Here is a 144,179-nt window from a genome sequence, read left to right on the forward strand (position 1 = left end):
GTTTTACTTGTCTGTGCCCCGGATGTTGATGTAGGCCCACAGTGTTGTGGAAAGCGGTCCTGCTTAGGCTGAACTGCCCAGTATTGACTCTGTGGACTAGTGTAGGCAGCCAGCAGCTGCTGCAGGCTTCATGGTGCCTGCCCCTAAAAACCTGGGAAGCCTGGAAACAGTTAGTTTTTTACCACTCTTTCCTGCCTTGGTGTAGACACCCCACTAATGCAGTTTCTGAGGTAGACGTAAGAAGGAGATGTGCAATTCATTAAGGCAATGTTTTTGCATAGTACCAGGTGTTCATCGGTAATTTTGGGGACTGTTAGCGTTGTAGTTCATAATATGAAGTATATGATGCATAAATGACAAAGAATATTTTATCAAATAAAAATCTTGATATTTTCACTTGGATACGATCGCTACCAGGTGTTTGCTCATATATATATTTTTTCTTTATGGTTGCCCTGTTATTGATATGCTAGCACTATGGCCATGCACCCTCGCTTACTTATTAAAAAACGTAATGGCCTGGAGCTTTTTTACTTGCTTTTTTTATTTTGCTATTAGTGCAAAGTTTCTTCTCCTCTGATGTGTGTACAAGAAGGTGAATGTCTATCATAAGTTTTAATCGTCTCAGGGCACAATTTTTAAAATAAACTTTGGTATAATTCAATGCATTAGAGTGGATTGTTGGGTGTAGGCACATGCTGCATGCACCTCCTCATTAGTCGTGCACCATTATCCCCCGCAGGGCGGGTGGGGCCCTGAGTGCCAGGGCCCCCCTCCGGCAATGTTAACGAATGGCGGGCCCCTGGCCTGAGAGCTCCTGACTGGGTCCAGGGGTGGGGGCCCTCCATATAATTTGCAGGGGAGGGACTAACATTTTGTTATGGCACTGCTCCTGATGTCATGTGTCCTTGATGGAGCAGTATGTTCTTTTGATGTTGAGTTAAAATTCTTCAATTTCAAATCTCTTCTCTTTCCACCTCTATCACCCCCCCTGCTCATGCAGTATTGTCCGCACTGGTTATTCGGTACTGTTTCTCCTCCGCTCTACGCCTGCCCGGCTGCTTACGCATCCTCACTACGTTTACTCTCACATCCTTTGACTTGGTCTTCTGTAATGTATCCTCATTCACTTGTGCGTCTTTCAAGCAGTTTATTACAATCTGCGTGCACTCTCTCTCTTTTTTCCACTTTTTACAAAGCCATTTTTTTGCTAGATTCACCTTTTTAGGAAGAGCTTACTAGACAGCTCATTTGCCGTCTGTTGCGAGGCATAGTGTGGCTTATCAAGAACATTGAGGGGCTTAAAGCTACCAATCGCTTACCATTGGTTGCCTTTACTTGTGACTCTCATTTGCCTGCTTCTTATTCGTGGCCCAACTTGTCATCTTGCATTTGTCCCTTCCAGGGAGAATTGCTTCTTTACAGTCTATTTGATTGGCTCTCATTGCTGTTTCCACTGCTTGTTTTTCAGGCACTACTTTTTTCATTTGTGTGAAGCGCTCCATGAGAGTACATCTGTTTCAAGCCGTCACCCTCATGTATCTCTCTAAACCTGCAGTCTGTGTTGCTCTCCATTGCCTGACTGCTTCTCCCCAACCCCTCCCTCTTGCGCTGCACCATGAGCTTTTCGCCAATGCTCCTCCCACCTGTGTGTTACTTTCGCTTCCGCCCTCCACCAATGCTTTCACGTCCCCTCCAACACTCCCTCTCCTGTTGCTTTCCCATCCCTTCCCATGTTATTTTGGCGTTCACCCACCCCACTCTCCATCATGTTGCTTCACTGTTTGGCGTTCACCCACCCCACTCTCCATCATGTTGCTTCACTGTTTGCTAGGTCAACCTAGCCTAAAACGCCATTTACCATACTCACAACTTCTCCGCGCCAAAAGGATTGCATCTACGCCGGACCTGTATGTACAGGATAGTGCTACTATCATCACTAAATTCAGACAACGGGGCTACCCTAGAGAACTGACTCAAACTGCAGAAGACAGAGTGTCGACCAAACCCAGACAAGATCTACTAAAACTAAGAGAAAAGCCTTTAGACACAGATACATGTTCTGTTTTTGTATCTAAATTCTCTACGCAATCTACAAAAATTAAAAAGTCCATTCGCAAGCACTGGCCATTGCTACAATTGGAAACAGACTTCAATAAAGCATTCGACAAAACACCCACCTTTGCCTACCAACGTTCTAAAAATATTGCATCCATATTGAAATAATCCCCCACAATGGGGCACATCACCTTCAAAGGTACGATACCATGCCATAATTGTGGACATTGCAGCAGCATTATTCCAGGCAATTATCTATCCCACCCTACTCAAGGAACGCCCATACATCTTCGAGTAAATGCCACCTGTGACTCCACGAATGTTGTATATATGTTAAGATGCCCCTGTGGTTTCCCATACGTGGGCAAAACAGAACGCAAAATTAAAACAAGATTGACTGAACATCGCAGTAACATACGCACGAAGAACATAAGTCCTGTGTAGCGGCTCATTTTGTTCAACACTGCCATAATCCAAGTCAAATTCGTTTTCTTATTCTAGAAGTGGTGGATAAAAATATTCACATAGACAACAACAAAAATCTGCTTCGACGAAAACTATACTGGATACACCGCCTTCACGCCATGCATCCGAAAGGATTAAATGACAGACTGGAATATAGTTGTCACTTATAAGTATTGTACCGCATGCTTGTTTGACCTCTCTTCTGCCTATTTTACCCTTCCTATTTACCCTTCCTATCATTCGATCTTATTTTCTTTCTGACTTTGACCTCTTGTTTTTATCTTTGACCTCTTTTTCACCTTCATGCCTGTACTTTCTCCTCTTCAGATTTTACACTCTCTTTCATCGCTCTACCTTATCCTTTTTTCATTTCATTTTTAGTACCCTCATGGTACATTGTAAGTAATTCAGAATATGTATGTTTATATCATTTTGACTTTTGACACCTTTCATGTATACTTATCATCCCCCTTTTTCATTTTCCCACTCCGTTTTTAATGTTCTGTTTCTTCCACCTTTCTCACGATGTGACGGTTTCACGTCTTGTTCCCGACCGTTTCACGCTTAGTCCGCTTTCTATGAACACACTTTTCATCCACATTAACGAGCATGTGCGCATGCTCGGCGTCTTCCGGGTTATCGTCTACACGAACCGGTCTTCACTGTTAGAACTTCGTCGGATGACTCTTAGCCCCCATGGTCGGTAAGTGACCATATCACATGTTTCCTCTTTATGTTGACAGTATCTACTCGCACAGCATGTTCGTTTATTTCACATTATATATATATATATATATATCCACATTTGTATATATCCACATTTGTAAAGCGCACAATCACCCGTTAGGGTCTCTAGGCGCTGGGGGCCGTCGGGAAGATTAAGCAAGCTATTGCCCAGAGTCACATGGTGCTGGGCTAAACTGCCGCCGGTGCCGGGGAACGAACCGTGATCCCCAGATTCCGGAGTCAGTCGCCCTGGCCGCGGCGCCATACCTCTTCCACATTCTGTCGTTATACACGGTATCATCCACCCTGTTTCCTGGTATTTCAATGCCATTAACACATTTCTTTACCCTGGGCTATTGGTAGTCAGATCTTTATAGTCACTTTAAGGAATAATTGAGGCACGTAATTATTTGCTCTTTGCATACTTTTAATAACATACTTAGTCTCTTCCCTTGTTTTCTTCGGTTTTAGACACATTGCACTTTAATTCCAAACCGTCCGGCACATGCATGAACCTTAATTATCATTCATTTGTCGAAAACACCTTATATTTGTTTTTCCTGCGAGCATCTCTCACAGATACTAATCCCACAGACCTCATCTTGGGCTCACTGTACTGCAGACTCCTGAATTTTTAGCGCCCTACATACCTCTTTTCTTTATTACACAGATTCCCCCTGAAGAAGTGCAATCTTGCACGAAATGCATCGGGGATTACTTAACCATTGGAGTTAATTACCATCATGACCCTGTGATTTATGAATTTGGGGGGCGTGGCTTGGACGCCGATCGGGATGGCGGCGTGAGCCCACAGCTCCGTGCCTGATCCCTCATTAATCCTGTGAATCCCTCGCTTCTGGGCGAAGCAAAAGCCCAGGGATCGAGGTCTGGTCGCCGGACGCACCACGGGGAACGATCGTGGGCCGGCAGGTGGCCGTGGACGGGGTGGAACGCGAGGAACGGATTGCGGTGCCCCGGGACGGCGGACAAAGAGCCCAAGATGGCGATGGGGCCAAGCGGCAGAGCCGGAGTGGCAGAGCGCTGAGGATCGCGGCTGCGGAGCGGGGTGAGCAGCGGCCTGAAGGCACAAGCGGGCGCAGCCCAACCGGGTTTGCGGGAGAGTAGAGACCGCAGGGGAAGTGCGGCGACGGGGACCCCCGGCAAAGACTCGCGGACTGAGAGCCCATCCCCCCACCCCCCCACCGCTGGTGCTGGTGGCCATAGTGCCGGGGAACGGCATCTGCAGTGCTCTGGATCCTGAGCGGGCGCTGTGGAGCTGGTTGCGGCGCGGCACGGAGGCTTTGTGGAGGCGGACCCGGATCGTGCTGGGTGGAGAGCGGTCGGAGGGGCGAGCGCACGACCTGGCCGGCCGACCGCGCCTGCATGCAGGGAAGGTATGGACTGGCGCAATTGATGTGGGGCCGGCCAAGGGAGCTGGAATTGGACGGCGGTGGGGGTCCGCTGAGCTGCACCATCGAGGAGAAGCACCCGAGCCCAGTGGGGGCTGGGTTGCGTGGAGAGCCTGAGGGGGAGCGGTGAATCATTGGCCCCAGCGCCTGTCGGGTCCTGGTGTGGAGGGGAAGCGCGGGCTGCCGGAGTCCTTGAGTGGAGGTGAACCGGTTGGGGCGGGCTCACCAGGAGGCCCGGGGACAAGTTCGCCCTGTACGGGGGGGTTCCTTCTGGAGCGGGGAGCGAGCCCTCTGGAGGGTGCAGCCAAACTCGGGCCCGACGCTTGAGCCTGAGGAGGGTGAGAAAGGTTCGAGGAGCAGACGCCCGGCAGTGGGTCCTTTGGACTAGCCAGACACTCGGGGGCCACCCAGAGTCGATACACGCGGTCGCCCAGATGGCCGCCACCGGCAGTACTGGGAGTGCGGTTGGAGGTGGCGGATCGCTGGCCAGGCCAGACGCGGACGGGGGGTCTCCAGCAGCGCACGATGCGTCAGCGCAGGAACTCCGACTGAACGCGCGGCTAGATGGCATACTGGATGCAATCACGGCCACCAAAGAATCTCTACACCAGGACATTGCTCAGGTGGCCACTGGATTGGGCCTGCTGAGGGCGGATCACGCAAAATTGTCCGACAAAGTTAAGGATCATGACCAATTGCTCCTAGAACTGAAACCTGCGGTGGTCACTGTAGAACGCAAGTTGTCTGATGTCATGGAGAGGCTGGCGACGCTGGAGAGACGGGCGGAGGACTCCGAAAGCCGCAACAGGAGGAACAACATACGGGTGGTGGGCCTGCCAGAAAAAATTGAGGGTGATGATGCGGTGGCCTATATGGAGGGCTGGTTGAGAACGGTCGTGGCCCCGGAGGGCTTGTCTCCGTTCTTCTCCCTGGAGCGAGCGCACAGGGTCCCGACTCGTCCACCCTTGCAGGGGCGCCCCCCACGGCCGATGGTGATCAGACTCTTGCACTTCAAAGACCGGGACTACCTGATACAAAGGGCACGCTCGGTGGGCCCCTTCAAAGTGGATAACAGCTCGGTCACGATCTTTCCAGATTATACGCGAGAGGTTCAGAGGAATAGGGCATCGTTTCTGGCCGTGAAGAAAGAGCTGAGAAATGAGGGTATTCAGTATTCCCTGCTCTTCCCGGCCAAACTACGAGTAATCCTGGATGGGGCGACCCAATTCTTCCAGACCCCCGATGAGGCGTGGACTTGGCTGGAGTTGTACCGCGCTGGCACGGACCGCCAACAAAAAGGCGACCGGGAACGACAACAGCCGGTGCGAATCCGGAAGTCCCAGCGCATCCGCAAGAAGAACAAACTTAAACAGGCACAGCGAGCTGCCGAGATGGCGGAGGACAGAAAGGGGGCGCTGGTAGCGACGGCGTTCATCACGGGTTCGCAGCAGGAGAAAGAACTGGGAGACTCAGACTCAGAAGTGGAGAGCAGGAAGTCTGGGGAGGAACTGTCCGAGGCAGACAACGCTGTGGGACCGGAGGTCACCCCGCAGACGGCGGATGGGCTGTTCAACGAGTGACATTAGCTGAGTGGGCCTATACTGCGGCTGCTGCTGGAGCGGACTATCTGGGGTGTCTGGCAGATCGGCAGGTACTCTGATGTGAGAGTCGTAAGGGATCTAAATCTTGGAGCGGGGACTCGGTCTGCCCCGGGTCGGCCCGGGCCTCCCCTCATTGCCCTTAAGGCCTTCTGTGGTGACGACCACAGTATAGTGGACTGTGTGTGATGTTTTTGGTTTGGATGGGGGCTGATGCTTTGTTATTGGGTCCTGTTCTGGGGAGTGGGGTTGGGAATGTTTTTGGGGATGTTTTACGTTGGGGAAAATGCTGCCGGGATGTGGGGGTTCAGTTGATGTTGCCGAATCGGAGGGGGAATAGAGGCAATGGGAACGTTTTAAAAGCCCTTACATGGAACGTCCGTGGCCTCCGTACGATGTCCCGGAGAAGCAGGGTGCATGCTTACTTGGTGAGGCGGGGCATTCAGATTGCATTGTTGCAGGAGACCCACCTGACCAAGCAGGAATGTGCGGCGTTGCAAAAGAGATGGCGAGGTCAGGTGTTTGGTACGACGTATTCGGCGTTTGCTAGAGGGGTGCTGATATGGGTGAGAGCGGGAGTCCCATTTCAGGTTACGAACCAATTAGTGGACCCTGAGGGCCGATTTGTGGTAGTGGAGGGCAGGCTGTATGGCCGGGAGGTTGTGCTGAGCAGTATCTATGTCCCCAATGTGGACCAGGCCGGTTTCTTAGACAAACTCTCCGGATCGCTGGCTCACTTCCTGGCGGGCCCCATTATAGTGGGAGGAGACTTTAATTCCATCACGGACGTGGCACGGGATAGATCACATCCACCGCTGGCCGACTCTGCGGTACGGAGGTTGGCCGCGCACAGGAAGGACTGGCAGGAGAGGTGGGGCCTGGTGGATGTGTGGAGGGAGCAACACCCTGAAGTTAGGGACTACTCATTCTTCTCAGCACTGCATGCACTACATGTTAGAATAGACTCTATCCTTTGTAGCGGTAATATGGCAGCACTGGTTACACATACGGAGTACCTGGCCAGGACTATCTCTGACCATAACCCCTTACTGATGACAGTACGATGGCAGCGGGTGAGGTCTGCGGTGCCGACGTGGAGGATGGGCCCTGACACACTAGAGGATCCAGTGTTTAGCGCCACAGTCCAGCAGGGCGTCGAGCAGTATTTTGAGGTGAATGAGGCTACGTCCACCGCGAGATCGGTGGAATGGGATGCGATGAAGGTGGTGGTGAGAGGAGTGTGTATGGGCAGGTTTGCGAATGTCAGGACGACGGTAGTGGCGGATCTGGAGAAGGCAGAAAGTGCGCTAAGGGACCTAGAGCGGCGCAGGCCAGAGCGACCGGAGCTACAGGGCAGGCTACTAGAGGCGAAAGAGGTAGTGGCAAGGGAAACGGAAAGACTGAGATGCTTTGATTACAAGTTGTACCTTACCAAGGTGCACGGGGAGAGAGATAAGGTGGGCACGCTTCTTGCCAAACTCGCAAACCCAGAACCTAGAGGCAGCCTGATCATGAGCATTAAAACGGGGACCGGGGAGGTGGTCTATACCCAGTCAGCGGTCTTGAATCGCTTCCAAACCTACTATACGACTCTATATGAGAGCCAGTTGGGCGGGGAAGGAGTTAGGATAGATGAATACCTGGATGCTGCTCAGCTCCCGACATTAGATGATGAGACTGCGAAGGGATTGGGCGGTCCGATAACTCTATCGGAAATTCGGGTGGCCATTAAACAGATGGCTAGGAATAAGACGCCGGGGGTGGACGGCCTGCCGGTTGAATTTTATGCGAAATTCATAGATATTTTGGCTCCGAGACTCTTGGTGGTATATTCAGAAGCACAGACCTTGGGACGCCTCCCCCAATCGATGAGGGAAGCCTTAGTGGTGCCGTTGCTGAAGCCAGGGAAAGATGCCACAGAAGTGACTTCATATAGGCCCTTATCTATGCTGACGGTCGATTACAAGATCTTAAGCCGTATTCTGGCGACTAGATTGCTGCCGCACATGACCACATTGGTCCATGAGGACCAGGCGGGGTTTATCCCCACGAGAAATACGTCCCTTAATATCCGCCGCCTGATTCGTATATTGGATGGTGCCCAGGCCATGGACGGTAGATCCGCAGTGTTGTCAGTGGATATCGAGAAGGCCTTTGATAGCCTGGAATGGCTATATCTTGATAAGGTCCTGGAGCAGTTTGGCCTAGGGGGTGGCTTTGGCCGCTGGACGAGGGTCCTCTATGCTGATGCAACGGCCAGGGTCAGATTGGGACAGGCAATTTCTCCTGCCTATCCGGTGCGTAGAGGGACGAGGCAGGGCTGCTCGCTGTCCCCCCTCCTGTTTGCATTGGCGATGGAACCGTTGGCGGCGCGGGCGCGAACGGGAGGGCTGTATCCAGGAGTCTTGAGCAACGGGGAACTCCATCACATCTCGCTATATGCGGATGATCTGCTGCTCTACTTGGAGGACACGGAAGGCGCCCTTGATGGGGCGACGGAAATGCTCTCCCGGTTTGGCAGGATGTCGGGCCTTAAGATAAACTGGAGTAAAACCTGCATTTTCCCGCTGAAGGGGAACGTGTCGTACCCCCCTCTGACGATGGACGTGGTCTGGGAGGGCTCCTGCTTCACCTACCTGGGGGTCCGGGTTTATCATGAGGCTGCTGACCTATTGGAGGGAAACGTAGGCCGTTGCATACGGGGGTTGCGGGGCTGCATGACTTTTTGGGCCTCTCTCCCCTTGTCGGTGCAGGGCAGGGTAGCGCTGCTGAAAATGGTGGCACTGCCGCGGTTGCTTTATTATTTCCGCACCTTGCCGGTATGGATCCCTCTGAGGATTTTTAGAGAGTTGCGATCGATGGTAGTTGCCTTCCTTTGGGGCCACGGAAGACGCAGAGTGGCGTTGCATACTTTGTATAGGCCCAAGCTTGAGGGGGGGATGGCGGTCCCCGATTTTGAGTTGTACTACCTAGCGGCCCAGCTCCAGATCTTGACGCAGAACGTCGCGAGAGAGTTCAGGGGCCCCGACCAGGGTCGAGGGAGGGGTATTCAGCGGCACGTCCTGTCCTACATTGTACTGCAGCAGAAGCTGAGATTGGGCGATCTCACGATTGAAGAGAAAACCCTCAGGTCGTGCTGGCTTAGGAGCCTGAAGAGAGCAGGTTCTGCTCGCCCTTATGCTCCAGAGATCCCCCTGGGAATGCTGACAGCACTGCCTCATGGAGGGGATTGGTATCAGTTGGCGGAATGGGAGGCCATGGGACTGCAGATGGTGGGAGATCTTTATGCGGACGGGGTGCTAGTACCCTATCGGGTGTTGCAGGACCAATTTGGGCTTGCGGATGGGAGCTTCCTCTTGCATGCCGCGGTGACTACGGCGATGCAAAAACACTGGCAGGGGGGACTGGGCGAACCGGAAACGACTATGGCCTGCCAGTACGTTGTGATGGCTGCGGGTACGGTAAAGGCGGTGACCTGTCTTCATTCGAGAATGCTGAACGAGGGGCTGGCACCGTTGGCTGAGCTGAAGGGGAAATGGGAGAACAGCATAGGTAGGCCCATACCGGATTCGGTGTGGGGCCACATTTGGAAGAGAACTTGGAAGGGTTGTAGGAACGCGCGCTTCCAACAGGTCCATTTCTTCATATTACATAGAGCATACCTGACGCCAGGGAAAATCAGACGGCACTTTCAGGTACAGGATGCAGTGTGTCTGAGATGCTTGGCACCTGCAGTTGAGTTGGATCATATGCTGTGGAGTTGCCCGCGGTTAGGGACGTACTGGGCGGAGGTGGGAGAGCTTTTGAATGCTGTCACGGACAGGGAGGTGAACTTTGACATGGCCGCATGCATATTGCTGTGGTTCCCACATACGGCGAAGACCAAAAACACGAGCAAGTTTATCGACTTAGGACTTATTCTGGCGCAGAGGGAGATTACCAGGCACTGGAAGTCCAGGGAGGGCCCGTCTGTTCGGAGATGGTCGAATGAGCTGCGCAAATGGTCCCAGTGTGAGAGTGTGATCAGAATGCGGCAGGCTACGCAGACAGGTAATGAGAAGAGCTTGGAGCTTGCGAGAGCGTGGGAAATGATTGTGCAGGCCCTGAACGATTACTTGACCGGGGATGCAGAGGAGGGAAGCCTGGACGGGGAGGTTCCATGAGGCTAGGAAGACCACAGCTCGACCCCGATGGGCACTTTGACGTCATTTTTGGAACCCACAGATACTACCCGCATCTATGGCAGTAGGGGGGGGGGGTTGGGGGGGATAGATACTAGGACACTGCTGACACACCGAAGGGGGCTTCCGAGACAGGGGAAACCACCTGTTCATCAGCGATCGGTGGTAAGGAGACACGTAGGGTTCGAAGAGGAATGAATGGTATTAGATGCGATCGGACAGATGCTCTAGTAGAGAACTAAGGTAGACCTGCCGGGGTGGATACTGGGAGCCCGGACATAGCATAACAGAAAATGTGGGAAGTATCAGCGTTGGGGGGGGGAGTTTGTTAGGTAATAAAAAGCAGATACATGATCGTGCTGTTGACCGGATGTCCTTTTGACCGCTATGTGGAACAGACTGAAAGTGATTGTTGGTACGCCGCCCGGCCTCCGGGATGTGGGCTAAATGGCCGTGTACTATGTTGTTACGATGTGGTGCCTCGCGTTGTAAGAGGATGACTGGTCGTTTGACATTGAAGATTGTCTATAATTCTGCAATAAAAACAAATTTCAAAAAAAAAAATGACCCTGTGATTTATGATTGAAATTCATACGCAATATTATCATATGACGTAATATGATTGAAATGTGAACTATATTACTACAACTGACAATTGATATTTGAATTGAATTAAAAGACTACTATGATTACAACTACCCTTGGAGTATCTATAATCTGAATTACGCACCTCGTGCCTATTAGAGTGCCTAGGAATTGTCCTTACTCCCTGTAAGGCTTGCTTTATCCTATTATTGTTGCACCTTTTGGACCCAGAAGGTGATCTTCCTGCACACCTACCAACTTGGTACAGTACTTACCCTTTTATTTACTCTATCTACTCAGGAGTGCAGCGGTTTATAACAGCTATCAAGCAAAAGGAAGCCAGCGCCATTTCTCGCGCCAGTAGTAAGCCATAAGGAGCTGCTAGAGAGAAGCTGGCCACTTCACTCCAGAACGAACAGAACAAGTGAATGAGGTAATGTGAAAAGCACACCATCTCATCCGCACCGGTCCATTGGCATGCATCGAAAGGCCAGGACAAGGAGCTTTTAATTGTCTTTGCCGATCCGAGTTAGATCGGTAACCAAAAATTGAAAACCAGTACCGATGCCAGCTCTAGGAGTAATGGCAAGCGGCCCCTCGTGTCACCGCTGCTCACACAAAGCAAGGGCTGGCTCGAGGTGGGACGGGAGGGCGCAAACAGCTTAGCAGCTTTGTTAAACAAAGAAGAAATAAATATAATTAAAGTTAAAGCATGACATCGCAACATGCGGGCAAGAACTTTTTATACATATAAGTGTCAAATAAAGCAACCTCCAAAGCAGCTGTAGCCAAAGAGGAGGAGCGAGTGTTAAATGAAAAAAGAGTGAGCAGACACTAATAAAAAACATGATGAGTAACACCACATGTAAGAGGGACAGTCCTCATGGTAGGTTACAAAAGTACAAAAGGAGGGACTATTGACCATATAAACCAATGAAAAGCAGCCATTTACAAAGGACAGTAAAAGAAGCCAATTAGAAAGATGGGTGGAGCATAATGCCCATATCCTGAATACCGTGCTGCGACAACAAATGATGGACGGAATGCTGATTGAATCAAACATTCACCTCCAGTCAAGATATCTGGGTTAAATCCATCTTTCTTTTGCTCACTAAGCCACCCCTGTTTGGACCCAGCCATATGCAAACCAGTCTTGACCCTCTTCCTCATGGGAACAGTCCAGCCCAAACTGCCAAGCCAAGTCCTCCCTGGACCGGAAACAAGTATCCTGGGACTAGTGGCATAGTGAGCAAAAGAACGATGGATTTAACCCGCGTCTCTTGACTGGGCTGAATGTATGATTTATTCAACATCCATCCATCATTTGTTGCTGCAGCACATATCCTGAATATAGCAAGTCTCAAAAAGACAGTGCAAGCACTGCCTAGGCAAGACCTTAAAAACATTACCCACTTCATTTTGTATGCATGCGCATGTGTTATGCGCACACCAACAAAATGATGTGGGAGGCCACGTCAAAGGCTTTTTTTAAATCTAGCCATACTGCACCGCATCTCGGATGCTATGCAGCTTAGATAAAGAAAACATTAGCAAACAGACCCATTGGCTTTGCCAATGCTTATTTCCAGTGTGACCACTGTGCAGCATGCAATAAACAAAATGAGTGGAGTAAAGCCAATAGCAATGGACTATCTATGACGAATGTGTTCTTTGTTGTGTTTGTAATTCGTTGTGTTACAAGCTTGGATGCATCGATAGGTTCCACACATACAGGTACCCATAAAATGCATGCAATGTACACATAAGCACATGCAGATAAAGACAACAGCACAAACAACACAAGATAACACAACAGAATCAAATATAAAACAGCACAGAAAAACAAACACAAGAGAACATAAGTGCATAACTCGTAACAGCTGTACTAAATAATACAAAAACAACACAATATAAAGCAGCATGTCACCACGACAAAATAACAACACATCACAACATCAACACTACCAAACCACATACACAATTTAACACAGAACGCACTCCAACAAAACAACAGTATAGAACACAATCTAATAGGACTTAGAAGCACAGAAACAAAACATGACTACACTATTGAACCTCTGTATTTTTTGTATTGTGTGCAAGTTTCCTTTAACAGCATTTATAGGAGCTAGGGTCAGGTGTCCCATGTCACATGAACTGGTAAAATAGAAGAAATGTCGCCTCTGCAGGATTTCTGATTTACGTGGTTCCTAACTTGAGGAGTTGTGTCCTTCCACTGCTGACACGAGTGAAATACTTATTTTCATGTGTCTTAGGGCCATATTATTAAGATAGGCGATAAAATTATAGCCCGTTTAGCGGCAGAAAACTGCCGCTAAAACGGCGATAATGGACTTGATATTATGCTCTATGGAATTCCAATTGAAGCCCATGCTAAATGTGAAGAGCATCTAACCTGAGCTTCAATTGGAATTCCATAGGGTATATTATCAAGCCCATTATCGCTGTTTTAGCGGCAGTTTTCTGCCGCTAAAACGGCAATAATGTTATCGCCTGTCTTGATAATATGCCCTTTAGTTCTTGATGGGAGCACACATTGTGTTTGTCACTCTCTCCCCTGTCACAACTGTGCCAAAACAAACAAAGTGTATTGGTGATTTTGTGTGGGTTGTGGTGTGGATTGGAATGATGATGACTCAGAATGGGAAAGGTTTTGTGGTATGATTTAACCAAACGCACAACTACTTTGAATTTGTAATGGATAGTTTTCTAATATGTTTTATTGAGTAAAAGGTGATAGTTTGTGTCACATGAAGCAGAGCAGGTTATGAAGCGACATACAAGTAAGTCCATGCTGTGCCCTGAAAGCCATTTTGTGCACCATATTGAGTGTCTAGATCTGAGAAATTGAAACAGAAACTGGCTATATTTTTTACATAAGAAATTTTGTTGAAGTATTGGACAGAGGTAAATTAGAGGAGAAACATTAGCAGCCCGACATATGTAATTTAAAAAATAGATTTGTCTGATACTGCCCATCTGGAGATTTCCCATAAAGACGAAATGAGCCTGACACAACTCTATGTTGGGAAACTGATAAAATAAGTGAAACTCATTTCCACAAGAATCTGAAGATTTTCATGAAAAGAGCTCGGGCAGGTTGCACATTGTGGCTGCAAGAGTTTTAACTATGGTCTGGGCAAAACCAGCTACACTTGGGAAAATGGAGTTCGTCGAAATAAAAGAAATCCCTTCTATGCAAAGTAGCCATAAACTTGAACTTACCTTCTAAACATAGTTAGATGACAGGATTCAAGTGCTAAGGAGGTATCAAAGGCAGTAAGGTGCCAATATGCATTTTATTGAAAGAAAAAGGAAATCGTTGATCTGTTGACGTTCTGTTGAACCTATGGCGATATGAATAACTTGGGGAGGTTTGGGTTGGGTGAAAAGGGGTGAGGTGAGTGGGTGAGCATTGCATTTTTTGCTTCTGTTCCTGGTATTGCCCTGGGTTTTCACATTTGGTGTGACTGAACATTCTGTAGGTTCCAAGGAAGCAATACACCGAGGGCCCTATGCTGAGGTCACCTGGCGGCTGCCTTTAGGTGTTTTGTGTGCAGTAAATTCACTCAAGGTGGTGCCATCTAGACTCACTCTGAAATGTAGATGTTATTAGAAATTGGGTTTCTCTTTGGCAGAGGCGTGCACCCTCTCCAAGCAGGAACCACAATCCTAGTCAGGGTAAGTGTAGCACACACTGTTGGCCTCTTTTATGGGGAATTGGCATAGGGTAGCGCCGCAAGTCTTCTTGGCCTGCTGCCCTACGCCAATGTGAAAGGACAGGAATGCACCATATTTATAACATATGATGCATTTGTTTCCTTTCTCTGTGTGCTGGTACACAATTTGCTGCCTAGCGCCAACGTAGGCACCCTTGCACCATAGTGCAATGATGCCTCCTTGCAGGTGGGATTGTTATTGTGCAAGAAGGCGCACCTTCCTGCATAAAAACAATCCGAAAGGCTTTTTCCTCTTTCTATGTGTTTGTGCAGAATGCAGCACACATGAAAAGAGGAAACAAGCTAGGAGAAATACAAATATTTCTTCTTGTTACACATGATCTCGGGAGGCATAAGGATTTGGCACTGCCCCAGGTGTATGTGATTAAGTAAATCTGGGCAGCGTCAAAATCCAAGGGTGTTACACAGGAAAACCCACTGCAATGCCTTTGTCTTACTCCATATCCATGAGGCCATGCAAACACACGCAGAGTGGTTTTGCATAACCTCATAGATTTATGGAGAGCCTTGCACCGCTGGAGTGTCAAAAATAGTGATGGTCCTGCGGTGAAAGCCTCTCATAAATAATCCCCAAAAAGTTTACCTGTGGCCTCCCATTGGTAGCTTGGCACAGAGCAGTCAGGCTAAACTAAAGAGGCAATGGGTAAAGTATTTGTACACAATCACACAGTAACATGGTGAAAACCCCACAAAAGTATTTCACACCATTTTAGAAAAATGGCCAATATTTAGCTGAGTAAACAAGATGAAAACAACAGAAATCCGCACGTCAGGTTATCTATTTTGCAAGACTAAATCAACAATGCTGTGCTTAGAAGTCAATAGCTCCAACTCGGGCTATCTTGTCGGCAAATCCAAAAGTTCAATCCAAGCACCGGCCTGATACAGGAGTCACGAATGCCTGCTGGCAGTACCTTTGAATGCGACGAATCTTGGGGGCAATGCATTGAACAACAGAGGGGGTGCGTCGCTGATGAAGGCAATGTATAGTTTCTGGAGTCAGGCAACGTTGGTGGAGCAGGACTCATAGCAAAGGAGATCAGGTATTGGTAGCAAGATACAGGTGAAGTCTTGGATATCCCTGGGACTTCAGAAACAGGAGGCAAGCCCATCAAGCCCTTGGAGAATCCTATAGAGAGGCAGGATGTAGAGAATCAATTCCAGTCCTCTCACTCCCAGGCAAGAAGCAGCAGGCAGCAGGCCAACACAGCAAAGCAAGCACCTAAGTGGCATTCCCTTCTCGCACCACAACAGGTCTTCTTTCTGGTAGAATGTCCCCACTTCCAGAAGTGTTCTTCGTATTTGGTGTCAGAGGTCGAGTACTTATACCATTTTAGCTTTTGAAGTAGGGAGACTTCAAAGATAGGTCTCTGTAGAGCACAAGACCCTGCCCTTTCCTGCCCTGGCTCCAGTACACTACAGGGGGTTAAGCAACTACTTATGTGGGAAAAGGCACATCTCTATTCAGGTGCAAGTGTCAGCTCCTCCCTCTCACTCTAGCTAAGGAAGACCCATCAGCCTGGTGATGGGCCATCAGAATATGCAGGGCACACCTCAGCTACCTTTGTGCGTGATTGTCTAGAGGTAATGCACAAAGTCCAGCTCTCATCCAACCCTGATGTGTATTCCACAGACAGGCAGAGGCACAGAACGGTTAAAGTAAGAAAATGCCAACTTTCTAAAAGTGTCGTTGTAACCAGGCAGACGACTGGAGCAGTTCGAATTGACAGATTAATTCCAAAGAGTAATACTATCCACGTAGCACGATTGTTCCCGCGGCCGGTTCAATTAAATTGAAGAATCTGCTCCATCACTACTACACTAAGTGGGGGTCATGTACTTCTGCCATCTACCACGATTGAGCAACCTATGATTAAGACCGTTTGTCAGCCCACCATTTCGTCTCATATGGGGCACCTGACCGGGTCCCTGGGTGAGTATTCCCTTTTCCTCTCTCACTTTACTGGTGTCTCACTTATTTCACTGTCTCATGAGGCTGAACAATCGCCATTAGATAGTCCACATATCCCTTGAAGAGACCCTGCACTGTAAAAGGGTCAAAACGCTTTCGACTGTATTTGAAAGTGAACCAGTTTAACAGCTCTGACTATTGTACACAGTAGCTGGAATCATTACTAAGTTAATCTTTGGTCGCCTTTTTAAAAAATTGTGGAAACCGAGCTGTACATGTTACATGTTTTTCACAGTTTTTTTTATGGTTCCATTTCACTTGGGGACACAAAAGCACTATTGTTTTTTCTTGGTCTGTGTATATATCAGTTTGAATTTTACAAATCTGATAAAAAGAATTACTGTGAACGTAAAGTCTGCAAGGCCCTCTTTCTTTCTGACATCACCTTAACCCGTTTTTGTGATTGCGATTGTGCATTTGATTATTATTATATATGAGCCTAACTTTCCGCTGGAGCCGTTGTTTCTATTATACACAACTGTATAAGACAGCTCCAATACTAACCTATGGGAGAGATAGGTCTTGCTGTAGTGAAAAACAAATTTAGCAGTTTTTCCTACCAGAACATGTAAGACTCAAAAGTACATGTCTACCTTTTGAATACCCTGCACCCTGCCGATGGGGCTACCTAGGACCTACCTTAGGGGTGACTTATATTTAATAAAAGGAAAGGTTTGGACCTGGCAAGTAGGGGTCCTTGCCAGGTCGAAAAGGCAGTTTTGAAATTATAAACACAGGCTCTGCAGTGGCAGGCCTGATACATGTTTGAAGTGCTACTCATGTGGGTGGCACCCGCAGTGCTGTAGGCTCACTAGTAGCAATTGATCCACAGGCCCTGTGCACTTATAGTGCACTGTACTAGGAAGTTATCAGTAGATCAAATATGCTAATCATGGAGAAACCAAATGCGATACCATTTTAGACCCAGCGCACATGCACTTTAGCACTGGTCTGTAGGGAAAATGGGCACACAGTTCTAAAGCCAGCAAAAACAAAGCCAAGCATACAGTCAAAACAGGAGATCAGAAGGCAAAAGGTCAGGGTAAACCATGCCAAAAGATGCCAGGTCTAACAGATGTGATTTACTAAAATGATTGCGTACTACTGAGTCTTGGGTGGGTAGAAAATGAAAGCTATTGTCTTCAGTGCACCTGTTGTTAGTTAACCATAAATCATTGTAAACATTGTTTTTGTATCAAAATGAAATGTAAGCTGTTGTGTGGCTGCTCCCCATGGAGAAACAACAGGAACAGTCCACACCTACTTTCTCTTCCTGCTGCATCTTTGTCTCCATGATCTCTCTGGGGGAAATACACAAGGTTTCTCAATAGGCAAAGTATTTTCTGGTGTCACATGGACACCTGGTCCCACAATGTGTGTTGTAGCAGGGCAAGGCTGGCTCTAACTAGCATCCTACATAGAGGGAAATGTGCCCCACGCTGACACATTGGCCTGCTACCAAGTTACCGAGAACTTAACATGTGGCCTAGAAATCCCTCCAGCAAATAGAATATCTCCATTGACATAGACCTGTGAGGACCCTGCAGTGATTTCTGAAAAGGGAGCTGAATGCTCATCTCCTTTAGCCCATAACTAAGCTTGATGCCTCGCTGAAGCTCTGTGCCCCTGTTGTGTTGCTGATGACCTTGCCTATATGGAAGCTCCAAGCCAATGCAAACAGCACTAATATGTGAAGAAACTATGTAAAAAACTCTTCTGCCCTCACCAGAGATAAGTGATGGGCCGACCAAGATCTATCTATAAGAGGAGGCAAATTAGTGGCGTATTTGACTAATGAGCGCAAAAAATCCAGTGGCCCCTCACCCATCTTCCCACTTTTAGGTACACACCAGCTGGCATGAGGAAAGAGCAGTGCTTAATTTGAAGCAGTGGTTTCCGGTGCTCGGCAGGCACACTTAATTGTCAACACCAGCACTTATGACAGTCTGCTACAGGGTGGCGCTCTTTGTCTAATTTTTAAATAGTTGTTTATTAATTCAATATACATTAAAAATGACTAATACCTGCTGCCAAAACCATTCTTATAGGTTCAGAGGCCCGGAATAGGTGGAGCTGTCACATTTGTAGGAGTGTGATGATTGGTGGTTGTGTTGTTGCTGTAATTGGGAGCCCTGACTGCAGCAATGAGTGGTGCAAGCAGAAGTGACCTCCTAACGAGGTCCGTGCCACTTACGTTTTTTTACCAGCACTGGAATGAGCCCATCTCCAGCATATTAGCGTTGATGCCAGAAGAAGGGCTCATGGGCTATGGTTGGGTGATCCCTGACACTGCAGAGGACCCAGAACCCAAAAGTGTCCCTGCATGACCCTTTTCTGTTTCTTTTGTACCTGTCCTCTGAGGGTGAGACCCCCATCTGCCATCTTCCTTACCAAAATCTATTCCCCAAAGTTGAAAAGCTGTTCACCACCTGGTGCTATCCACCTCTAATCCAAGTGTCCTGATAAAATAACTTGTTACCACAAACACAGAAATTTGGATTTGACTATGCTAGAATTTGTTATTGTCTTTTCCCATGGTTGGCATGCTTTACATGCTATGGTTTGTATAATTTTTCGAGCGATTGCCATCAGCTAATGATCATGAACAGTGTATATGAGATCCCTTTATTGGGAGAAGGCTTGTAATCCTCTTTGTAGTCAAATACTAATATACAGTAGAGTCCTTGCATTAAATAAGGGCCAGTGTAGAACCGTCTTTTTGGAGACCCCTCCCCACTAGGAGAGTCAAATCAAGCGGTGCAGGGGACACCTAGAACCTAAGGGTTCTTCTTGCTTGAATCATATATTACCAAAGAGACCAGGACAACGAGCCGTGGAGGGAAGTAAGTTATTTATTAGCTCGAGCTAAGGACAGGGTCCCAGAATGGTACAAAGACAATTCTACGGAGACTGCTGCTTTACTCCGCAGCCTACACATATTTATAGCGCTAGTCACGCCCATTTGCACAGTACAAGTTCCTTATTCAGATAAGTTCCTCATCTGACAAGTTCTTCGTCAGTCTTGTGTGGTGCAATCGTGGTCAGGGGACATCTGTCTCTGATTGCACAATGTACACAGCCCTGTGCTTCCTTGCCCAACTGGTGTGGTCATGGGGCACAGCCTCGTGCTTCCTCTATCAGTTGGTGTGGTCACAGTGCACAGCCTCGTGCTTCCTCTATCAGTTGGTGTGGTCACAGGGCACAGCCTCGTGCTTCCTCGTCCACATGGTGTGGTCACGGGGCAGTTGGTCGTGACAGGCTGAGTTGCCAACAATGGACAGGATGTGGCTGAGTCTCTGGCACAACTGGGGGGGTGAGGCACACAGGCAGCTTCTTGTAATCGGCTCGACCATAAGGAGCGGGGAGGGTTGTGCAAGTTTCAACAGGGACGTGGAAAGCAATTCTTCACCAGGTTGCCGAGAGCATGGCAACACAAAATGGAGTAATGTGGGTCATTTTAAAATACAGTTTAACAGTCCCTCCTTTTGCCATGCAGAGGCAACAATCAATCGTCGTCTAGGTAAATGTCCATCATTTTCTGGACCCCTCTCTCGATCATCATGGCATTGTGATGGTGTAATTTTATTTGTTTGGGTGTCAAAGAGGTGGCACAGAGCCCACATAGCGCAGGCATGCATTGAACACAGAGGCAGCAAGAGAACAATGCGGCTGCAATGATGGCAATGAAAATCATTATCTTCCATCCCACTGAGATACCTTGCTCCAAAACCAGCTGGTTAGGGACCATGAACCCTCATCCTGATGGATGTCGGAAGCAATTTTATGCAGTCTCTGTATTGCTTGATAGACTGTTGGCGCATTGTCAGGTATGTAGATGCAGCAGCTTGTCCTGATCAATGTGCAGACTCCCCCACGGTCTGCCAGTATGATGTCAAGCGCCATTCTGTTCTGTAAAGTCATGAGGCGGTCTGCTTGAAGTTCCGCCGTGATGTTACTAAGGGCACCGGCAGTTGCGTTTATGGTGGCCTCTACCACCCTTGTGAGATGTCGAAGACTGTGGCTATTTACCATAGGGCCCCAAAGGGGGAGGAACCCTTTAGCAAAGTCCCCAAACTCTTGGCCAGCTGTGTCTTCAGCGTCAATCACACCTCTCTTCTGGATGTGGTGTGTTGCATCGGCTGTGTAGATGGGGGAGAGTAACCACGCAATGTAACAGGTGCCGGCCCAAGAATTGGGCAGCCAGGTGTAGGCCTTGTTCCCACACACAAAGTACGTATTCAGTGAGGACACCAGAGCTGGGAGACTGGAACCATTGAGCTGGAGCGTGTAGGGGCAGTCACTTTGCCCCACCAATACTGTTCCATTGCTTTTCATGCAGTATTTTCCGGGATGTGGGTAGACAGGGAGATCCCTGAGAGGTGGCAATCTTTTCTTTCCCCCACCATTGTAGATGTTCGATGGATAAAAGGACCCATGATTGTTCTCATATTCCTTCTTTTCTGCTGAATCTTTATCCAAGCTTGGCCACTCCGCAGCCATGATGTGGCGGAATGCTTGTCTGCTACTGATCTTCCCCAAGGATCGTGTGGATGTGTCACCTGAATAGAATGCGTCAAAGAACACAGTGTACCAGCCGTAGGCTGAACCAGCTCGAGAAAAAGGAGCAGGAATCAGGGACATCCCAGTGCTTGCACTATGAGGCAGCAACCCACATACCCAACAGTTTGTTGTGTTCACCACAAGTTGGTGCTGGTGTAACATTTGAATGAAAGTGTTGTTGAAGAAACCTGTCCTTTTGTCTTTCTCATGGGTGGGTAATGACACATGTTGATGATGTGATTCTGTAGAGGTAGGAAACTCAGGTGCTGCAAGGGCAGCGTGTAGTACCTACCTGATGCAGGCCAGTACCAGTGAAATAGTCATTAGTACGATTAGACAGATCGAGTACCCGCCACGTATTGTCTTTATGTACTCTTTATTTTTTTATTTCTTTGCTCTTCAAGCTTTCGGTGTTCATTTTGGTCATCGTCTGCTTCACTTGGTCTTCCCTAGTTGCTGCCTGTGATTGGTGGTTTCTTCACCGGTCAGTGATTCCGTCAGTCCTATTGGCACGCTCCGGTCCGCTGTGCCTGCTCCGGTCAAATGCGCCGGTGTATTACAGCCCTGCAGCGATTTGTCAGACCATGTCAAGCAGAGGGCAGAGACCTTTGTCTCTTCAGTTCTTTTTTATGGGTCGGAGGTTGTATCGGGTGGACCTGGGCGTTATTTGATCAGGAAACAAAGGCTCTGGCTGTTGAGTGTCCCGCAACCTCAGATGCGGAGGAACAGCAGATTGCAGGATGTCGTCATCCTCTCGTTCAGAGGAAGCCCAGGCAATGTTGGCGTCACTGAAGGGTACAAAGCGTGGGACTTTCTCACATCCGTCGTCTCCCAGGCCTTCCTTGACCCACCGGTCGTATAGTTGCGGTAGAGGCACCTTCTTGCAGTGCACTCCGTGGACCCAGTTTTTTCTTTCTGCCATCTTGACTGCAGACCTGGTAGCATCAACACTTGCTGGGGCAGCTTCCACCTTGGCTCCAAGTTCTTGGTTCTCTGGAAATTGCGGATGCAAATCCAGTCGCCTGGCTGGATGGTGCGACCAGGGCCCTCGGGTTTGGGTGGCAGGATGTCTTGTATCTGACGATGAATGAGAGGTAAGTTAGTGGTCAATTCATGTAAATAATCAATCAACAACGGGTATTCAATATCAGAGTATTTCTTTGGGCGGGGTACTCCCCAAACATTTGCTGGCCGACCAAACACTATTTCATACGGAGATAGTCCGGTACGAGAATGTGCCGTGGCTCTAGTTGATAGGAGGGCAAGGGGCAGGGCGTCCGGCCAAGACAGTCCTGTGTCAGCCTGGATTTTTGCCATTTTCAATTTCAGTGTTCCATTGTGGCGCTCAACCAAACCCGCTGACTTGGGGTGAATGGCGGCATGGAATTTCTGTCTGATCCCCATCCCTACACACACTTTCTTCATTATTTTTCCTGTAAAGTGGCTTCCGTTGTCGCTCCAGATAATTCTGGGCATTCCAAATCTGGGAAAAAATTCCTTCAACAGTATTTTGGCAGTGCTTATAGCAGTGTTGTCCTTAAGGGGGTAGGCCTCAATCCACTTACTAAAGGCACACACAACTACCAGGGCATATCGGAGATTGTTGTATGTTTCCATCTGTATGTAATCTATTTGGAGCACTTCGAAGGGGTAAGATGGGGGTGCAAAATTCCCAGCAGGTGTTGGTGTGCCTTTTCCCGGGTTATGCATTAAACAAATCGTGCAATTCCTGACTAACCTCTCAGCATATTTTGGGATGTGTTTGTTTTGCCATACCAGAGCTAGCAATTTGCAAATACCCTTTGCACTAATGTGAGCTGGGCCGTGAGCCATAGTGACCACTGGCAAAACATAGGCATCGGGTAACCACCATTGCTGTTGTTCAGACAGATCCGTCCAAAAGCCATTCTCATTTAATAGGCCTGTTTACTCTTCCCAGAGAGCCTTTTCCTCTCTAGTCCCATTGTAAAAACCTGAGGCGGGTCGGGGGCAATCGATATTTGCCCGGCGGTATTGCCTCTGTGACCCTCTAGTTATTTAATCAATGAAGAGGCAGGCGCTGGAGACTGGAAAGCAGGAAACAAGGTTTTTATTCTCTCCGGAGGAGAACACAACGAAACGGACAGAAGGTATCGTTCTGAGGTGCTCTAACTGCATCCCTGAGGCCTGGCCTCTTATACACAAGTTTATGACTTTATTGTACATTACACATTCATGTTAAAGCTTTGATGTATGAAAAAGACATTCCCGGAACTCCCTTTGAGCCCGTTCCCACACACATTTACAGTCGAAGTCCCCACCCTAGTCACAACAGGTGATGAGTATCACGCAGCTGGATATTCCGCCGATTCACGGAATGTGGGGGTTTGATCGGATCTCATGGAGTGGGGGCTTTGATCAACCCGGGGATCCTTTGATGGGGGAAGCTTTCTATTGTACGGGGAGGGGCAAGGGATGGTATCGGCAGAGCTGGGTGTCGGCCTGGGAACGGGGAAGACAAAACGGGCACTCGGGGAAAAAAAGGGGGTTTGCATCTAAGGGTCGGAGATCATGAAAGGGAAGCAGGGAGGTGTCGCGCTGGGAACAGGATGAGGGCCTGGGGCAGAGCAGCGCCGAAGAGGGGTTTATGACTCAAGGCAGGTGCAAGCAGGGGGTGGTCAGCGTGCAGGCTTAGTGAAGGCGAAAGGCTATGTCAGGGGCCAGCGGCATGCAAAAGGGTTCGTTCTGATCGGGGCATCTAACAAAATGGCGGGCGCGCACGACAAAAGTGTGGCATCAGGGGGAGAGGCAAGATGGCGCAGATAATGTTCACCGAAACGTACTAATTTTCAACAGTCCTCCCTTTAACATATTCAAGACATCTTGCTGGTTCATTTTCTACTCGGTTCTATTGTGGTGGGCATGAGAAAGAAAACGGTAGGAACCCTAGATGAAAAGAGTCGTAAACAATACATTTTAACATTTCTAGTTTTTAGGAGGTGAGCCTATTTGATAAACTTTGATCAATTTGTCTAGCAGGAAAGTCATAGAAATGCGATCATTTTTTTTCGGTTTTGGGTATTGCGACATTTCGGGGAGGGGAGGGTCGCGTATTCTGAGGTCCTTGTTTTATACCATAGGAGCCGTTGACCTGTAGTTCCCTTATTTCGGGCCAGATTAGGGAACCTCTGTCGCCTTACCTGTCCTTTCCCTTACGGCCCAACCTCGGTTCATTGGCTTCTAGCGGAAAAGGAGAGGTAATGACGCGGTCTCAGGGTGATTGTATTAAAGACAAGTTTTTGTGCAAATACTGATGGTATTTGAAGCCAATTAGGTGGTGTGCTAGGGGTGGCAGTCTGCCAATTTCGGGGCTAATCACTCGGAAGAGTGGGAGTAAAAAAAATAGAGGGAGAGAGAGAGAGAGAGAGAGAGAGAGAGAGAGAGAGAGAGAGAGAGAGAGAGAGAGCGTAACGGCAGGCTAAATAGTACACGTGCAACAGAGAGGGTGGCAGTGTATTCAAGAAAGGCTATTTAGTGCATTACGCAGTAAAGGGCATTCACGGGTCTGCGTTAGGATCTTGTAATCATGCAGTTTGAGCATTAGACAGGGTAGAGGGGACGTGCTTTGAGAAAAAGGAAAGAAGAAAGGAGGTACCATGTTGTCGCACTTCTCGCATTCTCGGTCCTTCGACCAGTTGGGTCGACGCCTCAGTCACACACACACATTCCCTCATAGTTTCGCATCATACGTGACATGGGTTCATTCGTCCAGTCTGGTTTAAGGGTGATCACTTTTTATCAGGTTGTGCTAATTTTTCGGGTTTGTCCGATACGTGAGTAGTTTGCAGGCGTGCTTAGACACCACCTTGCGGCGCTAGTCCGCTTCGTGTATTAGACATGGCAAGGCTTCGGATCTTCGCCACACCTCGGCTGTAATTTCTGATGTAACCTGCAGAGGGAGGAAAAAAGGGGGTGGGGGAGACAGCGTTCGCGCACATTCAAATACATGGATTCATAAGTCCTTTACTTACCTCTTACTCGTCTTTCCTCCTCGGGGCAGGGTCCCCGGGGATATGGTTTCTGGAGTCGGGGGGGGGTAGTGTGTCCATATAGGTCGTGGGCGGGGAAACGTAAAAAAGGAAACCAGAGGTGCCTAGTGCGAGGTATCTAGTCAAAGGATGTATCTCACTATCGGGATCCTTAAACCTCTTTCAACGCTGTGGCGTTCTAAGGTTCTTCGGTTCTTGGGTCAGCTCCGTTCCCTGGTACTTTGGAACGTTGTACTTTATAACATTTACATTATTTCATTTCACCCTCCCTTTACATTCCTTCATTTACACCGTTCGTTTTACCCATCCTTGGAAGTCAAGGTCTTCCCCTACGCGAGAGTTCATGGGTCAGTCGCGTACTTTGAAGGCGGAGTGTCGTGTTGTCGATCCGATCCGTCCTCCAGGGCTGGGCAACCATCTTCTTTTAACCTTAAAGAGAGAGCAGAGTAGGGTGCACAGAAAAGAACTTTCCCACCGACCCCATATTTTTAAAATAAAGCATGCAATACCCGTCCATAGTTTCAAAAACTTTATTTTGCAAAATCATTTCAGCATGAGGATTATGAGGGTGCGGTCGTATTTGGCCGGTCGTGGCAATGGCTAAAGTGCGTACAGTGGGGGGTGTCGTTTGCAGCAATAAAAACATCGGAAAGTTTTACTCATTCATTTGTAAGAGACTAAAACGTCTATTAATTGGCTGGGGGTTCGGGGGCATTTATTTTCATAATTTAGAAGCATAAGCATAATGGTTGTAATCAGATTTCCTATATGCATACCGTACGTGTACGTCGTAAATGAGGTTTACATCAGTTATAAAAAAATATAATACATTTGTACATTTGTAATCAACATTTGTAACGGGGATCCTTTCATACTGTTCGTCGAGTGAGTTCTCCTTGTCTTTTCTAGCCAAGTGTACAAAGGATCATATAAAATCTCAGAACATCAAGTTTATATCAGTGCGAAGGAACACCACGAGGTGTTCGTAAGTTCCGATTGATACCAGCGCCATTTTGGGCGGGGCCGGCTCAGTCCGGAAGATCATCAGGGGGAAATGTTTCCCATTACTGGCAGTTTGGACCAGAGTCCTTTTCGGCAGTTCTAGAATTCATGCTAACAGAAGGAGTGGCAATGTCATGTTTGTTTCGTTGGCGATCAAGGCAGCCGTCCCTTACCGGAAGCCTGCAAAGGCCGAAGGTTCCGCCGGGGACCTTTGTAGGATCTTCAAGGCTGCGGAGATGCTGTCGGAGATGGGGGCTCGTGCTCCAGGGGGCAAATGTTCGAGTTATGTTGCTGGTCAAAGTTACTCTAGTGGCCGGGGCCCGCCTTCCAGCGGACCCAGACGCCATTTTGAGGCCCTACAGGGGCCACTCTCGTCGAGTTTGCAAGAGTGGGAGAGATCCTTCGGAGTGAAAGGAAGAGGTCTCTGTTTTGTGAAAGCGGGACGTTCGGCTGGGGTGCAGCTGTGATGCCCCCACCTGGGGGGCGAGGGAGACTGGTTCGCATCGTCTCCTTCTCCCGGTGCACTCCAGGCCGCTCCTTTTCATCGCCCCGCATGAAGGTTTCTCCACATCCGGTGTTCCCCAAGACCTGTGCTCGGTGCTGTGGGAGTATGGCCACCATTGCACGTTCGGTGCTGCGCAAGTACTGGGGTGCCACCATGGTGTGTTCGGTGCTGTGGAAGTATTGGCACCATCGCCTGACTGGGGGTGTTCGGCGTCGGGCCGGGGGCTGGGAAACCTCCTATCGGTGGAGGTGGGAGAGGCTCGTCCGCGTCGCCTCTCCCTCCCAGCCCAACTTGGACAAATTGTTGTGGAGGTACGTGCAGGACATCCCGCCGTCCAGGGCTGCTGCGGCTGTGACGGAAGAGAAAAGGAAGAGGTGCCTCGTTCTTCTCTGGACATGTGGCGGGACTGCTTAAGTCTATCCAGGCCCGTTGCGGCTGGCCGAGGAGACATGTGGCGGAACTACCTACAACTGCCCAGGCTGCTGGCTCCTGCCTCTCCTCCGGCTCCCCCATACGTTAAGTTTTACTGACCAAGAGTTGGCGGCCGGGCCCGCCTTATATGGGTTGCCGTTGGTTGGGCGTAGCCGTAACCCTGCCCTACTTTGGAAGGTTCCAGAATGAGGGGGGGGGGCGAATGTTCTGTTTGACTTTCATTTTCTACAGTTTACCGTTATTATTCCTTGTTTGTTGTGTTAAATTAAAAGTTCAAGTTCATTAATGGTCTACGGATTTTGTTTTACCATTTCTTTCTTTTCAGGTTGTTTTTATGCTAAGTTTCTGCTAACAGAGGTTGAGTAACACGGAAACACGTGTAGAGGGATGACGCAGATTTGTACATTACATACACACAAACTCAGACGGGGGGGGGGGGGACAGTACAAGTACGACATACAAAGACCCAAGACGAATATAAAACAGTTATTGGTCATAATTATCTCTTTCCGTCTGTGAATTTGAAACGAGGCTGGGTTCCCGTCTTGACGTTGCCCGACCTAGGAGAACTTGAGCATGCCGCTGAAATTGTCCTGGCGAAATCTGTGCCATCGGGCATAATCAAACGTGGTGGTTCTGTCTGGTCTGTCTATGTAAGTCGGGTTCTTCTTTGTCTCGCGCTTCTTCTTGTACTGCCGGTCTGTCGTTCCTGTCGGCCCTTTGCCTTTACTCACGCTCAGTAGAGTCGGGCATTGGGCTTTCCAGTGTCCGACATACCTACAAAAAGCGCATTGGGCTGGCCCTAAGTCTGGTCGTCTTTTGCATAGTGTCGGGGGATAAGTTGTGGGTAGCGATGTCCTGGGGTTGTCCTGTCGGTATATTTCTCTATTTGGTTTGTCCTCGTTTTTTCTCTGTCGTTGCATAGCCTCTCTGCGCCACATACCGAGACTGTCGAGCATAATTGGCGTTGTCTTATTATTTCGAAGGGCTATTTCTAACGTTTCTATTTTATCAAGGTCAAAGGATCCTGCCAGTGGCCACTGTTTGTCTTGACTATCTTCGGTATACCTGTGCCACAATTTATTATAGGCTATGGTGACTAATCCATAGTTTATGAACATGTCCTTATTAGGGGTGCCTTCTAGTGGAGCTATATGGTCCACCTCTAATACTCGGTCCGGGCTAAACAGGCTATTAATCAGTGGGGAGAAGACAGACATGACGGCTCGTAACGAGGGACTAAAAAGTCAGCACTGCCTATCTTATCACTAGGTGCAAAGACTGGACAGAATATTTCTATTCTACGTTGTTTGCAGGCAGTGAATACCTCATGGATCAAAATAACAAAAGACCAATAAATAACAATGGGGAGAATGAGTAGGTCCGCAAAGATCTGCGTTACCTACCCTTTTCACTATCTGCAAAAAGGGTGGTCTCTTCCCTGTTTGCAGACAGGGAATCTCCAGGAAACAATAGTTTGCGAACAACAGTTCAGTTTCAAGTGATTATTGAGTGGGGGAGAAAAAATAAGCACGGCTGCTGCCCTACCTATCCTCCACTGTTTGCAAAGAGAGAGCCCGTTGTTTCTCCGTTTGTAGACAGTGAATCTCCAAATAAATAAAAAAGAGCAATACTAGTATTTTTAAACAATCAAGCAATCATTTCGCAACTTGTCGTGATTACACGACCTTACCCGGACCATGTGGACAGTTTCTTGTCTTCCGAATCCAGCGCCCGATCGTCCTCTTTTTCTCGTATTTCTCACGGCACTCCTGATGGTCCCCAGTCAGGACCGTAGATCACTCGAGAGAGGTCTGTTCGGAACTAGTGAAGTTCGGATGATCGGCTGCCAGACGAGGGTCTATTGGGCAAGAGCTCTCCCGATCGTTGCAGTCGTTCACTCTGTCGTCGGGACCTCTCCCACTGGATCCACGAGTCGCTGATGGGCCCCACGCTTGGGACGCCAATTGTAAAAACCTGAGGCGGGTCGGGGGCAATCGATATTTGCCCGGCGGTATTGCCTCTGTGACCCTCTAGTTATTTAATCAATGAAGAGGCAGGCGCTGGAGACTGGAAAGCAGGAAACAAGGTTTTTATTCTCTCCGGAGGAGAACACAACGAAACGGACAGAAGGTATCGTTCTGAGGTGCTCTAACTGCATCCCTGAGGCCTGGCCTCTTATACACAAGTTTATGACTTTATTGTACATTACACATTCATGTTAAAGCTTTGATGTATGAAAAAGACATTCCCGGAACTCCCTTTGAGCCCGTTCCCACACACATTTACAGTCGAAGTCCCCACCCTAGTCACAACAGGTGATGAGTATCACGCAGCTGGATATTCCGCCGATTCACGGAATGTGGGGGTTTGATCGGATCTCATGGAGTGGGGGCTTTGATCAACCCGGGGATCCTTTGATGGGGGAAGCTTTCTATTGTACGGGGAGGGGCAAGGGATGGTATCGGCAGAGCTGGGTGTCGGCCTGGGAACGGGGAAGACAAAACGGGCACTCGGGGAAAAAAAGGGGGTTTGCATCTAAGGGTCGGAGATCATGAAAGGGAAGCAGGGAGGTGTCGCGCTGGGAACAGGATGAGGGCCTGGGGCAGAGCAGCGCCGAAGAGGGGTTTATGACTCAAGGCAGGTGCAAGCAGGGGGTGGTCAGCGTGCAGGCTTAGTGAAGGCGAAAGGCTATGTCAGGGGCCAGCGGCATGCAAAAGGGTTCGTTCTGATCGGGGCATCTAACAAAATGGCGGGCGCGCACGACAAAAGTGTGGCATCAGGGGGAGAGGCAAGATGGCGCAGATAATGTTCACCGAAACGTACTAATTTTCAACACCATCTGCCAGTATTTCCTTCACATTCTCAATAGTATCCTCGTGCATCCCCTTCTCCGGTACCCAGTTTGAGGGACCAGCTACATACATACGGGTAGAGACATCTCTAGCTGTTTCCTTTGCAGTCTGGTCAGCAAATGCATTACCCCTTCCTATGTCATCAGTCACTTTCTTGTGGGCGCTACATTTGACCACAGCTATCTTTGAAGGAAGAGTCAATGCTTCTAACAGCCTGCTGACCAGATGACCATGCTGTATCTTAGTACCGTGAAAAGTAAAAAATCCCCTCTCAGCCCAAAGTCGCCCAAAATTATGGGCCACGCCAAAGGCGTACTGGCTGTCAGTGTAGATGTTGACGGCCATCCCTTTAGTCAGTTCACACGCTCTTATCAGTGCTATCAACTCGGCGGCCTGTGCTGATTGGTAAGGTATTCTCTCACTTTCCATTACTGTCTGTAACATGGTTGGTGATAGCATAGGCAGCAGTTGTGCTGCCATCAGGAAGTTTGAAGCAAGAACCATCTACATACAGGGTACCATCAGAGTCAGTGAGGGATGTGTCAGTCAAATCCACGCGGCCTTTAGTCTCTTCCTCCGTCCGGAGGACACAATCATGTGGATCAGAAGGGTAACAATGTGGCTGGATTGAGCGTAGTGCAGCGGCGGATGGTGATATGACTGGCTTAAAGAGTCAATTCATATCTGGACAAACGTGCACTAGTAAGAAGTTGAGTTTTTGTCCTATTTAATAAAGTGTCAACTGCGTGAGGAACCATAACTGTAAGTACAGTATCGAGGACCAGGCCAGCAGATTGGCGAATGGATATGGCAGCTGCTGCTCTCAAGCAACTGGGTAGTGCGCGGGCCACGGGGTCTAGAACTGCAGAGAAATATGCACAGGGGCGTTGTCTGTCACCAAAACACTGTGTTAGCACTGACAATGCGCAACCATTATGCTCGTGTACAAAAAGAGTGAAGGGCTTCTGATAACTAGGGGTGCCTAGCACTGGGGCCGAACACAAGGCTGTTTTCAGTTCTTCAAATGCATGCTGACACTCATTTGTCCAAGGGAGTGGGTGGGGAACATCTTTAGATGTGAGGCTCAATAAAGGTTTAATGAGTAAAGAAAAATTGGGTATCCACTGGCAGCAGTAGGAGGTTATACCAATAAAAGCACAGACCTCTTTCTGCGTTTTTGGTTGGGGCATTTTACTGATTGTTTGTATTCGTTCAGGGGTGAGGCGGCGTCCCTCCTTTGACAGGAGATGACCTAAGTAGGTCACCTCATGTCGACAATATTGGAGTTTGGAGAGGGAAACTTTGTGATTGAACTGTGCTAGATGCAGGAGCAATTTCATTGTAGCTTCTTTACATAATGCCTCGGTGTCTGCTGCTATAAGCAAATCATCAACGTACTGGAGTAATGCGGTACTTTGGGGTAGGGTCAGGGAATCAAGTTGGCCCTTGAGAGCCTGACTATAAATTGAGGGGCTCTCTGTATATCCTTATGGAGCTCAGCAGAACCAGAAACTTCGTCCTGTCAATGCGAATCCAAAAAGATCCCAACTCTGTTCATCGACTGGTATACTAAAAAAGGCATTTTTTAAGTCGATGACAGAGAAAAAACATGCAGACGGGGGAACCATAGTAAGTAGGGTGGTGATATCTGGGACCACAGGAAACTGGGGAACTATTTTGTTTATCTCGCGTAGATCAATGACAAAACGATAAATGGGGGCTTGGAAGGATCTGTGCGTTTTAGGACAGGCAAAATTGGGCTATTGCACACATTTCCTCTTGTCTCTTCAACCACACCCTTGTCGACAAGTTCCGAAATTATCTGGAGTAATGCCCTTTCCCCTTCTTTGGGTATTTTGTATTGGGGAAGTCGGGGAGGGCGAGCATTTTCCTTCAGGGTAACAGAAAAGGGGGGTATGGACAAAAGGCCGACATCAGTATCACCTTGGGCCCAAAGAGCAGGAGGGACATTCTGAAGTTCCTGGGGAATTGGATCTGAGGATGCTAAATATACTGGATGTGTGGTAGGGGGACCCATAGCGATGTAAACCCCATCAGGAGAACAGTATATGGTGGTATGTAATCTTTTTAACAGATCTAAACCCAACAAATTTTCGCCACATGTGGAAGTCAGAACCAAAGGGGAATCAACTGTGTAGGGTCCTATCGTTAGTTCCAGTGGTTGTGAACCGGGGCTAAACACTGGGATACCAGAAAACCCCACAGAAATGTTATTTGTGCCAGACAAGGGGGCCCCAGGGACTTTAGACCTAGCAATAGAACTTTTGGTTGCACCAGTGTCGATGAAAAATTTCTCCGTAGAGCCCAGTGTTGTAACATGGACATATGGTCCCTTCTGGTCAACAGGAATAGGCACGGGTCCCTTCTCTTGTCCTTGGCAATCTTAGTGGGACAGGAAACCCGTCCCTTCTTCAGGCTCATAATCCTCAGTAAAATAGTTGCGGTCTTCATAATTAGCGGTATCAAATCTATTCTCTTGCATAAGGGGGCGCCTGTCCTGTAACTGTGTTCTAGGTCCGCCTCGCCCTCGTCCTCTCTGAGGACGTTGGCCTGTGAAGCGGTCAGCAGGGGCAGAGTTGTTCTGAGCCAACAAGGGACACTCATCGCGCCCATGATCCTCCTGGCGACAATAGGCGCACTGCTTGGGTCCCAGCAGCGGGCGAGGAGTCACAGGGGCAGGTCTCTGAGCTATTCGTTGAAACTTAGGGGCACCTCTGTTTTGGGTCGGGGTTGGGTATGCTTGTTGGAGTAAGAGCTTTGTCTTTAAGTCTTTAGTCTTTTTATCTGTTTTATCTCGCTCTTCATTCTCCCTTTTCCCATAGTAATGGGTCATTGTGAAAAGGCCAGACGGGGTGGAGATGGGCCACGCACATTCTGACATTTTAAGCTTAGTCCCAAGCTCTGGTAACAGATTGGGGACAATTGTATCCACAGTCGCTGTCCCCCTTCTGAAGTCATGTCCTGTCCACTATAGTCGGTGAATGTGCTTTCGAATCGTGTGAAAAAGTCAGAGACACTTTCATCTTTCTTTTGCCTGCAAGCAGCTAATTTGTCCCAATTAATACGGTGAGGTGTCAACATCTTTTTCATGGCAGTAAGTATCTGGACCAGAAGGGCTAGGATCATGGGGTCAGGTTTCTCACCGCCAGTTCGAGCTCTGTCAGCTTCCTCAAAATCTTTCCACGTATGGCCAAATTCTGCCTGATCATTATGGCGTATTTTAAACCATATTTCAGTCGGTACTACCTGTCCCATTAACATATCTATATCTGCTAAAGTCATCACGCAAGACTGGAGTGTCTGAGTTAATTCTTTGTAATAACCTGCTGGATTTTTACGCAGGTCAGGCAATTGGCTTTTAAGTTGGAGGACGTCAGACCTTTTCCAAGAGCCATGGACCCACATTTGTCTAAAACCTGCCGGTATTTCAGACTGGCCATCTGTGCCAATAATGCGGTCCCTCCAAACAGGCTTTACCTCCCTCATTGGAAAACCCTTATTTAACGTAACACCAGATAAAGAGTCTGTTAGACCTAGGGAACCTAGTCTACATAGGGTAGCCTGGCACAGTGGACAAAGCTAAACTCCGAGGCTTTTGTATAGTGCTTACAATCCCACTCACCATAACTCAGCGACTTACCATTAAAAATAAAGGACGCCACACCAGTTTAGAAAAATACCAGTACCTTTTATAAAAGTTCTCTTTGTTCCTTTTCAGTCAAATTAGTGTATACATTTAGTTCAAAAGAGGTTTCCACATTCAATTAGCAATATTCATCAACTTTCTCAATTCAGTGAAGATTAATTCTGGTTACATTTCATTTGAGATTAACCACCATCAATATCAACAGTATTGCTTGTCAACTTAAATAGTGCAGAATGGGTAGGTCACTGTACAAGATTAATGCACCACATTATATAACCTGACATGTACGTTACCCATCCGAACTCAGGGTCTAAATTAGCTCGAGCTCACGGCTCCACAGAGTTCTACCCCCAGCAGCGTTCCTGGCAATGGTCACAGCCAGCTATACCGCTTTCCTCTTCCTCTGCGCCATCAGTCACCATCATTAAGGTAACCTCGGGCCTCTCATGGTGTGGTTTGAGGGGATTGGCATGCAGCACCCGTAGGGGCTGTCGGGGGGTCTTAAGATCCACTAAGTAAGTGGACTTACCCTTTCTCTCCATCACCTCAAAGGGGCCTGTCCAGCGATCCTGGAGGGCACTTAGCTCCCCAGGTTCCATCACCCACACTTTCTGGCCAGGCTCCAACTCCACCGGGTGAGCGTTGTGGTCATACCACTCCTTCATTACTGCTTGGCTGGCTTCCAAGTTGTCAGAAGCTTGCTTCCACAACTTAGCCATTTGGCTCCGGAAGGCCAGCATGTAGCTCACCACATCCTGGGGAAGCTTCCTGGGAGTCTGTTTCCATCCGTCTTTCACCAGGCTGATAGGTCCACGTACAGGGTGCCCATACAAAAGCTCGAAGGGGCTGAAGCTCACTCCCTTTTGTGGCACTTCCCTGTAAGAAAACAATAGGCAGGGTAGGAGGACGTCCCATTTCCTCCGCAGGCTCTCAGGCAGACTCCTTATCATGCCCTTCAAGGTCTTGTTGAACCTTTCCACGGGGCCATTGGCCTGTGGGTGATAGGGAGTGGTGAACCGATAGGTCACTCCACACTCCTTCCACATAGCCCGCATGTAAGCTGACAGGAAGTTGGTCCCCCTGTCGGACACAACCTCCTTGGGGAAACCTACTCGGGTAAAGATCCCCATCAGGGCCCTTGCCACTACCGGTGCAGTAATGGTCCTCAGAGGAATTGACTCTGGGTACCGTGTGGCATGATCCACCAGAACCAGGATAAACCTGTGACCAGCTGAAGTTGGTGGATCCAATGGCCCCACAATGTCGATGCCCACCCTTTCAAAGGGGGTGCTAACGACAGGAAGTGGTTCCAGGGGAGCTTTCAGCTTCACCCCTGTTTTCCCACTGGCTTGGCAAGACACACATGTCCGACAATAGGTATCGGACGCCACCCTCATCTGAGGCCAATAAAAGTGGGGGACAATCTGGGCAAAGGTCTTGTCCTGACCCAAGTGTCCTGCCAAGGGTATCTCATGAGCCAGTTCTAAAAGAAAGGCTCTATAACGTTTAGGGACCACCAAGGCCCGTGATGAACCGTGCACAGGTGCCTTGGGTTCACTGTAGAGGAGTCCATCCTCCCAGTAAATATGGTAGTGCCCTGTAACGTTTCCTGCTGCCTGGGCTTCGGCCTGTCGCCTCAGTCCCTCAAGAGTAGGACACTCCTTCTGACCCTTGCAGAAGTCCTCCCTGGTAGGACCTCTCTCCACATGCCAACTAGCAGGGATGGGTTGGTTCTCCAAGGGGGCAACATCCTCCTCTGTGGACTCCAGGTCCACCTCCGCAGGTGGCCTATCCATCTCACGAGGTGGGGATGTTGAGGCAGGCTCCTCCTGCCTACCGTCCTCCTCTTTTCTGGCAGCTGGCTGGGCCATTGTTCCAAGCTCCAGCGTAAGCGAACTCCCCCTCCGGGTAGTCGCGGACCTTGTGCTAACACAGGCCCAGTCAGGTGTACCCAGCATCTCAGAATGAGTCCGGTATTCCACCTCCCTCCAAGCATTGTGCTCCATGTCATTCCCCAGCAGACAATCGACAGGCATGGCAGGGCTTACGGCAACTCGAAGGGAACCTGCAACCCCTTCCCACTCAAATGGAACCTCGGCCACTGGATAGTGACCCATTCTGCCATCAGCCATCGCGGCGGGGTGGAGTACATTTGGAAGTATCTGCTCTGGAAACACCAGATGACTCCTTACCATAGTCATACTGGCTCCTGTGTCTCTCAGAGCCTCCCCTCTCTGGCCATTGATGGTGACCCATTGCTCATACTTCACAGTATTTGCGGGCAACTGGATCTTTGGAACCATCTCCCGTTCTCCCAGGGACACTAAGGTGACACCCGCCCACTCCCCTACCTTATTTGAGGGCAATTCCTCCCCGAGCACTAAACTAGTTACTCCCGGGGCCTTTCCTCCAGTGGGAGGGTGTGGTCTTTTTGGGCATCTGACGTCTCCTTTATAGTGTTCAACACCACCACACTCAAAGCAATGGACAACCCTTGGCTGCTGGATTTGGCCAGGATTAGGGTTTCGGGGTGGGTTAGGCCTAGGGGTGAATCCTTTTCCCTTAAAGTTATTTTGGGGACCTTTAGAGAACTCCCTCTTGTTATCTCCCCCCTCTTTCTTCTGGAGACCGCCCTGTCCAGACTTCTGGGAATCCCCTCCAGTCCCCCTTGGGGACACCCGGGTACTAGACCAGATGTCCGCCTCCTCAGCAAGCTTCCTGGGGCTGGTCAGCTTGCTGTCCACCAGGTGTTGACGCAGCTCGGGAAAACATTTCTCAAGTAGGTGTTCCTTGAGGATGAGGTCATATAATCCCTCATAATCCCCTACCTCACTGCCTTTCACCCAACCCTCCAAGGCCTTTTTGCGTAATCATGGAAATCCACCCAATTCTGTGGGCCCGATTCACAGAACTAACTTAAGTCAAAATCCTAAACTTACTACTTTTGGTATTCACAGAAGTTAGGATTTTGTCTTAAGACAGACTTAAAGTAGACTTAAGACAGACTTAAGTTAGGATTCTGTCTTAAGTCTGTCTTAAGTCTGTCTTAAGTCTATCTTAAGACAAAATCCTAACTTCTGTGAATACCAAAAGTAGTAAGTTTAGGATTTTGTCTTAAGTTAGTTCTGTGAATCAGCCTCTGTGTGCCTAGTTTGTGGCTACTCCTAAATTTCTGCCTATACTTCTCGGGAGTTAGTCCAAACTTTCTTATCAGCGCCACTTTCATGGTAGGGTAGTGGGTTTGCTTTTCCTGCTCTAGGGCCAACAATGTATCCCTTCCAGCAGGAGGCATGTACTTATACAAACCACCCCCCCAGTGAGTTTCCAGTATCCCATGGGCTCTTAAGGAGACCTCATAGGCAGCTAGCCACTTAGCAATATCATCACCTGCGCTGTAGCTAGCGACAACATCCTTTGGTAAATAGGGTCTGGGTTCCCTGGTTATCTCCTTGGTTTCTTTAGTTTCGCTGCCACCATTGTTGGGTGTGGCAGTCCCTATTTGCAGGGCCTTGAGATCCAGCTCCTTGAGTACTAATTCCTGAGCTAACCTCTTTTCCTCCCTCTCCATCTCCAACCTAGCTAACTCCCATTTTAACTGCCTCTCCTCCCTCCGGTCAGCTAGTTCAGTTTCAGTTAACCCTCGTGAAGAAACACTGCTACCCTCCCGGGAGGTTACTTTGGGGCTAGTTGACATATCCCCCACCCCCAGTGGGCACACCCCATCTACCTCGATGACAGTGTTCTTCTCTGACTCGTCCTCTTCAACCGTTCCCTCCGGGTGCGCTTCCACCCATGCCCTCAGACTAGTTTGGAACTCCTCTTTCTTGGCCCCTCGCCTGTAGAACACCCCCCTTTCCTGACAGAAGTCCTTAAGTTACGCCACAGTATAGGTCTCCAACCCTTCAAAATTGAACTCCATCTTAACAGTGGGGTTGTGGATAGCCACTCCGAGGTAGGTAAGGACAGTACACAAGGATCACCTTCACCCACCGCCAGAAGTAAATTTGGAAAAGCAAAAAAATTTAATTAGGGAGACCGCTTGGAGAAAACTCCAGGTGTAGGCCCGTGGTAAGCACTGCGTTACTACTAAGGGGGTGTAAGCACAAACCCGTATCCCGCCGCTGAACACCAATTATGTTAGACCTAGGGAACCTAGTCTACATAGGGTAGCCTGGTACAGTGGACAAAGCTAAACTCCGAGGCTTTTGTGTAGTGCTTACAATCCCACTCATCATAACTCAGCGACTTACCATTAAAAATAAAGGACGCCACACCAGTTTAGAAAAATACCAGTACCTTTTATAAAAGTTCTCTTTGTTCCTTTTCAGTCAAATTAGTGTATACATTTAGTTCAAAAGAGGTTTCCACATTCAATTAGCAATATTCATCAACTTTCTCAATTCAGTGAAGATTAATTCTGGTTACATTTCATTTGAGATTAACCACCATCAATATCAACAGTATTGCTTGTCAACTTAAATAGTGCAGAATGGGTAGGTCACTGTACAAGATTAATGCACCACATTATATAACCTGACATGTACGTTACCCATCCGAACTCAGGGTCTAAATTAGCTCGAGCTCACGGCTCCACAGAGTTCTACCCCCAGCAGCGTTCCTGGCAATGGTCACAGCCAGCTATACGGCCAAAAGAAGACAGGCAAATTAATTACACTTTCTTATTGCTACTTTTATGCTCTACTTCTATTGGGGACATTCTGGCTCTTAAAGGTCATTTACTGCCCTGAGGAGGTAATAGTACAATGATCTCTGGCTGTTACTTTCACCCTGTAGTCCGGTTCTTAGCACTCGTGCCCAGGGTTCGTTTACTCGGGGCACCGTTTCCCTTCTCACACCCTCAATACCTCAGTGGTTTCTCAAGTGGGTTAAATCAGGACTCTAAAGGTTAATGTCCTGAAGCCGGGATGTCTATTTGCAGTTATTCTTTAGTCCGGCGAGTCAGTGTTCACAGTTCACTCGCTGTGCCGCCTCCCGCTTCCCCACAGATTTCCCAGCTTACTTCGAACTGAAGGGCCAACTTGGCTGGAGTTGCCTACGCGCTCCGGTTACCCGTTCAAGCGCCGACGATGAGAGGACTCAGCTGGAGTTCGCATCGATTGGTTCTGTCAGTTCGTGTGCTCCTCCGGCGGGACCGTAGAGGCGCTTGTTCCTCCTTCCGCGATGGTGGGGGTATAAGGTGGAGGGGTGCTCAACATAGAGGACATGAGAGGGTCATCCTCCTTGTCCCGGGCCTTTTCGGGAACCTTCTTTGTTACGTAACATCCCTCTATCTGCATTCGATGTAATCTATCATGTATTACTATATCCTCTTCTATTCTCTGATTATCGTGATTCTGGGCTTTCTGAATCACACTCATACGTATTATTTTAGCTTCGTTCTTTTTGAGTTTGATTTCTTTCTATTTGGACTCCTTGCGCCAAACCCGAAAGAAATCAAACATCGCAGGTCTAGCTTTTCTTTGAAACAACTTCTCCTCTAAATTATCTAACACAGGATGTTCAAAACTACTGTACAATGGCCATTGTAACTCAGCATTACCCTTTGTATACTTATGCCAAAGTGAGCAAAACATAATTGGGCCAACACCATGTTTAGAATAAACTTCATGATTAGGGGTCCCCAAAGAAGGAATCGGACAAGATTCCTCCAATGCGGATTCCTGTGTACAATAACAACAACACAATTTCCAAAACTTACTAAATCCAGGCATCTCTAGATGTGTATCCTGGTTCCAAACATCAAAGGGTGAAATCTAACGATTACAGCATATAACTGTACTTACCCTTTGGTTTTCGGATTTTGCAAAAGTCGAACAATACCCAAAACAAAGATACAATTCACCAAAGAAGTGGGCCACTCCCACTCTTACCTGACCATTAATCTTCCATCACATGGCAGGTGTCACAAAGGTCCCGATCTTCCAAAATTAGGAACCAGAACTGGGGCGTCAGTCGGGCCGCAGTCGGGTAGCCCACTGGAGGGAGGAATCACACAATCGTAGTCCTTGGGCCCACAAAGACAATTTTCAGCCAATGTAGTGGTGCACCTCCCTTAGAGTTCGATAACGGACTCCTCACGACCACCAGGCTCGATGACGACCACCGAAGGCGCCCCACGTGGGGCGCCAAATTGTAGAACCAACTTTTTGGAGACCCCTCCCCACTAGGAAAGTCAAAGCCAGCGGTGCAGGGGATTCCTAGAATCTACGGGTTCTTCTTGCTTGAATCATACATTACCAAAGAGACCAGGACAACCAGCCGTGGAGGGAACTAAGTTATTTATTAGCTCGAGCTAAGGACTGGGTCCCAGAATCGTACAAAGACAATTCTACAGAGACTGCTGCTTTACTCCGCAGCCTACACATATTTATAGCGCTAGCCACGCCCATTTGCACAGTACAAGTTCCTTATTCAGATAAGTTCCTCATCTGACAAGTTCTTCGTCAGTCTTGTGTGGTGTAATCGTGGTCAGGGGACATCTGTCTCTGATTGCACAATGTACGCAGCCCCGTGCTTCCTTGCTCAACTGGTGTGGTCATGGGGCACAGCTTCGTGCTTCCTCTATCAGTTGGTGTGGTCACAGTGCACAGCCTCGTGCTTCCTCTATCAGTTGGTGTGGTCACAGGGCACAGCCTCGTGCTTCCTCATCCACCTGGTGTGGTCACTGGGCAGTTGGTCGTGACAGGCTGAGTTGCCAACAATGGACAGGATGTGGCTGAGTCTCTGGCACAACTGGGGGGGTGCGGCACACAGGCAGCTTCTTGGAATCGGCCCGACCACAAGGAGCGAGGAGGGTTGTGCAAGTTTCAACAGGGACGTGGAAAGCAATTCTTCACCAGGTTGCCGAGAGCATGGCAACACAAAATGGAGTCATGTGGGTCATTTTAAAATACAGTTCAACAGCCAGCATCTTCCACTGTCACCATGGACTGCTTCACACGCAGACCATCTTCACATCTCATCAAAAAACCTCCCAATAGTTGCTCCTCGCATTATCAATTGGTGCCCAGTTCTCTCACCAGTTCCAGTTTCTACCTCTACTCACTGATGCCAGCTCCTTATTATGCTGACCAGAGCTAGCAACTTTGAATTGCCCACCAGTGCTTTGGTGACCAGTGTGACTACTTACCCATCACTGCCTGCATCTCATACTTTTCTACAGAGCCTGCTGCTCACACTGCTCACCATTGTGAGGACCTCGAATTTTCCAGTAATGCAGCCTACATAACTTTGCCTGTTTTCAACTCTGTGACCCCCCCTTCATGGTGCCCACTGGTCACAATGTTCACCAGTGTTTGTATCTCACTTTACTTACCTGTGCCAGCTGCTCACAATTCACACCTGTACCACCTCTTTTCTCTCCCAAGCAGGGATGCTCCTTACTTTTGCAATGCCAGCTTTGCACACTGACAATTACAGGCTCCTCACACTGTCAGCCAGCATCAGCTTACCTTGTCACCCAGTGCCAGCTGTTTACTACCCACCAGCAGCAGATCCTTTCACTGCCCATGAGTGTCACCATTGCCATCTCCTCATATTTTCCACGAGTGGCACCTCCTTACCCTGGCCATCAATGACTGTTGTTGTCAGTGCCCTAGTACCAACTTCTCATGATGCCTTAACGTTCCACTGTGAATTAGTTCCACCATCTCAATCGCATGTAACCTATAGTTTAAGTCTCAACTAGACAGGGGATTCTCTGTCTCTTCACACCCTATTATTTTCTATCAGCAGGCTAAGAAAACGCCCTTTGCTTACCAATGATTGGCTTCATTGTCACTATCATTTGCTTCCTTCTTATTGGTCAGCTGCTGTAGGCTTCCTTTCTCTTTGGGTGTTTGTTTCTCCCTTAGAGCATGGATTTGTTACTTCCACTGCCTATTTTGTAGGTGCTAGTTGGGTCTCGCCTACAGCATTGCTCTAGCAATGCTTGTTTGGCGAGATTATAGTAAGGCTTTCAAAAGTCTACCCAAACTGCGGATTAGGTACAGTGCATGTGAGCCAGGCGTGTGCACATCGCCAGTCACATCGCACATCGTACACCATTTGTCTGAGCATCGGCATCAGACTTCAAAGGAATCCGCTGCCCCGCCCCCTCATCAGACTTCAGAGGAATGCACACCCCCGCCCCCACCACAGCAATGCCGAGAGCTTGTTAAATAAACGTTCTCCTAAATGCATTGCAGCTGTCTTCAAAGGTACTGCAGTGTTTTCAAATAAACGTTCTCCTAAATGCATTGCAGCTTTCTTCAAAAAACGTTCGGTCAAATGTATTGCAGAGTTCTTAAATAAACTTTCACAGGTATTGCAACGTTTTAAATTAAATGTTTTCTCAAATCTATTGCAGAGTTCTTAAATAAACGTTCTCTCAAAAGTATTGCAGCGATTGCAGCGTTTTAAAATAAACTTTCTTTCTCTTTACCGCTCTTGTTTCATTCTTCACTCCTTTTTTCTCCTTTCATCCTTCCTGTTCTCCACTCACCTTATTTTCTCCCTCTTCTCTGTATCTTAGTCTCTGTCAGTCTCCCTTTCTCTCCGTCTATAATTTTCCTTCCTCAGATCTTTCTCTGGCCCTTCTACATCCTTTCACACATATCACAATGTTTCTTCTTTCCTTTCGTTGTATCTCCCACTCCCTCCTCTTTTTCCTCGCTATAGCTACGTATCGCACTTTTCATTCACTTTCCTTTCGCAGTTTTCTCGTCACTCCTCGTTTTATTCTCTTTCATAGCTCTCACTCACCCACCTCTTTCCATTCCAGTGGGAGAGGTGTGGCGCCGCGGCCAGGGCGACTGACGCTGGAATCTGGGGATCACGGTTCGATCCCCGGCTCCGGCGGCAGGTTAGCCCAGCACCATGTGACTCTGGGCAATAGCTTGCTTAATCTTCCCGACGGCCCCCAGCGCCTAGAGACCCTTACGGGTGATTGTGCGCTTTACAAATGTGGATTATTATTATTATTATTATTCTCCCCGTCTCCCCACCCTTCCATGTTTCATTCTTTCTTCTTGCCCACCTCGTTGCACTCTTCTCTTTCCTCGCATATCTCTCTGACTCTCTTTTACATTTCCCTCTCACACATCGGTTCGTCAGTGGTAGGACGCGCTTTGTAAATACAATTACTATCTTCAGCCACTCTTCCCTTTGTATCAAATCACTCTGCTCGCTTTCTTATCTCCCATTCTTCATCTCCACTATCATATTTCTTGCAAGCTTCATGTTCGCCCTTCCTCTTTGTTATCATTCGTGTTCCTATTTCTTGTTCTCCCCTTTCTCCACCCTTGAGCTCACACGTTTTTTCCCTCCACCGTCCCTTCTCTACCCTCGTCACTTTCCATATTTCCCTCTTCATTATCTTCATTTTTGCTTTTCCATTCTCCTCCTCTTGCTGTACTTTCACTCCTGCCACTCTCCTCTTTTTTGTTCTCTCTTGTCTTCAGTTCTTCCTTTCATTCCGCCCCATATTTTACACACCGTCCCACCTTTCTTATCTCTCGTTTCTCTTCCTCTTTATCTCTTTTTTCTCCAACTCGTTTTAGCCAGACTTTCCCTTTTTTTAATTTTCACTTTCTTCTCTATATTATCTGCCTGAAGCTAAAGTTAAGTGGTCGGTCTGAATTCATAAAAGCCAATGAAACAATAGCAGTAAGGACATAAAGTAACTACAAGGAGTCTACCTGTTTTTTTACGTTCCGTGTCACCTAATGGGCGCTGCGCATGAGCCCTCTTAAACGATATTGTATCTTGAAAACGTAAGGTCGTCATAGTAACGCACGCTCTTGTGTATGCACTCTTGCTCTTCGTCTTGTTTCCGACTAGCCCCCTCTCTTATACACCTTTCTTCTCTCGTCCCTCCTCTGCTTTGCCGTCTCCCTTCCACGACCACGCCACCTCTCCCCACCCTGTCCACTTTCCTCTCAACTTGACTCTCTCGCATTTACTGTATCCATCCCCTCTTCATCTTGTCTTCTCCGCCTGCTCTCTACGCCACCCCCTGCTTTCCACAATTTCACTATCCACCACTCTCTCCCTCTCTACTTCCCGCTTCGCTTCTCTCCCCCTTGTCTGTCTCCTTTTTTTTCTCTCACTGCCTCTCGTATTCAGCCCTCCATACCACCACACCCACCACCACCACCACATCAATCACCACGACCAACACCACCATGTCCACAACCACCACGTCCATAACCACCACGTCCACCACCACCACGTCCATCACCACCACACCCACCTCCACCACGTCCAAAACCAGCACCACCACGTCCACCACCACCATGTCCACCACATCCACCACAATGTCCACCACCACCACCATGTCCACCACCATGGCCACTACCACATCCACCACGAGGCCACTACCACTTCCACCACGTCTACCTCCACCACAACCACATCCACTACCACCACCCGGTCCACCACCACGTCCACCACCAAGTCCACCAATACATCCACCACCACCATATCCACCATCACCAAGTCCACCCCCACCACGTCCACCAACACCACATCCACCACCACCACCACAACCACCACCACCACGTCTACCACCACCATGTCCACCACCACCACGTCCACCTTCACGTCCACTACCACCACGTCCACCACCACCACGCCCACCACCACCAGATCCACCACCACCACGTCCACCACCACCACCATGTCCACCACCACCACGTCCACCACCACCACATCCACCACCACCATGTCCACCTTCACGTCCACCACCACCACGCCCACCACTACCACGTCCACCACGTCCACCCCATCCACCACCACCACGTCCACCATCACCGCGTCCACCACCAACACATCCACCACGACCATGTCCACCACCAACACCACCACATCCACCACCAACACGTCAACCACCACCACCACGTCGACCACCACCACGTCCACCACCACCACATCCACCACATCCACCTCCACCACCACGTCCACCACCATGACCACCACCACGTACACCACGTCCACCACCACCATGTCCACCACATCCACCACCACGTCCACCACCACCATACCCACCACCATGTCCACCACCACGGTCACCACAAGGTCACTACTACATCCACCACCACCACCACGTCTACCTCCACCACCACCACATCCACGTCCACCACCACGTCCACCACCAAGTCCACCACTACATCCACCACCACGTACTCCACCACCACCACCACCACCACCACCACGTCCACCAACACATCCATCACCACCACGTCCACCACCACCACGTCAACCACCACCATGTCCACCACCACCCTGTCCACCACCACCATGTCCACCACCACCACATCCACCACCACACCCACCACCACCTCCACAACCACCACCACATCCACCACCACCACATCCACCATCACTATGTCCACGACCACTACGTCCACCACCACCATGTCCACCACCACCACACCCTCCACCACCACCATGTCCACCACCACCATACCCACTGATGAAGCAAAGCTTCGCACATTTTGCGACCTTGCCGAAGTCATGAACCTCGTTTATGTGTAACAAGGTAATAAGTGTACGTCTTACTAACGTTTATATTAAGTTTGAATAAGGGTTAAGACGCTTGCCTATGTGTATTCCTAACTACTTTAATCCGTGTCTGTAAAATGGCCGCCGCTTGTATTTAGTTACTGCGCATGCGTCAGCCACACTCACGTGTCCTGACGCGTCTGCAGAAGTGGAGGGAAATTTATGCGCATGCGTAATACATAGCTGTGCCCATCATGTGGTACTGCTCGTGCCACTGCTCTTGTGCCTGTTTCCATGTAGCTAACATTTAGATTGCATAAGTATATGTTATGATGATAAGTTGAAAGTACAACCCTGTGATGTGATTTCATAACGTTATTTCTGTGTATTAATTTGTTCTCGCTTACTTTTCATGTACCGCGGGGAATGGGGGTCCAAACTGATTGGGAGCCATATTGACGGTCTCTTCTGCGCATGACCAGGGAGCATTGAAAGGTGGCGACTTTGGGCAGTGGAACTCAGCCAGCTGGCAGCCACAGTCAAGATGCGCCTGGGAAAGCCACCTCTGCGCTACGAGAGCGGAGAATTGTTGCTCCTCATGTGTTACAATGTTAAATTGTCACTCGTATTACTGCACAGTTTCTCATGGGAACCACAATCTTGCTAGGCGGTACCCAAATATGTAAAGTAGGCATACAAATCTTGTATTCTGATTGGTGTGTTACCCAAATCCTACCTTAGGACCAATCCAAATTGAGGGATTCTGACACTTTGCAACATTGGGGGGTGGTACACCGTCCCAAAGAGTATATCTACCCTGGGTTCACCTAGGGAATTGTCCGACTTGTCTGGTTTAGCTGACCTGTCACTGACCCATCATACTCAATAGGTGACTGAAGATACAGAGAGCTGCGGAGCACTCTGTCCGAAATTGACCATAGACTAAGGTTTTACTGAACCTTAAAGTGCTGGCGAAGCACTTTGCTGGGAGTTCGTTGACCCAATCGGGGTCTTGATCGATAGCTGCAGAGAGGGTGGAGCGCAGGCGTTGCTTCCAAACTGCGGGTGCGGTCCTGTCCTGAGCGGTCCTGTCCTGAGGGTTTGCTGTCTTGTCCTGAGGTCCTGTCCTGATTCCTAATCTGAGGGTATCCTGTCCTGTCCGGGGTGTCCATTCTGCACCTGCTGTCCTTTGAGGGGTATCCTTCCTTGAGGGTTTCCTGTACTTAACTGACCCGTGGCCAGGGTTTGGTTTCCACACCAGTCTAGGTAAATATGCTCTAAGTTCCTTAAAACTTGCACCTTTCTATATTTCAGTCTTTTGCTTTAATAAAAGACATCTTGCACATGTTGATTTTTCCATGCTTTTGCTGCAAACTATTGAAACGTAAAGTCAGTTGCATAATTTTCTTGATATGTTCTCATGTCATCCTACCTTGTAGAAATTATATTTTGCATTGCAGTTTGTCATTTTCTGATATGGTCTAGAACCTCCTTACCTAGACTGTTTAAAGGTCCCTTCACTTTAAGTTTAGCGTGTTACTCTTTATAGGCCCTCCTATAGTTACCCATGCATAGTCTGTCCATGCTTAAACATTTCTGAGATTATATAGTATTTTTCCATTTGCATTTCATAACAGTATTTCGATGATTACCTTGTCTTTATTTCTCTATAGTTATATCATTTACATTATCCTGGTTATTGAATGCCTTATTCTTGTATATCTCATGAATGAAAATAACGAACTCTAGATAAACATTTTAAAACTTCCAGTTGTCCGTGGTCATTTAAACAATATTGAATGTCATTTTGAAATTGCATTTGCTGCCTTTCCTTTTACAGCTAGGCCCCTGATTCATTGAAGTCATAGGTACCCGTGTCGGTGGATGGTAAGTCGGGTACACTGAGTCATAACAATAGGGGACACGCACACAATTGGTAGCAGCCCGTGAAGTCGCCTGGTCAATGAATAGTGTGAATTGAAAGTATATGGGCCCTGAAGCCGGAAACGGCGTAATCATTGGCTGGGTGACCTCGCGCGCTCTATCAGTTTTCTGGTAGATCAGAGGATGGTTAGGGACTAGCTAAAGGTTAGGCAGGATTAGTTAGACTAGTTAAGTCGGAAGCTGCTAGTACATTAATGCTGCTAAAAGAGCGGCTGTTCAGAGAGAGCTGATCATTCTCTTGTGAATACGCTGCTGAAAATTCATGAATTGTTGTATTGTTATTATTCTTGTTCTTATATTGTTATATGTATTAATCCATGCGTTTGTCAACCGTTTAGTTTCTTGTTGTCCGAACTCCCCGGGGAATTGAAAGGGCAAGTGGTGAATAGAATCCATTGTCCTGAGGTCACAGGCTTAAGGAAAGTTAGGTGCAGGTTAGGATAACCGGGAAGCACTAACTAGGGTTTTTCTGAATACATGAGTGAATAAATGTCAGTAACGAGGTTCATTGGCAAAATTCCCATAGTGGTGTAACCTAGTAAGGGTCACATCGGAAAAGTAGCAGGTTCCTCGGAGCTAGGGTGAAAGCAGAGGGGTCCGCTGGGAAACCTTAAACTCGGAATATATCCCGGAAAGAAGTGGATGAGTTTAGGGGAATAACAGGTTCACCGATGCTAGAGTGAAGGGTAGGCGGAAGAGATCTGCCCGCAGCGCGTGAAAAGTAAATGGAAGTAGTTTACTTGCAGTAAAACAAAGCTATCCTGTCTAGACACTTGAGCACTGTGGCGAATGTGTATTTGTTGTAAAATAACCAAGCACTGAGCACTTTAAAAGGAAAGAAAGTTTCCGTTACCTTGTGAAGGGAGGGAGTCAGTCGCGAAGCGTCTCTGACGTCACTCCGTGCCGCGCTGGGATTGGTAGAAACAGCGGGCGGGTAGCGGGGCTGGAATTGTAAAGGAGGGGTGAAGCGCCGAGGAGTGAGAACTGTCTCACGAAGGGGCCGCGCACCCATTGGTCGAAATTATTTGAACGCGCGCACCTCATTGGTTGCACGCAATTGCAAGGCGCGTTCTGATTGGAAGTAGCTTTGTAAACAAAGTTAAGCGTAGAAATCGTATGTGGCACTCGTATTGTCCAGAGACTAGACCGGATCCGAGAAACCAAGGGTTTGAAAGGGATCAGTGGAAAGCCAATAGATACGATATTATGTACGGAGGAAAGAGGAAGATGTCCCTTGTAAGTAGGGTAAAGAATTATTTCAAAACGGACAAACCGATTAAATCTAGGGAAGGCGTTGTTGTCCCGCCACCGAATACTCCTGCCTCATTCATGATGTTTGACCGAGGGTACAACACCTGTGTGTGGTTGGAGAATTGGGTGAAGTACACAAAAGATGACGGAGTATTGGCTTTTCCGTTAGACGGTACTTTTAATGGTAGAATTTTATTCAATTTGAGAACCCGCATGAATGAATTACATCCCGGACCGAGACTAACGCAGTATGAGGCATTAGAGGAATGGGAGATTGAGGCTTTTGAAAGAGAGAAACCCCGAATGGACAAAGGTCTGACTAAATGGTACCCCAGGCTGAAACAAGAGACCAGGGATAAGAGGATGAAACAGTGGAGGCAGAGCATGATTGTTGAAGGTCTGTTTCCCATGATGCCAGCAGGTAACCCTTCTGGGGGAGAGAAAAGGACAGAAAAGAGTAAGCATTGGGGAGCTCCTGGGGAGTCAGACGATGAATTTTTAGATGACATTTTTACGAGAAGTCCGCCCCCTTATAATGAGGGAGCCCGAACTTCCAGTGCAGGAGAGAACCACCAGCGTCCATCTATTAAGGAGGAGGACAGATCCCTATGTAGGGGGGGAGGGGGCCAGGTATTGCCCTATTTTAAGAAGCCCGAGCCCCCAGAGGTACGAAATATATATCCCAGTATGCCCGTGAACCAGGAGGAAAAATATTCCCGTGAAAAGCTCTTTTACCCCAGACCTCTTTATGAAAACGAAGAAAAACCAGTAGGTTCAGGAGTACCCTTTTTGCAGCCTCCATATGGGGAAGAGCGTAGGTCATTTGGCACAGGAACTTTGTTCCCGAAACCAAATTATGGTGGGGGTCCAAGTGAGACGCATCCTACTGCCCCGAGTTTTACGCCTCAACTGACCCCACAGATGATACCTGACCGAACATTAGGAAGAGTGTTAGATGAAAGGGAGCAAGAGGCCATAGCTAAACAGAGGTCAGAAATAATTCAGAAAATTTCCCAGTTAAATACCAGTCCTGAAGCTTTGACTATTCCGGTAACAATCGGACCAGTGGTTCCGTTGTACGGGAATAATCAAGGAGGTCTGAACCCTCCAGTTATGAACCCGATAATGGCCCCGCCGAGGCAAGATCCCCTATTGATAGACGATCAGTCCAGTGAGTGCGAGTCTGAAGTTGTGTTCTTGGACCTACCAAACAAACAAGCAGGGAAGGGAGTGCAGAAGAGGCATAATCCTTTTGATGCGAAAGAAATTAAATTAGAATCAGCAACAGGGACTAGGAGTGTCTCTTTGGTAACGCCGGAAGAAATTGAAAATTGGAGTCGGGAATTAGAAAAACAGGCTCCGCAAACGAAACCTTTAGACCTCTACAAACTGAGAGTAGAAATAGAGGAATTGATGGCAGGAAATGTGGGGCTAGACAGACTGAACACCTATTCTGAAGAAGAGTTGCTGTTTATGTGTAAAAGTCTTACTAGGAGTACTAGGGTGCTCCACGAAAAACTGACAGACACCGCAGCTAGTATGGGAATAGATATATCCAGATCAAAGCCCTTGCAGAAACCATACCGAGCTGAGTTCTCAGACAAAGACTTAGAGAATTTGAATGTATCAGGAAGAAAGTCGCAGATTAAAGAGTTGCTTGCAGTTTTGCAAAAATGGGGAGACGTGGAAAAATGGAAAACGAGGTGGGCACATAAGAAAGAGGAGGCCCGCTCCAGACAAGCTACCCCTGAGTTCCCTCTGAGAGAAGTAGACAAGCCCGAAACTTTATGCCCCATGCGCGAAGTACCCGGTGGGAGGTATGTGCACGTTCCGTGGTCCAGACAGGATATTGTGTCCTTTACTAACGATTTCCCGAAATTGCGGGAGAAGCCAGTTGAATGGTACCGGCAAGTGGAAAGGTTTGTAAAGGTGCAGAAATGCCTGTGGAAAGACCTGGATGGGTTTTTCGACATTGTGGTCCCGGTCGATCTATGGACCGAGTGTAAAATAGCTATAGCCTGGCCTAGTGAGGAGTATACAAGAGATAAAGAAACAGGGGAACCTTCGAAAGAAGTCATGAGAAAGTATGAACAAGTAATTCAGCACTTGAAACTAAAGGTGCCAGCTAAGGAAACTGATTGGACCAGGATAGATAGAACAACGCAGGAAAGAGAGGAGACAGTGCACTCCTATTATGAAAGGCTGTTACAGGTGTTTAAAACATACAGTGGTATAGATAACATCGAGATGAAGGACATGACGCACTTCATTTACAGGTTCGTAAATGGTTTAAGACCTGAAATGTGTCAGTGGATAAAAGATAACAAAATATGTTGGCACTCCAAAAAGGTAGATGAGGTCCTGCGGTACGCAAAGTACTGCGAGGACGAGATGGCAGAAAAGAAAAAGGCTCTCAAGGAAAAGGTGATGTGGGCTCAGGTGAAGCTCGCAGAGCAGCAGGAAAAGCAGTTGAGTAACATGGTCAAAAATGCTAAGAATGAAGGCCCTGGGGGAGGGGGAGGAGGCAAGCCCCGGCCCAAAATGAGCAGGGAGGAGGCTATGAAGAAATTTCCCTGCCATCAGTGCGGCGAAATTGGACACTGGCGTAACGAGTGTCCTTACTTGCCCGAAGATAACCCCAAAACTCCTGATTTAACTCCACAGACGCAGAAAGAGAGACCAAGAAAGACTCAACAACAGGTAAAAACAGTTCAGGTGCCCCGAGCACCAAAGCAAGTATACAGGGGAAAACAGGCAGAGGGAGATGAGATAGAAGTCTGGGAAAGCAATGAGAACAGAAATGCAGCAACTTCGCAGTATCTTCTAAATGATACCTTCCTTTGTGATGACCAGTACTGACGGGGCCTGAGAGGGGAGGACGAGGAGTGCGTACTTGGCGCCTCCTTGCCGGTAGACCAGTCCGGACCATACATTGAAGGAAAGGTTGACGGAAACGATGTCACCTTTCTGTTGGACACTGGCGCTACCCGTTCTACTGTGAGAACAGTGGACGTTCCAAACCTACCCCTCTCGGGAGAAGCCATCCAAGTAGTGGGTGTATCTAATCAATTGATTAGTACTCCTGTTACCAAGCCCATGGAGATCTCAATTGGAAACTTTAAGGAAATGCATAGATTTGTCGTTTGCGACACCAGTCCAGTAAACTTACTGGGACGTGACTTGCTGTGCAAAATGAACTGTACCATCTTTTGCACACCAAAGGGTGTTGAAATTCAGACCCCAGATGAAGACGGCATTTATAAATTAATGCTGGTCCGCCCTGACTCGGAAATTAAACGAATGACCATGCAGGATTTACCCCAAGAACTCCAAGAAGCAGTGAAGCCAGAGGTGTGGGACTTTACTGGGAAAGATGTAGGGTTAATGAAAAATGTGGACCCCATACAGATAGCAATAAAGGACAATGCAGTATACCCCAATACTAAACCCTACAGGATGAATGCAGAAGTGAAAGCTGGTGTTGCTGTGGAAATAAAGAAATTGTTAGAAGGAAACATCATACAGGAGGTGATGAGTAGCCCATGTAACTCTCCGATTATGGGTATCAAAAAGCCTAGTGGCAAGTACAGAGTAGTACAGGATCTACGAAAAGTCAACAAAATAGTAGTTCCCTGTTGCCCTATTGTCCCGAACCCAGCAGTGATTCTGTATCAGATTCCCTGGGATGCTGAGTGGTTCACAGTGATAGACTTGTGTCATGCATTCTTTTCCATTCCTTTGCATCCAGATAGCAAATTTCTTTTCTCATTTGCCTTCGAAGGTCACGTGTATTGCTGGAACCGGGTCCCTCAAGGGTATACAGAGAGCCCCTCTATCTTTAATCAGATCTTGAAAAAATGTTTGGAAACTTTGGTCTTACCTGGGAACTCTGTCTTAGTGCAATACATAGACGACCTCTTGGTGGCGTCTAAAAGTCATAAGGATTGTGTGATTGACACCATTGCCCTACTGAATCATCTGTGTGAAAAGGGACATAAAGTGTCCCCTGACAAGTTACAGTTTTGTGCAAAATCGGTGAAATATCTGGGGCACCAGATAGAAAAAGGTGTCAGAAAAGTGACATCGGAAAGAGTGAGGATAATTCAAAAGATGCAGTTACCCCGTACTCAAAAAGAGATCAGAATGTTCCTGGGTGTGATAGGATACTGCAGGCAGTGGATTCTGGGATTTGCAGTCCTAGCCAGGCCCTTGATAAAAATGACCAAGAGAGGGACACCCGAGATTGTAGAATGGGATGATGAAAGCTTAACAGCCTTCACCAAGCTGCGAAATTGTCTGTGTACAGCTCCTGCATTGGGGATGCCAGACTATTCCAAAGAGTTTGCCCTATTCTGTGACACTCGCGATAATTGCGCATTGTCAGTCCTAACTCAAGACCATGGCACGACGAGAAGGCCTGTGGCATATTTCTCTGCCACCTTAGATCCAGTGGCTGCTGGATTACCAGGTTGTCTGAAAGCAGTAGCTGCTACCTGTGCCAGTTTAGAACAGAGTGAGTCAATTGTCATGGGACATCCGGTAACTGTGTATGTTCCGCATGGAGTGGTAATTTTGTTGACCAGAACAAAAACACAGTATCTCACCCCTAGTCGGCTGACTAAATATGAGAGGATTCTTGTGGGTGCTGCAAATGTAAACATTGTCAGGTGCAGTATTCTGAACCCAGCCACCTTACTCCCCGACCCAAAGGATATGGAATGGGGGTGGATGATGAACACGATTGTATTGACCTAACAGAATTCAATACCAAGCCACGCCCAGACATAAAAGAAACGCCGTTGCCTGAGCATGACAAAGAATTATTTGTAGATGGTTCATGTCTAAGGCATGAACAAGGAGGCCTGAGTGCTGCCTATGCAGTAGTGTCCCTAGAGAAAATTGAGGAAGCAGGTTATCTATATCACATCAAGTCTGCACAAGTAGCCGAATTGATTGCTATGATAAAAGCTTGCCAAATTGGGAAGAACATACGCATAACAGTGTATACTGACAGTCAGTACTGTTATGGGGTTGTGCATGACTTTGGCCAGTTGTGGCTGCAGAGGGAGTTCCTGACTTCATCGGGTACCCCTATTCGAAATGGAAAGGTTATTCAAGACCTTTTAGAGGCAATCCAGTTACCGAAGGAACTGGCAGTGGTAAAATGTGCTGCTCATAAGAAGAGCATGGACAAGGTATCACTGGGAAACGATTATGCTGATCGAGTGGCCCAATGGTGCGCAAGAGATCGGTATATCGTAAATCCAAAACGAGGGGGGCCAGGAACCAGCTGCCAACTTCAGGTGTTTGAGGAAGTGCCTACATGGGATGAGGTGAAAGAGTGGCAGCAGGCGGCACCTTGGCAAGAAAGAGAGAAGTGGAAGGAAGATGGATGTAGACCAAGACGTGTGGATGGTGTCATTATAGGTCCAACTGGTATGCCTGTGTTACCTAGACACCTACTTAGCGCAATGGCGAGGTTGATACATGAAGGATCACACATTGGTAGGGACGCCATGATTCTAGTGTTCCAACAGACTTGGTACAGTAAGAAGTTCAGGAAAGTAGCAGAGTCCCTCTGCCAGAGGTGCCTGTCATGTCAAAAGATGAACCCAGGGAAGAAGACTGTAGTGGAACTGGGGAAAATTGGGAGGTCCGGGGGTCCCTTTGTAAGGATACAGGTTGATTTCATCACCATGCCCCATTGTGAAGGGAAACGATATGTCCTTGTCATGGTCTGTTTATTTTCAAAATGGGTGGAAGCTTTCCCTACTCCCAAAAATGACGCAAAAACGGTAGCTAAGTGTTTATTAAAAGAACTGATACCTAGATTCGGGGTGCCAGTCACTATTGAATCAGATCAAGGCTCACATTTTCATAATGACGTCATCGATGAACTCTGTAAGGCCTTTGGAATTGCACAAAAGCTACACTGTGCCTACCGTCCAGAGGCTTCTGGAGTGGTGGAACAAATATATGGAACTATCAAAAACAGACTAGCAAAACTGTGTGATGCAACTAAATTGAACTGGGTGAAGGCCCTGCCCTTGGTCCTGATGGGACTCAGAAGTATTCCTGATCGCAAAACAGGCCTAAGTCCCCATGAAATAATTATGGGAAGAATAATGAGACAAGCATGGGTACCAGGAAGCAAACTGTTGAGTATTACTGATGATTTGGTACTTGAATACTGCAAGAGATTGGGTGACCAAGTGCGTTCTATCTCTCGCCAGATCGGAGAAGACGCCATCCTCAATCCAACGACTCCTCTCCACAAACTGGTCCCAGGGGACTGGGTGAAGATAAAGAAGCATACTCGGAAGAGCTGCCTGGAGCCAAGGTGGGGAGAAAAACGTCAGGTGATTCTGGTTACTACCACAGCAGTCAAGTGTGCTGGGGTTCCGCGTTGGATACACGCCAGCCACACCCAGAAGGTACCACCAGACGAAGTGCCTGAAGCAGAAGGACGTCCAGCAGAGGACTCTGCAGGAGCCAGACCAGAAGTAGCTGACAGCGTACAGCCCAGTACCAGTCAAGCTGCAGAATCGGCAGACGTTGGCCCAAGGATAGTTGATGACGAGCTACCAAGAGTCCAGCCTGCTGAAGGGGTCCAAGAAGCTGAGCCAGAAATAGCTGAAGACGAGCTGCCAAGCATATGGCCAGAAGAGTGGATTCCATTGATTGACCTCACTGAAGACCCTATTCGAACAAATGAAAGACTGTGGGAAGGTAGAGAGTGGACTAGTGAGGAAAAGCAAGGCATAGGCGAAGAGCCTCAGAATCTTGAGATTCACATCAAAACTGAGGAAGGAGAAGGTCAGACAGGGACAGACCACGTGATTGATACAGAACAAGTGAATAAGACTGAACAAGTGCCCGATACCGAACAAGTGAAGGATCTTGAACAAGAGAGGAATACAGAACAAGTGATTGATACTCCTCCACTGACACCTGATATCGGGAAGGGACAGACTAGACATAGTGTAATAGTTCGAGCAGAAGAAAGTCCAGAGATCGAAGTGCTTGAACAGGATCAGATAGAATTAGAAGAACGTGTTCAGGAAACAGAATCAGAGACACTTGAAGAGCAAACACACAGTATACCTGAACAAGGCCAGATTAGTACCCAGGCAGAAGAAACCGATACTAGCCCTGGAATTAGTCAGATAGAAGAAGAAGAAACTGAAGCAGAATTGCCACAAACTAATGAAAATAAGAGGGCAAGAGAAGGAAACGAAGTCCAAGTACCAACCAAAAGACTTAAGAAAAGAAAGCATCTTGAGCCTAAATACATAAAGAAATTGAGATTGAGAATAAAAACAGTAGAAGAAAAACGTGCAGAAGAAAGGAGAAGTGCTCGTATAGCAGAACAACCAGAAGACTCTTCCAAAAGAAGGAGTGATCGGATAAAGAGACAAAACAAAAAGTACAAGTCACCTGAATGGACACTTGTGTTAGAAGAGCTTGAAGATCTCGATATCACTGACGTAAGCGACGGAGAGCCCGTCCCTGAGTACTCTGACGAAGAGGAAGAAGAGCCACCGTGAATTTGCACAAAGTAAGATACTCGTGTAAAGTCACAAAGAGGGGTCGAGAAACTTCTTCTGAGCCAAAATGTCTGATTCAAACGTGAGTGGTAGACCTAGTCGCAGCTGTTGCAAAACTTGCTGCAAGGTATGTGTCTGTAGTGTAGTTGTCCTGATATTACTCTGGATAGGACTAACAATCTTTATACCCTTTGCTGTGAGTAAAGATACTAACATTGTCCCTACTGAAATTGTAAATACTGACAGTGAAGAGCTGACAACACAGAGTGTAGCTAGACATGGAAGAGCACTGAGACAAACAAAACAAGACTTAGAAGCATCAGATGAGGAACTACATTATCATAGAATCAAAAACAGGACACGCTTAAATGTTTTCGCAAACTTGTTAATACACTATGTAGAGACTATGGAAATTGAAGATTGCTATGTCTGCATGAAGCTACCTACTTCTGTAGCTGAAGGCGTGACATACCATCACTTGCCACTGACATACGGAATTTCCTGTAGCATTTTAGCTAGTTTATTTTACAAAAGAGGACCGTTACAGTACTATTACTCTAATAATGACGTGATCTTTTCTGAGCTTCCTATACGTGGGAACTTGAATCCTGTACATACCAAAAGTGACGCAATACGATACATGGGAGATTATTTCCTGACTATAGGTAACATTGACATAGCGGACGCACACAGAGACAACTTGACTTGTTCTTTGCATGAGCAGGAAAAGATGTTCCTAAACATGGCAGAGAAAAGGAGAATTAAAATACAAAAGAAGGCTAATGACGAAAGTCAGAAAAAGCCAAAGTGGGCAGAGAACATGGAAGGCACCTCAACTGGTGGGGCGGGTCCTGCTCTGTTGCTGGATTTTGAAAAGAAAGGCAAGCTATGTCTTCACCGCGAGAAGACTAGCTATTATAACAACATTTTCATTGGTTCCAGTGAATGCGAACATAATTACAAGGTAATTGGAGGTTGGGGTTTCAAAAATGGGTCAGAGCCTGTGTTTCCTGGAATTTATTATATTTGTGGGGATAAGGCTTATTTCAAATTGCCGGATCACTGGTATGGAAGCTGCTATTTTGGCATTGTCTTCCCGAAAATATACCATGTGAATGGAGGTGCTGGAAGCAGTGAAAATACTAATGGCTTAGTGCGTAGTAAAAGAGAAAGCATAGGTGAAATAATGGGTAGTATTTTCAGTGCACTGATACCTGGAGTGGGAGTGGTTCTGAACACTCACAGAATTTGTAAATTGTCTACTATAGTGGATGTATTGTCTACTGAGACAGCTCATGGATTTCTGCTGGTCAACACCGAAATGGTTGCGATCAGATCAATGGTTTTGCAGAATCGACTTGCTCTTGACACCTTATTAGCGAAAGAGGGCGGAGTCTGCCGGATGTTAAAGGCGCAACATTGTTGCACTTATATTCCGGATAAAAGTGTACAGATCAAAAGATATGTGAAAAATATTACTAATTTGGCAAAGGAACTCAGACCACTCGAGGTTGATAGTGCCTGGAAGAGACTGGTAGATGGTCTCTCAAATGTAGGTCATTGGTTCGCTAGTATAGGTAAAGGCTTATTGCTCAAAGTACTGATGCCAATTGGAATTATAGGTCTCATCCTATTTTTCATATTTGTCTGCTGCAAATGCCGCAAGCGCACCGGAAACCATGAAGTGAATGCAAGAGGGGTGAAACGAAGTGTGGATGAGATTGAATTGGAGGAAGTGAATGATCAGATATACAAAAAGGTGAAGACTTCTCACCCTACCAAAACTGAAAAAGAAAAGTTGGAACGCTTGCTGGAAGAGATAGTATTGTATAAAGTGTGAAAGAAAGTTGGCATCTGGTTCCATTTATTTTGTGATGATAGTAAATATCATCAAAGAGGGGATTGATGAAGCAAAGCTTCGCACATTTTGCGACCTTGCCGAAGTCATGAACCTCGTTTATGTGTAACAAGGTAATAAGTGTACGTCTTACTAACGTTTATATTAAGTTTGAATAAGGGTTAAGACGCTTGCCTATGTGTATTCCTAACTACTTTAATCCGTGTCTGTAAAATGGCCGCCGCTTGTATTTAGTTACTGCGCATGCGTCAGCCACACTCACGTGTCCTGACGCGTCTGCAGAAGTGGAGGGAAATTTATGCGCATGCGTAATACATAGCTGTGCCCATCATTTGGTACTGCTCGTGCCACTGCTCTTGTGCCTGTTTCCATGTAGCTAACATTTAGATTGCATAAGTATATGTTATGATGATAAGTTGAAAGTACAACCCTGTGATGTGATTTCATAACGTTATTTCTGTGTATTAATTTGTTCTCGCTTACTTTTCATGTACCGCGGGGAATGGGGGTCCAAACTGATTGGGAGCCATATTGACGGTCTCTTCTGCGCATGACCAGGGAGCATTGAAAGGTGGCGACTTTGGGCAGTGGAACTCAGCCAGCTGGCAGCCACAGTCAAGATGCGCCTGGGAAAGCCACCTCTGCGCTACGAGAGCGGAGAATTGTTGCTCCTCATGTGTTACAATGTTAAATTGTCACTCGTATTACTGCACAGTTTCTCATGGGAACCACAATCTTGCTAGGCGGTACCCAAATATGTAAAGTAGGCATACAAATCTTGTATTCTGATTGGTGTGTTACCCAAATCCTACCTTAGGACCAATCCAAATTGAGGGATTCTGACACTTTGCAACATTGGGGGGTGGTACACCGTCCCAAAGAGTATATCTACCCTGGGTTCACCTAGGGAATTGTCCGACTTGTCTGGTTTAGCTGACCTGTCACTGACCCATCATACTCAATAGGTGACTGAAGATACAGAGAGCTGCGGAGCACTCTGTCCGGAATTGACCATAGACTAAGGTTTTACTGAACCTTAAAGTGCTGGCGAAGCACTTTGCTGGGAGTTCGTTGACCCAATCGGGGTCTTGATCGATAGCTGCAGAGAGGGTGGAGCGCAGGCGTTGCTTCCAAACTGCGGGTGCGGTCCTGTCCTGAGCGGTCCTGTCCTGAGGGTTTGCTGTCTTGTCCTGAGGTCCTGTCCTGATTCCTAATCTGAGGGTATCCTGTCCTGTCCGGGGTGTCCATTCTGCACCTGCTGTCCTTTGAGGGGTATCCTTCCTTGAGGGTTTCCTGTACTTAACTGACCCGTGGCCAGGGTTTGGTTTCCACACCAGTCTAGGTAAATACTGCTCTAAGTTCCTTAAAACTTGCACCTTTCTATATTTCAGTCTTTTGCTTTAATAAAAGACATCTTGCACATGTTGATTTTTCCATGCTTTTGCTGCAAACTATTGAAACGTAAAGTCAGTTGCATAATTTTCTTGATATGTTCTCATGTCATCCTACCTTGTAGAAATTATATTTTGCATTGCAGTTTGTCATTTTCTGATATGGTCTAGAACCTCTTTACCTAGACTGTTTAAAGGTCCCTTCACTTTAAGTTTAGCGTGTTACTCTTTATAGGCCCTCCTATAGTTACCCATGCATAGTCTGTCCATGCTTAAACATTTCTGAGATTATATAGTATTTTTCCATTTGCATTTCATAACAGTATTTCGATGATTACCTTGTCTTTATTTCTCTATAGTTATATCATTTACATTATCCTGGTTATTGAATGCCTTATTCTTGTATATCTCATGAATGAAAATAACGAACTCTAGATAAACATTTTAAAACTTCCAGTTGTCCGTGGTCATTTAAACAATATTGAATGTCATTTTGAAATTGCATTTGCTGCCTTTCCTTTTACAGCTAGGCCCCTGATTCATTGAAGTCATAGGTACCCGTGTCGGTGGATGGTAAGTCGGGTACACTGAGTCATAACAATAGGGGACACGCACACAATTGGTAGCAGCCCGTGAAGTCGCCTGGTCAATGAATAGTGTGAATTGAAAGTATATGGGCCCTCTCCCACTCCCTCCTCTTTTTCCTCGCTATAGCTACGTATCGCACTTTTCATTCACTTTCCTTTCGCAGTTTTCTCGTCACTCCTCGTTTTATTCTCTTTCATAGCTCTCACTCACCCACCTCTTTCCATTCCAGTGGGAGAGGTGTGGCGCCGCGGCCAGGGCGACTGACGCTGGAATCTGGGGATCACGGTTCGATCCCCGGCTCCGGCGGCAGGTTAGCCCAGCACCATGTGACTCTGGGCAATAGCTTGCTTAATCTTCCCGACGGCCCCCAGCGCCTAGAGACCCTTACGGGTGATTGTGCGCTTTACAAATGTGGATTATTATTATTATTATTATTCTCCCCGTCTCCCCACCCTTCCATGTTTCATTCTTTCTTCTTGCCCACCTCGTTGCACTCTTCTCTTTCCTTGCATATCTCTCTGACTCTCTTTTACATTTCCCTCTCACACATCGGTTCGTCAGTGGTAGGACGCGCTTTGTAAATACAATTACTATCTTCAGCCACTCTTCCCTTTGTATCAAATCACTCTGCTCGCTTTCTTATCTCCCATTCTTCATCTCCACTATCATATTTCTTGCAAGCTTCATGTTCGCCCTTCCTCTTTGTTATCATTCGTGTTCCTATTTCTTGTTCTCCCCTTTCTCCACCCTTGAGCTCACACGTTTTTTCCCTCCACCGTCCCTTCTCTACCCTCGTCACTTTCCATATTTCCCTCTTCATTATCTTCATTTTTGCTTTTCCATTCTCCTCCTCTTGCTGTACTTTCACTCCTGCCACTCTCCTCTTTTTTGTTCTCTCTTGTCTTCAGTTCTTCCTTTCATTCCGCCCCATATTTTACACACCGTCCCTCCTTTCTTATCTCTCGTTTCTCTTCCTCTTTATCTCTTTTTTCTCCAACTCGTTTTAGCCAGACTTTCCCTCTTTTTAATTTTCACTTTCTTCTCTACATTATCTGCCTGAAGCTAAAGTTAAGTGGTCGGTCTGAATTCATAAAAGCCAATGAAACAATAGCAGTAAGGACATAAAGTAACTACAAGGAGTCTACCTGTTTGTTTACAGTCCGTGTCACCTAATGGGCGCTGCGCACGAGCCCTCTTAAACGATATTGTATCTTGAAAACGTAAGGTCGTCATAGTAACGCACGCTCTTGTGTATGCACTCTTGCTCTTCGTCTTGTTTCCGACTAGCCCCCTCTCTTATACACCTTTCTTCTCTCGTCCCTCCTCTGCTTTGCCGTCTCCCTTCCACGACCACGCCACCTCTCCCCACCCTGTCCACTTTCCTCTCAACTTGACTCTCTCGCATTTACTGTATCCATCCCCTCTTCATCTTGTCTTCTCCGCCTGCTCTCTACGCCACCCCCTGCTTTCCACAATTTCACTATCCACCGCTCTCTCCCTCTCTACTTCCCGCTTCGCTTCTCTCCCCCTTGTCTGTCTCCTTTTTTTTCTCTCACTGCCTCTCGTATTCAGCCCTCCATACCACCACACCCACCACCACCACCACATCAATCACCACGACCAACACCACCATGTCCACAACCACCACGTCCATAACCACCACGTCCACCACCACCACGTCCATCACCACCACACCCACCTCCACCACGTCCAAAACCAGCACCACCACGTCCACCACCACCATGTCCACCACATCCACCACAATGTCCACCACCACCACCATGTCCACCACCATGGCCACTACCACATCCACCACGAGGCCACTACCACTTCCACCACGTCTACCTCCACCACAACCACATCCACTACCACCACCCGGTCCACCACCACGTCCACCACCAAGTCCATCAATACATCCACCACCACCATATCCACCATCACCAAGTCCACCCCCACCACGTCCACCAACACCACATCCACCACCACCACCACAACCACCACCACCACGTCTACCACCACCATGTCCACCACCACCACGTCCACCTTCACGTCCACTACCACCACGTCCACCACCACCACGCCCACCACCACCAGATCCACCACCACCACATCCACCACCACCACCATGTCCACCACCACCACGTCCACCACCACCACATCCACCACCACCATGTCCACCTTCACGTCCACCACCACCACGCCCACCACTACCACGTCCACCACGTCCACCCCATCCACCACCACCACGTGCACCATCACCGCGTCCACCACCAACACATCCACCACGACCATGTCCACCACCAACACCACCACATCCACCACCAACACGTCAACCACCACCACCACGTCGACCACCACCACGTCCACCACCACCACATCCACCACATCCACCTCCACCACCACGTCCACCACCATGACCACCACCACGTACACCACGTCCACCACCACCATGTCCACCACATCCACCACCACGTCCACCACCACCATGTCCACCACCATGTCCACCACCACGGTCACCACAAGGTCACTACTACATCCACCACCACCACCACGTCTACCTCCACCACCACCACATCCACGTCCACCACCACGTCCACCACCAAGTCCACCACTACATCCACCACCACGTACTCCACCACCACCACCACCACCACCACCACCACGTCCACCAACACATCCATCACCACCACGTCCACCACCACCACGTCAACCACCACCATGTCCACCACCACCCTGTCCACCACCACCATGTCCACCACCACCACATCCACCACCACACCCACCACCACCTCCACAACCACCACCACATCCACCACCACCACATCCACCATCACTATGTCCACGACCACTACGTCCACCACCACCATGTCCACCACCACCACACCCTCCACCACCACCATGTCCACCACCACCATACCCACCACCACCACCAGGACTTCCACCACCATGTCCACCACCACCACGTCCACCACCACCAACTCCACCACCACCACATCCACCACCACCATCACGGCCACCACCACGTCAACCACGAGGCCACCTCACTCTATCTATCTATCACCCTCACTCTATCTATCGTCCTCACTCTATCTATCGCCCTCACTCTATCTGTTGCACTCACTCTATCTTTCTGTCACCCTCACTCCATCTATCTGTCACCCTCACTCTATCGCCCTTACTCTGTCTATCTATTGCCCTCACTCTATCTATCTATCTGTATCTATCTATCTATCTATCTATCCATCTATCGCCCTCACTCTATCTATCTATCACCCTCACTCTATCTACCGCCCTCACTCTATCTATCTATCTATCGCCCTCACTCTATCAATCTATCTATCGCCCTCAGTCTATCTATCGCCCTCACTCTATCTATCTATCGCCCTCACTCTATCACCCTTACTCTATCTAACTATCGCCCCTCACTCTATCTATCTATCGCCCTCACTCTATCTATCTATCTATCGCCCTAACTCTATCTATCACCCTCACTCTATCTATCTATTGCCCTCACTCTATCTATCTATTGCCCTCACTCTATCTAGCTATCTATCGCCCTCACTCTATCTGTCTATCTAGCACCCTCACTCTATCTGTCTATCTATCGCACTCACTCTATCGCCATCACTCTATCTATCTATCGATCGCCCTCACTCTATCTATCTGTCTATCTATATATCGCCCTCACTGTATCTATCTATCGCCCTCACTCTATCTATCGCCCTCACTCTACCTATCGCCCTACCTCTATCTATCTATCGCCCTCCCTCTATCTATCTATCGCCCTCACTCTATCTATCGCACTCACTCTGTCTATCTATCGCATCACCACAGCATCACTCAGGGGCACCACAACATCACTATGCGGTCCCACAGCATCACTGAACACCACAGCATCACTCGTCGCCACCACAACATCACTCAGCACCACCACAGCATCAATCTCTGCAACCATTCAACAACAACTGGTTCAAATATGTTCTCTCAATGTTTCAAGCTTTATTTCAAATGTCACAAAAAGATGTTAATATTTCACTTCTGTTCTTGTATTTTCGTCACAATAAAATACACTGAACATAATCTTCACAAAAGGTATTAACAAAAGTTTAAGCTATTGCCATTATAAATGACAATAGCTTTTATTTAAGTATTAATTATTTTAAAAAAATAAAAGCCATTGTTATTTGTAATATCAATACATCTAATTCACGTAAATACAACACATATTGCATTACAAATGCTATAGGTGTCACTATTGCGAAAGTTAAAACTATTGGCATTGTAAATGACAAAGCTATTAATTTTGCTATTTTCAAAAACAACACATAAATAAAAAATGTGTCATTTACAATACCAATAGCGCAAACTTTCCTAATGCGAGACCTCTTGCCTTGCAAATACTTGTTCTTTCTTTGTGTTTTACCCCTTCCGTGCTCCCTTCGGCCGTTGGCCGTGGCGAGCACTACCTCGCTGGTGCTGCGAACGGCCAACGGCCGACGCGGCCCCACCCACTCCGTGGAACGCCCGCATTGCGGCGAACTAACCGCCGCGGTAAACGGGTTAAGTACTCCACCAGAGTGCGTCTTTTTCATCTGGCTCCCTCATGTGCTTCTCCCATCTCCTCTGTATGTTGCTGCGCCCCCACCTGCCCTCCCTCTGTTATTCATGTTGTTTTCCCGCCCCGCCCCATCTACTCTCACTCACTCTGTTGATGTCTTAGTTGCTTGAATACGGATCACTGAAATAATATCGAGGGACAGAATATCGACCAACAAAAATATTGTTGACAAAATATCGAGAGACAAAATATTGAGTTTCTATCTACAAACAGGTAAGTACAAAAATATCGAGTTAAAAATATCGTTTACAAAAATATAGTTGTAAAAAATATTGACTTTAATAAAAACAATGTTTAATTACATTAATATAAAAAAATTAATCACTAAAATATACTTAACAATACTTAAAATAACTTTTAATAATTAAATAATTAATGAAAGTAAAAAAATTATATTTTTTTAATCATATTTCTTAAAACATATATATATATAGTAACGCAACTTTTACAACGCACTACCATTACAACGTAAGTATTGGTAAGTATATAATAATTTTTATAATTTAAATTATTTAAAATTAATTTAATATAATTTAATTTAATTTCATTTCATTAAATTAAATTAATGTAAATTTAATTTTACTTTATTTTTACACTGTACCCCTGTACCCCAAAAACCCAAAACTGACCCTGAACCCTAAAAAAAACCCTTTACCTAAAACCCCAAAACTGACCCAGAACCCTAAAAATACCCCTTTACCCAAAAACTAAAAACTGACCCTGAACCCTAAAAATACCCCTTTACCCAAAAACCCCAAACTGACCCTGAACCCTAAAAATACCCCTTAACCCAAAAACTAAAAACTGACCCTGAACCCTAAAAATACCCCTTTACCCAAAAACTAAAAACTGACCCTGAACCCTAAAAATACCCCTTTACCCAAAAACTAAAAACTGACCCTGAACCCTAAAAATACCCCTTTACCCAAAAACTAAAAACTGACCCTGAACCCTAAAAATACCCCTTTACCCAAAAACTAAAAACTGACCCTGAACCCAAAAAATACCCCCTTTACCCAAAAACTAAAAACTGACCCTGAACCCAAAAAATACCCCTTTACCCAAAAACTAAAAACTGACCCTGAACCCTAAAAATACCCCTTTACCCAAAAACCAAAAACTGACCCTGAACCCTAAAAATACCCCTTAAATTTAACATAATTAGCAATTAATCAATTAAATTAAATTAATTACCAATTACATTTTAAATAATTAACAAATATTATTTCATTACCAATTAATTAAATATTACTACCAATTAATACATTTACATATTTAATTAATTATAATAAAATTACTTCCCACCCTATTCCCCTATAAACCCACAACCCGCTACAGGAAATAAATTATTTTAATTTACATAATTAGCAATTAATCAATTAAATTAAATTAATTACCAATTAGATTTTAAATAATTAACAAAAATTATTTAATTACCAATTAATTAATTATTACTACCAATTAATAAATTTACATATTTAAATAATTATAATTAAATTACTTCCCACCCTATTCCCCTATAAACCCACAACCCGCTACAGAATAAAATTACACAATAATTTTAAAAAAATCATTAATTAAAAATAATTATAACATAAAATGACACTTTTCACACATATTATAACATAAAAACACTATAAATAATTAAATATTATTTAAAAAACGATATTTTTTACTATCTAGATTATATACTTGGATATTTTCACTTTCTATATTATTTACAGTCGATATTACTTCACTTACCTTAAAAACGATATTTTGACTGTCGATATTCTGTCCTGTCGATATTTTGTCCAAACGATATTTAAAACTCGATATTCTGTCCAAAGGATATTTTGGAGTCGATATTATGTCTGTGCACCCTTGAATACACCTGCCTCCCCTTCCGCTGTCCGTTTTGCTGGTCCCCACCCACCCGCCAACCTTTTGTTGTTGCCCGTGTTGCTTGCATCCACCTGCCCTCCCTCCTTCAGTTGTTACCTGTGCTGCTTGCCCATCATACTTATCCACCCTACCTCTTTTATCTGTGTTGCCCTCCTGCACCTGCCATAACAAAAAAGAAGAGTATGACAAGGACACCACTGGCCGTGTCATAGATAGAGCTTTTTCCCCCACCCGTATTTCATGCTGCCTCCTGCCTGGCACTCCTTCTTGTCAACAATATAGCAATATAAAAAGACACGTTGATGCTGATAGCGCTTGATGCATCATAGACCTTTTTTTTTAAAAAAAAACCTTCAAGCCACATGCTACAGTACAACATGACTTAAACAGTGAAAAAGCCAATACCTCACATAGGCGAGATCTTTTGGATTTGCCAATGCTTGTTACTCATCCAAGCAGCCCAAAAGATTTTAAATGAAATCTGGAGTCGGAGCCTCTTTTTATTATTGGAACATTTTGCCACTTTGTCAATGCACCTTCAAACTGGCATTGGATATAGAATGTCTATGGCTCATGCCAGCACGACGCAGGCACATTTTTTCTATACAAAACGAGAGCTATTGGCTTTGCCAAGGCGTGTTGCCTTTCGCAGCACAGACATTGTTTGCCAGCGCACTTGAAAGCAGAGGCAGCCCTTCAACTCCAATGCGGTATTTCCAGTTCAGGGTACTTTGTTCCTGACACATCCTGTTGTAATCGCACGGAGGGTTTTATGAGCAAACATCTCCCGTGGCCGCGGCCGCCATTGGCTATCGGGGAGGAATGTTTGACTTCTGTCATGTTTAATTGAGCGGTGATGAATGGATTTGCTCTTTAATCCCTGGGCTCCGAGTGCCATTGTGGTCTCTCAGGTGTGGATGATGAGGTGTTTTCAAAGCCTACAGCCCAATATCGCTGCCAGCTTCTCATGATTCAGCCTCTGCTGTCTCCATCCCGGAGCCGGGATGGCGTTTCTTGGGCACTTCAAAATCAGATTAAGGCCTCCGAAGCGGCGGAGGTGTCAGCTTTGACTGCGCCTTAAAAGGAGCCTTGTGGATGTTGTAAGACACAGGCTTCCCCTCACGCCTGAAAAATGTAAACACTTGAGACCTCACAATTGCTGCCTTACAGCTCCCGCTTAACAATTACTATTTTCAAGCCACCACGTCATGTCCGGTATCCCCGCGTTTTATTTCCAATGGTTGCTTCCATGCGTGAGGTGAGGAGACTGAAAGAAGTCCCGGTGCAATGATGGCGGAGCCCTTGTGATGCTGCTTCCGGTTTAGTAACAAGTGCAGGCCTCCATTCCTTGGGGCTTGCTGCATAAAGGTGGAGTGTTGTGGAGGGGCACTTGTTGCCATGGTAGTTAGTGCTGAGTGTTAAAGGTCCATGCACAGCCATGTCCCCTGGGAGCATTAAAGAGGGAAGGGAGAGAAGATGATGGAAGTCGACCAGAAGAAGTTTAATCTACAGCACGGGGGATGGGGGGTCCTTTGGCTAGCGCTGACTGGTGAACAGACATTATGAAAATATCAGCTCTTTACGACTAAGGGCCGGGACTGCCACACTGCTGCAGGCTCCATTACCGCCAAACCCGTATGCTCACGGCCTGCCAGATTACGACTTTAACAGTCACTGGCTGGTGGTTTTTTGGCGGTCCCACGACTGTACCTCTAAAATAGGCACCACAATGGGAACATCAAACACAGTACCTGCACTTTTATTTGTTTTATTTATTTTATGCGTTTTTATATAGCGCAGACTTTACCCGAAGGTGTTAGAGTGCTTCACAATAGGAACAGTAATGTTACATGAGGAGAAAATTATAAGTGGGCATGTTACAAAAGCAAACATTACGTTACATGAGGCAAAAGTGACAATTGTGAATGTATCAAAAGCAAACAAAATACAAGAGGTAGCAAACGACGGCATGGACTGCTGCAATCCATGCCGTGCAGGTACTGGGGTGCATGCACACAGGGCAGCACATGCACCCAGTAGCCCTGTGTAGGAACCACTATGAAACCCGTGGCTGAGAGGAAACTCGTAATATGCTTGGCAAGACCGCGGCGGCCCGCCAAGCTTCATTATGGCCTCAAGACCGATGCATTGGCGGTCTGAGGACTGCCATCTCACAATCAGGACCTTAGTAGAGTTTTTATAGCCGCACAGATCTTGACCGAGATAACTTTGCTACCTGACTAATATTTTACTTGCCTGGTTGGTATATTTAGGCCACAATGGGTAAAGCGGTAATAAAAAATCCTCTTTGCATTAGAAAATATAAGCAGCACATACAAGATGAAACACGTTTTTGCACTGTGTAAACAAATCATAATTGATTATAAACAAAACACTTGTTATTTTTTTTAAAAATTGGTACTTAAAAATACTCTCCTGGACCTTGCAGAACCTTCAGAAATGTACATATGTCTGGTATTTTTTGTCTGAAAAAGGTGGGAACCCTAGACCGTGGCCACTTGCCCTCATGCAACTGGTAGCCTTGTGGATTGCAGAGAATAAGTTGCACTCTAGATGTCAAAGGTTTCCTCCTGGTCTAGGCTACTTGGGAAGTTTGGAAAAGGTATCACTGGATGAAGACAGTAGACATTGTCTGGTGCTGCTTTCACTGGCCTTGTGTTTGCAGAGATTGCACAATGGCCTGGTCAGTGGTCACCTGGACAGAAACACCCGAGGTAAAAGGTAACAGAGGCAGTCTAAGCAGATTGGAAGTCTACATAGTGCTTCCATCCCTCAATGCCAGCAAGTAGGCGGGGATAACAGCAAACATGTCTGATGGGGTTCCCCACACACGGGTCGTGTAGAAGACCATCTCATTGAGATGCTCTTCGTAGTTCCAAGACCAGGCGGCTATTTAAAACAAGCATTGGAAATGCAATAGGTCTCGCAGCATTAGAGTTAGTGCATTTAGAATTGTTTATGGGTTTTTTGTTGTAAATCTTTTGCATTTTTTTTTTTTTTTGCCAATGCTAAAGAATTACAAATCAAAAAAGCAATAAACAATTGTAAAAGCTGTAACTAAAAATCCTACGAGACCTATTGCACTGTGTGAGGGTGAGGTGTTGAGGGTGAGTGAGGGTGGGGATGAGTGAGGAGTTGAGTGTGAGTGAGGTGTTGAGGGTGAGTGAGGTGTTGAGGGTGAGTGAGAGTGAGAGTGAGTGAGGGTGAGGGTGAGGGAGGGTTATTGCGAGTTAGGATGAGGGGTTGAGGGTGGGTGATGGTGAGGGTGAGGTGTTGAGGGTGAGTGAGGATGAGTGAGGGTGAATGAGGAGTTGAGGGTGAGTGAGGGTGAGTGAGGGTGAGTGAGGGTGAGTGAGGGTGACTGAGTGTGAGTGAGTGTGAGTGAGGGTGAGTGAGGGTGAGTGAGAGTGAGTGAGGGTGAGGTGTTGAGGGTGAGTTGTTGAGGTTGAGGTTTTGAAGGTGAGGTGTTGAGGGTGAGGTGTTGAGGGTGAGGTGTTGAGGGTGAGGTGTTGAGGGTGATTGAGTGTGAGTTAGTGAGGGTGAGGTGTTGAGTGTTAGTGATGGTGAGGTGTTGAGGGTGAGTGAGGGTGAGGGTGAGTGAGGGGGAGGGGGAGGCGTTGAGGATGAGTGACGTGTTTAGGGTGAAGTGTTGAGGGTGTGGGTGAGGAATTGAGGGTGAGGGAGGGTGAGTGTGGGTGAATTGTTGAGGGTGAGTGATTGAGGGTGAGGTGTTGAGGCTGATGTTTTGTGGGTGAGTGAGGGTGAGATGTTGATGGTGAGTGAAGGTGAGGTGTTGGGTGAGGCGTTGAGGGTCATTGAAGTTGAGGGTGGTTGAGTGAGGATGAGTGAGAATGAGGGTGAGTGAGGAGTTGAGGGTGAGTGAGGGTGAGGTGTTGAGGGTGAGTGAGGGTGAGTGAGTGTGTGATGTTGAGGGTGATTGAGGATGAGTGAGAGTGAGGGTGAGTGAGGATTTGAGGGTGAGGCGTTGAGGGTGAGGTGTTGCTGGTGAGTGAGGGTGAGAGTGATTGAGTGTGAGTGAGTGTCAGTGGGTGAGTGGCGTTGCGTGGGTGAGTGGCGTTGCGTGGCTGAGTGGCGTTGCGTGGGTGAGTGGCGTTGCGTGGCTGAGTGGCGTTGCGTGGCTGAGTGGCGTTGCGTGGCTGAGTGGCGTTGCGTGGCTGAGTGGCGTTGCGTGGGTGAGTGGCGTTGCGTGTGAGTGGCGTTGCGTGTGTGAGTGGCGTTGCGTGGGTGAGTGGCGTTGCGTGGCTGAGTGGCGTTGCGTGGCTGAGTGGCGTTGCGTGGCTGAGTGGCGTTGCGTGGGTGAGTGGCGTTGCGTGGGTGAGTGGCGTTGTGTGGGTGAGTGGCGTTGCGTGGGTGAGTGGCGTTGCGTGGGTGAGTGGCGTTGCGTGCCAGAGTGGCGTTGCGTGCCAGAGTGGCATTGCGTGGGTGAGTGGCGTTGCGTGGGTGAGTGGCGTTGCGTGGGTGAGTGGCGTTGCGTGTGTGAGTGGCGTTGCGTGTGAGTGGCGTTGCGTGTGTGAGTGGCGTTGCGTGGCTGAGTGGCGTTGCGTGGCTGAGTGGCGTTGCGTGGCAGAGTGGCAGTGCGTGGCTGAGTGGCGTTGCATGTGTGCGTGGCGTTGCGTGTGTGAGTGGCGTGTGTGAGTGGCGTTGCGTGGCTGAGTGGCGTTGCGTGGGTGAGTGGCGTTGCGTGGGTGAGTGGCGTTGCGTGAGTGAGTGGCGTTGCGTGGGTGAGTGGCGTTGCGTGGGTGAGTGGCGTTGCGTGGCTGAGTGGCGTTGCGTGGCTGAGTGGCGTTGCGTGGGTGAGTGGCGTTGCGTGGGTGAGTGGCGTTGTGTGGGTGAGTGGCGTTGCGTGGGTGAGTGGCGTTGCGTGGGTGAGTGGCGTTGCGTGGGTGAGTGGCGTTGCGTGGGTGAGTGGCGTTGCGTGGCTGAGTGGCGTTGCGTGGGTGAGTGGCGTTGCGTGGGTGAGTGGCGTTGCATGGGTGAGTGGCGTTGCGTGGCTGAGTGGCGTTGCGTGGCTGAGTGGCGTTGCGTGGCAGAGTGGCAGTGAGTGGCTGAGTGGCGTTGCATGTGTGCGTGGCGTTGCGTGTGTGAGTGGCGTGCATGAGTGGCGTTGCGTGGGTGAGTGGCGTTGCGTGGGTGAGTGGCGTTGCATGGCTGAGTGGCGTTGCGTGGGTGAGTGGCGTTGCGTGGCTGAGTGGCGTTGCGTGGCTGAGTGGCGTTGCGTGCGTGAGTGGCGTTGCGTGCCTGAGTGGCGTTGCGTGGTTGTTTTAGCGTTACTGAGCGTGTGTGAAAGAGTGTGATAGTTTTGTTGTGTGAGGGTGATGTTAAGAGTGTGTGTATATGTTAATAATAATTAAGTAATGTGTTGTTTGTAACTAAAGGTGTCCCCTTTGTATTACTTCAGTCTTATGTGTATATTAGTATGTAATTTTAAATGTGTATGTATTGTACTAACTATGTGTATGTTTTGTAACATGTTTGTGTAGTCTCGTTTTTATTTTTTTTTTAAAATGGCCGACGTATAGCGTCACGTCGACGTCTGCTATGTTTAGCGGTCTAGTTTATTTTTGAGTTGTGTGTGTTTTTTGTTTACGTATTTTTCTAGCCAATCGGAGCGCGACGTTTTTGACGTAGCGTTCCGATTTGCATACGTCAACCGTTGAATTCCCCATTGATCGAGAATGTTGGTGTGCGGAAGGCGTGTTCTTGTCCCGGTGGTGTTGCTGCGTCGTTTGACAGGTAAGAATGTATTCCTAAGTTTATTTTAATGTAATGTAATGTAGTATATATACTATGTTAAAGTTAAATACTTGCTAAATGTATTTATTTCGCTCGTAATATTTGTAAATGTTTGTAATGTAACATAAAGTAGTGTTTTTTATTGGCGATGTGTAATGCATATGTTTTGTTAAACTGTAATGTAATGTATTAATGTCCTTTTTTTGGTAATTTGACATACAAAAGGGGTTTGTTTCATTTCGAAGTGGTAAATGTGTTGTAATATATTGATGTAAGTTGTTTTTTTATTATTTTTTTGTGTGATGCTGAAGTAGTCGGATAATTTGTTATTGACGTACTTGAAGTATGAAATGAAACTTTGTGTCTTTGCTGACTGTAGTATTTTTAGCAATGTATGAACGACATGTACAGTGAACTAATGTATTTTTCGTTAGATTTTTGTGACTGACTCTTTCTATGTTCGTAATATGTTTTATTGTATTTGAACTAATTCCGTCTGGATAAATGCTATTGTGTTAAGCGTTTCTTTTTTTTGTGTAAATCTCGACTATTGTATTCAATGCGTCCCATTTTCCGGATGAATCGTTCTTGTTTATTTCCCTCTGAAAAATTTGATTGTTTCTGAATTTTTGTTTATTTCGTCATATTTGCTTTATATTAGACGGAATTCCGTGAGAAGAAGTGCTATTGTTGTATGCGTCCGGTTTTTTGTGTAACTGTTGACTACTGTCTTTAAACCGTCCCATTCTCCGGATGAATAGTGCTTGTTTATTGCCCGGCGAAAAAGTTGCCTGTTTCACTTGTGTCTTTGTATCTCCTCGTCCTCGCTTCCTGCCACATATTTGTATTTGTTTCCTTTGTGTAATATTGTTGTAATATCGTACGAATTAAATTTACTTTTTGGCCCGAAGACTGATTAACATCCTTGCATCCTTTTAGGTCAATGATGTTAAGTTTTTTTTGTGTCTAACGTATCTGATGCTATACTCCGTCGACCCCCTTGTTTTCCGTCCTGAAATTTCTTTATGTGTAAGAAAATGGCCTAACATTCCTCAAATTGCAGAGTGGGTGAATGCTGCAGAGTGGGTGAATGCTGCAGAGTGGGTGAATGCTGCAGAGTGGGTGAATGCTGCAGAGTGGGTGAATGCTGCAGAGTGGGTGAATGCTGCAGAGTGGGTGAATGCTGCAGAGTGGGTGTATGCTGCAGAGTGGGTGAATGCTGCAGAGTGGGTGAATGCTGCAGAGTGGGTGAATGCTGCAGAGTGGGTGAATGCTGCAGAGTGGGTGAATGCTGCAGAGTGGGTGAATGCTGCAGAGTGGGTGAATGCTGCAGAGTGGGTGAATGCTGCAGAGTGGGTGAATGCTGCAGAGTGGGTGAATGCTGCAGAGTGGGTGAATGCTGCAGAGTGGGTGAATGCTGCAGATTGGGTGAATGCTGCAGATTGGGTGAATGCTGCAGATTGGGTGAATGCTGCAGATTGGGTGAATGCTGCAGATTGGGTGAATGCTGCAGATTGGGTGAATGCTGCAGATTGGGTGAATGCTGTCTATTGGGTGAATGCTGTAGATTGGGTGAATGCTGTAGATTGGGTGAATGCTGTAGATTGGGTGAATGATGGAGATTGGGTGAATGATGGAGATTGGGTGAATGATGGTGAGTGGGTGAATGATGCAGAGTTTCTGAAAGATGGATAGTGTGTGAATGATGGATAGAGTGTGAATGATGGAGAGGCAGAGTGCTGTTGCGTTTTTGAGTGTTAGTGTGTGTAACTGAGGGTGAGTCGTTGAGGGTGAGTGAGGGTGATGTTGAGTGAAGGTGAGGGTGAGGTGTTGAATGGTATTGAGGGTGAGGGTGAGGTGTTAAGGGTGAGTGAGTGTGACTTGTTGAGGATGAGTGAGGGTGAGTGAGGTGTTAAGAGTGAGGTGTTAAGGATGAGATGTTGAGGGTGAGTGATGGTGATGTTGAGTGTAGATGAGGGTGATGTGTTGAGTGTGAGTGAGGGTGAGTGATGGTGAGGGTGAGTGAGGGTGTGGAATTGTGGGTGAGGTGATAAGGGTGAAGTTAGTGAGGGTGAGGTGTTGAGGGTGAGGGTCTGAGGGTATGCTGTGCTGTACCTGCTCCGTGTGTGAGGGAAGCTTGCACTGTTGCCGCCTGTGCTGTACCTGATGTATGTGTGATGAAAGCTTGCACTGCTGCTGTCGGTGCTGTACCTGTTCCATGTGTAAGGGAAGCTTGCACTGCTGTTGGCTGTGCTGTACCTGCTCCGTGTTTGAGTGAAGCTTGCATTGCCGTTGCCTGTGCAGTACCTGCTCCGTGTGTGATGGAAGCTTGCACTGCAGCTGCCTGTGCTGTACCTGATGTATGTGTGAGGGAAGCTTGCACTGCTGCTGTCGGTGCTGTACCTGTTCCATGTGTAAGGGAAGCTTGCACTGCTGTTGCCTGTGCTGTACCTGCTCCGTGTTTGAGTGAAGCTTGCATTGCCGTTGCCTGTGCTATACCTGCTCCGTGTGTGATGGAAGCTTGCACTGCAGCTGCCTGTGCTGTACCTGATGTATGTGTGAGGGAAGCTTGCACTGCTGCTGTCGGTGCTGTACCTGTTCCATGTGTAAGGGAAGTTTGCACTGCTGTTGCCTGTGCTGTACCTGCTCCTTGTTTTCGAGTGAAGCTTGCACTGCTGCCGCCTGTGCTGTACCTGATCTATGTGTGAGGGAAGCTTGCACTGCTGCTGTCGGTGCTGTACCTGTTTCCATGTGTAAGGGAAGCTTGCACTGCTGTTGGCTGTGCTGTACCTGCTCCGTGTTTGAGTGAAGCTTGCATTGCCGTTGCCTGTGCTATACCTGCTCCGTGTGTGATGGAAGCTTGCACTGCTGCTGTCAGTGCTGTACCTGTTGCATGTGTAAGAGAAGCTTGCACTGCTGCCGCCTGTGCTGTACCTGATCTATGTGTGAGGGAAGCTTGCACTGCTGCTGCCTGTGCTGTACCTGCTCTGTGTGTGAGGGAAGCTTGCACTGCTGCCGGCTGTGCTGTACCTGATGTATGTGTGAGGGAAGATTGCACTGCAGCTCTCGGTGCTGTACCTGTTCCATGTGTAAGGGAATGCTGTTGCCTGTGCTGTACCTGCTCCGTGTTTGAGTGAAGCTTGCATTGCCGTTGCCTGTGCTGGAGCAGCTCCGTGTGTGATGGAAGATTGTGAGATCTGGCATAACGGAAGGATTGGTAGTGCGTGCACAGTTTTTTTTTTTGTTTGTTTATTGTTGTAGTGAAAAGTTTTATGTATGCACTGTGTATGTTCTCTTTGTGTGTTTTCTTTTTTATATTTTCTTTATTTCAGGGAATGAGCTGCTACGATGGACAGGTAATGACAAATTAATTTGCATAATATTAAAGCGTGTCTTTGTGACTTTTATACTTTTGTTTATTGATTTGCTTATTGTAAAGCTAATGTAATTATTTTATTAGGTCTCTCTGCTCGCATGTACTTTCTGCCTGGCTTCTTGCATTTGATTTTTATTTTATCAATGGCTGCTATTTCGGTGTATTTGTTGCCATGGATTGTGTTCCGTTTTGCCGTACGTGTTTTTTGGTCGCACTTGGCTTGTGTATACGTTTCTAAAATTATGTAGTGTATGTAATTAAAAGTTTTTGTTTTTCTGTTCTAGTAAAGGGTATTACGCAATGTATTCCCTTTACGTTTGTTACGTAAGGGATGTTAGCGTTCTATTTTTTAATTGATGGTGAGTGAAGTGTTGCTGTGGTGGTAAGTATTTGTTTGTTGTTGTAGTGTGATAGTGTGTTGACGGTGAGTGGCGTTGCGTGGGTGAGTGGCGTTGCGTGGGTGAGTGGCGTTGCGTGGGTGAGTGGCGTTGCGTGGGTGAGTGGCGTTGCGTGGGTGAGTGGCGTTGCGTGTGAGTGGCGTTGCGTGTGTGAGTGGCGTTGCGTGGCTGAGTGGCGTTGCATGGCTGAGTGGCGTTGCGTGGCAGAGTGGCAGTGCGTGGCTGAGTGGCGTTGCATGTGTGCGTGGCGTTGCGTGTGTGAGTGGCGTGTGTGAGTGGCGTTGCGTGGCTGAGTGGCATTGCGTGGGTGAGTGGCGTTGCGTGGGTGAGTGGCGTTGCGTGGGTGAGTGGCGTTGCGTGGGTGAGTGGCGTTGCGTGGGTGAGTGGCGTTGCGTGGGTGAGTGGCGTTGCGTGGCTGAGTGGCGTTGCGTGGCTGAGTGGCGTTGCGTGGGTGAGTGGCGTTGCGTGTGAGTGGCGTTGCGTGTGTGAGTGGCGTTGCGTGGGTGAGTGGCGTTGCGTGGCTGAGTGGCGTTGCGTGCCAGAGTGGCGTTGCGTGGGTGAGTGGCGTTGCGTGGGTGAGTGGCGTTGCGTGGGTGAGTGGCGTTGCGTGGGTGAGTGGCGTTGCGTGGGTGAGTGGCGTTGCGTGGGTGAGTGGCGTTGCATGGGTGAGTGGCGTTGCGTGGCTGAGTGGCGTTGCGTGGCTGAGTGGCGTTGCGTGGCTGAGTGGCGTTGCGTGGGTGAGTGGCGTTGCGTGGGGGAGTGGCGTTGCGTGGGGGAGTGGCGTTGCGTGGGTGAGTGGCGTTGTGTGGGTGAGTGGCGTTGCGTGCCAGAGTGGCGTTGCGTGCCAGAGTGGCGTTGCGTGCCAGAGTGGCGTTGCGTGCCAGAGTGGCGTTGCGTGCCAGAGTGGCGTTGCGTGGGTGAGTGGCGTTGCGTGGGTGAGTGGCGTTGCGTGGGTGAGTGGCGTTGCGTGGGTGAGTGGCGTTGCGTGGGTGAGTGGCGTTGCGTGGCTGAGTGGCGTTGCGTGGCTGAGTGGCGTTGCGTGGCTGAGTGGCGTTGCGTGGCTGAGTGGCGTTGCGTGGCTGAGTGGCGTTGCGTGGGTGAGTGGCGTTGCGTGGGTGAGTGGCGTTGCGTGCCAGAGTGGCGTTGCGTGGCTGAGTGGCGTTGCATGTGTGCGTGGCGTTGCGTGTGTGAGTGGCGTGTGTGAGTGGCGTTGCGTGGCTGAGTGGCGTTGCGTGGGTGAGTGGCGTTGCGTGGGTGAGTGGCGTTGCGTGGGTGAGTGGCGTTGCGTGGGTGAGTGGCGTTGCGTGGGTGAGTGGCGTTGCGTGGGTGAGTGGCGTTGCGTGGGTGAGTGGCGTTGCGTGGGTGAGTGGCGTTGCATGGGTGAGTGGCGTTGCGTGGCTGAGTGGCGTTGCGTGGCTGAGTGGCGTTGCGTGGCTGAGTGGCGTTGCGTGGGTGAGTGGCGTTGCGTGGCTGAGTGGCGTTGCGTGGCTGAGTGGCGTTGCGTGGGTGAGTGGCGTTGCGTGCCAGAGTGGCGTTGCGTGCCAGAGTGGCGTTGCGTGGCTGAGTGGCGTTGCATGTGTGCGTGGCGTTGCGTGTGTGAGTGGCGTGTGTGAGTGGCGTTGCGTGGCTGAGTGGCGTTGCGTGGGTGAGTGGCGTTGCGTGGGTGAGTGGCGTTGCGTGGGTGAGTGGCGTTGCGTGGGTGAGTGGCGTTGCGTGGGTGAGTGGCGTTGCGTGGGTGAGTGGCGTTGCGTGGGTGAGTGGCGTTGCGTGGGTGAGTGGCGTTGCATGGGTGAGTGGCGTTGCGTGGCTGAGTGGCGTTGCGTGGCTGAGTGGCGTTGCGTGGCTGAGTGGCGTTGCGTGGCTGAGTGGCGTTGCGTGGGTGAGTGGCGTTGCGTGGGGGAGTTGCGTGGGTGAGTGGCGTTGCGTGGGTGAGTGGCGTTGCGTGCCAGAGTGGCGTTGCGTGCCAGAGTGGCGTTGCGTGCCAGAGTGGCGTTGCGTGCCAGAGTGGCGTTGCGTGCCAGAGTGGCGTTGCGTGGGTGAGTGGCGTTGCGTGGGTGAGTGGCGTTGCGTGGGTGAGTGGCGTTGCGTGGGTGAGTGGCGTTGCGTGGGTGAGTGGCGTTGCGTGGTTGAGTGGCGTTGCGTGGCTGAGTGGCGTTGCGTGGCTGAGTGGCGTTGCGTGGCTGAGTGGCGTTGCGTGGGTGAGTGGCGTTGCGTGCCAGAGTGGCGTTGCGTGCCAGAGTGGCGTTGCGTGCCAGAGTGGCGTTGCGTGCCAGAGTGGCGTTGCGTGCCAGAGTGGCGTTGCGTGGGTGAGTGGCGTTGCGTGGGTGAGTGGCGTTGCGTGGGTGAGTGGCGTTGCGTGGGTGAGTGGCGTTGCGTGGGTGAGTGGCGTTGCGTGGGTGAGTGGCGTTGCGTGGCTGAGTGGCGTTGCGTGGCTGAGTGGCGTTGCGTGGCTGAGTGGCGTTGCGTGGCTGAGTGGCGTTGCGTGGCTGAGTGGCGTTGCGTGGCAGAGTGGCAGTGAGTGGCTGAGTGGCGTTGCATGTGTGCGTGGCGTTGCGTGTGTGAGTGGCGTGCATGAGTGGCGTTGCGTGGGTGAGTGGCGTTGCGTGGGTGAGTGGCGTTGCGTGGCTGAGTGGCGTTGCGTGGGTGAGTGGCGTTGCGTGGCTGAGTGGCGTTGCGTGGCTGAGTGGCGTTGCGTGCGTGAGTGGCGTTGCGTGCCTGAGTGGCGTTGCGTGGCTGAGTGAAACAGGCAGAAACGTAAATGGAGAGGGGGGTGAGAGTTAAAAGAGAGAGTGAAACAGGCAGAAACGTGGAGAGTTAAAAAAAAAAGCAAATGAATCTAAGCTGCGAGATGTGGCATAACAGAAGGATTGGTACTGCGTGCACCGCTGCTTGGGGTATCTGCGAGATTTGTGTAAGTAAATGGAGAGGGGGGTGAGAGTTGGAAGAGAGAGTGAAACAGGCAGAAACGTGGGGAGTTAAAAGAAAGAGGGAATGAATCTAAGCTGCGAGATGTGGCATAACAGAAGGATTGGTACTGCGTGCACCGCTGCTTGGGGTATCTGCGAGATTTGTGTAAGTAAATGGAGAGGGGGGTGAGAGTTGGAAGAGAGAGTGAAACAGGCAGAAACGTGAATCTAAGCTGCGAGACGGAGAGGGAGGGAGAGAGGAGGAAAAAGAGAGGGGGAGTGAGACAGAGGGAGGAACACAGTTAGAGTGAGACAGAGGAAGACAGGAGAGAGGGAGGGGGAGCTATAGATGTAGGGAGAGCGCGAGAGAAAGAGAGCGATAAAATTATGTGTATGCCGGGAGGGCTCAGTGCACGAAGCCTTCGGCTGCAGGGTCCTGTGATTAACTTCATGGTCAGTTTTATGTTGTTGCTCTCCCTCCAAGCGCAATGCCGCTGCCAGCAATACCAGCATCAAAGAAAACAAGACGGAGGGAAGAGAGGGGAGAGGGGAGAGGGGAGGGGGGAGGAGAAATGCGACACGGCGGGAAGGGGCAGGCAGGATGACTCAGGGGAGGGGGCGGAGCGGGGCAGAGCGGCATGTGGGTGTGAACAAGCCGGGCCTTTGAAGTGAAGCTAAGTTTCACTTCAAAGGTGTCGGAGGAATGCGGGCGGCTGTGCACGCGCTTTTAAGCTCAATGCACATGCGCATTGAGCTTAAAAGTCACGGGCACTGCAAGGAATCGCCACGATTCCTTGAAAGTTAGATAAAGTCTGGATGAGCCCCTATAGTCTCGCTTGCTCGATGCGCATGCGCATCGACAGGCGAGACCTAAAAATGAAAATATGGAAGTGGGAAGGGCATTGATGCCTGGTCTCCAACCAGACTCTGCCTAATCATTCCATGAGTGATGGCACCGGTTGCCTCCCCCGAATCTGAAGATGTCTATACTGCCCTGGTCCCACACCCTTCCTCTTTCCCATGGAGATCAAGGCACATAGATCTTTGCAAGGTATACAAGCATAATCCCAAAACACCTGTATTACTACACTACAAACTGTTGCGCTGAGTTTGGGTTTGGCCGGAATGTCACGAAAAGTAATCATTAATGAGCACTGCAAAGCCAATAGGTTTGGCTTTTAAGTCAGAATGTCTTCATTGGTTGAGTGTGTGTAAAGCTGTGTCAATTGGGGATATGATGAATGTGAAAATGATTAAGTGTTGAAAGAATGGATTGATGGGTGGTGGCATAGTGCATGGGTAGCTGGTTAGATGAAAGTAAGAGCATATGCATAAGATGAAGGAGCTGTGTGTCCGCCTCCCCACGCTATTAGGTCCATATCAGTCCTCATAGCATGTGTACACCCTGACACAACCAGACAAACACTATCTTTGTGAGGATCGGTGCATTAGGAGGACCGTTCACAGTAGTGTGTTTCGGTACTTTCAAGTGAGTGTATCCAAAAAGAAAAAGCACAGTTATATTTCTCTCGGTCAACTTTGTAACCTAACCTACTATAAAAGCGCGTGTGGAGTTAGAATAGTAAATACACGCTTCATTAAGGTCAATGACTGGTCCTACTAATAATAATAGGTATGTTATGAGTATGGTTGTGGAAGTCCAATGGATGTGTGTGGCTCTGGAGAGGGTGAAAGTGAGGAGAACAGTTTGGCAGAAGCGGAAGTGTATAGAACGTGGTCAGTGGATGTGTGAGTGATCAAGTGCTTGTATTGAAGTGTCAGTGCATAGAGAGGTAAATTGATGTATGGCTAGATTAATTGGCATTGCATGAATAGATTAAGGGTGCAAAGACAGGTTACAGTCAATAATAATGTGGGTAAGCAGTGCTAGAGGAAGGTCAGAGTTTGGGGGCAGAGGTAGTGAATGGAAGAGTGACTGAATCCATGGATGAATCAATGAGTGCATGAATGGATGGTTGGAGTGTGAATGCATGGATGGATGGCTAGGTCAATGGGTGAGCGCATGAATGAATGAAGTGGGCAAAAGCAGCATGTGGCAGTCCACGCGCTGGCTTGTCTCTATGTATACATGCTAGCTGTCACTCAGAAGTGGACGCGCTTCCCGGCATAGACCTTGATCATCCCAGGCTCACCATCCTTCGCTCCTCTCAGTGACGGCAGTGGGACTGAGGCACACCGCTATGACAGAAGTCACAGCCTGGTATGCTGGGCAGGGGTCAGTAGTGGACTGGTCATGCCCTTCTCTATTCTTTAATTACTGCAGTGCATCTACCACAATGTAATCTCCTGAGCAACAAGATGGCCTGCAGACGATAGATCCGGTTCTAGAAACAGAAGAAAGGCTTTCATCAATTGGCTGGTCGTTTACTAAAGTAAAAAAATGCACAACCTCCATTTTCTAATGCACCCATACCGTACATGCCGAAACGACAGTGAATTGGTTGGGCTAATAATTAAAATTGGTTGTATAAAAATGTTGAAGACAGATGCTTTTGAAAATTGTGCCCCATAACCCACATATTTTGCAAACACTGTAAAAAGTAACGTTAATTATGTGAACGTTTGCAGTATATTGTAGACGTTTCATCATTGTTATAGAACTACAACATTGCCTGGCTGGTTTCCTGGGTTCAGGACTGAATAGTACTTCAGAATTGAAAAGCAGATGGAATTATGATCGGTATAGTAAGTTTTGCACAAGTCTTCTCGACAATCTTCGCCTGCTGACATTTAAAAATGTTCTTTCTCCTGCGGCAAAATGTTCTCAGAAAAAAATGGCACCTATTTTAGGTGCAAGTCATCATGCGTTTAAAAAACATAAACTATGCATAGGGTGCACAATCATTTTGTTTCTTTGTCAGAAATAATTTAGCTGTGCTTACTGCATGCTCGAAAAGTGCAGTTTATTTGTTCAGTGCTTACAAGAGAGTTACCATCACTTTGCATTTTGTGGGTGATGGAAAAGGAGGAGAGTTTTGTGCTCCTTTTCTTCCCTTTCAGTGCTTCATATATTTAGTCCTCTTTCTTTGCAAATCACATTTGTGGTAATGGCACATATGGCTGAGATACCCGCCACCCCCTCTCAACACAATCCCCAAGGATGGGAAACCGAAACGGTTCTGGACTTTTGGAAGGCGGGAGGGAGTGACCCTCCCGGCCGTATTTATTAAAATATGAAACAAAATCAAAAACATTAAAATAACAGTTTCATATTATGTACAATTTCATTTCCATATTACGATGTTTGGCTAACCTTAACAGATCTCTAATACAAAGATTCTCCTAGCCGATCCAACATCCTACAAAACATTTGACTTGAAATTGTACATCCTAACGTTAAGGGCCAACGGCAAGGTCGTAACCGGTGTCAGATCCCTAAACCATAAATACAACCCTCACTTGTGAGAGGACCAACCGCACAGAGGCGTACCTCAAGTGCATCTACCAATTTCCCTTGGACTTGACGGGGGCCCCAATGAACTCGACGCCATTTAACGGTCGTCCGAGGACTCGTGTGAGGTGTCTAAGAGGTAGCGTAAACCCCCTCCCGAACCCCACACAACTTACCCATCTGCCGTCGCAGATGTCCTGGCCCCGGGAAATTCCCCAGGAGGGCCCGTAGCCCCTCCTATCCAGGAAGGGGCCTTGACCACCTTTCCTTTCCTTCCGGCGGCCTATCCTTAGACGGGACCGCCTCCCCGTAGAGGGGCCAATGGCCACCTCCCCCGAGCGCTCCCATCCGTAATGGGTGACGCCCCCCCATAGGGATCTTCCAATTACTGCTCACCGATCATGACCTTACCGCCACAGGCCGGATAGTTGACCGGCTATCCGGACCCCCCACAACAACTCCTGCCTAAAGGTCATGTTATAAACTCTTTAACCAGGCTATGAGGTCTCCTATGAGTAACTCATTCCCCACCCGCGACAAATGAACACCGTCCCCCAAATACATACTGTCCCCTCTGATACAACCATGCGAGACAGAATGCAGAGAACTTGAACGAAACAATCTACTCACTTTGTTATTTATTTTCCTTACTGAATGATTCAGAGCAGAAACAGAAATAGCCCCCCGCCACACTTTTCGTGGGATCATGTGGGACCATGCAATTGTGCACCCTGGAACTCTCCTTGCCAACCAACTTACTGTGGAAAGCATTGCCTCAAGAAGAAGTCGTCTACCAGTGGCCACCAAATCGTTGCCCCCAAGATGGACTATGATTATAGACGGCGGTGACCTTGTCCGCCCTAACAAACCCTCGAAAAAGGATTGAAACTGGTCAATACAGAGCCCGCCCTTTCCGTAGAAGGACACACTGTACCCGTATTCCCCAGCCACGTGAATCATGTCACCTGCTTTGAATACGTCCGCGGCACGCCTCACGTATGAGTGGCCCACGACCCACACCTCCTTTTTCCCAGCCGGTGATGTCTGACCGCTGGTCCCCCTGTGACGGGTCGACTGCACAGTCCGCCCCGCCTCGTAGGCTTGCGCAACTGAAAACCAAACAAAACAAGAAGCGTGAGTACATCATTACAGCTTCATAACATGTGCAAGCGCACATACCTTTTATAACAGTTCGAGGACCAACGCCCTACACGTTTCACTTCTTCTACACTCAGACCCCTGGCTGTAGCCTCTGTAGCAGCCCCTATCCGAAAAGAATGGGTCCCAAACTCGCCGGGGTTCAAGCCCGCGGCCGAAATCGACATCGCAAGCACCCGCTGGAACTGAAACCTTGTCAGTGGGGTGGTGTCAGCGTGTCTCAAAAAGGTCCCCCCCCATGATGCCACACTCTGCGCTAAATATTCCTCTACGCAAACCACAGGGCACATGGGGGACCCGGGAATCCTCCGTATGATTATGCAGTCCCCAAACGCACCCTGATCGGTTTTGGACCTGACAAACGAGACAGTCATTGTCTCCCCCTTGACCTGAACGTGCTCTCGGCACAATCCCCCCATCGTATCCCGCTTGTTCCTCGCCACTAGTTCGCTTACCCGCATAGCCCCATGGAATGCTAGCGCAAAAGCGGCTCGGAATAACACTGTCTCATACTGTGATGAACACGTTGCCGGGAGTACGGAAAATAACAGGGCCAACCTATCCAGACCTATCGGGCGCCTCTCATCTGCTTTGCGACCCTCCAGGCGTTGCCACCCCCGTAGCGCTTTCTGGACTACGAAAGACGCTGTCGGGTCCTGGATCCCATGAGCCCTTGCCATAAAAGGAAATGGCGGCCCGATGCCTCTGGGCCGTAGCTACTGATTTGCCTGCCTGATGTAAAGACAGCAAAAATTTAACGACAAGCTCCTCCTGGCCCCAAAGCTCCCCCCTAGCAGAACCCAAAAAGGACCAATAGGAACGGAACGCCCCTTCGTATGCCTTCCTTGTCCTGGGCGCTAAACTCTCTCCCACGAGGTTTTGTAGTTCGGGGCACCGAGAGACCAGAGAGCTTCGGGAAAGGGTGCTGCCACCGGGTCCGCTGCGGGCAGAAAGCCCCAGAAGGCCTGCATACGGAAACGAGAAAGCGCATCAGCCGCTTGGTTCAATACCCCCGGGACCTGTCTTGCCCTAAAGAGCACATTCAACTGCATGCACAATAACACAATTTCTTTAAGCAGTCTCAGCATCCATTTGCAACGTGCTGCCTGATTATTGATACACTCAACCACGGTCATGTTGTCAGACCAAAACACCACAGACTGATCCCGGAACCCCTCAGGCCAAGTTTTCAGGGCCACCAAAATAGGGAAAAGTTCGAGAAAAGCAATGTTCCTCGTCAATCCGCACTCATGCCACCATGACGGCCATTTTTGAGCCGTCCATTGTGTGCCGAATATGGCGCCAAAACCTATACTCCCCGCCGAATCTGTCCACAGCCCCAGCTCCTCAGAGGACACCGCCGGTTTTATCCAGACTAATCGACCATTGAAATCCGCCAGAAATGCCAACCAAATGCGCATGTCCTGGCGAACCTCTGCCGAGAGCCTTGTGCGGTGATGACCCTCCTTCAGGCCGACCATGGCTTGTGCAATCGAGCGGGAAAAGGGGCGGGCCATCGGCATTACTCTCAGGGCAAAATTCAACTGGCCCACCACTTGTTGTAATTGATGCAGTTTTACTTTAGTCTCACTGATACATGTTTCAAGGGATGCCCTGAATTTCAAAACCTTTTCTCTTGGTAGTCGAAAACAACCCTCTACCGAGTCGAGCTCGATCCCCAGAAACTCGAGGGAAGTCGAGGGACCCACGGTCTTACCTGGCGCCAATGGCACACCAAATTGGTTCATCAAGACACAAAATTCATTTAAAGCCTGTCCACATTCTGGATCCCCGGCTGCGCCCAAGAACAAAAAATCATCGAGATAATGCATAACATGTTGAAAACCCGTCTTCTTTGTGAAGACCCATTGCAAGAAACAACTGAACATTTCAAAATAGGCACAAGATATAGAACATCCCATTGGCATACATCTGTCCATGTAATAGCGACCCTGAAACCTAAAACCGAGGAGACGCTGATCGTCTGGGTGTACCGGGAGCAACCGGAACGCTGACTCGATATCTGATTTTGCCATCAGCGCCCCGGGCCCCAGGCGATGCAACATGGCGACGGCCTCATCGAAAGATGCGTACCGCACCGAACACACCTCCGGGTCTATCGCATCATTCACGGAAAGACCACGTGGGGCTGACAAGTTATGTATCAGCCGAAACTCACCCGGGTCCTTCTTGGGGACCACCCCTAGAGGGGAACAAACAAAATTATCCACCGGTGGCAAGTCAAATGGACCGGCGACACGACCTCGAGTCACCTCCTTCCCAATCTTTGCCTGTACCACAGCCGAATGCTGTAAGACCGATAGTTGATTCGTACAATTAGCTACGCCATGAAAATCCCCCACTGGGATGCGGAAACCATATGAAAAGCCGTTCCGCAACACCCCAGCGGAAGCATGATCCGGGTATTCGCTGAGCCAAGGAATCATTGCCATGGTATCAATCGGAGTAGGTAAAGTCGCCCCTCGGACTATTTCAGACCTGTTTGGCGCTTCCCTTACCACCGTTATCACCCGTTTTGGCTCTGCACATGAACTCAGGATGGGATGGCTGCCCACACCCCCCACATTCATGTCTGAACTTGCATGACCCCTGGGGCCTCGTACATTTACCTCTGTTAAAATTCCAACAGATCCCCCTTTTACCTGCGTTGCCACTCGTCTTCGAGTGGTACTCGCTACCTGCACCCGTCCGAAAGGATGTCCCAGAGTATTGGCGGGAAGATTCACCCCCGCTACTCCCTGACAATGGTACTTTTAACATCCCAGTACTCTCCATTTTTTGCCATGACACGGAGTCGTAACAATCCCAAGTCAAAACTGGGTCATGTTCCTTAGCTTTTCCAAAAATATTGTCATAGCAGAACCACTGATTGCCCCCATACGCTATGGAGTACTCCATGATACGCGATTGATAAATAGGCAACTCGGTCAGCAACTCGGGCCTGCGCTCACCCATGATGGAGGTAAAAATGCCCCACGCTCTGCCCCAAGTACCAATGTTTTCGTCAACCTTAAAGGCGGCCATTTTTGCGCGCCAAACACTCGGATGCATAAGCTCCTTTTGGCTCTTAACATGCTCCATCTCGTAATGGTCGGTAAGCAAAGAAAAAATATTAACATACTTATTCGCCCAAATCTTTTCCTTAATTTCCAGTGGAACATGCTGAGCCACCTTCTCCCTTCGTGAAGGTACGGACCCTTCCCCCGCGATCGGCAATGGCCGCTTACCTGAACCAGAAGCTGCATTTGCCGCCGTAACTGGGCCCGTTGCATTTTCCGCCGCCGTAACTGGTGGGGTAACAGAAGCTGGTGTCTTCGCAGCCTCCCTAGATTCCCGCAGTTGTCTCATTACTGCCCGGGCGTCGTCAGCCGTGGTGCCCTCGTTATCTTTTCCCAACCACGCTGCCAATTGTGCCGCTAACTCGGGAGGCATATCTTCTCTGGTCACGGGGGTGACCACCACGGGGATCGGATTCCCCCCCTTCGGCACCGGGGTTGGCTCCTCAAGTGGGGTAACTGGGACCGGAGTTTCACCCCCAAGCGCCCCCTTTCTGGACCTCTTGCCTCTCCCACCGGGGACTACTCCCGGCAAAGGCCGTTTCGGTCCTCCCTCCCCGTTCTTAGCCGCCATCTGCTTCTTCAAATCGGCTACCTCCTTCATGAGCATGCGGAGCATCTGATCGGTACCGACCCGCTTTTCGACCTTCTTAGGCATTCCCAAACGGGATATCTGTAAAACAAAAGAAAGATTACAACGCTCAAAATTGGCTCTTCGTTCCGTCCTGAGCTCACGTGCAGTGGGGAGGTGCAGCTTCAGAGCACAGGAACAAGAGGATGTTTCTTGGCTTGTTGCTTCTTTTATCCGTCTTCGGGGCGGGCGTCAACCCGCCCCCGCCCGCCACCGAGGGCGTGGCCGAGTGCGTCAGTGTCTAGGACAACCCACTCCAGGGCGGGAAAAGGCGCGCCCCGGCTACGCCGCTTCGGGCATACCAGCCGAGACTCGCCTCCCGCCCAAGATGGCTTCCCGGGGGGATCGGGGTACTCCACCATACGTTCGGGGGGACCGAATGGTCGCCCCTTTCCATTATTGACGGTATGTGTATAAGGTCTCTGAGCACAATCACAAGGAACAGAGAAGATACCTGTAGTTTAGAACTCAATAACCCCTTCACCGCTACTGAGCAACACAACTGGTGCCTCCTCAGTGTCCACAAGCTATGTTATGCCTCCCTCCCCAGCCACTAAGCAGGTATTTGTCCCCACATTGCCACCAGGAAGGGTCATTTGCATATGCAGAAGTATAACTCCTCAAGGAACTAGCAGGCTGGACTGGAGAACCAAAAGCAGCCGTGGAAAAAATACCCGAAGGAGCCCCGCTCCTTTCAATTCCTTGCACAATCTTTCTCTTTCCATCCATCCGCTCTCTCTTCCTCTCTCCTTTCTCTATTCTCCTCTCTGATGAATTTCTCTCTATCATCCCCTCCCCTTTCTCTCTTGAAGCCACCCTGTGCCTTCTATACTTAACCACGGGGATCTGGGGAAAGTCACAGGGGCATATTACCAAGGGTGTCGATAGGCAATTATCGCCGGTTTAGTGGCCGTTTTCGGCCGCTAAGCGGCGATAATTCTATCGCTCTATTAGCAAGCTGTCGCTAACTGATGTTAGCGACAGCTTTTAGGCGATAGCGAGCGGTTTGGGGCCCGCTTTGCATGTCAGCGATATTTGTCACTAATGACATGCAAAGTGGGCGTACCCAACCTGTTAGCGACTGAAAGCAGTCGCTATCGTCGCTATCGCCAATTAGCAAGACAGGCGTAGCGATGGAAATATTCACGCTAAGCGCGAATATTTCCAAATACTAACACCTGCCCAGACCAGTTCTTAGCCATGTTATGCAATGGGAGGTGGATAACATGGCTAAGAGCATTTTGTCGCTAATGCGTGAATATCGCTGTATTCTCAGCGATATTCACGCATTTCCCCGCTATCGCTGGATATTTTAGCACAATGGAGAAAAACGTTGCTAATAGCATGTTTTCTCCACTAACATATCCAGCGATAGGCAGCGATAAAAAAAATCGTTACTAAGCCTATTTAGGGATAATTATCGCTACTTGTTCGTAATAAGCCCCACAGAAACACCAGGAGCAGCCCTGGGCTTTCAAAACCAGCCTGGAATGGCTCAAGCCACCAGGGAAATGCCTGGAGGAATAAAAGGCCTGTCCGGCCCTGAGAACAAGCTTGTCTTTCCAGATGTTATCACTTGTAAATCCACCATGCACAACACGTTGCAGCTCAGTGTTTGGAAGGGGTCCATTAATGATCACTCCCTTTTATGTTTACTCCTGTTCGCTCACCACTTCCCCCAATAGTTGCTACAGCTTATCTAACTCCTAAATGGTGTCCTGTAAATTTTGTTACCGGCTTTTTATCTTAAGCCTTGTATTCTTTAGTGTTCGAGAGTGGTTAAACAGATCATCCCCACTTTTAGAACTTTCTCAAGAAAAGGCATCAGCTGAAAGTGCTGCCACTGTGGATGCCCCCAGTGCAGAGCTGCACAAAAGGGGCCAGGCACCCGTTGCAACGAAAGTGCAATTTCATTGAGATCAGACTCTTTGCTGAAATCAAGTGCATGACTCTGTTCTGCAGCACCCAGGCTTTACTCTAGGTGCTGGCACCCCTGTCCTTGTGAGGCGCATCCCAGCCCGGCCCCATAAGTAATGCACAACAGAACTTTAGAAGATGCTGCCACTGCACAAGTGAAGGGCAGCCCAGTCTGGCACCTGCCCAACACCTGAGCCTCCTTCGTGAAGCTGCAGCCACAGTTCTTATGAACTGCTCCCCAGACCCCAATTATTAAACATCTGCACACATGTCTGAGAGCCTGCATCTTATGCACAACAAAGGAAGTGCTCCTGGGGTGGACAACTGTGTCTAATTGCCAGTAAGCAGCATGATGATGAAGAGTAAATACTCCTTTGGGTGGATCTAAAATGTGAAAGACACTTTCAGCATGGGGATAAATACAAAGCAAGGGCTAACAGGACATGAACTAAAGTCCCTCCTCAACTATATCATTTTTAGGTCTCACCAACATACATCTTTAGCTCTCTGTTGCAAAACACATGTTGTCTACAACACAGTATATAGAGTATACCATGGATCATCCCCTTGCTCAATGATTGGATAGCTTTCTTGCCTACATCAATTCTCTCTTCCTTATTTGATGGCTTTCCTCCCTATTCTTGTGTTTTTCCCACCCCTGAAGCAATTTTGATTTACAGTGTTCTAATTGGATGAGTTGTATCCTTCCTCTGTTGCTTGCCTCTGACCAATGAGTACATGGCTTTCTTATCTATTTCAGTTCTCTCTTGCGTATTCAGTGGCTTTCCTCCCTATTTTTGTGATTGACCCACCCCTGGAGCATTGGTACTTTACTTTGCTTCTGATTGGATGAGTTTTATCCTTCTGCTGCTTTGAGGGGCCTCTTAAGCCTCACCCACTGACAGAGGTATGACACTAAAATACCAGGGCCAAAATAATGTCTGAGAAAAATATACTACCCCAAACGTCATTTACCAAATATCATCCGATTAATGTCAGTAATATAGAACTTAAACCAAATGGAGTAATATGTTTTGTATATGATATCTAGGCCACAATATTTAAGAAGAAAGATATTTGTGTTATCCTATTGACATGCAACCCAGATAGCATTAGCTGTTTTTCAAATACCTGTCTTTAGAATACAACCCATAGAGCAGGCTTGGGGTTAGCTCTTGCACGTGTTTGAATGATTTTCTTGCCTATTGCAATTCTTTGGGCCCGATTCACAGAACGAATTTATGACAAAATCCTAAACTTACAACTTTTGGTATTCACAGAATGCACTTACGATTTTTGGTATTCACAGAATAAACTTAAGACAAACTGAAGACAGACTTAAGATAGACTTAAGACAGACTTAAGACAGACTTAAGACGAACTTAAGACTAACCTAAGACAAACTTAAGACAGACTTAAGACAGACTTAAGTTAGGATTTAGTCTTAAGTCTGTCTTAAGTCTGTCTTAAGTCTGTCTTAAGTTTGTCTTAAGTCTGTCTTAAGTCTGTCTTAATTTTGTCTTAAGTCTGTCTTAAGTCTGTCTTAAGTTTGTCTTAAGTTCATTCTGTGAATACCAAAAGTTGTAAGTTTAGGATTTTGTCTTAAGTTAGTTCTGTGAATCGGCCCCCTAGTTCCTTCTTTGATGGCTTCCTTCTCTGTTTTTATTGTTTGCTGCATAGCTTCTTATTGGATAATCTCTATCCTTCCACTGCTGCATTGAGAAGAATCTATATTTTCATTCAGCAATCCAGGGGCAAGCTTGTTTTTTTTCCTTCCTTTTGCCCTAAACCGTGTTTTCTCCTTACCAACCCTTCCCCATCAAGCTCAGTTTTTTTTTTAATACAGTGTTTTTAATTCGCTTTTTAGGTCTTGTCTAGCAGACAGCAGAGGATTACCCCTTTGAGATCACTGTTAGTCAAATGTCCCATAATGTGACTGCGGCATATGCAGTCAATTGAAATGTGGGTCTCCTCCTTGGCTTGCGCTCTTCAGATAACAGCCAAAAACATTGGACTGGTTCATCACCTTAATCGATTATGGCATGGGAAGTTTATTAAATATGGGTTGCCCTTACATTGGATTGTATTGATGATTAATATGTATTTTACTGTTCATGCTTTTTCTGCTTTTTGCACATTGATAATTAATTTTATTTGAATTAAGACTTAATTGTATAATGCAAAATAAAACCTTTCAATTGATTGGTTCGTACTACCGCGGGAGCAGTCTAGTCTATTGCCAGGACACTTTTTCCTATGAGTAGAAAATGTATTTGCTTTATAATACACAGCGTAATGTCGGCCGCCATTTTCAGACCAACCTTTCCAAGGTACGTACAGTGGGAGAGGTGTGGCGCCGCGGCCATGGCGACTGACGTTGTAATCTGGGGATCACGGTTTGATCCCCAGCGCCGGCGGCCGATTTGCCCAGCACCATGTGACTCTGGGCAATAGCTTGCTTAATCTTCCCGATGGCCACCAGCGCCTAGAGACCCTTATGGGTGATTGTTCGTGCTTTACAAATGTGGATTATTAATATTATTACATAAGGGTCAACTTGGGATCATACGAAGCTTGCTCATTTCTTGAAATGTGCTATATATGTGAGAGAAAGTATCCCCTACCTCATGCTGTATTGTAAGGCAGAGTTCTTGTATAAAGAAATCTGAGGTAACTTGCTGTATCTTTTTTTAATATTGTAGGGAGTATTTTACTCCTTATAATACATGGTCATACCATCAAACCGCACACACCTTGGTAATGCCCATCACATCATTGGTCTCTCCTTCTAATCAAAATAATCTTGTAGAATATGTCTCTATAAATGTGGAATCTGTACTGTGAAAATAATCAAAACAACAATAAGCTGCGTGTAGTTTGTTGTAAAAAATAACCTTAAGCATTGAAATGCATGAAAGCTACTTTTGTGCTTTCCAGCGTGGAGATGCTTACATGCCTCTCCCTGCTCCCCTGTCCTGAATACCAGCAAAGTATTACAGAAACCTTTCACCATTAACACCTAATGAGTGAAGACTCTCAGAAGAGAGAGTTTAGAAGAAAGTGATCAGAAAAGATAGTCTTTCCTTTAGTGATACTCGGGTGTTATGCTCAGGAAGCTGCTGGCGACATTGTGATGTCACAACTCAACTCTAATATGCTACATTGGCTCATTCTTTTTCTTATTAGAAGAGACCTGTGAAGTCACATGAAGACTACAATAAGCACAGCATTTTATTAAGGGTTTGCAGAGTTCCATGCATTATACATTTCTTGAGTTACATAGAATTTCCAATGACGTGAAATGTTATGAATTTCTTATTTTCAGCTTTCACTTTGCATGGTTTTGAGCATTAGTAATTACTGTCAGCACATTAAATAGGCCATAACTCGTTTATGAATTATGCCCTGCTAAAGTGGTGTAATTAATATTTTTGTCTTGTCTCGGCTATTAAACTCTCTCGGCTATTAAACTCTGAGTCACTCTTTAATGGGAGGCTGGTCATTACCGAATTCAGAAACCTTTAGCAGGCTGGCATTATTGCTAGCATCAGACCATCCACGAGGAACGTGATAGACAGTCAGGCTCCAGGACCAAAGTTGGAATCCAGAAAATCAGATTGGACGAGGCCCAAAATCATCCATTTTCCATTTCAAGGCTGGAGAACCTTGGTAAAAGATGGTCGTTCTGGTAGGATCACATTGGTCATTTTACTGGGTTGACTATTATGCGATTCAAGAACTAGCTAAGCTGGTTCTTGAACCTCATTCTGAAAAACCTTTAGGGCCATGTGACACCACAATCAGCACAACCAACACACAGGGAGATCAGAGTATGACGCGGAAAGGTGGCATTGCCCACTACTCGCTCCCATAGAAAGTCAAAATAACGATGCAAGTTTATAAATTGTTCACTTCCAGTTAGCGAACTATGCAAAGTAAATCCTAAAGCAACACATGCAAATGTCCTTCCATCATGGTAGCTTAGGGGTAGAGAGAGAATGGGTTATGGGTGGAGCCACTAACCCATGGCTCATCAAAAAGGACTCCGGTTTGAGGAGCAATTATAATGATCCTGCCCCAAACTCCCTGCTGTAGGAGCACCCCTCCCCCCAAAATTGTCCCTTCCAGGTCAAGAAATGGCAAACATTGAGTGGTTGCATATATATGCAGGCTTCTTTGGTGCCCGTCCATGGCGTGCTCAGGACCAGAAGATATTTAATCTACTGCTCCCTGGACTTAAACCAGGAGGCCACAGTCCAATTGCCCCGGACTACTTCCCGGCCTTACCACAAGGCCAAGAGGAAAACTCTTTGGCCACAGCTGCACCAGGGACCACAGCTCCCGGGCTTTGCCCAAAAGAGAGGGAGCAATAATTTTACACCCTAGCTTTTTGTTCACCTTCCTCCGGCTCCTTCACCGGTCAGGAAATGGGGCAACGATGGTGTCCCACTCTCATCTGCAGGAAGGATCCTGTAATCCTGATCACATTTGGAGGCTGGGAAGTTTCTTGATTGACAGCTGTCCTTGTCTTCTGATGTCATCAGGATGCTCTTGGGTAACTGATCACACAGGGAGATGAGGGGACTTCCAGTGACGTGAGCAGGCCACGATGAAAGCTATCCTTGCCTCCTCCAGGAAGCACACTGATTCACAATGGAAGACCGGGTGCTTGATGGGTGCCTGGAGCTCAGTGCCGAGTGTTTAGCAGCCTGGCATGAACCAGTCTGCTGCTTGTCATTGCTGGAAGACCAATGCAGCTTTCGTTGACCCAGTTTTGCTCTTTGCGCACAAGGGTGTGGAAGAACCTGGCAGGCGACAGTACCTACCTTCACAGCGCAACAGAGACCAAAACAGCACCCATGGTAATCTCTGCATTGCCCCACAAGAAAACACGAAAAGCTCTGTGGGGCCCTGCTCTCCTCCACCTTGCCAACAAAAATATCCAAACGATGCCTCAGTTCCACATCTGGATGGAAACAGTGGCAATAAAGGCTGGTTCCAGTAGATACCCATTTCAGTATTGTGCAGCTGTGGAAAGTGGTACTGCTGCCTTACAAGTGAAATTGATGGCTGAGTGTGTACAGTATATGAGTCACTTTACAACTTAGATATATAGATGACATCAGACATATTCGTGATTATCACAAGTAACATTACATATCACATCACTACTCACATCATTGATGAGACCACTGAAGTCACATTCTCTGAGGCCACCCTGTGCGAGTTATGGCACTAATATAGTACACCCTGCCCCGAGAGCCAGCTTGGCGGTGGCCAAGGCTCAGTGTGCTCTGATGGTTGGGTGAATGAGTGCAGGACAGTGGAGGCTGGCACAGATTGAGGGTGGCAGGGCGGAGGGTGGGGGTGAAGAGGGGCAAGGGGTAAAGTAAAGAAATAAAAAAATTACCTTGCTCCCTCGCCCCTCTTTGTAGTCCCTCCACCCTGCAGGAACCAAGAAGCACACCCAGGCTCCCCATTTCAATCAAAATGCTACAATGCAGTGTTGTAATTGGTCTGAATGCCGTGGTTTGGCGCTCAGTCAGGGATTGGGTGCCTGTGCATGTTCTCCATGCAGGCTGTAATGTAGCCTGCAAAGAGAACATGTAAATTGTTCATGACTTTTTCGCCGGCCCAAGAAGGCCAGCCAAACAGTCATTGTGCACTTAAGAGGATGCTACTGCTCTTCCCCTGCTCCAAGAGCAGCGCAGACCTGCCCTGCCCACTAAGCTGCAGCAGGAACAAAAGAAATAATAATAATAACCAGTTATTATCATTTTATTTTTCCTTTCTTTCCACTGCTGAAAGCTGTGTTTTATGCATTTATTTATGTTGTGTGTTTGTCACTAGCATATGTTTTCTGCTTTCCACTGTTTGTTACACGTTTTAGTTGTTTGTTTTGGACACTTTCCTTCTTCTTTCTTTGAGAATCAGGTGACTACCGATGATGAGACAGGGGCTTGTCTGGAAATTACATACCAGTTACCCCGTTGGTGGTGTTTCCGTGATGTCACTTGTTTCTCATAAATTTTTTCTAAGGAGTATTTGATCCAACACCGTGGGTGTGGATCCTTGTCATTGACCTAGGTGGGTCAGACAACTTGTTGTTCGGTGTTTCTGCCAAGGAAATAGGGCCTTTTTTTACATGAACCTGGGCGCAGTGCAGTGAACCATCCCCACATAAATTGTAGGGTTCTGGAGTAGTTATCAGTACACATAGACTGTTCTATCTCCCTAGTAACTGACACCAGTTGACGTCCATTGGACAGGGTCTTTTGTTGTTGTTCTAAACTTTTGAGTGGAGGGCGACCCGGTCCTTTTTCCCTCTGAGCTCCAATTGGGAGTTTAACTCAGTAACAGACCAATGGAGGAAGAGCGCCCACCCATTGACCGATGTTGTATGCTGTAGTGAGCGGAAGAAAAATGTGAGTGACAGAGTAACAACAGTGGGTGAAGAGGGCTGACACTGTTGTAGTGGGTGGAAGAAAAATGTGAGTGGCACAATAAGAGACCAATGGATGACGAGGCCTGGGTGAAAGACCCTCTGATTAAGCATATTACACATAACACTTTAGCAAATTCAAAATGTTTTAGCCAACACTAGACCTAAAAGGGAGCTTATAAAACAAAGTTGTGTGATAACGTGAATCACAGTAGCATGACGTGACAAACTCAGATTTAATTTATGATACCAATTTGTCCGCTGTGTCGGAAGCCATGAAAGACATGTTAGTGAATTTATTTCAGATCCTAGCTCCTCAGACGAAGGGTGAGGACAGTTTTCAGTTTGATTTTGCGCATGCCTTCAATCGCTAGGGCCTCGGTGAAAAGTTAAAGCGTGTGCACCGGTAATTTTCCATCTGCGAGTGTGGGAATTTATCATTGCAGAAGTTGCTTAGCCCCCACCGTTCATCTAAGCACGTATTCCACACTCCAACACATGGCAGGACATTTTTCTGGCTGTGTGCCATGCGCGCATCTTCCAAAATGACTGTATATACAATTTTCTTTTAATTTGTTGTGCTGATGTATGTGTATGTCCCGGGACGACCCTACCCTCTGTGCACCGTACCCCTCCCCCGTCTGGGGATCTAACACGCACACCTGCCGCGCGCTGGCCGCCGGGCCTGCCATTTACTTGTCGACATGATGTTCTGGGTGCAGTGCATTCCGTGTGACAGGCAGGCCACAGAAAAAGCCAGAGGCGCCGCAAACTTGGCAGCCGGTGCTTGGAATGGGAAAAGAGGCGCAGGTATTCCTTGTTTCACCGTGTTTTTCAAAAAGTCGTAATGCTCTCACGAAAAAACACAGCCTGTCTGGGAAGCGCAGATATTTGTTTTCAAAATGTCTCTGAGCCTGACAGGCAGGCACCTGCTCGTTGATTAAACCTTAATTTAGAGCGGTCACACAAGCAGCGAAATGTATGTTTTTCTCATGCAATAATACAGTTTGCCGCTAGGGGGCAGCAGGAGCTAACCGAAGGTTGAGTAAAAGTTCTGAAAGAAGAAAAGCTGCAGCAGTTTCTTTGAGTTTCTTTGGACTACGTCCCCCTTTCAGTATCTCAGTCCATGCATAATAGCACCAGAATCAAAAACTGCACTACTCATCTCTTTCCTGCGAGGTTGCATAACTGACCTAAAAAACACAGGGGCATATTATCAAGTAAGGGCGTTACATTATCGCCGCTTTTATCGGCAGGAAACTGCCAATAAAGCGGCGATGATGAGCTTGATAATATGCCCTTGTGAATTCCCATAGGAGCCCAGGTTAACACCAGAACCTGTGCTTCTATGGGAATTCACAAGGGCATATTATCAAGCCCATTATCGCCGCTTTATCGGCAGTTTGCTGCCGATAAAAGCGGCGATAATGTAACGCCCTTACTTGATAATATGCCCCACAGAAAATTAGAGCAAAAAAAAGAGACCTGGTGGTTCCATTATTTCAGGACATACATAACGTCAGATTCTATGACGGCTATGCTCAGCGTTTCCTAAAGATATTGCATAACCTGACCTAAAAATCACCATGGAGGAAAAGCAACAATCTGCAGAGATGCATGTATAACTATTTATCCAGAAGGAACCTAGCTGGGAAAGAGTTTGGAACCATTTTTGCTCCTGCAGGTAGGGGCGGGGGTAAGGGTACTGGTGAGTAAGAGGGTCATAGGATGACGTGTTCCTTTGGGGGAGACTAGTAGTGGGCATGGAAGGGCTGGGAGGGCAGCAGCGGTGGTTCATGTGGTTCTTCAGCCAGCTAAAGACAGTGATATGCTCTTTATAGAACACATGTACTACCATCAAACACACGGGGCCTCATTTATGAGGCCTTGCGTCAGTTTTGCGCTTCCGATGCATCACTTTTTGTGACGCATCAGCAGAGTAAAACATGCCTCCTGTTGCGCACTATTTACAAAGTGACGCATCTAAGCAGATGCGTCACTTTGTAAACCCCTGCGCTACATTATACCTGCGTCAGGTATAATGTATGCAGAGGGGGCGTTCCCCCGCAAAAAGCCTCGTAATAGTGACGCAGTGAAATCTATGAGATTTCACTACGTCACTTTTAGGACGCTGTTGCGTCAAAATCTTGCGCCTGCCTCACAGCAGGCGTAAGAATGACTCAAGCCCTTTCACATGGGGCTTTCCCCATGTGAAAGGACGCATTGCTGGAGTTGCGTCACTTTTGTGACACACTCCAGCAATGCGTCACTTTTGCGCTTACAGATACGTCAGAAATACTGACGTATCTGTAACTCCTTGCGACATGATGCGTCATATTGTAAATATGACGCATCATTGGGGTCGCAAGGAGGGCGCAATGAAAAGTGACGCATCGCTGTTTTCTCGCAGCGATGCGTCATTTTTCATAAATGAGGCCCCCTGAGTTTACATAGCACAAGCAAAACAAACAACACACCAACTCACTGACATTGATGAGAGGGGCAGAAAAAAAGAAAACCCACATATACGCCTGGTACTAATAAAAGGCAGACCTGGGTAGTTGCCTTGCAGTGATACCAGCCTAGGGCAGAAGATGGCGCCACATGACAACTGGGGCTGCAAATGCGGCTGAAGGAATTTATTTCTGGAGTGGGACTTTGCGAAATGCTAAAAAAAAATTAGGCATAAAGGGCACAATATCCCCTGACCTTATTTTTCTGCCCGAGATCTCCAAGACGGAAGCTGTTGATGAGTTTCGTCCAGATATTCACCATCCCTTTTCACCACCGTTCAATCTCTGCTAATCTTAAGCGCTGTCAGTAGTGTAGCCAGTGTGTCCTGGGTCCTAGTGCAAGGAAGAAAAAAGGGACCCCTGTTTGAATGATAAAATACAGGAATAACCAGGGTTCAATGGTCCCCTCAGGCCTTTGGGTACCCGTGCAACTGCACCTGCTGCACCAATGGAAGCTACAACCCCAAGACACTGCATTTCGACCCTGGACCTGCCCCTGTCCCCAGTGCTGCGTCATCATCCTGAAAGCACACATAATAAACCATAATGTCACCATCTCACAGCAGGGTGGTGACATACAGAAGCTGTTGCATGTGTGTTCCAGTTGTATAGCAGAAGAGGTGGTTCAGTCCTTAGCTGAAATGCTCATCATGTATGTTATCAGTAGGGTCTCTCCTGTCGGTAGGGTCTCCCTCAGAATATCCTGTGCCTTGCTACATACATCTGATTTTCATGTGTTGCTGTTTTACTGTAATGACTTTAAAGCACGGTGTTCTGTGATCACCCATCAAGTTAGCAGCAATAAATATAGTACACACCAAACAAGACACACAAGCACAGTCAATCAATGTAACTCTGAACACCAAAACCTATAGGAAACACAATTAAGGGCTGACCAGCAGGAATAGCAGAAGGACCCCTCAGAAACCTAAAATCAAAAGCTACATATGACCAAGGAAACAACAGACACAAAAAGTTTTCATAAAAGACTAGAGGCTGAGGGTAGCCCCTGAAAAAGGATAATTTCAGACCCTGATATCTTAGAAAAGACGATCCAAATGTTCTCTGAAAATTAAAATATCAATCTATGGGAAAACAAGTTCCATAAAAATTTAGCAAAACAGTGCTCTCTCCTCTAGGAGGTCACCCTGGAAGAGGTTATATTGATATTAAGAAAGATCCTTTCTTAACAACATCATCTCTGGGAGATCCTTGCCCTTCAAGGCTGGCCAAGGATAAGTGTGGGAATTTGTGCCCTTGTTTTCATAAAAATAAATGAGTCTGCACAGGTGAAACTCCAGAAGAGACAAGTAAGACCTGAGTGACTCCTCTCCTTGAAGAAGTAACCTTGACATGGCTGATCCAGGGAGCAATAGTTTGAACCTACAGCCAATGTGACATTTCCACTAAAGATATTGGAAAAAAGCCAGCACCAGTCTTACCAAGATCACCTAGAGAGCGGTCTTATACTGAGGCATTGGCAATAAGATTCCGCCCTAAAAGAGGCACTGTAACAGCAATGCTTGATGCGCAGAGACATCTACCTAACATTAGGGGTAGGCGGAATTTTCGTAATCGCGTTATGCAAATCTTCGCAAAATGGTAAAAAATCTCTGCGAACACGCAGAAATTCTGCGAACATGCGGAATTGCTTGTTCGTAATGCTTTTTTACTGTTCGCAATCGATGTTTGCGTGCTCGGGGAGAAATATCTCGTGAACACGCATTTGAGAACACGAACAAGCAAAAAATTTCGTGAAGTCGCGGAAAGCACAATTTTGTGCAATTTTGCGTTCTCTGCGGAACACGAAATTACCCAAATTCCGCGAACGGAACGGAATTTACCGCCAAGGCCTATCTAACATGCAGAACAATCTAGGTTCAATATCTCAAATACTTCTATATCTGTTGATTGCGTTCGAAACCCTCAACCTGCAAATTCCGCTAAAATGAATAGAAAAGGTGGCAGGTGTAGTGGATACAACTGGATTATGATCTCATCCGTGTTCCTGGAACAACAGGTAAGGAACATTTGTGTAGATGGAGACTGAGAGAACAAAAAGTTGGTGTGAAGTACCACTGGGTGCTTGTTAATATCCTATACTGTTCAATATCTACATCAAGCTCCTTTATGGTCAGTTGAAGTTGTTTATGATGTGGTTCCTTAACTATGTGAAGGACATCCAGTTAGATGACATGTAGAAACATCTGAACAATATCGAAGAAACCTTTAAACAAATATAGCTGTGGATGGGTGTTAATTAGCTCAGCTTCCCTCAGGCAAAAAGGGGTAAAGACAAACCTCTAAAACATGCAAAAAAAGTAACCAAATAAGGTTTACACTTAAGGTCTGAATACATTAGTTCCAAAGAGAAAGTAAAAACTCTTAGAGTCATATTTCATAATACGATGTCTTTGCACGGCCATATGATAGAATGAACAAACCTGAATTTCAGATCTAGCAGAAAGGAGGAACTTTTTCACACTTCTCTGCATCGGCAGCCAATCATACACAATAATAATATGTTGGGTAACAGTAGACCCTGAAAACAGGGAATGCCACTGTGACTCGCCACTCTGCTGGTCACTGATTTCTACGGGGTCATAGTGTATATATAATGAGAAGATTAATAACTTTAGCACCTTATTGATGTATTCCGCCATATGGCATTTGCTTCAACAAATTATACACCTTCCAAATATTTGTAAATTTCAGAATCTGTCTTTTAGTGTGACTAACATTTCTTGAACTGAAGCATAAATCATATCAATGTAGTCAATGTTATTCAAGTTGTTTGGCATAATCTCACTCCTTTTCTGACAAAGGTAACTACCTTATTTTTCATAAGTACATGGTCGCTGGTTCTGATATACTTTCAAGGTTGTTTTCTAATACATAAATATAATAAGTGCATCATGAAAATGCCAACAGTCTTTGAAGGAAAGGAGGTTCCTTCCTGTTCCTCATGTAGCTTCGTATCCAAAAGTGCAAAAGAAAATATGAGTTTATACTCCTTCAGTGATACCTCCGAAACAATACTGACCTTGAATCTGAAGGTCATTTTCAAATATCATTCAATTCCTGAGTATTGCTCTGTACTCACCTTCTACCTCCAATATGAAACCAAACAATCTCCAAGGCTTTCATATGATCTGTTACCAGGGTCCTGGCTGCAGCAGTAACGCTATTTGAATGTCTCACAAGGATGCTTTAAACTACGAGATAACATACACTTGCTAATTTCAAAATGGCCGCTGCCATTTGCAAACAATGTTAGATTTCCGTGGCTTCATTAAAAAAGTAGTTTTCTGAATATGCATATTGTATCCTCTAAAGGTGCAAAGTCCTAATCCAAGTGGCACCAACATTCTGAGTGAATTGTTAGCCTTTTCTTCCTCAGAATGCACGTAGGACCTGTGAGTTTGGAGTTTTTCTCACACATCCACTAAATGCAGAAAGGTAAGTGCAGGACACTTATGATGACTATCATAATATCTTCCCCTAATGATCAGCTACAATTATTAAGAAGGAAAACCTAGATGCTGGGAGATCCTGAGAAAACTGCCAGAGACAGAAAAATGACTGGGACCAAAATTGACTTTGTAGCTCACTTCTCCTTCGGACTATAACCCATAACATCAATAAACTGCAGGGCTTGCAAACTGTGCCAGCTCATGCTGGCTGAGACTCTCGCCCAAATGCTATATGGATAATCACTGGTGTGCTATCAGGACTACAAGCAAATTCAAGGTCCTGGCCTGGGCCTTCAAATCCTTATTTGGAACAGCTCCAAATTATTGAATGATTTGTTCCTACTTAACCAGACAGACAGACAGGTCAGGTTTGGCACCCACATTATGATCCAAGTGAGGATATGGTTCCTCTGGGTGGTGCAGACACTTTGGCAGAAGTAAACATGAGTGCCAGTGTGTGCAGGTTTTTAACCTGGTGGGTGGTAAGGGGCGCTACCCTGTGAGTTATGTTGATTTGTAGCTCTTCCAGCGGAGACTAGAACTAAGGGCCCGGTTCACAAAGGTAAACTTAGACCTGAAGTCTACGTTTAGACCTAAAATCTAAGTTTACCTTTGTGAATCGGGCCGTACAATTTGAGGGTATGTATGGTTTTAGTTGATTTACACAAACCAATATACAAGTATTTAGGATATTTCTTTGATCTTCCGATTGTGACCATGATTACAATCTAGCCTGTAAGTATGGAGGGAAGTATTGAAGTATTAATATCATTACCAGTGGCTCCTTCCATCATATTTAGAGTTTAGTCTGGTAATCCTGCACCCTTTCTCTGGCAGCACAAACTACCAGGGACATCTCTCTAAATTTTCAGAAGACCAGCATTAATATTGGGTGATCTCCTGGAGCACAGAAAATATGTCTGATCAGAAACAAAAATGTCTGTTAGCCCTGATACTGAACATGTTTTACTCTGCAAGACTGGTACGGAGCGGCGTGGGGGCCCGTTGGATTGCAGTGACCATTTTTTATTTGCATTTAGGTACGCAGGACCTTGCGGTTGTAAGGCACGGTGAACGATGCATAGACTTTTAACCCCAGGATACAAGTTTGATATCAACTTAATGTTGGCCTACTGGTGCTTTGGAAGCCCCAGAAGGAAGGAGTTGCAGTCTCCCAGCCTAGACAGAATAATGTCTTGAACTACTGTTTCCCTGCGCTCTACTGGTAGAAAGGGGCAGACTGGAGCCAGCAGACTCACATAATACAATCACAAAGAGGTGATCTTGTGAATAAGTGATCTAAATGAGAGAGTTGTTGATAGTGACCACAAGGTTTTTGACTTTAGTACCTCGGTTAGTTAGAGTTCCTTGCTGCCTGAGCCACCAGCCTATGAACCACACATTGGGGGAACCCCACACTCCCACTATTAGTATTTTGTGCTTAAGAATCTAGGGGCATATTAGCAAGAACCTCATTAAAATTATTGCCGTTTTAGCGGCAGGAAACTGCAGCTAAAACGGCGATAATGGGCTTGCTAATATGCGTTATAGAATTCCAATAGAAGCCCAGGTTAGATGTCCTGCACATCTAACCTGGGCTTCTATTGGAATTCTATAATGCATATTAGCAAGCCCATTATCGCCGTTTTAGCGGCAGTTTCCTGCTGCTAAAAGGGCGATAATTTTAACGAGGTTTTTGCTAATATGCCCCTTAGTTTCAACAAATTGTATGACATCTGTGAGGCCACTGCCTTGAGACAGAATGTTGAACTCTTCTTTGGTAGCTCTCATGGTATAACATTTGTACAGCGCTTACTACCCCTATGCGGAGTGCTGAAGCATCAAGCTGAATAGCCGTCTGTGTATCAGATGCATATGTCAAGAAGGTGAAGCCAGGAGATTGAATCAGGTACGCAAATGGGGCAATAAATAGAAATTGCGAAAGTTGGTACTTACTGTTGACCCATATGGCCCACCCTGATGTACTGATTTACTACTGCTTGAAAGGAGGCCCTTTTAACAGCTTGACTTCTGCCTTGTAGGTAAAATCCAGGACAGGGCCTTGCCTGTGACACACACTTGTGTTGCTTTTATCAAGCAAAATAGTGTCGAAGGCAGCATAGAGATCTAATAAAATTGATGCCACTCTGTGCGTTTGTCGAGTGCCCACCGGAGCCCATACTTAAATGACAGTAGCGCTGTTGTTCTGTGCCATGGTCTGACCCTGATTGTGCTAACTCAAGGAGCTCTCTGTTGTTAATGAAGTCTTAAATTAGCAAATGCACATGTTTTTCTCGAACTTTATAGGAACAGAAAGCAGCAGGGGGTATATTATCAAGGGGGTTTATCTCTGCTTTTTTGGCTTTAAAAGCCAAGAAAGCGGAGATAAAATGATCTCCCTATTACCAAGCTGTCGCTAACACCAGTTAGTGACAGCTAATAGGAGATAGCGACCATCTTGGGCCCCGCTTTGCATGTCAGTGATATTTATCACTAATGACATGCAAAGTGGGCGTGCCAAGATGTTAGCGACTGGAAACAGTCGCTAACATCGCTATCTCCTATTACCAACTTTTGGAGATATTCGCGCTAAGCGCGAATATCTCCAAAAGCTAACACCTGCCCTGAGCAGTTCTTCACCATGTTATCCAATGGGAGGTGGATAACATGGCTAAGAGCATTTGCTCGATAATGCATGAATATCGCTGACTTTTCAGCGATATTCATGCATTGCGGCCGTTTTTTATCGCATTTGCGATAAACCTTGCTAATAGCAAGGTTTATCTGCGATAAAAATCGCCGATGTGCGGCGATAATTTTTGTCTCTAAACAAGTTAGAGACAAAAATGATCGCTAGTTGTTGGTAATATGCCCCCAGGTTCGTTTGTTAGTTGCTCAAGACACCTGAGTCTGATGTTGATTTCTTTGATAAAGGTGCAACTATTACTTTTATAATTCCTCCTGGTAGACTTCTTTTGATGAAAAAGACACTGCACATTGAGGTCAAGATAGAGGGAAACTATCTCAGGCCAGATGTAAAGCCTGCACTGGGCAAGATTCCAGGGGGCTGTATGTCATTACAACGCGGGTTTTTACCCCGCATGCCATTACAACGCGGAGATTACAACGAAAGTCGTTACAACGACTTTCGCTGGAGGGAGCTGGATAGTGGATTAGTTTAATTTTCTATTCCAACTCCAGCCCACGTTGACAGTAGGGAAGGTGTTGGATAGAAAATTAAACTATTCCCTATCCAACAGCGCCCTCCAGCGAAAGTCGTTGTAACGACTTTCGTTGTAATCCCTGCGTTGTAATGGCAGTGCAGGATAATCCTCGCGTTGTAATGGCTGTTCACCATTCCAGGGAGGACTCAGATTTAATTCAAGAGGTCAGTGGTCTAATTTTATCTGGTGCAAAAAATTTAGCTCAGCTGGGCAAGTTTTGATATTTGTGATTGGTGCATATTATGATTACAGATTGCCCATTAAATGCCAACTGCGCAGTTAGTATCTGATCAAGGTTGTCCGACGTGACCTTGTTCCAGGCTTGACTCGTAAAGGGTCTGGGTAAAAGAGTTATGGGTTCCTGGTCATCCATGTCCTAATTAAGTTTATTTTTGCGCTATGACCGGGTCATGCAATGGGCAATGAATAGTTACATTCGGTGTCATTGCAGGAGAAAAAGATTAGATCTAATTAGAGGCGGCTCCTCCACAATGATGGAGGAGCGTCGCCCCACTGCCTGGCCCAGAGCTCGCAAATGAAATATAAAACGATGTTCTAGCATTGTTTTATTTTTCATTTTCCGGGAGGGACGGGGCATGGGAGGGGAGGGGAGAGGAGGAATGTTATCTGCACTCCCTAAGTGTACATATGTGTTAGGCCAGCCGTCTCAGCCCGGCCAAACACACATGCGCACTTAGGTTTCTCCAGTGCTTGGCTGGTGAAACAGTACAGTCTCCCTGGCTGAGCGGAGCGTCTTTTCAGCCCGCTCAGGCCAATCCCCATGACACTCTCATAGCATGAAAGCAGCACAGGAGATTGGATGGTTGTCTGTCCCAGGGGCTGCTGGGACCAGGAAGAGGACAGGAGGCATGATGCGGGAGGCAGCCGCCGGCTTTTGGTAAGTACTATAAAAATATATATATATTATTACTAACATCCCCTTCACATGCTCCCTGCACTCCCCCTTCTGCGTTACCACTAACCGTGTCACCACCCGTTGTTTGTGGCGGCCGCCACTGGCTCTAACGTATAACCTCCCTGATGAAATGTGCAATTTAGTGGCGACCCAACTGTGATTGAGACTTGATGTCTCTGGCTCACATACTAAAGTCGTCACACAAGAGAGTTAGCTGGTGATAGAAAATGGGTCGGTGGTCGGTACTTTTCAGTATAAAAGATGAGATCCCCAAACACAAATGCATTCATTCTTTAAAGACTAGAGCCCTAAATACGAATCAAGTCATTGATGCAACACAGAGAAGTCCTACTGGAAAATGCACACGATACAAGGCTCAAAGTACAAACCATGATATCAGGTCCCTGGGCCAGGAGCATACCAGAGTAGGTCTTAGCTGTAGGAAGAACTAACAGAAAGGCCAAAAACTCTGATCAGAGAAGGTCGTCCAGAATTAGCTGGGTGATAAATAAGTATTCTTTCCAAACCATTTCCAGCCCCCTGCCCTCCTCTTCTATATGGTCCATCCATTCAACCAATTTTCTAGCAACTGCGGCCACCTGGTCCACGGCCAACGCTTAATGTAATCCTGCTTCTGTTCAGCATAAAATGTTTATGTTATAATTCATAATGAAATTATGAGTGTCAGCTTTTTTTGATTTTCGAGACCAGCGCATGTTTTGAGATCAATGCATGTTTACTAACACGACTTGGAAGGTTTGACCCTTCCGGTGGACAGGAGTCTTGTCCTGGGTAGAAGTGCTGTGCAGAATTTTAAATACAGCTGATCTAACACTTGAGACTAGACACAGCAGATGAGTCCTGCATGTTCCACAGGAAGTTTGTCATAGCAAGCCACACATTATGGGGCATATTAGCAAGGGCGTATTCACCATTTTAGTGGCACTTTTTGCCGCCAAAGCGGCGATATTTAATCACCCTATCAGCAAGCTGTCGCTAGCAGCTGTTAGCGACAGCTTTCTAGCGAAAGTGTCCATTTTGGGGGCCACTTTGCATGTCAGCGATATATCTCACTAATGACATGCAAAGTAGGCGTTCCAGACCAAAAGACCACGGAAACAGCCGCTAACAGACCTAACTCCTATTAGCAATGAGTCCCCGATTATCAGTGAAAAAAGGCGCGCTAACCGGGGTTATCGCAGGAATTTTTACACCTGCTAAAATCCTGACGTAGCCATTATCCTCAATGGGAGGTGGATTCTAAGGCTGAATCCTCCCCTGCCTATTAGCAAGCTTTACATTAGCGATAACATTTTTATCGATCGCTGTTTTACTTGTGTTTTTGGTGGATTTCGCCGCTATTGCCGGATCTTTTATCGCATGGGAGATAAACATTGGTAATAACGCGGTATCTCCGCGATAGGATCCGGCGATAAAAAAAATATGCGCTAAGCGCGATTTGCGATATTTTTCGCACGCCCTTGCTAATATGCCCCTTATGGCCAGATGTAGGTAGCTAAATACCTGTCGGTAACGGACGAAAATCTGTGATTTTCCCATTACTGACCTATATTTAGCCCTTTCTGATGTAGGAGGCTGGTTTTAAGGATTCGATAATTCACCGATTCCTTATTTTAAGGATTCGGTAAAATACCCCGATTTATTACCTACATCATATTTACCGATTCCTAAATACCGAATCGGTAAAATTCGGTATTTAGGAATCGGTAAAATGAGATTACCTACATCTAGCCCTACATTGGGTATCATTGGTCAGATACAGCAGGTAATTCATACTAAAACAGCAGGTAAGGCAGAGCAGCAGCTGATTAGAAGAAATTAATCAGACACATCTGATTGGACACAACAATATAGGCACAAGAGATTAAACACTGGAGGTTGGATTCAGTGGATTACACCTGGCAGGTGAATCATTACTGCTAGGACACAGCTGGCGAGACACTGAATGTTGGACAAAACAAAGCAGATATAAATGGTTCGAAATAGCATTTTTAGCACAACTGGTTAGGCACACATGCTGAGCACAAAAGATGAGGCACCGACAGCTAGAAACAACATGTTGGACACAACAGGTTGGATACAAATGGCCCGACACAACATATTGGCAGATGGCTAACTATAGCTCTTTGGGCACAACAAATGATACATTGATGGATAGACAGTAAATTGTAGATTCAACAGATTATACATAGGTGGCTACACACATCATTTCTGCTGGCAAATCAGGATGAACTAGGCAGGCTAGATATAGCTGTGTTGATCCATCCAGTTAGACATAGCAGGGTAATGATAATATATAGAATTATGAATGGGTGACCGCAAATAAATGGTTCTCACCAGGAGGTTCTGAGTGGCAAAGAATAAATGAGAACTAAGCTTGAGTTGTCTAATATGTCATTCAGAAATCTGAGGTGAAAAATGTTCCCGTTATTATTTTTTCACTCATTTATAATTTTACATGTATGGCTCCCCAATGATCTTCCCCTACTTTCAACTGCTATGTAGGATCAGAGGAGTAATTGAGGAGCCATACATGAGATAGTCTCCTCCCAAATATAACAACAATATAATACCTGGCCTCCTGCTGCTCACCCCGACAATATTCAGCATTTGTTTTCTCCTACCAAAATAAAAAAGAACCTGGTGTCAAGTCACCCACCCACACAGCGCTTCCCCACACTCTGTCCAAACATGTAATAAACCTGCCTTCGTCACCCACTGAGAGCCACTCCACTACCCATTCCACCACTACTCTTTGTATGTACACTCCTTCCTACCCCCACATTGAAAAAAACACCTTGTATTTTGCGACCCGCACCTAGGCTCAGCACCGCCTGAGTTCTGTGATCTCCCTCAGGTCTGTGAAGACTTAGGATGAGACTGAAAAAGGTAGATTAGACCGTCAACCTTCTTTTTGACACCTTGCTACGACACAATTGGAGCAGAGGATCCTAGAGGAAGTGAGAACTTCCCCTGGTGATATCACAACAGCAGGAAAAAACAATTGCTTCTCATTGTTGTTACATTTTAGCAGTGGGTGACGGTATTTCAGTCCAGTAATTCAGGTTGGAAGCACTTTCTGAGAGCCATATGTAACAAAAGATTTCTTCGTAGTACTCTCTACTATAGCTTTTCCAATGACAGCACTGGAAGTAACAAGAGCTACATCAGAACAATCACTCTAAGCTTATGTATAAGATCATGCTTCATGAATGGGGCACATCAGGTTATCTGCAGGGGGTTAGACACCTTCTGTCATTTGCAATAATTTAGGAGCATTCATTCATTTACAATAAATTGGACAATCAGGTCGTTCACAATAAGGTGGCCATAGCAGGTCAGTCACAATAAGGTGGATGCATCTGTTCATTCTCAGCAAGGTGGGACCATCAGGTCCTTCACAATAAGTTAGGAGTGTTGGCTCATTCCAATTAAAGTGTATACAACAGGCCATTCACAAGTTGGATGACTCGACTCATTCATAGAAAGGTGTGGACATCATGTCATTCACAGTAGATTAGGAAGTTCTTTGATAATACATTGGACACACCAGGCCCCTGTAACTTGGGCAGTTGAATGCATCTGTGGTCAATTAAGCTCATCGACAGGAAAACTGAATACAGTAGATCATTCACAATAAGGTATATACATTAGCCCATTCACACTGACTTGGGCTGTAGAGTAATTCACAGTAATGTGGATACATCAGCATATCTTGAATTAATGTCCTTGCCCAGCCCTGTTTACACACTGTATAGTCTGGTGCACCTGACCATGCCTCTGTGCAACTTATATTTTACTTGAAGCTAATGAAATCGTGTGTAAAGTAACATGGCATTTTCATTCTCTCTCAGCTGAGCTACAGGATATCTATGGTACGGGGCCAAGTGTGATAAGATATGGTTGCCACGTTTTTAAAAACAGCAACATGTGCAACAAAAAATGGACTCAAGGTATCTGAGACGTATCAGAAAATAAAATTTCTTTTGGCACGGTCCCTTGAACCAACTTAGACCTCGAGCACTACCTCAAGCAGGATTTCAGCAGGGAGCAAGCCTTGCAGCTTGGCACGCGCTTATCTTCTGACGCACTGCGCTGCTATCTGCTGACAAGCCGCTCCACTGCCTGATAGCCTATGTGTAAGTCAAGATATCAATGCACAACACCTGTGCTGCTGTGTTTGCCTTGCTTGTCAATATACAAAACTTAGGTATCATGGTGAAGTAGTGTGTTGGCCTGCCTGCCTGGCTAGCTGCCTCAGTTTCGAAGTAGAAAAAGGACCAACCATATAAAGCAAGTATTGGCGTATCTATTAGGGCTGCCTATTTCTAAGGCAAAGTATATGGTATTAGTTGAGCATCTCTGTGTGTGTTGCTGCCAACTCTACTAGAAAGAAAATCCAACAATGAAGCAACATCTTGAATTATAAGAGTGTGAAAGATGGAAGTAGACCCACTTGCTGAACAGACACCATTACCTGAACTAAGCTGTACGCTCAAAGAAAAGTAGTACGCAGAAGGGTTCAAAGTTGAAGTTTGTGTTGTAACTTGTGAACGTAAAAGGAATGCACAGAAAACTATTAGCTCCTTAAGTGCTCCCGTTGGCCGTTGGCCGTCACGAGCACTACCTGGCTGGTGCTGCGAGCGGCCAACGGCCAACGGTGCCCCGCCCATTTCTTCGAACGTTCCGCACTGGTGCGGAACGTTCGAAGCAGCTATAGTGTTAAATAGCAGATAGTTTGACAAAAGACCAATACATTTTCGTGGCATTTTTAAGAAAGCCTGTATCTGTGCACGTCAATACTTTTTGAGCAAAAAAAGTCATAAAGGCAATATATTTTCGTGATAGCAAAGTGAAAAAGAAAAATGTGCAAGGGCAATTAGTGAATAGCAGTGTGTCTTTATGAGAGGCTAAAGCAATCAGGCACCATGCACTTCCTAATCAAACAACCCATAAATCAACCATTAAAATGTCATTGTGTAAGCAAAGTAAATACAACGAGGAAAACACATTGGTACTCAAGCTACATTTCACATCTGGACACTTTGAAGGTCACATCAACGAAATCCAAAGGGAACACAAATGAGACAAGGCAACCATCATCACAATGTTATGGCCTTGACGGCCAGCTCATCCAAGTTATGTTATGTTACGTTACGTTATGTTGATTTGTATAGCACACTAATCATTTGAGAGGGCATCGAGGTCCTTGGACAAGGTGTGTAGGTGTGTGGTCGGAATGTGCTTATATGAAGATCCAGGTCTTCAGCTTCTTGCAGAACTCAAGAAGTGAGGAGGAAGCTCTGATGTGTTGAGGGAGGTCATTTGATGTCTTGGGTGCGAAGTAGAAGAATGAGCGACCTCCAGTTTTGCTTTTGCAGATTCGGAGAGTGTGTGCGAGTGAGAGTGATGCAGAGCTTAGGTGTATGATGGGTTGATGAAAGTGGCTTGTATGGCATTACAACGCATGTTTTTACCACGCATGCCTTTACAACGCAGTTTTACAACGCATGCCATTACAACGCATAGCGCTTTGGGGTGCTGGATAGTTAATAATTTAATTTACTATTCCAACTCCAGTCCCCGTGGATATTAGGGAAGGTGTTGGATAGTAAATTAAATCTATTCCCTATCCTAGAGCGCCCCCCAGCGCAATGCGTTGTAATGGTTTGCGTTGTAAAAGTTGCGATGTAAAAGCACTGCGTGGTAAAAGTTGCATTGTAAAGGTTGTTTCCCATGAAAGTGTATGCAGCTGTTCAGGTATTCTGGTCCTGTGTTATATTGGGCTTTTATGTGTGTGTGAGAAGTTTGAATTGGCCACGTAATGGCAAGCAATGAAAAACATATGAAAGCCAATTTGTGGCCCACACTCTCTCTGATCTTCTAATTGAATGCCTTGAAGAATTAATAAGATAAAATCTTTGGCTACTAAAGCTGTCTATAGCCAGATCTAGAAAGGACCCCTCCTTACGCCTGTCCTTCGCTAGCCATATTCTGCTAGATCAGGACAAGTGGTAGCCAGTGATGTTTCACATTTATCTATATCATTCTTGCTTGCCTTGGCATCAGTTCCTCAACAGTATCGAAGACTCTCGGTTTTCTATCTTCGTTAATATTTCCTTAAAAATACAGATGGAAAAATATATTTTTTAAAGCAAAAGTACAGACAGTTGAACTTTTTTTAAGTGACACTCCGTGCTTCAGCTACGACCTATGAACTAATATCTGTGCAGAATGTCATCATGGTTAGTTATTAAAGTGATATGATCTTCTTAAATAGCTGCCAAATATGCAGATGAGTTTGTTATTTTATGCTAATGTATTCATATCATATGAGTGTATTGTTGTATAATATTTGGCTGCCCATTCTGCTGAAACCTGCCAGGAATCCGGGTGTGAGAGTGAATTTGTTGTTTGAGTTAAAATGGAAATATACTATTCATGCTTCAAGAAAAACCAAAATAAAAGTCTAACCACTAGTAAGATAAGCAAACAAATAGAAAATATAGATAAATACAGCTTGAAATATTGTCAAATACCATAAAGCTGGGAGACCTAAATATATCTCATCACCCACCTATTTAATATAGATTATTATATATAAACACTTTTGAGGCCAGATCTACGGCAAGGGTGTGGCTGTGCATACGTCATCACGCATGTGTGCTAGCTAAGAGGCAGACAAAGCTCTGGATTTCAATATCTTTTAAAATAAGTTTCTGGTGCCGCCACCAAGCACGGGGGCTTTAAAAAGTTGAGAAGAAAAGAGAATCAGCTTGCAGGTCACCTGTACTTATGCCATGTGTTTATGACTGTCACAACAGGGTTTTTGCCTGTTGCAAGGCTTAGTACGTTTGTTGTGGTTGCTGAATTTGCCCAAAGAACAGGCATTCTGCTATATGTGTTTGATAGGACGGACTCGACGCCAGTCCTATTAGCCTTTCATATTCTGCCTTGCAATCCCCTTTCTTACAAAACCTTCTTCTTGTTGTCAGACTACATGTATACAATTACAACTGCTTTCTCTATGCACTGAGCTAGTTTATACCAATCAGAAATATACAGTGCTTGATCCATGGGAGGGTCATGTCAGGCAACAGTGAAGTTAAGCAGGGGTGGCAGGGGAACTTTCAAAATAAATACTCACGCCGTATTTTATGGAGTGATCACAGTGAGGCAGTGCCTACTGGAAGAAGTGTAGGAACAACTGGGCATATTAGCAAGTGCAATATCGCCGCTTTAGCGGGACTTTTTCCTGCTAAAGCGGCGACATTTTTTAACGCCCTATTAGCAAGCTGTCGCTAACAGCAGTTAGCAACAGCTTTTAGGCAATAGCTACAGGTTTGGGGCCCGCTTTGCATGTCAGTCGCTAACACAGCTATCGCCTATTAGCAAGGCAGGCGAAGCGATAAAAAATTTGCGCTAAGTGCGATTATCGCTATAAACTAACGCCTGCTAAAAAGTTGACTTACCTTTATAGTCAATGGGGGGGTGGCTTGTCAGATTAATCCCCCATTGGCAATAATGTGAGAATATCGCTGGATTTCCAGCGATATTCTTGCATTTAGCCGCTATCGCTGGATATTTTTGCACAATGGAGAAAAACATTGCTAATAGCATGTTTTCTAAAATATCCAGCGATAGGCAGCGATAAAAAAAGTCGCTAAGCGCATTTAGCGATAAATATTGCTATTTCTTGCTAATAGGCCCCAACATACTTATGTTTCCTCCCCTCACCTCAAGAAAATATTAATAAATCGGGCACAAAGGTGTATTTCACAGCAAATAAATTGCCTACAAAGCAGCAGTTCCAGAAAAGAACTAAATAAAGATTTTAGTACCTGAATGTCTGCTAGAATTATTTCACATCAGTCAATTATACCTGGATGCGTCCGAAAATTGGAGGGGCAAAAGAAATACAGGATGCAGAGCAGGCACATATTAGTGCTGCAATGGTGCATAACTGATGCAGAATGTTCCACTTACATGGTGCAATACATTGCCATTCTAAATATTGTCGCCTGACATATAATGTACCTCACTGTTCCTCTGCCAACCAAAAGCCGATCAGAATCATTGTTATTATGCCAGGGTGATGCTACCATATACATGTTACTTTCAATGTATAGTTGAGAATAAGCAACATATTCCATGGTGCTGCCAGGAAAAGGCGCCACAGGCAAAATAGCAGTTTCCCATTGTGGTGCTCCAGTTCTTCAAGCAACATGGCAAGTTATGGGGAGCGGGTAACCAGAGAAGAGCTGTGGGAGCCTCGAACATTGCGAGGGCCCGGCGGCTGTTAATAAAAGTGACCCTGGTGGGGTGAGCTGGTTTCCAGGGCCCCCGGGACTCACCAGCACAGGGCATATTCCTCCTGCATGCAGGGGGTACAATAACACGGCCACAGTAAAGAGGGCATAGCACATATCTCGGCCCGCCTGACCCCAAAGTGGCAGTCATCATCCTTCACACAAGAGGCTTCCCTGTAGTCCCTTGGAGTTAAGGAGGACTGAAGTAAGGCTCCATGTAATGTCGTAGGCAGATGTGAAGAAAGCAGAGGATCACTGATACACGGGAGCATATAGCCACTGCCTGACCTTAAGATGGCCGCCATGTGACATTATTACCTCAAGGGGACCACCATTCTAATCGTGTCTGATCGTCGGACTCTGCCCAGAGGGGGCCCGAAGTGCTACATACCCACATTCTATCTTGAGTTAGCAATGGCTCCCATCTAATTTGCATGTTTAGAGCGTGTCCCTGTCTCACGTGCTGAGCAGCTGCTGCATACTGTTGGTTTTTCTGTGGATGCTCCCCAAGGCCGGGTCTGGGGTGAGGGGTATGGGGGTCACCATGATCTTTTGGCAAGCAAGTTTTTGAGCCCTCCCTGTTACTACCTGTTGATCCCCTGCCTGACCCCAAGATGGCTGCCACTGTGTTCCCTACCACGTCGTGCTACTCCTCTGAGAAAAACCAGACTTCGACCAGACCTCAAACTCATCCCCCATCCGTCCTACCCTTCAGGATACCAAATCTGTGAACGTACCTCTGACCGTGGGACCTAGCTTTTTGGCCGATGCCCGGTGGAGCTACTTGGTAGCTATAGAGGAGATGGGCTGTGGACTACCCTTTCGGCCGTCACCTACCCAGCCGGACATTGGGCACACCTTACTTCGTCTCTCCGTTGTACTCTCCCTCCTACCTCTTTACTCCACCCACTTTCTCCTTTACTCTCCATTTATTCCTCCTCTTTGCTCTCTGTTTTCTCATTGAGACCTAGCCGCTTGACTGATGCCTGGTGGAGCTACCTGATAGCTATAGAGGAGATGGGCTGTGGACATCCAACTCGGCCGCCACCTACCCAGCCGGACTTTGGGCAGACTCTCCTTCGTCTCTCCATCCATCCTTTCTCCCTCCTGTTCCTTTACCCCATCCCCTTACCCTTCTAAGCTCCATTTACTTCGTCTTCCGATGCTCTTGAAATGTTTTCTTGGAACTGATGTAACTTGTAACTGATGTAATTTTGTGGATCCTTATGTAAAGCGCTCTGATACCTCTGGGTCTAGCCAGCGCTATATAAAACTCAAATAAATAAATAAATACATTTGTAACAATTATGCATCTTCCCTTAGTGGTGCTAGGTGGCACCTGCCTCTGGTAGATTTATTGTATCAACTACCTTGGTCGCTGCTAAAAATGTTAAGATGTTGCTCAAATATTCCAGGGTACTTCGAAAATATGCAAGAGTTCTGCCAAGGATGTCAGCTGGTCACTTTGCAGAAAGCCATGCCAGTTTTCACCTTTCCATTCCAGCATCACATTGTTCCACTTAAGTACCCACTGTCTGGCTGTTTTGCCACACCGCTTAGAAAATTAATATAGCAGTGCCATTCACATGGCCCCAAATGAGCACACGTTGCTGAACCAGCTTATACTTTGAACTCAAAAAGTGTCATTTAAATTTCCACACTGCTAAGCAAGAATCTCTTTCCCACAATAAAGTCTGCATTGCGTACACATTTTCTACATTGCCCTGAAAGATGCCATGCTTATTTCGACCTATATTCAACATTCTCATTCTGATCCACATTTTAATGCCACTTTCAAAATTGCCTCCAGAAAATTCTCATGCCGATGTAAAACAGGTTTCCACAGCCTCATTGTTTGTGTATTATTTATATAAAGAATACATTGTCATGCCAGTTTCGACATTACTCCGAAAAACACCTGTGCCAGTTTTTACATTGGTATGAGAGGTTCCACAATTCCATTGCAGTATAACATTGTTATGCCTGTTCATATACCATCAATGAAAAGTGCCATTTTTAAATTAAAAGTTAAGCCATGGCCCCATTTTAGTGGTCACCTGGGGTTGCAATAACCCCTGGCTTGCCCTTTGCGACCCCTGGCATTGCATTTGTGACCCTGACCTCAGAGGCGGCAACATCAGTGCCAGGAACTCAAGAGCAGCTCCTCCTTATGGACGTCATTGGGGGCTTCACTTTCCTTATTTTCTGTCAATTTATTATTGCCCTAATGGTGAACAATAGTATATTATTCCTGATTAATGTAACAAAGAATGGATTACAATTAGCTGATATGACTCTCCCTGGCAGCTGAGGTAAGTAAAAAATGCTTTTAAATGTATGTGGTGTGTGTGCATGTGGGTTACAGTGTGTTTTGTGCGAGCGAGTATGTGAATATGTGTGTGTGTGTGTGTGTGTGTAGGCATGCATGTGGGAGTGAAGGTAACGCTTAAATGGAGTGTGATGTCACTTGCACTACTGCTGGCAATTTGGTGAACTGACGTTCATGCATTAAGCAATTCGAAAATTACCATGCCACTTTGGCATCAATTAACTTAAGCACGCACTGGAATGCCATTTTTGACATTCCCCTAAGAAAACCATGAATTTTAAATGTTCATATTGTCATGCCAGTGTTTATGCTGGTATGCTTGTTTCGCATAATCAAGTTAAGCAAATGTTGGCGATTCTGTTTCTTCATTGCCCCCAGAAAATTGACAGGCTAGCTTTAATATCACCATGCCAGTTTCCAGTTTGCAGTGGCATTTTCCTGCCACCTCTTTCAATTAAATTAGAGTTGAGTGAAGAATTCCGCTTCTCCGGTGGAGCTTGGAAAGTTTTGCCCACTCCGCACTCCATGTGGAGTGCACAAGTTTGAAAAACTGTGCGAAGTGACGCAGAGCGGAGTTTTTTCTCTCGAGTGGCTTCTGTTGAGCAGCTCACTGACGTTAAGTTGGAGAAGCGCTCACAAGAAAAAATAGTACGCTAGACCTCCTCCCTGCAAGATTTCTCAACGCGGGTGGATGCAGCAGGTCATGGACGCTCGCATTGAGAAAACTGGTACTAACCTTGAGGAAGCTGCCGCTCGAGCAGAATGTCTACTCGAGTGTCAGAAAACAGCCCTCTGGCACAACGTGTAGTGCTGATTATATGGTGCAGAACAATCTCTTGGCACTAGAAATCAGTTGGAGCAGCACGACTTCACGGAACTCACTGGTGGAATTCCATGGAGCGCTGCAAAGTTTTTCCGGCACTTCGTGGAGGTCCGGGCAGTAAAACTCTGCGAACTACTCCCAGGCCGAAATTAAATATTTGCCAGATCTGTTTCTACATTGCTAATTAAAGACTGCCGTCCCCACAGCCTCAAAAACTAGATACTACTGCAAGCTTACAGAAGGAAAGCACCTTCTCTTTAGATCTTAAAGTTCACATGGGGAGGTGGAACCGTCGGTTCATGTGGTGTAATAAAGGACATGTTTATCAAGGAACTCTTTTTATCAATATGAAATAATGGCCCACTACTATCCATTTTACTTCCACTCTTTGATAACTCATGTTTAATAACTTTTTAACCTGACTGTATTTTTGGTTTTATTGTTGTGCCTGTACATATCTTATTGCACTTTTATGGTCTTTGACCGATATAAAGTTATCAAATGAAATGAATAAAGGACATGATACCTGGGTTTGACAGTGTAGTGGTCATGAAAAATTTCACAGTTAAAGCAAGTCTATAAATGTTGGGGATGTTCTCACATGCACACCAGATGATGATTTCCAGGGTTGGGGTACAGTGTTGGATACTGGCCATTAGAGAGCATGCCAGGGTTTTCAGTTTCAGGAGGACTCACCGGACACAAACCTGAAGGGGGCATGCTGGCAGGCAGCAACAAACAAATGCATTTGTAGGCTCTGTTTGGGGACTGGATAATGTGAAATTTGGGACAGGGCAGGTAGCAGACTGCTAGGCAGAAGGAAGGCATCTGAAGGCCAGTAGCTTCTCTGGTCATGAAGATGAAGCATGAAGATGAAAGAGGGGGGCAGTGGTGAGGGAGGTCACTCTGGTGCCAGGTCACTCTGGTGACTCTTGAGCTCTTCCCTCAGGGATGGGGCCGGACACAACAGTGGACTCTCTCAAAGGCAAATCACACAGAGTGGCTGGAAAGGATATTTTCACTGCAACGTCCTTTGTGTTGGGTTTAGCTGGTGTCAGAACTAGAGGTGGGCGGAATTTGCGGAATTGCGTTACGCAAATCTCCGCAAAACGGTAATAAATCTCCGCGAACCCGCAGAAAGTCCGCGAACACGCGGAATTGCTTGTTCGCAATTGCTGTTTGCGTGCTCGGGGGAAAATATCTCACAAACACGCATTTTGAGAACGCGAACAAGCAAAAATGTTCGCGAAGTCACAGAACGCAGAATTTTGGGCAATTTCGCGTTCTCCACAGAAAGCGAAATTACCCAAATTGCGCATATTCCGTGAGCGGAACGGAATTTACCGCCCAGGCCTAGTCAGAACTCTATCAGAATGTGAGAGCGCACTAAGCTGAATTCTGGATCTAGCACAGCTCAGGGCAAGGGGAATTGAATAAAGAGAAAACAGAGACACTGGATATCACCATTCTGAGCCATCACTGCAGTTGGTGTTAACGCCTACTCAGCAGGGCACTGACGCCTACTGGGTCACAGTAGATACCGAAAAACAAGATTGATATCTTTAATGCCTTATCTCTGAGTAAAATCATCTAACACAACAAATGATATCTCGGATCTGAAATATAAGCAATATTTTTGTAATCTATAATACTTAATCGTTGTTATCATCTCACTCCCTTCACTGAAAAGGTAAGCACCTTCTGTCTTTCTGAGTGCACATCCTATTGTTCCAATATGCATGCTAGATTGGTTCTGAAATTGTATTATAAGCAATCATTCATCAGGATAATGTGGTTCACATGATTGCCAATTAATTATGTCCTAAACATATGCCACTGCCTTAAAGGTAATATTCATATGGAAAAGGTCTTTTAAAGGAAATTAGGATTTTTTTTCTGTTCCTCAAATAGTTTATTATGCGAATGTGAAACAGAAAACATATACTCTTTATAGGATGTCTCTGAATCAGTGTATTAAACAATTCAAGTTTGTCTCCAAAATATCCTATATGAATGTATTCTATGAAAAAAATGTCTCTGTGTTTAGCTAAAACTTCAAAAATGATTCAGAAAGAATGCAAACAATGTACAAGCTTTTCACAACAGTTGGTCTTGGCTGCTGAAGCAAAGTGTCTCGATTGCTTCCCAGTGATGCTCTGGACCACGAGGAAACTTAGGGGCATATTATCAAGAAACAGCGTTAAAATTATCGCCACTTTAGCGGCAGGTAACTGCCGCTAAAGCGTCTATAATGGGCTTGATATTATACCCTCGTGGATTCCCATAGAAGCCCATTTTCTGGTGTGAACCCGGGCTTCTATTGGAGGGCATATTATCAAGCCCATTATCGCTGCTTTTGTGGGAGTTTCCTGCCGCTATAATTTTAACACCGTTCTTGATAATATGCCCCTTATAGTCAGTATGTTCAAAATGGCCACTGCCATTTTCAAACATCATGTGAGTTCTGTGGCTTCAGGGGAATTGTACACAAATTGATCAGTGCTTTCACAGAAGGCACCGTGGTGGCAGCTCCAGAAAAGTCACAGGGATCACTGCAGGGCTGGCGATGATTGCTTCATTTGATGGTTGGCAGTCTGCCAAGGGTGACAGAAGAGATGACCCCCTCCACCCGGAGCAATGGTAGGCCATCCATCAGGATCTTGATGAGGCCTGTAGACCTGTGCAGAGAGAGTGGAGATGAATGAGAAGAGCTGGACAATGCAGGGGGACAAAGGGAAGACAACAACCAGTGAGATGTACAGCTTTTCCAATGGAAACCCGCTTAATGACACATACACACTGTTCACCTTCAGTGACTCAGGAAGTAGTGAGGGATCCCCATCTGGTAAAGCATTTAGCAGGGAGGGCCAGAAGGCAGCCATCTTAAACCTGGCTGCAGTTATGAAGGCCCTGACCCCATGACTATAAATTGACTACCACAAACCGTGAGGTGAGTCCTGGCCTTGGCATGGCTGTTGTGCATGTTAGAGTGGTATTCCATTTTGTTGGACGCTTGTCTCCAGGGGTGTTGAGTTTAGCAAAGTCATGCACAGCACATGCTACAGGACATATGACATACATACCCCACCCTAGAAAACATTCCAGATTGGTCAAACAAGTGAAATCTCAAGCAGGGCTAAAATTAAAATTCCTGACTTACAGGCCTTTTTACTGGAAACTAAATCAAATCTAGTATTGGATACCAATGCTGTGGTTCAAAGATTAACCACCTGGGTTAAAACAGTGGTAGATGCGGTAGCCCCTAAAAAGAGTTTTTTGTCCAGAAGGAAAAAGCCCTCTGAACCTTGGTTCTCAGACAAACTTAGAGCACAAAAAAGCATGCAGAAGGTCAGAAAGAAAGTGGAGAGCAAATTATGATCATGCAAGAAAAATTGAATATGCACATACACTGAACGACAAAAAATACCAGAGGGTCTGAAAACTAAGAAGTGAACGCCAGACAAGAACTAACAAGAAACTATATCACCATCCCTCGTGTATGGTCCAACTTCGGGCACTCTTTGCGAGGATGTTAAAGTGACAAGGACTGATGTCGCAGTGCAAAGAATAATGTGTGAAAATAAGAAAAAAAGTGTGTTAAAATTGGATGAGGGGGTACTGGAAGTGAATTTTATTCTGATGCTATCCACTCTACCAACATTAAAAAGTAGTCAGTGACAACCGCAACATTTTTGGATTGTCTAGATGTATATTGAGGACACTATTCTTTGCACTGCGACATCAGTCCTTGTCACTTTAACATCCTCGCAAATGAGTAGTAAGACCACGGAAGATCAGTCTGATCGAGTGAAGGCTTCTTTGTAATCTGGGCCCTCCCCGTGAAAGACGAGTGGCACCCTTTATGGTGGTCTTAAAGGAAACCCAAATGATGAAGGGCGGTTTTGTGTGGTGACTGATGGGCATCCTTGCTTGACCACTATGTGGGTTTGGTTTAAGGGTGACCGTAGTTGGACCATACACGAGGGATGGTGATATAGTTTCTTGTTAGTTCTTGTCTGGCGTTCACTTCTTAGTTTTCAGACCCTCTGGTATTTTTTGTCGTTCATTGTATATCTGGGGCGTACTGGAGCTTGGTCTTTAAAATCCCATTTTGACCCTAATAAAATAGTTGTTGTTGTTCTATGCACATACACTGTCAGAATATTGAGGAAAAAAGCAAGGGGCATATTTCCAATAACTGGCGCATCGCTGCAAATTAGCAGGGATTCACCAGTTATTGTGCGCCACAGTTCTGCCATCATGGATGCGCCGCATTTACAATGCGGCGCACCATGGTGCAAAAACGTGACGCATTGCTGGAGTTGTGTCGCAAGCGCGACGCAGCTCCAACAATGCTCCGGGGGCCCTATCTAGTTAATGCTGCTTCAATCCTTACGCCTGCTTCTGGCAGACGCAGGGTTTTGACGCAGCATGGGACTAAAAGTGACTGAGTGAAATCTTGTAGATTTCACTCAGCCACTTTTAGGAGGCGTTCCTGCGTGCCGGAACAACCCCTGCACAGAAACGCCTACATGTGGCGCAGGGGATTACAACGTGACGCATCTCCCAGATGCGTCATGTTGTAAGTACCCCCGCACCATGGATTTGCGCCGCCGCTGCATCACAAAAGTGACGCAACAGCAGCGTACATGAGGCGCAAGGGGCTTGTAAATCTGCCCCCATATATTTTACAACGAAAATACTGGAGGCTAAGAACTCTAGCAGGGAGCTGTTTGCTACAGTTAAAAAACGAGCCAATCTTCCAGCTAAATCTCAGACGGCTAGTAGCCCGGAATTTTGTAATACTCTGGGACAGTTTTTTATAAACAAAGTTGAGATAGTGTATAAAATCTTCAAAGATAGTAATCACTCCTCCGCCAAGATAACTAAACCAGGGCTAGATACTTGCACACCCAGCACAGGTTTCTGCTTTTCCTCTCCCTTGGTGGAATAGATCATTCAAGTGGTGAAAACAACCAAGTCAGGAGACTTGGTTGTTTGTTCCCTGAAATACTCAGTGAACAACTTAGATGAGTGTTCACAGAGATAATACAGTGTTGCCTGCTTCCTGAGGAGTGGAGGGCATTCCTTTCCCATCTAAAGTGCTGGAGAAATTGCTCAACGTACAGATTACGACTTTCATCTCCGCCTGAGACCTCCTGGATCATTCACAATATGATTTTAGAGAGGGCCACGGAACAGAGACTGCTCTGGTCATGGCGACAGAGGAACTTAGAAGAACACTGGATGCAGGAGGGAAGGCCGCCTTGATTTTGTTAGATCTATTGGCGGCCTTCGATACAGAACATGTTAACTGGCAGACTAGCGGAGCTGGGGATTCAAGACACCGCCCTTACTCTACTGTCATCCTGTCTTACGGACAGAACTTTTGCAGTAGAATTGTGTGAATCTGCGTCCAAATCTTTCAAACTGCCATGTGGGGTGCCTCACGGCTCCTCTTTGAGCCCCACACTTTTTATTATCTATGTGGCTGCTCTGGCATTGATTATTAGGCAGTATGGTTTTTCGGTGGTCTCCTATATCAAAGACAATTAGGTGGTGGTATCAGTCTCAAATAATGTGGAAGAGACAACCGGTCGTTTTAACGACTGCATGTCGCAGGTAAATACCTGGATGCAGACCACCTGCCTGAAATTGAACAGCGAAAAAACTGAAGTCTTGCTGCTAGGATCCAACACTTTCTTTTGGTCTCCGAGATGGTGGCCGGCAAATATGGGCGAATGCCAATTCCAGTCCCTAAGGTTAAGAACCTAGGCGTTGTCTTTGATGACAGATTAACATTTGAGTGTCAGAATAACAAGCTTGCCTCCACTTTCTGGGGTATTTTAAAGATGATCAGGAAAATCCACCCTTTTATTCCCCCGGATGCGTTAAAAACACTGGTCACAACCTTGGCCCTTTCCAGACTGGACTATTGCAATTCCCTATATGTGGGGATACAATCCCAGTATTTATTAAAACTGCAGTGAATACAGAATGCTGCAGCTAGTTTAATAGTGGACATCTCCAAGTATTAATCAGTCTCCCATAGATTGAGAGACCTTCACTGGCTCCCAGTGGATAAAAGAATTACATTCAAATTACAATGCCTAGCATATAAAGCCCTACAGGGTAAAGGACCACTGTACCTGAGGACGCATTTGAAATGGTATATGCCATCCAGAAATCTAAGATCATCTCATTCAAAACTGCTATTAATACCCAGGTTCAAGCAGGTTTGCTGGGGGGCAGAAACTTCCTATTGGGGACAGCGAAAACTTGGTACCTCCTGCCAATTTCGATAAAGAGCAGCACATGTTGCTCATGTTGTTTAGAAGATTGCTGGCTGAAAACATGGTTATTCTTCAACTGATTTGCTCGAATAGCGTATTAGCATTACTAGGTCCTGCCAAGCTCCAACGACCTGCCAATTCCAGCACCAAGACGCCCTTGGACATACGTGCGCTATACAAATCTATAAATCAAATCAAAATCAAATCAAATCAAATCAAATGCAGGGTGACTACACCAAAGAATTTCGAAACTACAGCCGAAGCCTACAGAAATATCATAATGTTCTACCAGCCCAAGTGCCCTCTGTGCGCTCCCAGGCTTAATCAGGTCATATGGAAGCAAATACTTTAGTACCTGGAAATGCTCAGATGCTGTTACTTTCAGGCGGGAAAAGCACTTCACATTTGATCCATCAATGTTTTTTTAAATGGTAAAATAAGGGAGTCAGTGATTGGGGGTTATTGGTCCAAGATTCTGAGACGCTCTGTACCCCCAAACTAAAACTGAACCAAACTACCCATGACTCAGAAGCCACCTCCAAGCAGTCATTTATATGAGGACACTGCCCCTGGGAAGTGACTGAGTAGCTTCACCTTCAGTCTGTATTTGGCTCATGTTTATTGTGCAAGTGAGTAATCTGAAAGTGCCAAAAGACACAAATAGCACTTCACAAACTGCCTAAATAAATACTAATCACATTTATTATTGTTATGCATTTTCATCTCACACAGAATAATATATAGATGTTATCTGTTGGCCAGGGCTCTTACATTTCTGATTTATAAATTATTTCATGCTGTAATTAAACGGCATTTTTTTCGTTGAAGTCTCGCGATGATTTAAACTGATCAGAGCACACCGACCACGCCCCTCTTTGTGTCCAAAGGTAGGGGTCGGTTATGGCAGCAATGTGGCGCTGCTCGACACATTGGCAACTATTTTATGCTGTTTAATGTAGTCGCTCTCGCCATAAAATTAATCAACCACTAAGTCATATTTTTGTCAGTGAACTATTTTGCATCGTATAGACAGAACAAGCAGTGGCAAAGTACCAACACAACTGCTAACCATCCCACTCCTAGAAGCATGGCAACTAAACTATTCCAGTCCTTCAAAATCTATAAAAATTGCATGAGTGGCAGGTATTAGTAATTGTTTTATGTATATTGAATTAAAAAACTACTACTCCAGTGCTCATCTCGAAATTAGATACATTTGGCAGATTGTCATAAGCACCAGTGTTGACAATTAAGTGGCGGTGCCAAACACCGGGAAACCACTGGTTCAAATTAAATACCCGTCCTACCAATAATATGGTGAACCTGAAGGATAATCTTCATGATTGATGAGAGGAGAAGGGCTGCTTAATATGCCCCCTGGCCCTAGAATCCTCAATCTAAAACTAGATGAACAGTTCATTAAAAGATGGTATGGAGTGTGCATTTCCTCTTGCTAAAGCCCTTCAACCTAGTTACGGACAATGTTTATGATAGATGTATGTAGGTACCAAAATCATATTAGACATCAGTTGTCGTAATGCATGTGAGTCGATTTAGTGATCATTGAGGACAAAGAACAAGACAGTTTCAAATATCATAGAAGTTAATGCAAAATATTTAATTATAATAATCAGTAGTCATAGCTTTCAACTAATAACGTCAAGCTTATGACTGTTGATTATTAATGTTTTTTATGAACCTCAATGATATTTTAAAATGTCTTGACACTTCTCAATGATCACTAAATTGAGTGACCAGAATTACTACACTGATGACTAATATTATTTTGGGACGTGCGTCCATCTATCGCAAACACATATGAAATGCAACTCATGGACCCCCTCTTTGGAGCCACCTCCCCGAGCTGAAATGCCCCAGATTCCTGATAGGGCTGAAGGGTTGGACTGCTATAGAGGTGATCAGGCATTTTTTGGGGATTCTGGAAGGGTGAGGGCTAGTTTTGCAGTGGTGGGGGCTGGCTGTGTTACTGGGGGCTGGTTTTGCAGTAGTGCAGCAATATCGGACCCCAGTAACAAAAGCAGCTTGCACGCTCCTCCCTCCCCGGAGCTGGTCCGACAAAATTGCCAGGGCTGCTTTGGGTTCCCAGTCCGGCCTTGTAGGCCGTACATCCCTTGCTGTGCCTTTAAGTAAATTGATAAACAGCACTTTTTATATAATTGCCCTAGATGGATCCTCCCCCCAGGGAAGAGCTCTAGAGAGACAGGAAGGCAAGTTGGAGGTCACAGAGACCTAGGGGGGATATTTTGTTACAACAATCGCTTCCTTTCCTGTAGCGTCAATGTCCCTGCAGAGTGTTCTTTACCTCTGAAAACAGTTTTCCCATCGCTGCTATCTGGTTTCCCCCTGGCAGGTTAATCCGCTTCCCAATTGTTTATCAAGTCACTAGCCACAATGTGGACGACCTGAGAAACAATGCAGCGCTCTTATTAAGTGTCCGTCAGAGAAGCGACACCACAACTGGGATTAGCGATGAAGTTGGCAGTGTCATAGCCAGGGGTGCCAGGCCTACTGTCCTTCTTGCAGTTTGAGCTGTATGTAGCACAACTACAGTTGCTTCCAAGAAAGTGACTACGCGAGAAACCTGCCTGAACAGAGAATGTTTGGGAATGTTGGTCAGCATCGTGTCACTCTCAGGTGCAGTACATTCAGTACACTTCTGTACTATTCCACTGCAGTACCATGGAATTAGAGTTGTTTAAACATTCATAAAAAATTCTCAAAATATTGATCCCACAATAATTAATCAATCTTCATGATTATTATCAATTTCCTCTGTTGTCCCTCCAATGTATGTTGGGCTCCAGGCATTCCTTGTGGGAAACATTACCACCAATCTCAATTGTGGTAAACTGTGTGCATTTAACCCTGAAACAGTGTACTGAGGTTGTGTCATCTTCGCCTTTCACCATCGCTACGGACTGCACACCAATGGCATATATATATATATATATATATATATATATATATATTCTTCAAAGTTGCCCGAAAGCTTGAGGCCGTACACACACTGCAGGTAAAAAGGCATCTTTTATTGATTAAAGCAGGCAGCTTCCGATCCCGTTTTTATCACCCTTGGCCTGACGCGTTTCAGAGTCACAGTCTCCTTCTTCAGAGGCCATCGCTGCGCATTCGGTAAGTTTCCTTGCTTACAACAAAGGGCTGTGAGTGCTTTTATTATTTCCAATTAGCCTCCGGTGTGCATTTCAATTCTGAGTCATTCTCAAAGCACGCTGGTCCTTGTAGTCTGTTCCAAGCTAAATTTCACCCTCCAGTGGGTCCGTTTGTGCCGATTTTTTCAGGTGCAGTTTATAGCCCTTCATTGGGCCCCTGAATGCTTTGATAATGACTCAGAATTGAAATGCACACCTCACAGCATCCGGTGCCGTCGCGATAGATCCGTCACGCAGCCCTGACTAAGTTCACTTATGAGCAAAACGCGTTGGCTGTTGTTTTATACTTACGAATTTGGAGTTATTTGAATAAAGCTTGTCTTTCTACGAAGGAACTGATTGAGCTTCATTACTGATTTGTGAATACCTGGTTAGTGCAACACTCCCCATCATCTTGGAATTCTATTTCCCGGTCACGGGTTGTGCCCGACAACAGCGGGCACAGGAGTTGTGGATGCACACCACATGACTACTACCAACTCAGACTACTTGGGAAAATTTCCAGGGGTTGTGCGGCATTTGGAGTCCACCGTTGGCCTTCTGCAGTCTGCATAAATAAATATCTGCTGTTGTGTATCAGACTCTACTACCCCCCACCCAGCCCTGCCCCACCCCGACTTACCACCCCACATCATTACCTCTGCAAGCCGCCACTGTGTGTTAGTCATGCCAGGACTGTAGAAGACAGACTCTCTGCAGCATCCTTCAGATGTGCTAGTCATGCCAGGACTGTAGAAGACAGACTCCCTGCATCATCCTTCAGATGTGCTAGTCATGCCAGTTCTGTAGAAGAGAGACTCTCTGTAGCATCCCTCAGATATGCTACTCGTGCCAGGGCTGCAATTGAGAGAGACCCAGTAGCATCTCTCAGATGTTCTAGTCATGGTAGGTAGAAGAGAGATTCCCTGCAGCACCCTTCAGATGTGCTAGTCATGCCAGGTAGGATACAGACTCCCTGAAGCATCCTTCAGATGAACTAGTCATGCCTAGGCTGTAGAGGAGAGACTCCCTGCAGCATCCTTCAGATGTGCTAGTCCTGCCAGGCCAGGTCTGTGGAAGAGAGACTCCCAGCAGCCTCCTTATGATGTGCTATCAGTGGCGGCTCGCAGAGGTAACACTGTGGGGCAGTGAGGCGGAACGGGGGCGGGGCTGGGTGGGGGTAGTGGAGTCCAACATACAACGGCAAAGGTGAACATAAATAAATAAATATCTGCTGTTGTGTGTCAGACTCCACTACCCCCACCCAGCCCTGTCCCACCCCACAGCATTACCTCTGCAAGCCGCCACTGTGTGCTAGTCATGCCAGGACTGTAGAAGGCAGACTCCCTGCAGCATCCCTCAGATGTGCTACTCATGTCAGGTCTGTGGAAGAGAGACTTCCTACAGCATCCTTCAGATGTGCTAGTCATGCCTGTTCTGTAGAAGAGAGACTCCTTGCAGCATCCCTCAGATATGCTACTCATGCAGGGTAGAAGAGAGACTCCCTGCAGCATCCTTCAAATATGCTTGTCAGATGTGCTACTCATGCAAGATCTGTGGAAGACAGACTCCCTGAAGCATCCTTCAGATGAGCTAGTCATGCCTAGGTTGTAGAGGAGAGACTCCCTGCAGCATCCTTCAGTACTACTCCCCATTATGCCAGCTGCGCCATTTACAGAGACAATGTTACTGCACAGTAGGCCTGGGCATAGTTTGCATAGCAGCACTACACATAGCTTCAAATAGTTTACTTTGAACTACACACACAGAGTACTGCATAGCATAGTTGATAGCACTGTGTACCTGTCTGCACTGTGAAATAATTGCAAATGACATCCAGCTCAGTGCCAATTATTAAAAAAATAAGAATTTCTATCTTTATATGCCTAAGAACATATAGTACTTTCACAAAAGTGAAACTGAAAACATTGAAGAAGTATTTTGATATTGAATACTATAATATTCACTGCCCACTGCTAATCTCGTCCCATAATGCTTTGCAGGGCCTTTGGTTGGGATTGTTTTTTTGCCAATAACTGTGCTTGGGGTGGTCCTAAGAGGATGGGGCCAACACCGAAGTTCAACAAGATGTGCTTTTTGTTTATGCTCTTTGTGTTCATGGCATCTGCTTGGTCCTCCCCTAGGTTAGGGGGGGCCCAAAATCATCACCTCTCTCATTGCCTAATGCTTTCATTGAAAAAGTACTCTTTTGTGAATTTGTTAAATGCTTTTTAGCATGTAAAATTGCTTTATCAAGAATGTTGTTGATTTAGATGCTATGTGATTAACCACTTCCGTGGTTGTGAAGGAACCACTGCACGGCTGCTCTGCCCACGCTGCAGGGATTCTGCACCTGCGTGGCCATGACGGAACCATCACAAGCACAGCGTGCCCGTGGCTTACCGCTACCGCCAAGGGGTGAAGCACAGTTTTTGTAATGTACTATGATATTTGTGGAGTATGAATTAGTACAAACTGCAGTTAGTACAAACTACACTCCGTTAGTGGAGTACTATACCCAGGGTTAATACAGCTACAAAGGTTGAATCAAAAGGTCTGCATTTACTATACCATGGTAGAACCTCCCTTTATCAGGTATATCACAGGGGCACTGTCTGATGGTGATCTGGTCTGTGTTAGGCTTGTCAATTGAGTGAAAAAGTATCTGTCTTTCTTGCCTACATTGAATTTGTTAGTGAAAAACTTGTGTATAGGGCTAAGAGGTTACCCACACCTGCTTTCTCTCAGACAAGATGGAAAATTGTGTTAGGAATGTCCCAGATAGCAGTTGCCACGTGCCCTTGTTCAGAAGATGTATTTCCTAGCTGAGGCATGTATCTCCCTTTAGTAGGTTTAAGCCCCAAAAGTCATGAGGTGCATTCAATCCAATGTTAAACACTATAATCCTCATTTGTCTCGTCATAAGCAAGGTATCAAAACTGTGGCCACAACCCTCTGCAGACCCAACTCTTCCTGCTGATGTGAAGTCCCTTAGGTCCAACTCCATTTTATGTAGTCCCCACCTCTATCTTGTTCAATGTAGGTTGCATCTTCCTTAACTAAGACAATGGACATCGCCATATTCCCTGGTTTATGCAGAATCATTGTCATGTACGCCTTTAGATGCAGATGTCGCCTGCCCTTGTCTTCATAGGAGCTGTGATAGCATTAAGTTCTTCAATTAATGGCATAGGTATACAATCTAATGCGACATTTGTCTGGGTCAAATGTCTACCCTTCACCATGTCGGGGGTAAATAAGAACACATACAGACATAATGTTGTCTGAATAGATGTCTTTTTGCCTTATATGTTCATAAGGAAACATCTGGAACGCCTACCTTCATGCACATAATCTATGTCAGACATTCTTAAAAATATGTCAGAAATTCCACTTTCTGATAAAATGTAATATAAGAGGACAGCCACTTGACCACTTTTCAGGAGAGGTTCTTCGTCCAGATTGTCGTTCGAGATTCTGACAGAGACGGTGTCACTAGCTGTCAGCACGCTTTACACCTCGCAGATGATATATCACGCCTGAAGATAATAAAGCCCAGTCCTGAAGGAAGCCTGACCGACTGCTACAGTAGTGTGTGTTTGCCCTACGTGGGCAGCACTGTCTTTACGTCTCCACTAATAGAGACAGCTCTTGCTGTCAACAAGGAATGCAGTACGTCTCTTCTCCTTAAGAAACTCTAGAATGCAAGTTACTCTACATGCCAGGTCTCTCAGTATAGCACATAGAAGTAGACGCTAAAGTGTAGGTTTAGGTGACACTTTAACAATGTTAGAAATGTTCAATTTTTACTTGTTATTAAGAACCATCCTGTTGGCTGTGTTTGTAATATTCTTTGTAGTAGTCTTTTTCGACAAACTGAGAAACAGATTTTTCCTGTAGTAATAAGTACTTTTCATTTAAAAATGTTCATTCTTCTCAGTTAAGGGTGTGTAATACTGTGAATAATGAAATAAGGCTTGTGACTGTTTCCATGAGGCCCCTGATCCCTTTACGGGACTGTTATCAACCCACTAGTAATACTTCTACGTCAATTACACAGCGGAATAGTATACTACAAGGCTACATAAACGTAACTGCTAGCAGAGATTGTGGAGATTTGGTAACTGCACATTTAATTGAAAACACCTCAATAATTCCTACTCCGCTACGTTGTGGAGTTAGCTACTGCACCCACAACACTTTGACAAAACAGCATTACATGCTAAGAAACATACAACTCATTCACAAAAGAGAACTTTAAAAAATACCAGGCAATGAGATAGGTGGTGATTTTGGGGTCGCTCCTAACCTAGGGGGAGGGCAAGCAGATGCCTTGAACACAATGAGCCTATCATGCTGAACGATTTTGTGGTTGTCCCATCCTCCTAGGACCACCCCAAGCAAAGTTATGGGCAAAAATACAATGCCAACCAAAGGCCCAGCAAAGCATTATGGGGCGAGATTCGGGGCAGAAGATGGTCACCAGTGTCTGACGTTGTGTAGAATGGGCCCATTCTACACAACGTCAGACGCCGGTGGCCATCTTCTGCCCCGCATCGCGTTCACTATTGGAAAGTAAATCAGAACGGTCGCCCCTTCCGGTTTTAAATTAAAAAGAACAGATATAACAGAATATCGTCTGCTACAACCTGATCTTCGTTTTACATACAGAAACTCATACGGCGACCACCAGGAAGTTTTAAAAGATTTTTTTCTATACGGTTTTCCTGTTGGACATGCACATACAGTTTTCGAATAAGGAAACCATTGCGACTCCTTTTAATCATTGATGCATTTTAACAAGATATAAGGAAAATATCCCTACCGATGAATTTCCATGTTAATCAGTGGCTACTCCTGAAGAAGGCGTTTAGATTACGCCGAAACGCACGTCGACACAATTGATAAAGCATATAAAATTGCCACTATTATCAATTCTGTGTATTTGATCGAATTGTTATGAAATGAACTTTTTATTGTGTTATCAACACGGTTTTTAGTTTTATGTCTTTTTTAATATAATTAAAAATCACTATCTGTTTTATATAATTCTCGTTGTTTACTTTTCCCTGATTTATATTTATATGTGTACTAGACTGATTTAAGTTGCCTAGGAATTATTTCTCACTTTGACTCCGCATACTGGCCAGGCGAGGGAATCCAAGGTTGATGGTGAAGAAATCAAGAGGGAATCCAGTCAATGAGTGGATGGAGGACCCTTGGTTTGCATTCAATAAAGCAGGGCCTTGGGGCTGGTTGGGTAGTCGAGCGGGGAGGCAGATATTGGACTTCTCAGTACTTCCCGCAAGAGGCATACATTCACTATTGTCAGAGATAGGATGCATGAGGGCAGTTGGGGGAGTTTGAAGGAAGAAAAAAAGGAAGGCAGACAGAGCACTAAGAGTTGGATGCCCTAAGTGAGGAAAGGGTGAAAGTTCTGTTTCTTTTTTCTGTTCTTGTTGAGCAGATTGCTTGGCATGAGATATTAACAGGAGAGTTACAGGGAGATGATACTTGCGCTAGGGTACACTTTGAAGTGTAGACAGTGCCAAGGAGGACAACTAGGCGAATAACCAGTGTTGCACAAGTTACGACGAAACTCATACGGCGACCACCAGGAAGTTTTAAAAGATTTTTTTCTATACGGTTTTCCTGTTGGACATGCACATACAGTTTTCAAATAAGGAAACCATTGCGACTCCTTTTAATCATTGATGCATTTTAACAAGATATAAGGAAAATATCCCTTCCGATAAATTTCCATGTTAATCAGTGGCTACTCCTGAAGAAGGCGTTTTGATTACGCCAAAACGCGCGTCGACACAATTGATAAAGAATATAAAATTGCCACTATTATAAATTCTTTGTATTTGATTGAATTGTTATGAAATGAACTTTTTATTGTGTTATCAACACGGTTTTTAATTTTATGTCTTTTTAAATATAATTAAAAATCACTATCTGTTTTACATAGTTCTCATTGTTTACTTTTCCCTGATTTATATTTATACATGTACTAGACTTATTTAAGTTGCCTAGGAATTATTTCTCACTTTTATTCTTTTTCCCTGTCCTAGGAATTGAAATATATTTACTAATCAGGAGGTCCTTGTTTTTCACATTCAGTATGCTGAGTCTCCACCACTGCTTCGCCTTCCCTTGCCCCGGTCACTCTCAGAGGCACGCGCTCTGCCACTGCGGGGGATATCCAGCTTCCTTTCCTTTGAGGTCGTCGCTCATCGCCACTGTTGGGCACAGCCACCATTTTGGAGCCACCACAGAGCGACCCTTATTACGCAGTTCGACAGCAGCAATAGTTGACCTGTGCATTGATGCCAGGTGAAATGTTGTATTGGTATGACGTGAGGGCACTAGGACCCTGTATGTAAAGAGGACTCAGGGAAAGGGAAGTAGTCAGGAAACCGGAAAGGGAGGGGCCAGTAAGACAGAGATAGGTAGTGATCAGGGAAGGTAGGAGCAGCCTGAGCTCCTGTGAATGCTTCTTCATAAAGCACACTACAGTTTAATATAGTGATGTTGTTCATTGACGGGGTAACAACAGTACACCAGGGATGGTCATCGATGGGCTTCAGGCTGGGCAAAGAGGAAAGAGACATATCCTAATCCTCTGCCATCTTGGCAGTGCTCTTTTTCTATATTTTTACAAATTTGCTTTGTATTTTGCATTTGTTTGTAAAAATATAAAAAGAAGACACACAAGCGTACCAAGGCCAAGCCTATTGACTTTGCCAGCTCATGACCTTGTCTGTACCCAGCATTTGGGTGATTTTCCTACATTCATAAACCAGCCAGGCTCCCAGACTCTTATTGGATGATTTAGCAAGATAGGAAAAAGTGTCTGCAAATGGAACATGGAAATCCCTAATAAAAGGTTCACATTGGTGACGAAAGGTGGGAGAAAAAATAAAATCTACAGTGCACAAAATCAAACAGTAACTGATGCGCCCCTGACATGTGTCATATTCCCTTCTTTGACCTTTGCCCCTATTTTCAGGGCCTTCCAGCACAAAACCGGAAAGATGAGAGGCAGCCACAGGGACGTCAGCGAAGATTCTCCCACAGCCAGCTTCTCGCTGAAAGCCGGCCCTGAGCATCGCTGTGTCAGGAATTTGATACATGTGAATGTTCCTGTGACAAAAATGTCCCACTTCCGCTTCTGGCATGTGCTGGTTCACTTTCTGTCTTGAGTGTTTGATATGCCCCCCCCTGAATACAGACTGGAAGGATCCCCTCTGCAGGTGATGGGCAGAAGAAAGGGACCAGCCAGCGGGTGCCTGTGGGGACGGACTGCCTTTCATCCCCCCGTCCGTCGCTTGTAAAGGGACACCGCCTACCTTGCAAGGACAAGTGCCCCCCCCCCCCTCCCGCCACCCTTCTGCGGAGCTCGTCTCGCTTCCCCCGAGAGGTAACCCCTGGACCTCGGGTTACAGGTTTCACAGCTCCGAGAAGAGTACATCACAGCTCGCACAAAAGCCAATATTCAGTTACAGGAATCCCTTTCTCTGCAGGGACAATGGGAAAGCAGAGGAGCGGAAGGACATCACCACAGGTGGGAACAAATGCAAAAGTTTTATAATAGAACCCCGGCTGCAAAGGGGGGCACACAGATTTTAATTGTAGGCTAAATAAAGAAAAAACAGGTCAGTCCAGGAGCTGCAGGTGTTCTGAAAAACGAAATGCAAACTCATCAAATCTCTTCCTTTTATAGACTTTAGTAAAAAATCTGCCAATATCATAATAATGTATGATTCAAGGCACTGGACATGTTCTCCCTGCGTGGGTGGCAACACCATATAAACAAAAGACCAGATTAACATAGGTAGGTAGTGCGTTAATGCAAAACTCTGCATTGCGTTATTTGCTCTTACACATGAAAGTAGTTTACTGCTTTCTGTTGACATATATTTTACATGCATCCTATGCATAAAATAGGACTGTGGTAATGTACTTGCATATGAGTTTGGTATTCACTAGACCTGGGTGGTAAACTCAGCTCTGTTCGTGGGGTTTGCAGAGGTTCCACTCTCCGCTCCCTGTGGAGCATGCAAAGTTCAGAAAAACACGTTTTTTTCCTCGCTCACGTTTGTCAACGTTAAGTTAGGGAGCGCAAGCAAGGAAAAACCAATGCTAGACCACCTCCTACGAGATTTCTCAATGCAGGCGGTCGTGGCTGGTCGTGACCGCTCACATTGAGGATCCATCCATTCGCGTTGAGGATGTTGCCACTCGAGTAGAAAATTGACTTGAGCAGCAGAAAGAAGCAGCACCCTTTTGAGCTGATCATGGTGCTCGCATAATTTTCCAGCGCGGTAACAAACCTCTGAAAATCAGTACGGATGGTGTGACCCAATGCACTCCGTCGCATTGCGGAACTCCATGTAGCGTGGCGGAGTTTTTTGGTCACGAACTCCGCCCAGCCAGTCTGTGTGTATGTCAATGACACACTGTGCATACAGACCACATGGTTCAAGCTATGAGCAGGGGTGTAGCTGTCATTTGTGAGGTGCCCACTGCACCTCAATATGTTTGCCTTATTGACAGAAGAGGAATGTTGTTTCACTCGTATATAGTTACCTTGGTCCTCGTGGGCATATAGGGGAATCCTAGTTTTATATAGAGATAATTAGCAGGATGGCACACATCGGTGTATGAGCAGGATAATGTTCAGTGCTTAATTTGAGCAGGTGCTCAGCACCAGCACTTCTTTCACAGGGCCGGGGCTTCAATTTCTGACCCTGCAGGTGGTGCTCTCAATATTAATTGTTCAAATTAAAAATATAAAGAATAACATACATTGCATAGTGACTGGCTGGTAAATATTCATAGGCAGGCTGGGATACGCCAGTCCAGACAGGCATGATTGTGTAACCCGATGTTAGTGAAGATGTCATCACGCTGATCACAAATCCGAGAAGTCATCGACAAACTATGGCTTCCATTCTATCCCCCTAGTCTGCTGCACCCTGCCACTGCCTGAGCCTAAACTTCCCATTGGATAATTGTAGCTGAGGGCTGGCTCATGAGGGAGTTGAGGCAAGGAAGCTGCACAAGCGCATTTGGAACTTGGGAGTGAGTGAGGACTCTTGAGGAAGAATAAATGAAAGTAAGTGTGGACTTTCCACTTGTTGCGTAGCCAGGGTAGCAAATCCGGCAGCCCTGCATTGCTGCTATCGTCAACGTGCTCGATGCGGCTGTGGCCCAACACAACATTTGTGCACCATGGCCTCACCTGTAGAATCTGTGTGCTGCACCATAGCATGGTAATTGCTGAGTGTGAGTGAGCCCAGTAGGCACCACGGCCACACTTACCGGCATTGGAAGCTGGGGACAATGCCTGTGCTGTGGCAGGCAGGGTCACAGCAAGCTGAGTAGTGGATGCCAATACCTTCGCCATCCCTGGACCTACTAATTACAGGCAGCACTAGCAGTGACATGACCTGCTGTGCTCGAGCAGCCGCCTGTTCCGCAATAAACCCAGTCATACTACACTGATTAATATATGCAAAAAAGCATTTTTATTTGGTGCACATTTTGTTTTTGCACTCGGTGTAGGTAAGAAAGTAAAACACGTCATCTTCCTCCTCTTTAGGAATGACAACAGGAAAACGCTGAGTTCAAAGTAGCAGGGACATGTACAGGCTGACGACAGGGGTCACAGGCAGCAGCAGTGTTAGAGATGAGAGACAGCAAGAGTAAAAAGGACAAGAAACAACAAGAGAGGAGAGAGATAAAATGGAGCAAAGTAGAAGAAAAGGAGGAGAGCAAATCAGATACAAAGAGAAAGCAGCCATGATGTGAAGAAGAGAGCTTTAGGAAGAGAATGAAAGGTTGTGGAGGACAGGACAGAGGAAAAAAAGCAGACAAATGATAAAATGGAGACACAGCTAATCACTGCTAGAGAGTGATAGTAAAGAGCCAAGATCGAGGGCAGAGAGAGCAGAGCATGGATAAAAGTGAAGAGAAAAAAGGGCAGGGCTAAAATGAAAAGAGGGCAAATCAGAAATACAGGGTGTGACAAAGATGACAGAAAACAATTAGAGAGATGAGAGGATAGACTCTTAGAGCAAATACTTAGGGGACAGACAAATGATCAAGGTTAGCAGATAGAGACTGAGGCAGTGAGAGTGTTGAAAGTGGGGCTCACCGGAGGAAGAAGTGAGCAGTGGCCTCCTTGGCAAAATTTTCAGCACCTGCACTTATTTCTTTACAAATTAAGCACTGATAATGTTTAACTTTCTCTGTAAACCACCTCACAACAGATGTAATTAAGCCAGCAGACGGGCACGAATCAGAGAGGTGGCCTGCAGCACGTGCTGACACAAAAACAATTGGGGTAACCAAGTGGGCACTGGTATGCATACAAGGAGGCCTACAAACATTCACCTACACACCATACTACCAGGGTGCCCACTCAGACACCTCTTCCGGAGTGCCTTCCATGGGTCAGCCCCTGATGACCTCAAAACCAGCTCCACTATCCTTCCTTGTGGATCTGCGATAAAGAGGTGAAATGCTCTTGAAACCTCACTAAAGTCAGACTTGGTGGGAGAAAATTAATGACAAAAGCAACTGCTTTCTGAAAGAGTGTTCCCAGAGAAATATGGAATGGTACCTCCCATTCAGAGAAGATTTAAGAAACGTTCTGTCCTAGTTCTGTGAGTGGAAGTTCGCCTGTGCCTCCTTTCCTAAATGTCACGATGATGGGTTTGGAAATGGGCATGGGTGCCTGCTCCCTAACTGCACAGTCTGGTTACTAAAACTATATGGGGCAATCTTTGTTGGCGCTGTGAAACTATAGTCACCACAGAGTAGTACACATAACTCGAAATGTATAGGGGTATATTACCAAGGAGGCGATATGAAATTTCATCGCCTTATCAGCAAAGACACGCTATCGCGTGTTTTGCTGATTTAGCGAGCCTTTCCACAACGCCCAGCTTAAGTGGGCATTCCAGAGAAAAATAATAGGAGAAATGCCGCTAAGCGACATATCTCCTATTATCAAGCTGCACGCTAACAAGCAGAGTGTTAGGAAAAGTAGCGCTAACCACAGTTAACGCTACTTTCCTAACGCCTGCTTGTGACCTGATTTAGCAATGTAATCCAATGTGAGGTGGATTACATGGCTAAGATTACCCTGCCCTATCAATAAGGTTATCACCATTTTTAATGGAATATTGCTGGAAAACCAGCGATATTCCATTGAAAATAACAATGATCCCCGCTATCGCTGGGATATTTATCTCCATGGCGTTAAGCGTTGTTAATACAACGCTAACATGGAGATTATCGCCAGCGATAGCCATCGATAGATTTACTCACGCTAACAGCGGTCAGCAATAATTATCGCTGCCGCTTGTTAATATGCCCCATAGTTCCTTATGTTTGAGTGTGTATTTATGCATTTAACTATGCATTAAACGCCAGCATGGCCTTTTCATCTATGCAGTTCTGATTTGCCACCTACATGCACAGGCCATCCTTTGCCTTCCAGTTTTATCCCCTCTTCAGCAGAGCCAGAGAAGCTCTGATGGAGCTCCGTGCATCAAACCTGGCCGGCTCCGCTTCAGGGAGAATGTTTGGAAATGTTATTTGAGCAGCAAATATTAACTTTCTGCAAAATCTGATGAGAGCTGGAAGCATGAACACTGGAGTCTGAAGAGATGGGAGTAAACACAGGGGTTGTACAGTGCACACCATCATCACGTGACCGGCTTCCAACTCTTGACTTCTCAGAAGCAGGTTGAAGATCAACACAAGACGAGGAAACAACATATGTAGAGTATGTAGACACTAGATATAGATTATGCAAATGGACTAAGTAAATATTATGAGCCTCTGGCGTGGCCTACAATAATTAACAAATGGTCCCTGTTTCTTTTTTCATTCTTCCCTCATTGTAAATTTATTATCATTCAAACAGCACTGATGCCTAATGTTCACGCTTCTCACAGCAGCCTGCCACCTGTCAGAGTAATTTAGGTGGGATTTAAAAGGTGATAAATTGGCCCACTGCCGGATCAATCTTTTTATTTTATTTTATTGGGGGTATGTATGTGGTACAAATGTAGATCCTGGAAGGAACGGAGAGCTCTAAATGCAGACATTGCGATAACATGGTAATACAGTATGTTTTCTCCTGTTACAAGATGTGGGATATTATGGTTTTCCCACACAAATTTGGCCTGATTTTCATATGGTGAACTTTGTTGGGGTGAGGGAGGGAGGTGGCATGGCTTTTAATGGCTGGACAAAATAAAAAGTGCTCTGTGTCATCTGCATACCTTCTGCAACGTGGGGAGAAGAATGACCTAAAACTCTGGGGAATTCTGCAACCTCCAAAGGCTCCCCGTCGAAAGAAGAATAACTTTCAAGCTGCTCACTCATGCCTCCAAGGCCCTCCTCAACATCGGACTTCAATATCTCAATGACAGCCTCTCCTTCCAAGCCCCAAGAGAAACCTTCTGTCAGCAACCTCTCCTCTCCCTAGCCACCGCCCAATGCTTCAACGGGACCAGAGCGGGTGGAAGGTCCTTCTCCTACCTCTCAGCCAAAACCTGGAACAATCTCCACCTTCACCTCCGACGAAGCCGGACACGTCACCACTTCAGGAAAAACCACAAGACCTGGCTTTTCGAATGACCCCAACAGAGCAGCGTACACCCACCCGTCAGCACCTTGAGATCCTAACGGGTGAAGAGTGCGCCCTACAAAACCCTGATTCATTGATTGATTCAGTGGGAGGAGACTGCCCACCTGTGAGGTCTGATCTGATTGCTGGTATGGTCTGAGCTAATAAAGCCTGGCTGGTAGAAACTGACTGGAGCTTCCTCAACTTTGGAACTTTAGCACAGAAATCTGTCAGGTCTGTGGGAAATGTGTGTACATAAGGGTTCATGCAGTTCAGATGCAAACACCTCAGACATATCTCAGTCATTGTAAAGAATGCCTTATAACTCTTCTCCTGCACGATGAAATTATGCACAGAAAAACTCAGCAAATGAATATTTTCCAGCTTGGCTGGGTTCGTCTAGCATGAAACTGATCTCCCTATGCAGTAACACTTTTGCTGTGCAAAGCGTCTTCACGTGTGAGAAGTGCAACCAAGAAGCTTTGCAAACTTTGCTTCATCTAGAATTGGTTTATACATTGTTCTGAAAAATTATTGAGTAGACTGCATTTCTGAAGGGTATATTAAATGGTCCTTCTCATGTTATGTTATTGTTTAGTTATTTGTGATTTTCGTATGGTTGTTCCTTCGGTAGACTTCCAGCCAGCAGGGAGGTGTACGCGTATTGTCCGCTTCTGGAAAGACGGACCTTGCATGGGGAGAAAGTTGACTCCAAACTCGGTTTCCTTTCACCGTCTCTCTCCCATCCCAAGCTGCACTTCTCCTGCTGTGCCAGGTTTGCATCCCACATAATCCTGGCCCCAACCGAGACCGGATGGATTACCTGAAGGGATGGACCTTCTTCAAGGACCTTGAGAAGAGCTGGGACAAACTTGAATCCCTGGATGATAAGTTGATGAGGAAGGCAAAGCCAGAAATGAAAAGCATGCTCAGGAGATCACTGCTCGGGGGAGGGGGCAAAGAGGTGGTAGTGATCTGCTGTAGTGTGATAGCTGTTAGGCTGCCCATCCTGTGACAGCTATGTCAGTGTTTACTTGTGAGTATTGCCACTTCATAGCACCTCTAGTGTAGCTAGCGGATATCTCTTTCTATAAACCCATGTCGACAAGACATGGGTTTATAGCAGCTGTTTGTAGAATTATTTTGATATTGGATACTATATAATATTCACTGCCCACTGCTAATCTCATCCCATAATGCTTTGCAGGGCATTTGGTTGGGAATTTTTTTGCCAATAACTGTGCTTGGGGTGGTCCTAAGAGGATGGGACCACCACCAAATTGTTCAATAAGATGTGTTTTTTTGTTTTCAAGGCATCTGTTTGGTACTCCCCCTAGGTTAGGGAGGATCCCAAAATCATCACCTCTCTTACTGCTTGCTAATTTTTCAGTATCACTGTTGTGAAAGTACTATTTGTACTTTAGCATATAAAGATAGAGATACTTATTTTATTATAACTGGCACTGTGCAGGATGCCCTTTGCAATTTTTTTACAATTTTTTCATACTGCAGACAAGTACAGTCTCATCAGCTACGCTATGCAGACTACAAGTACTACGTGAAGTTCAAAGTATACTACGTGAAGCTACATGTAGTACTGCTATGCAAACTATGCCCTGGCCTAATCAGGATCTGAAAGTGCCAGACAGTGCTTCTCCTACCATCAGCTGTCCCCACTGGTGGGACCCCAGAGCCTGCTTGTGTGTGGTATGAAGAGGGGCTCTTGTGCTAAATTCAGTGAGGTGAGCTGGGCACCCAATCCTTTCAGACTCCCTCTACAGAGCACGGTCAGTGTGGTGTGCCCCTTTCAGGTCTCTAGACCCTGTGGCTTATGAAGAAAGCCTCCTGGCATCAAGGAAGGGCTCCAGGTCGTCAGGATCAATAAGTGGGGTTGTGGGGAGGCTGGACTGGCCCAGCTCCTCCTCTGGTGGAATGGCCGTGTATGACTAACATGCAGCCTGGTGTTGCTGGAGTCCCAGTGTAAAAAGGTGTTGCAGGCCAAGCTTCGGCGTTTGCTCTCTGCTCCACACTCAAGCCTGGGAGCCCTCGGGTTGCTCGCTGCACAAGTGGTTCACTGCCCTTCAGGCATAAGGCATCGGCTGGGTGTCTTGCTCTGCTCTGCAGGAGATGGATCACAAGGAGGACTTGAGAAAGGGCCAGGTAATTAGAGAAGGGCCGCCAATGCAATTAGGCCCAGTCGCCAGCCCGGTAACAGTAAATATTGCTCCACCCACTGAAGGCATCTCTCCTGGCATTGGTATCGGGTCTGGATCGTTTCCCCCACCTTTAATGTATGGAAGTACCCCTCTGGCAGGGTAGTGGAGAGCCCTGTAGCACATCCCCAGTGGAAGTTTTTCTAGAGAACTGACATCTTGCTCAGGTGTTAGGCTCCGCCCTCATGTACTTTAGATTCTATGGGGCAGATTTACAATAACTGGCGCATCCCCAGGGATGCGCCAGTTATTGTGCGCCACAGCTCCGCCACCCATGGTGCGCCGCATTTACAATGCGGCGCACCATGGGGCAAAAACAGCACAGATGCGTGACGCATCTGTGCCGTAAAGGTGGCGCATTGCTGGAGTTGCATCGCAAGCGTGACGCAGCTCCAGCAATGCTCTGGGGGGCCCTATCTGTCCAAAGCTGCATCAAGCCTTACACCTGCTTCAAGCAGGCTCAGGGTTTTGCCGCAGCATTGGCCTAAAAGTGCCTGCGTGGAATCTTGTAGATTTCACACAGGCACTTTTGCGAGGCGCACCTTCCCCAAAACGCCCACCCTGCGGCGAAACGCCCACATGTGGCGCAGGGCTTTACAACGTGACGCATCTGCCTAGAAGCGTCACGTTGTAAATGGGTCGCAGGGATGCGCCACGTTTACGCCACCGTTGCGTGACGCAACGGCGGCGTAAACGTGGCGCAAGTCCGACATAAATCTGCCCCTATATGCACAAGGAAAGCTGTCACTACTGATGTCTTCACAGTACTTGTTCTCTGTGAATATGTGTCTATTTGACACAGCTCATGCATGCACTTCTGCTCCCTTTGTTGTACGTGTTCTGTACCTGCACTACCTCACTGCACCCATGGTTCCCCACTACTTTCTGCACTTTCACTGTCTTCACTCCACTCAACTTGTACCTCTTCCCTTGTCCACTGCACTCTCCCCTTTGGATCATGAGCTCACCTTGTGCTCTTGATTATGCCAATCATTGTGACTTTTCTGTAAACTAAAGACAATCACCAATCTTAATTTACATACAGCATAGGTAAAGCATGGGCAGCAGCAGTGCAGGCTTCCCCTAGCTCTGAATCACGTTACAAGACAAGGCGCAGCATTACATGCATCCAAGCACATGCACATGGAAAAGGCATGACTTTGCAGCAGCAGTGCCGGCTTCCCTTAGCTCTGAAACAAGGTACAAGACATGGCGCAGCATTACATGCATTCATGCACATGGAACAGGTGTGACTTGTGCAACAGCAGTGCCGGCTTTCCCTACTTTTGAAACAAGGTACAAGACAAGGCCAGGGGCGTAGGGAGGGGGTGCGGTGGGTGCGGCCAGCCCCGGGTGTCATCACTGAGGGGGAGACAAAATGGCAAAAATATGCGTTTTAAACATCTATTGTTTCCATTTTGTCAAGCCGTGGGTGACAAGAAACTTTCCGCACCGGGTACCACCCGACCTTGCTACGCCACTGGACAAGGCGCAGTATTACATGTATTCATGCACATGGAACAGGCACGACTTGTGCAGCAGCAGTGCCGGCTTCCCTTAGCTCTGAAACAAGGTACAAGACCAGACGCAGCAGTACATTCTTTCTCACCCACATGGACCAGGTGCAACTTGTGCAGCAGCAGTGCTGGCTTCCTTTACTCTGAAGCAAGGTACAGACGGGGCACAGCAGTGGAGGCACACAACAGGTGCAACGTGTGCAGGAGCGTTATAAAATGTCCTGTGGAGAAGGAATAAGTATTTGCTATTGCTACTCATATCTTACCTCTTCTGTGTACTACTCAAGCTTGGAAACATTCTTTTAACAGACAAAAGCCAAAATAATTGGCTTTGCCAATGCTTGTTTATGCTGAATTGTGTGGCAGCCAAGAGGGATGAAGGCACCAGTGATACTAGCGCTATAAGAAATATGAGAAGGGAACATGGAAGGCCTACTGAAAAGAAGGGAAGACGGATACGTGTACAAGGAGCTTCACAGAGCTTAACGAGGAAACCCTGTGTAAAAAAAGAAAAAAGAGACTAGATTAAAATCCTGCTCTACACCAAACAAAAATACTACAAAGCTCAACATTTTAGATGTTTTTGTTTCAATAACTGGGATTTTACGTATTCCGTTTTTGCAAAAACAGACAAAGACATAACCCCAGATGCATCAGGCATCCATTTTGCGATTCCTTATTAGCGAAAAATAAGGATTCGCTAATAAGGAATAGCAAAATGCTATGCAAGAAGAAATCGCTAAAAAAATTGAGATTTCTTAATATTCCTTAATTGCGACTCGCAAATTGCGATTCGCAATTAAGGAATACCTCCCCATTCATTCCTATGGGCCTAGAGGTCCATACGAATAAATGGGAAGACATTCTAATATTGCGATTAGCAAATTGAGAATGCAATTTCAGGGGTGCAGGGGTGTCCAAAGGACACCCTGTTGCACCCCTGAAATTAATCTGTGCACATATGTTGCGCACACACATGCCCTATGGGCATGTGTGTGCGCAACATGAAACTTTGAAAAATGCACAAAAGTGCATTTTCCAAAGTTTTTGCAAATTACCATGAAGTTCAACTTCATGGTAATTTGCTCCCCCTATTAGCGAAATCGCTAATTTTTTTTCTTTGTTGCATTGCATTTAAGAGATCTCAATTTGGGATTCCTTAAATGCAATCGTAAGTTAAGGAATATCAATTTAGAGATTCCTTAAATTGCGATTTTTGCATTTGGGATGATGCATCCCAATTGCAA

This window comes from Lissotriton helveticus, chromosome 1_2 (genome assembly GCF_964261635.1).
Source record: "Lissotriton helveticus chromosome 1_2, aLisHel1.1, whole genome shotgun sequence".
NCBI lineage: Eukaryota > Metazoa > Chordata > Amphibia > Caudata > Salamandridae > Lissotriton > Lissotriton helveticus.